The sequence below is a fragment of the Erithacus rubecula genome (assembly GCF_903797595.1).
Source record: "Erithacus rubecula genome assembly, chromosome: 20".
In the NCBI taxonomy this organism is placed as follows: domain Eukaryota; kingdom Metazoa; phylum Chordata; class Aves; order Passeriformes; family Muscicapidae; genus Erithacus; species Erithacus rubecula.
In genome coordinates, this window is record NC_136672.1 from 123,858 (window position 1) to 255,871 (window position 132,014).

The following is a 132,014-nucleotide window of genomic DNA, read 5'->3' on the forward strand; positions in this document are numbered from 1 at the left end:
TGTGGTAGGGTGCATTTGCTCTAACACTCTTCCTCTGAAATTCCTCAGAAGCCCATCTGGGTCTCCTCCCTGAAACAACAATTTCTGTATTGCCTAGGGGAACAGTATCACCATCCCAGGAAGCCTTTAAAAGGCACGTGGATGTGGCACTTGGGGATACTGGTTACGGCCATTTATGTTGGTGCTGAAGTAATGGTTGGACTTGATGATCTTCAGATCTTTTCCATACTAAATGATTCTGTGATTATGGAGGCAATGGACTGGACTGCCTTTAGTTGGAATAGGGATTGTTTCACTTCCCTGGAGATGCAGATATTTGAGACTATCTCCTGAGCTGGCTAATTAAGAACTCCTTATCTTAACAATCCCCATCTCTCCAGGTCTCATAGACATTTTTGTGTTTGCAAAGCATGTCTTAAACTGACCCTTGTACTCTGCATCCATCTCTACATCGACACATGTTCTTGGCAGGAGTGTTTTCATGAGCTAAATCATTATTTCTTACAGGTCGAAGCCCACTGTGATGTTTATGAGAACAATAACTATGAACCTCTGGAGTTTTCAGTGATGTACTGCGACAACACCACAGTCAGGGTGGTGGGCGCCATCCTGCCACCGCTGCAAGGAGCAGAGTCAGACCCTCACTGAGGTCTCCTTCCTTACCATCCCCTCCTTCAGCACCCAACCTCTGATGATGTGAGCAGCCCCTGGAAAAACCTCACTAAGGGTGAAGAAAAACTGTCTTCTGTGCTTGGGCTCCTGTGTTTTGTGCCTGAAGTAATTTAATGTTCTTCTTAAACTTCAATAGTTCTTCCTCTGTGTCCTTGCTCCCTTTCTGTAAAGGGGTGATAACAGACAGCACTTCCCTCATCCCTTGGTTTTATCTGCTTGATTTTACTTATTTATGGCCTGGGCTGCATCTTACACAGTATTTATAGAGCACGTGATTTCATGTGATCTTTATCTTGGCTAGGAAGCTTAATTCAGCTAATATATAGTAAAAATAAAAAAAACCCTGGCCAAAGTCAGAACATTCCCTCCCCGACACAGCCCACAGACACCAGAATTGAATTTGCAGTTCATTTAATGAGTACTGAAATGTATTTTAAAACACTGTCATGAAATAGACTGAAATAAGTTCAGAGGGTTGTTTTTTATTATATAGGAAGGAAAAGTTTATAATAAAAAGCAGAATTTATACAGTAGTTTTAAAAGAACATTTACAAGGATTTTAGAAACCCAGAAAGCTTCCTTAATGCTGTAGTAATGAAGGTGCTTTAAGGGATTTAAGTAATGCAGTAGCCAAATTCAGGTCAGATTGCTAAAGTTGCTAATGTTAATGATGCAACTCCTACAAGTTTCTCCATATAACAAAATCAAGCTTAAACTTGACTTATAATTGCAGAAATAGGCAAATAATTGCTTGGTAAATACCAAATACAAACTTTTTGGATGGCACAGAAAATTACAAAGGTCTCCTGAAGGTGAATATGTGAACTAAAACCCATGACTTATAGAAAAAAGTCACATTGGCCTGTTTTGAAAACAGAGTACCCTGACAACATGATGCAGGAGGGGTTAATAAGTGGTGATGACCACACTGGTTTCTCTCAGTCTCAGTATTCAGTACAAATAAGTGGAAAATAGTTTTTCCTTTATAAAAACCTTCATCTTTGTTGGTCCACCTCTGACTTGTGTGATTGCCCACTGTGAAGCATGGCTGTTCCTTTCCTGTCTCTTTCTCAGAGGTTCAGATAGGGCAACTCAGTGATTATTAGTTCTTAAAACCAAGGTAGTCATATATATGGGAAATGGTCTAATGGACAGAGCACTGAGGGTTCTTCATGCTATTTTGGGTGAATCTGAGCTTAATTTCCCTCTCTATGTGACCAGGCTGATCACATTGAACTCAGAGTTCTGAGACAAATGTGCTATGTCAATTTTTATGTTGCACAATCACCAATTTCTCCACATCAACAGGTACTACATCATGTTGTGCTCACACACAAATTCAGTTGTTTTCAGCAGGCTTATCTCTTTCCAATTTTAATGAACACTAATCCTGGTTGCATTCAGGCTCAATTTTTCTCCAAATAACCAATAACCTTCTGAATATATTTCTCTAATATTTTCTGCATTCTTTTTCCTCCGTCTTGCACTTTGAAGGATTGGAGGATACTTTTGATATCTTCAGTAGCTTCCTATACCACTGTGTACTTTTCAGTCCAAACATTTTTTTTTATATTTCATGCTTCTCAGTGCACAGGCTGGAAACCGATATGATGAAAACTTCATGATTCCTGACTGAGGTTGGGCCCATCAGGTCTCTCCTTCCAGAATGTGGATGAAGGGACACTTCAAGGAAACAGCTCTCAAGAAGCAATTTTGCAGGCTCTTGCTTTGTTTCAGTGACCCACAAAAATACCATTCCCTTGTTCAAATGGGGATTTGTGAGAACCCTTTAACAGGACAGGACATTCTATAATTGCTTGTCAAGGCACAAACCACAGAATTTTATACCTTAGGTAAAGGTGTAAGGTGTAAGAATTATTATAAATTTAATTAGAATTATAAGTTCCTTGTAAGAATCTTTAAATGATGGACTGGTAGACCAGGCAGAGAAGAAATGTCAATCTCAATCAGTGAATTAAAACATTCAGCTACATTTACTGTCTTACATTTTCTTCTGCTAGGTCAGGCCAAGCAAAGTTGATGCTAATCAGTTGAGAAAACTACAAATGTTTTGAAATAATGTGGATTAAGAGAAAGTGCATTATTTGGGCAGACATTAAATATTGTGCATAGATATAAATAAATATTATTTCCAGCTCAGCCTCTGGTTCGTCTCCAACATGCCACAAATTCATCACAACCTGAATGGGTGTTGGGGGTTGAGTGTTTTTCTGTGTCAATTGAAAGAATTTTTCCCATTATCATGCCAATGGAGCTGGCTGGGCTACACCCAGGGTCACTGATGAGTCCAGACAAAAGGGGTGGGTGGGAACGGCTCCCGGAGGGGCCTCTGAGGCTTCCGGGAGGGGACTCGTGTTTCCGGCGAGCTGGGAGCAGGACGCCCGGGATCTTCAGCCACGCGGCCGGAGCACAGCAGAGCCAGACCCTCTGCGATCACCTGCCCTGCATCTGCCCCGTTCCAGCCTCCTGCCTCTGCGGACACAGCTGATCACCCGGACACACCCGGTGAGCGAGGAGCCGCCGCTCCAGCCCGTTCCCACCGAGACCGGCATGGCCGCTGCCGCCCCCCACCCCTCCTGCCTCCATTCCCGTCTGCCCTCGGCAGCTCCGGGCTGGGACTAAGCACAGAGACAATGTGCTTGCATCTAAAGGGACTGACACCGAGTTATCTATTTCGTTCTGTTAGCAATTTTAACTGTTATTGTTTTCTGCTTGTACAGTTAGATATATTAGTAAAAGAGCTGTTATTCCCACCCCTCTTATCTCTGCCTCAGAGTCCTTGATTCAAACAATTATAATACTTGGTGGGGGGGAGTGGAACCAAAGTCTCTATTCCAAAGGGAAACTTCTGTCCTTACTGGCAGACACCTGTCCTTTCAAACCAGGACAATGGGGTAGTGTGTTAACAAATGCCTGACAGACTATGCAAACTTCCCAGGAGGTTCACCTGCTGTACTTGACCAACTGCTGTTGTTTGCCAAAATTAACCCTTGGAGATGAGGGTGGGTATGAGTTACATTGAACTTGTTTCCATGTTGATACAATAACTGTCAGAACCAAATGAAGAGCCCTGGGTGGAAAAGAGCTCTCAACCTAATAAGAACAGCTACATTATTATCTGCAGAGTAGCAGGGACAGATCTGTGATAGTTAAAATTTGACTTTCAAAACCTGTTCCGAATTACTGACTATCTCAAAATGGCTTCTCTGTAGGCTGTCTCTTTCATCTCTTGCTATTTTTAATAGCCTACTATGAATCATTTTGATATATTGATAAATGTTATCCTTTCTCCAAGATATTTGTTACGGTTGTCAGCTGCAGAGGCTAATGTGAGCATGGTTAGTTAGGCTGGGATGTGAGAGCTTCAAAAAATGATTGTTTGGCTCAATGATTTATAACAACTCTGTCCCAAATGTCCATAAATAAGGAGAATGTGTATTCTGCTTTCCTATGATGAGGAAATCTTCAGCTTTCTTAGTTGAAGCTGAGGAGGGTGGTGCTGGACCTGGTTTGTCTCTCAGGATGATGTACTCCATGGGTTCCATTGGAGTCAGTAGTATTGCCACATATTTTTGAGGGACGTGGACCCACTGCAGCAGCCAGAAGTCCAAACAGGAAGCCTCTGAATGATGTCACTTGCCTGGCACATAAACGCCTTCCCCTGTGGAGAGATTTCTGCATAGTCTGACAACATCTCCATGAGACACTGTTCCATGGAGGCTCAAGATCAGTGCTCTACAACAACTCTGCTTCCTGAAGCAGGGCTGCTACACCTGCAGCCCTGCAGCCTCCTCCACATATTATTCCAACCAGAGGCTCTCCCTTTCCTGAAGATGTGGGGGGAGCAGCCTGCAAGTAGATGAATTTTCCTGACCATGGCAGCCTTCTCCTGGAATCAGCTTGCTTAGGAGATTGGATCTGCAGCCTGTGGGCCAGAAGCAACTTGTAGAGTCTGTAGTCAACAGGACACATATGGTATTTCTCAAAACAAAGGAACTTGCTGTGTCTTGGATGCATTTTGCGACTGGAAACAAAAGCAAGGCATAAATTTACTTTGCCCATGTAGCATCCCAGGCTTTAAGATGATGGGGAAGGACACAGACTACTGCTTAGAGCAGTAGGGCTGAGAGGTCTGTGCTGCACCTCCTGTTACAAACTCTACTCTGTTTGTCTTATGTGACACTTTTTTTCCTCAGAAACTAAATTGATTCTCTCACAAATTAGAAAATAGAAAACATTCCTCCCTTCATAGCAAGAAGAAACACCGATGTTTGTCACTCTTCTCCCACAAGGACTCGTCTAGTTTTACACTCAGGAGCAGGAGGGAAACCAGTCTTCCTCTCCCATCTCCCATTCGGGAATACTGTGCTTGTCAGTGAGGTATGTGTAAATAAGTTATTGCAAGAAATTACTTCAGGCTGAAAGACACTTCCCCAAAATACTTAATATATGTGTACTGAGCACTTTCTGAGTAGTTGCTGAGTACAGGAGATCATGTATGCAAGCTGCTTCTTCTGTTTTAATCTAATTTCCTCTCTGCTCTTAATAAATCTTACATTTACTAGATCTTCTGAGTCCTGAACAGCTTGGGAACTTGACATAGATTTTCCAGGAAATGAAAGATCTCTGAAAGAAGACATGACAAAAACAATGAAAGGGGTTCTGGACTTATTCAGGCACCAATTCTCAGCTGAAGGAGCACAGGACACAGGTCCTTTTTTCAGAAAATAATTTTAAGAGTAAAAGGCTTACAGAAATAGTTATTCTTGACTGCCTGAGAATTTTAGGGATAAAAGATATCCTGTCTTGTCACAAGCAGCAATGTAAGGATGAGTTTAAAAGTGCTGGCTGATGTGATGCGGCATTGTAGTGGGTTAAGTAGCTCCTTGCTGGATCGGTGTGGCTGGTTGCTGCTGCCATAGGAAAGGTTTTGTCATTTATTGGGAGTGACTTTCCTCATGCTGACTTCAGCAGGGCTCATCTCCAGCAGTAAACCTTGCTGTTTACTCCCCATCACCAACATGTTTGTACCAGATTGGACATTAACTCCAAATCTGATTGCAGCTGAATTTACTCAGCGAAGTTTTACCTAAGGAAAGACTGGAAGTTTTTCACTTGAAGTGAGTGATTATGACTCGTAGTCCATTGCATGTGGCAAAGAAAAAGACAGACTTTCAAAAAAATTACATCCCCCAGTTTCAGCACAAGGCCACCTTGGACAGCTCAGAAGAGGCAGCAGTTTTTAGCTTCTGCTGATTTCCTATGATATATTTGAACTCTACTTTGGGAAAGAAATCACTCTGGCATACCACTTCAGATCAGCAACTGAGCCCTGATCTACCAGAAGTACTACTTCATTCATTCTTGGAAGCTTTAACTACTCTGTAACACTGGAATCAGGATGGTGGGAAGGTTTGGGGGTTTTTATGTTTTTGATGTTTGGTGTTTTTTTACCTGCTAATTTCCATGCAGAATTATTTGCTGAGGGCAAGTATTTAATAACATGGGAGTGGCATGTTTCAAGCTCCTCTTGGTTGGTATCAGTAGATTTTGCTCCTGGTTGTGAGGTTTCTTCATTGAAGACCAAATTTTATACAATACACAGAATTAGACAATGGTTTGGGTTGGAAGGGATGTTAAAGCACCTCTCGTTTCACCCCCTACCATGGGCAGAGACACCTTCCACTAGGTCAAATTGCTCCAAGCCCTGTCCAACCTGCCCTTGGGTACTTCCTATGCTTCAATATTGGATTGATGTAAAAGCATCAGTGCATCACAACATTAAATTGTAGAAAATCCCTGAAAATCCCAAATCCATGGCAGTACAAGTAACTCAAAGAACTACTTAACTGATCATCAGGATCACTGGGAGTCTCTCAGCGACAAAAGGTGTGACAAGCCCTGACTCAAGATCTCAGGAGGGGTGTAACTGAAGCGTTGAGCAGAGATTGCCTTAAGCAGTCAATCAACTTTCTATCATTAGAGTTTGGCCTGGCCTTTAATACTTCCTTAGCTCTTTCTATCTGCTATTTTTGCCTTTCTGATATGTCCTAGTGCCCTTCACTTTGGACAACATTTCTTATTCTACATCCTGGGCCCCCAAAATCAAATACAGTTTGGCTTCACCAACTAACTGCTTTAAGCTCCAGTTCCCCATGGTGGATTATTAAACTAAATACCAGTCACCAGCTTCAAGTGCCTCAAGTCTCTGTGGAGCTCTAACATTAATGCCACATTCTGTGAATCAAGAAGAACATAATATTGTTATAGTAGGTCTTGAAATCATTTTCTGACAACACATGAATTTACAAGAAGCCTTGTTGGTGTTACATGAGAGATTTTAACATTGAAGTTGTCTCTACAAATTTGTCTTTCTGTGTATCAAACTATTGCATTCTGCTGCTGAGATGTAATTAAGCCCCACCAATCAGCTTTACAGTAGTGCTAATAGGAAAAAGGATCATATAAAGTTTTTAATATGTGCTCTATTATTAACATTAATGGCAATTGTGTGATTAAATATCCCTTGCATCAGCCTGGGAACAAATCTGTAGGTGCAAATTTTATGAGCAAGGGAAGCACTGCAGATGCTGAGCAACTGCCCATCTTGGCAGCTAGCAAAATGCTAGAGATGCTTCAGGAATTGTTCTGAACCAGAATGGTGACCTTGGAGCCCTGTGACAAGAAAAGAGTCTCTGGCAACCCTCTCCCTGGTCCTGTGATAGAGGTACTGAGCTTTTATTAGCTAGATGGTGGGAGCTGAGTGGGGAGAGTGCTGGGAGCTCCCTGGAAGGTCCATGTTCCCCTTCTGTACACCATAGTTCCTGGTGCTTTCTAGAGTATTTTGTGGGGCCAGGTCTGTGGAATCAGTGTTGTGCAAAGTCAAACCTTCAGTAATGAGATCCAAAGCCTGTGGAGACCTTTTGGGCTCAAATACAACTCAGACATTTGGATACTTGCATCCACTAAAAATCCTAAGATTATTTATTTTCTCTCTAGGAGTAGCTTTGGTGGTTCAACCCAAATGGGTATGTGACATTTTGTGTGCCCTAAATCCTCATCACAAGGTGATATTGTTCTGTCTTGATGTCCATGGATAACATTCTCTTTAATTAGAAAAGTAATGTTATATCTCCTCTCTCCAGGGGTGCAATTTATTGCCCAAGTGAAAGGCAATGAAAATCTTTTTACCTTAAATCTCAGGCTTGATGCTGAGCACTTGACTGCCTCAATCTTTTGCTCTCTGACCCAAACTGCCCTAAAAGCAACTAACCATTTTCACCCTCTATGTAATCATTGCATGTTGCTGCGTGCCATGTGTTTGCTGCGTGATGTTTTATTTTCGCAAGTGCAAATTAGAGGGCAGAAAAAAGGGCAAAAAGTAGAGATGCAAACAGGAACAGTGAAGTGATATATGCTTGGCAACAAGAACTCGGAGTAAAACATTAACTATGAGAAATGTGAAGTCCTAACTTCTCCCCAGCTCCCCAAGTAGAAGGACAGTGGAAATAAATGCTTTGAAGTAGGATATTCTCAGTGAATTAGAGTGAGTATTTTCATATTATCCTTCTAATAATGATTTAAGATGACTTTTGCATGAATTTAAGCACTATAAAGAAATGAAAGCCTGGGAGGAAGATTGTTCTGAGGAAGATTTCCATGAAAAATTATTGAGAATAACATTCAAAAGCATTTAAATGACTTGTAGCCTACATCATCTGAACCTAAACTCTTAAGAGAAAACATTTTAAAGATGCCTGGGGGTGCAATTACACCATACTCCTGGAGCAGTCCAAACAATTCCCTTCTCTTTTTGTTCAGATTCTGGTCCAAGGCCCTTCATCTGTGCCTTGCTTTAGCTTTTCAACCTTTTCAACAGTGCCTGCGCAGGGCCAGTTCAAACAGTATAACCAGCAAATTTAGTAATTTCTCCCTTTCAGGTTAGTAGGTTGAATCTGCTTAGCAAAGGATCCAGCCACCTCCTGAACATGTATGAGGGCAGGATGAGGTGACATCTGCAAAAGCTCTTCAGTGTGATCCCATGAAATGCATATTTTTACCCAAGAAGTAGAGAAACCAAACTTTCAGTTTCAAAAATGACTTTAGAAACTAAACACAGATTTTTTTTTTTTTTTTTTTGTATTTTTAACTAGGCATTCAGCTCCTGATTCATTTTTTATTCGCCCTCCCTTGGCTGTTTTACAAGGATTTTGCAATGTCCCAATGCACTTCTGGTCACCCTCTTGCTGTGCCAGAACACCACATCCTGGCTACAGCTGTTTCCTGGGGATGAGCCTAGGGATGCAGCAGAGGGAACAGCCCCAGCACCTGGCAGAGGCTTTGAGGATGCTCCAGGCAGGGCTCTGGGCACTTCTTCATGGGAAGGGTGACCAGCATCTCCTGTCTGGCCCCAGCTCCCACCTGAAAACTGTCCCCAGTTCCTGCACTCCAAAAATGACACCCCGTTTCTTCTTCCCTCAGGGTCACTGGCTGGTTTGCTGCGTGGGAAACTGCTCTGGCACTTGTTCTACAGGAACAGACTCACCCACATCTCCCCCCAAGAAATGTTATTTTTTGCCAAAAACAACCTTTCATGATAAAAAAAGTCCTTAATTCAGTTTATTTTTGAAACTTTTTGTTTCATTGTTTGTTGTTCCATGGAAAACATGTGCTAATCACATACAGTGTATATGGTCATTTACATTTTCATCTCAGTGTTGATGATGACATCTCAAGTTTTGGACTTGTATAACTGATCTTGTTTGTACATACAAATTTTCTTCCTCATTATCTGGAGTGCTGTGTCCAGTTCTGGATTCCTCAGTAGAAGAAAGACAAACTACTGGAGAGGTCCAGTGAAGGCCACAAAGATGATGAGGGGTCTGTAGCATCCCCATATGAGGAGAGATTGTGGGAGCTGAGCCTGTTTAGTTTGGGGAAGAGTGAAGGGGATTTCATTAATGCATATAAATAGCTCCAAGGATGCCAGTAGGATGGTGCCAGACTCTCCTCAGTGGTGCCCAGTGACAGGACAAGGAGCAATAGCCAGGAACCATAACACATGAAATTGCATGGAGGGTGGCCAGAGGCCTGGAAGAGCTGCCCAGGGCGGGTGTGGAGTCTCCCTCTCTGGAGACATTCCACTCCCACCGAGATGTGTTCTTGTCACCCGCTCTGGGTGGCCCTGCCTGGACAGCGGGGTTGGAGCGAGTGATCTCCAGAGGTCCCTTCCAATCCAAACCATTCTGGGAGTCTGTTATTTTAGGTCATTTATTTTGTAGTGGTAGTGGCTCCTTTCACGCCGCTTTTATATATTGGCCTGAGGAATGTCAAACTTCGGTACGAAAAACTCCCACTAGTCCAGGGCACGGCCACCCCCCACAGGAAAGCAGCCCTGGCAGCGTCCGAGGACCACGCCTACACTGCCTACACTACCGCCCCTCCCGTCGGGCCAGCCCCGGAACGGCCGCTCCGCCTCCGCGCAAGCGCTAACCCGGAAAACGTTTGGAGGTCGCGCAGGGAAGATGGCGGCGCCCAGGCGGTGAGGGGAGAGCGGCGCAGCAGCCGCGGCCATGACCGCCGCCCGCCGCTGCCGCCGGCCCTTGGCGCTCGCAGGTACCGCGGAGCCGTAGGGCTAGAGGGCCGGTGTGCGCTCGGGTCGGGCCGGGACGGTCCGGGACGGGACGGGGTTGCTCTGTGGAGCGGTCCCCGGACCCTGCACGGCCAATGCGTGTTCGCGTTCGCGTATGTGGGGTCTCACCGTGTTCCGCACTGCGCTGTGTGTCCTCCACACGTGTTTGACTTTGGTGCTGTTCTATGGCATCTGCTTCCTCTCAGTGCTGCTCCGGCAAGATAATTTTGTGGATAGTGTATATGGTAGTGGACAGTACTGTGTCGGACGGTACTCCATCGCCCAGGCTTCCTGAGCTCAAGCAGCGTTTGGACAACGCTCTCAAGGTCAGATTATTGGCGTGTCCTGTGGAGGGCCAGGAATTGAATTCGATGATCCTTTTGGGTCTCTTCTAGCTCAGGATATTCTGTGAAAATGTGTCTTACTGGAGTTTAGGAGTTTGGAAGAAATACTCAGAATTATTGGGACATGACTACACTTCAGTTTTGGGCCCCTCGGGATAAGAAAGAAAAGGAGAGGTTGGAATGTGTCCAGGGAAGGGAACAGAGCTGGGGAAGGGTCTGGAGAACCAGAAGCAGTTGACGGAGCTGCTGGGGCCTCAGCCTGAAGAAAACGAAGCTCAGGGGAGCTTGCCAAGTTCTCTACAATTCCCTAACAGGAGACTGCAGCCAGGTGCGGGTCGGGTTCTACTCTCAGCGAACAAGGGACGGATAAGCAGAAGCAGGCATAAGCTGTGCCAGGGGAAGTTTATATTGGATATTAAGCAAAATTTTGTCACTGAGGAGGTGGTCAGGCACTGGTACAAGCTGCACAAGGCAGTGATGGAGTCACTAACCCTGTAAGGGTTCAAAAAAACATGTGGATTTAGTACTTAGGGGCATGGTTGAGTGGTGGAACTGGCAGTGCTGAGTTAATATTCAGACTTTATCTTAATGGTATTTTTCTTCTTTAATGATTCCATGATTCTGCACTATTGGTTCTTTCTCCTACCTGGAGTGGCAAACTTTTTCCCTCACTTGACCCTGGTTCCCATTTGTTGGAGTGTCCTGTGTCACAGCTGACAACAGGCACTGTAGTCTTATTTAGGAGCAAACTCGGTGGCAGAGAAGAAATGAATATACCATTCCCTTTTTTCTTGTTTTCCTTTAAACAGGATTATTTGTTTGGCGTCTGAGGAACACTGGCATACAGCAGATACCATGCCAGTTTGTGCACCTTTACCATGTGGCCAACAACAGGTTGATTACCTTTCAGTACTTTAACTTTCTCAAACGAATGGTAAGTTGAGTGTAGTTATCCTGTGTTTCTCGTTCACCCCGTGTGATAAGTCAAAATAGAGATTAGTTGACAAAAGTTTTTCTTATCAGCCAAACTCAGGCAATTCTAAGCGTCTCCATTTTTCACTAAATCAGAGTTAAAGCACTTCATATCCTAAAACATCTGAGGCTGGAGGAAACCTTTGTAGCAAGGACAGTGCTGCAAAACCTCCTCTGCTTGATAGGAGGCTTCTCTGCCGCTGAAATAGGGCACTCGTCTCCTGTTGAGAAACATGACATAAAATTCTTTTAAAATTATTACTTATAAAAATGCTGCTAAAGTCACATTTTGGCTAGCAGTCATACGAGTGGAACTCACTTATAAAGATGGTGTGCTCTGAGTTAATCAGTTTATTTGAGTCAAAATTCCCAAGCTCATTAAGTTAATGGGTTACATTTACAGTGTGCTATTAGTTTTAGGTATTAAAAGAGCTGTAATTATCATTCAAACCCTTGAAATTGCCTCTTCTTCTTTGACCAGTTTTATCATATGTAAGTAGACGGTAGAAATTTTTTTTAATTGTGCTGCTGATTTGAACTGTATTGGCATGGCTCATTCAGAGTTGCAGACCACTCTTCTTCATTGTAATTATTACTGTGTACTTGAAATCAGGGTTAGTTGAAAGTTATGTCTTTCTATTCTTCTGGTGCTTGAAATATATAGAGTATTTTGGGGAAGAAAATGTGAAGGAGAGTCTAAATGTTCTTTTTCTTATTCTGTCTTTATTCTGTGAGCTCTAAAATAGAGCAAGCAACTCTCTCCTGCTTTGTTGTTCAGTATATATTCCTTTGAAATTAATTGTTTAATTAATGAACAAAAAGTTTGGCATACATAATGATAGACTGATGTGGGAGATTATTTTATATCATAGGTGGTAGACTGTATTTTTTGGCATATTTTTAATTTTTTCATTTCTTAGATATGCACAAGTTTGTACTTGTATTTGGAAACTGAAGTTGTATGGGCATTTGTATATTTTTCTATTTAAAGGTGAATTTTGTTTGGTCAAATGATCTTGGAGGTTGTTTATTATTCTGTGGAATTTATTAGTTGTATGTTAAGTCGTGTTACCTGGTAGTTTTGAATATAGATAAGAGTTTGCTTTTATAGCTATTTGGGAGGAAGTAAACTTATTCAAATGCAATTCTCCAAGCTTACATAAACATTATTGATTCAGCTGTGAGTTGTAAAGCTGCTTTTGTAATGTCTAAGCCAACTTTAGAAACCTTTCTGTGTGTGAAATAAGTGTCTGAAATTCAGACTAACTCAGTTGTGTTATGGAAGTAATTCTCCTAACAGGAATAAAATAGCAATAATATTGTTGGTGTTATTAAAGTGAAATATCTTTATCAATTTGTTTTAACATGTCTCATTGTATTTAGTATGTAACACGGTGCAACAAAGTCCTCAGCCAACGAGCCAAACCCAAGTCCGATTCAGTTGTGTCTCCTTATCATGAGCTTCAGCAATTGGATCAGGAAAAAAAGGTTGTAAACAAAATTAGCCCAGTTTCACCTGTACATCAGTTGTGGTCTGAGACATCAAGCAGAAATGAGTTGAGAGAAATGAAATCAGCTGCAGAAACTGAAGACTCAGTCATACCAGTGGGAACTGAATCCAAAGAAGATAGACGATGGAAAGAAATGAAGCTACGGCTGGATGATATGCCAGGAATTTTGGCACGCCTGTCCAAAATCAAGCTTACAGGTATTACTGGTAATTTTCCCTCATTTTTCTGCATTCTGTTTGATAGCAGAATTCTTTGGGATCTTACTGGTATGGTTTAGCTTTGCATGTTTACTGATGCTAAGTTGGATCAATTTCATCAAGTATGTGCTACAAAAATTGTTTTACGGAAGCATTTAATAATTTTCTCATTACATTTGTTGAAAAACAGTGAGAGGAGCTTTCGTCCTGCTGTCAGCTAGTTTCTGGGAAATAACCAAGCATTAGTAGACAGACTAAGGTGGAATGGGGTAAGGAAGTGAATTTAAAAATATTGTGTTCAGTATTTGAAGTTGTCTTGCTTAAGTTCACCAGTGTTTGATCTTATTTACATACCCTTCACTGTAGTACTGCTGGATGTGAAATTAGCACTAGAAGTCCCAACATAAAATAATCTGAGTGGTTTCCTGTATTAGAAAGGAAAATGTCTGAGTCTGACCAATTCAATTTTATGGAAGAAGATCTGACTTCAAACCAGGAATTTGTTAGGCAATTGCTTTGTAGCCTTAACTACATTTTGTCTTGTTCAAGTAGTAATACTTGATGACTATAAGTTACTGCTTTGCCAATAGGTAGTGATATGTATACTTTTATTTCTAAGGAAGCTCTAATGATCTCACCAAAGCCTTACGTCTCGTCTGTGATATAAAGTCCAAAATCAGAAATTTCCTACGTCCTTGCCTGAGTGCTCTCCAGTGGGTCAAGTGAGCTCCTGATAACAAGACTGTTCTTTGCCATAAAAATTTGTTATACTGAATGTCCTGAATTCAGTTTGCTTTTAAAAACTTTTTTGACTTGCAATATGTAAGTTTTTTTTGTTTTTCTGTGGAAAAGTCTTGCTGACCACATAGAGTGTATAATGATAATTTGCATTTTCATCTCAGTCTTGCTGATGCGTCTTGTGTTTTGGATTTGACACAACTGATCTTGTTTGCACATCCAAATTTTCTTTCTCATTGTTTTTAGAAAGGCTGAGGGCATTTATTTTGTGCTGGTAAAGAGTTTAAAATGTATTTTGATATTTTACTATGACACTTTAACATATTAGACTTGGAAATTTTAAACTCTGGTTATATAAAGCTCTCACTAGCACGTTCAGCAATTATGAAGATCATTTGCAGCAACTGTATGGTACATACAGCTTCAATTATGGCCTCATCTTTCTTTCTGCATTATGTCTTTTTTTTCCCCTGTGCTGTTCAGTTTTAGTAATACTTTGTTTCTGTTGGACTTACCATGGGTAACTTGGAAGTGCTTTGTGAGGCATATTTTCATTGAGGTGATTTTATTGAAATGTGTGTTACATGAAATTGAATGCTGTGCTAGCTGTTGAAGTAGAACTAAATTTAAAAATTTCACTAGATCCAGAAATGAAAACTTACAATGTGATGATTAAGGGGTCAGAGAGAGACAAAATTAACTATTGTTTGAAAGCACTTTAAATGTTTTTTTAATGCTTGCTGATGGCTAAGCTCAGTGCTTGTACCACATCTCAGTGTTACTGGTGCTCAGCTTTAGTAAGATGTGAGAGTGTCATTTTCCAGAGGAAACAGTTTAATGTCATACTTTATGTGGCGTTGTAGTTGCTGCAAAACTGTTCAACAGTTCCTGGTAGCCTCTTTTAACCAGGCAAGCACCACTCTGGATTTAAAACAAGGTATAGAAGGCAAGGGTGAAAGAATTTCATTCCCTTCAGGACTGTTGTTTTCTATGAGAGTGCCTTTTGAGGTGTTAGCTTGACTGCTAATTTCTGAACAGTTGTACAATTTTTAATCCAGCTTGCAAGCCTCTTGGGAAAGGGACTGTGATTTTAGTTTGTCTCTGCTGTTCCAGGAAAATTTTTTGATCCAAGGTAAGTGTGGTAAACTTTACCTGTTGAGAAGGTATAGTAAGATACAGAAAAAAACTTAACCTCTTTCCTTGTGATTATTTTGGGTTTGGTGTGCAGATTTTTTGGAAGTGGAAAGTGTCAAATAGTAAGTTGGGTGAAGGGGACTTTGTAGGAGAGGAGTTCTTTTGTTGATCTTCATTAGTCATGGGATAGTGTAGGAGATAAGCAGGAATAATATGTGTCTAATATGTAGAGCCATGAAATTTTTTTCCAACTTGTGTAATCATTTAGACAGATTATATATTCTGTAAAGACAATGGTGTTGTAGTTCTTAGATTTTATTTTTTTAAAGAATAAATTCTCTGAGGTCAGTTTTTAAGTTGCAAATGCGTACAACTTAGTATTTTGTTCCTTTTGCCCATGAAGTTTTGATAGATCTCATGTCCTGTGTGTTATTTTTGGCAGACACTTCATTAATACTTTCTATAGTATGAAATAACAAAAAAACAAACTCTCCATGATGCTAAAATGGGACTTCCTTATGCTTTGTTCTTTTCCTGCTGCTGCTTCTGAAAAGAGATTTATTGTTTGTAGTATGAACTGTACTTCACCTTGGAAAAGAAATTAGTTTTGCTATTTCAACACCCTCCTGCTTCACATGAACTGCAGCTTTTATGACTCTGCTGTTAGAAGCTCTGCCTTAAAAACAGGAATAGATTTTTGTTTATATTCTTTTGCCATAGGAAACAATTAGGAAACAATTAATTAAATGTCTCATAATCTACCTTTTTGGAATCAATTTCCATCCATTCCCGTCTCTGTGGTGTTTTATGTTGGTTGCCTTCTGAAAAGCTGTATCCGACCATGCAGGCACTTGGAAAGCTAATGCATCTATCTGATAGGTTTTCTGAATTATAAATGCATTGTTTTCAACTTGATCCTAAAGTTAACGTGTAACTGAAAATAGAAGAGCGACAAGGGAAGAAATGAGAATTGGAAGAAGTTCTGGCGATTTATAATGCACACACACACACACACTAGGAATTTCAGGTTGTCTTGTCTTCTTAAATTTAATTTCAAGTTTAGATTTAGGTAATGTTTTATCCAAGGATTACAGATGAAAACTCAGATGAGCTATATGGAGAACCACAGGAAAATCAAAGTTCAGTTTTTAGTTTGGGCAAACTGATGAAAGCATGATATGAAAAAAGCCGAGTATTCCCTTAGATAATGTTCTACCATTTGTGAACATTTCCTTGTTGTTGCTTCTGTAGCGGTTGGTCTTTCTGTGAGGACAAGCAGCTAAATTGGAACAGGCTGTCCCATCCCTGGAAGTATTCAAGGTCAGGTTTGATGGGGCTTGGAGCAACCTGGGCTAGTGAAAGGTGTCCCTGCCCATGGCATGGGATTGGGAGTCCCTTGCAACACAAACTGTTCAGTGATTCTGTGATGTACAGCACCCTGTGTCTTTAAGAAAAGACTGAATGTGGCACTCAGTGCACTAGTCCATTTCACAAGGTGGTGATCAAAGGCTGGACTAAATGATCTTGGACATCTTTTCCAACCTACTTGAATCTGATTACTTAGAACCTGTCTGAGTAGTGGATCAACATGTGTGGACAAATATGCTAATTTCTGAGCATTTTCAGTTTTGAAGACTAAACTAGGATTTTTTTTCCTATTTCTTGTTGTAAGAAAATAATTCTGTTGTGTGTAGTAGGGAAAAGCTGGAATTTATTGAATTAATTTCTTCTATATAGGTTTGTGTCCGGAATAGTGATCCTCTAGCGCAAATGTGCTGAACCTGAAATCAGAGGCTTATGATATTTGCTACTGATTGAAGATGTGATTGTGAGCATCCTGCTATATCTCTTGTCTGTTTTGTATTGGTGACAAGACGATGATGAAGATCCAGTTTTGATAATGACTCTTGACTCTTACCAAACTGCAGCAATGACTAAATAATGGGCCTGTGTTGTGTTTGTGGGCTGAAAGTCTGGTAACAGCAGCTATAGTAAAAAAATGTGTTTGCTTTAGTGGAGTTCTCATATGTTCCCAATTGATTCTGGAATTAATAGCATTTATTCTTTAAATGGTAACTTCAGTATAGCCAGAAACTTTGACAAAGGTCTATTGGTTGTTCTGATTATTGCTAGTCTACATTTATTAACAGTTCTAAATATATTTCATATACTTGTCAAAGTAGTTCTTATTTTGTTATTATTAAACCAGTAACTATTATCCCTTCAAAGAAACTAAAGTTAAATAGTGGTAGCTTTTTGTCAATTGGTTTTCCATGCTACCAAAAAAAAAAAAAAAAAAGATAAAAAGAGACCATGATTACAGTTCATTTTTAGCAAAATATCTTAAAATTGTTTAATGGTAAGAAGAGGTTATCTGGTCTGTTTGTAATATTGCATTTGAATTTTGCATGATTTGGTGCAGGCTTGTTTCAAATCATTGTCCCAAATTTAAGTTTGTTTCAGTAGCTTTGCCTTTATTAGTGTGCAGGTTATATAATCTGTATCAAAACTTTGATGTGCCGAAACAAACCAGAATTTACAAAGGACATGGTGGTCAGGTGGGTAGCACTAAATACTACTGCTACAATTGGCTTTCCAGAAACCAAAGTGTGAAAAATCAGGAAGGAATATTTCTTCAGCTTTTGCAAAACTGCTTTCTTTAAGAGCTATATGAACATTTGCAGGAAAGCAGTAAAATTTTTCTTTAAAAAAAAAGTACAAATGCATTTGCTTTTCTCCTTCCTTATGTACCGATACATCACCAGTACAGAGTAATGAGGAATTCTAAAGCAGGACTGATTTGCTTTGGCTTTCCGTGCTTTTATTTTGGCTTGGCTACTTTTTAATAGTAGGTAAACAAAATATGGCATAGTGATTCACATGATATAAACACAAAGAGTTTTTAAAGGCAGAGCACATTGTGATGAAGTAGAAAAGGAATGTAAAGAACACACTAAACTTTTGGACTGTATTTTTATGCCAGAAACATTATAATTCAGTCTTTGTCACCAATCCATTAGCATTTTCTTTTTCATCTACATTGACGTGGAAAACAGTGTCCCCTGTTAATTTTTGTTAAAGCTAAAATTGTTTAAAAGACTGAAAGTCAGGGTTAGGCTGAGATCATAATTTTAAATCTTGGCTTCCTTTTGAAGAGCATATATAATGCCAGCACCCATCAACAAGTCTGGAAAGGATTGATTCCATCTATTATGCAATAAGGTGAAGTTAACTTGGCCCCCTAACACACTAAACTAACAGGGATTAAAAAACAGAGTCAATGACCTCATTCCCTTGATGTGATCTCAGTTAAATATACTTTTCCTCCATGAGGGAAGTTGAAGAATAAATTATTGCTTCCACAGTTAAAAAAAATAATCTTTCCAATCCAAAGGAAGCATTTTCCTATTTACTGCTAATGTGTTGTATTGGAATATCTGAGCAATGAGGGAAGCAGGGGATGCTTGGTGTGCAAACCCTGGCCAAGTGAGAAAAAATACCTGCTTTAATGGGATGTACTGCATTCTTTTTAAATGAGATCCTGATAAGTCATGCTGAAATGACTGGCTAAAATTAATCTGGAGAAATCAGTGGGGACTTTAATTAGTGCTGTAACTATACAGTGTTAGAATTTCTTTGGGGTCAGGGTAGTGATAATGTTATACTGACTGCCAGTCCATTCCACCTTTCTTCCCCAGTAAATGAGTTGGTGTGTTTCTATAATAAATTTGTGTAAAGTGCTCTCTAAGATAAGTTTTAATTAAATTTTTGTCTAGAAGTGAGTGTGTGATTTATTATGCAAAAAAATGAATGTAATCACTCTTGGAAGTGCAAATGCCACTGTTCACTGCCATTTTCAGTGCATTTTTAAAACTCTCAGTTGTTCCAATGCATTTCATGTTCTCTTGTGCGTTCCAAAGGAGGATTCAAGAGTTTTGAAACTAACATGGTGTTGTATTTATATAATAAGTAAGGCCTAGTAATTCAGAACGATCAGTACCTTCATGTTCATTTGTCTGGGGAAACAGCAGAATCTGTAGTTCTCTCAGAGCTGCTCAGAAGGATAAAGTTCTCTCATAGATCCACTGTGTTGTAGAAGTAGCCTATGAATCCATAACAAGTCTAAATAATTCTTATAATATGCATGTTTTTATAATAATATTTGTCCATCAATGGATTTTAATACTTAGAGAAAAGTTTTGATGAGCAGCAAGTTTTCTCCATTGTGTTTTCAGGATTAAAATGTAAGGTTTTATGCAGGCACAGTTCTTGAAATGAGCACTTTGCATGTGCATCCTTACTGGCAGGTCTCTGCCATGACATTTAATTTTTCACCTCAAGTAGTGCTGCTTAATAGATAATCCAGGTATTTTCAGTCAGCAAAGATTATTTACTTGTCATTTAACTTCAGACAAAAAGGCGACTTTGTAGGAATCGGGAAAATAAGAACATTTTGGTGCTTTGATTTAAAGTAGCTGAGGTCTGAAGCATGTAACTACATCAGAATGCTATTAAATACCTTCTGTTTAATGACTAATAACTTCAGATTGTAAAGTTCAAGGTCATGAGCAAGATGTTCCATAAGTATGCTGACTTTTATAGTATAAGAAATTTGTGTCATACTATTTCTTGCAACAGTGAGGTCTTTGAGACCTGTTATTTGGCTAATTAGAATATTAGGATTGAAACCTGGGTAATTTTTATTTTAGGGATGTGACTTGCAGTACTGTGCTAAAGTTACAATTTTGCATGACAAAACTGAAATGGATTTTTATGAACCCACTCCAATGTTGAGGCCATTAAGTGTCCTTGAGTCTCTGTGATAAGATGATTGTACTTTCAGCCCAAAGTGGGCATGTCAAATAGGAGAAGTGGGAATAGAGGCTGCAGTGAAATTACTGTAACTACATGACCCAAGTCTCTTTTTGACTCTGCATTGCTTAAATTCCTGATATAATTTGATATAAAACATATATCTCAGAGGGTTTTTTTCTTACTGTTTTTCTACTGTGTTAGACTTTGCAGTGATGTGTGAGTTACTGGAACAAATATCTGTCCTGTGCATTTTGTGTGGGGCAGTTTGGTCCTGTAGCAGATCCATAAAATGGGGAATATAGAGACACATGTTGTATCCTCACATCTTTTGCTAATGTACTGCTGCTTTTGGGTTTCTTATTTAATCTCTGGCAGTTCTTATATTTGATTTCTTTATCTAGAATGTTCTTACTAATTGTGCCCAGTTCCTGGAGCTACTATGACCCATAAAAGTATCAAAAAGTTAATCTGCACAAGACTTCACTCAGGGTTTGAAAGCCATAACTCTGGTCTTATGTACAAAGATGGTTTCTTGCTGATACCTTGAACTGTGCTCTCACTTGTGTTGCAGCTCTGGTCGTCAGCACTGCATCCGCTGGCTTCGCCATGGCCCCGGTCCCTTTTGAGCTCACCTGTTTCCTGCTCGCCTCCTTTGGAACTGGCCTGGCATCCTGTGCAGCCAACTCCATCAATCAGGTCAGTCCATCTCTTCATCTGTACAGCAAACTGGTGGTGTCCTGGCTTCTGAAATGCTGCCAGGAGTGTGACTGGATGGCTGGGAGTGCTGTGCCTTCAGATGCTGCCAGAGCTCTGAGCTGCTAAAACTGACACTGCAAAAGTGATACTTGCCTGAGGATTCAAATGGAGTTGCTAGGAAAAATGTGTTTATATAAAATGGAGTTGATGAGGTTTTAAGCCTCACAATAATAACACTTACCTCGGTAATACCCTAAGCATAGGTACTTGGAAATAACATGAAGAACTGGGTAATTGGAGTGTAAGAATAGCCAGTGGGCTCCAGCCTTATGGGCTGGATTTTTTAGTCATTTTGTTGTATGACCTTGTTGGATCTGTCTTAAGAGTGGTTCAGATACACTTTAAACGTCTTCAGTAGGACTTTGTCCAGTCTAGGTTCATGATATCTTCTGCACATCTGCACAACATACTGAGAACCTCCATTGTATGGAGGTTGTTCCATTCTAGAGATGTTCCGGGTGCCTCAATTTGAGCTTCCCTGCATGTGACAACGTGCCTTTGGAGCTTGATGCTGTTATTCGCTCTCCTGCACTCAACTGTGAAACAGTGGCTCTTGTGTTCTCCCTACCTCCCAAAGGAAAGCTTAACTAGTGAACAGTTGCTAACACCTGTGGTGCTGAACTGAGTTTCAAAGTGTAGTAGCTGTGGTCAGTCACTTTCAATTGTAAATGTGGCCTGGAAAAAGAAGGAGCAGCAGCAGTGCCATATGTCGGAGCACTTCATGGTTTCAGCAATCACTTGTGAGTCCTGGGACTCCAGTAGTGGAGGTTTCCTGTGATCCACACTCTTGAGTCAGCTTGGTTGAGTTGGGTTTTTTGATGTTTACACCTCAGTTGTAGGTATGTGATGTGTTTTTCAGGATTTCACCCATCAGCACACATTTTGTTCAGCCTGAAGTAAGTCCTATTTACTCTTTTAACAAGTTTTAGTGTTTATTTCACTGAACTTAAAACTGGGGCAGGCAGCTAACTGTTTTCTCTGTAAAATGGGAAGGATGATGCATGATTTTTAATTGCTTGGAAGAGTTTAGGTAGCCTGCCTAACTTGGAAACACAGATATAATTATTTTTCAAGGCTAATAAGTCACACTATTTTCTGAAGGATACATTTAGTTATCAGGTATGTAATTTTCACACAAAGGCTGGGTAGAAAGGCTGTCATAATTAAGGTCAAGTTTTTCTGGGTTGTGATACAATTTTAGATGTACCTTTTTTTCTTTACTACCTTTCTAATATTAAAAATTAAATTTATTCATTTGAAATATTTGCTGGCATATGTATCTTCACTTTTGATGTGAATACTACTGAGAATTAATGATTGCTTATTTAGAACTCCTGTGTAACTTGTCTTGAGATTTTGCTAGATCTTCTGAGAGCTGACATACACACACAAGTAACTGGTTTGCTTTGTCTTCAGCTTCCATGTATTGCTCATTGTATTTTGTCCCAAAAGTAGATACTTTTTAAACTCTTGGAAGCCATTTTTTGAATGTACTCCTGAATTACTCAGGAGTACAGGAATTCTGTGCTGTAATTTGGAATTGGACACTTGGGATAGGAAAGGGGAGTTAGGAGGAGTGCAGTAACTTAGTGCTGGGGCTTGTAATTCACTATTCACGGCAAGTTACTCCATCCTCACAGTGTGTCAAAGTGCCTTTCACAATTTCAGCTGAACACTTTAAATTTTCACACTCGTTCATGTTGAGCCACTTTCCTGTGTAGACAGACCTTGAATGCAGATTAGTCCTACTAAAAAAAATAAAGGAATAGAGATGGTAAGGAAGCAAAAGGAAAGAGCTGGTTGCTGATCTGTTGTTTATCAATGGATCCTTTCAGTCGCTGAGTGCCCTTTTCCCAGTGTTACCGTGTCTGAATTGGCTGGGAATTTAATTTTCCATAAATACTTAAAGCTTGGGTAATCCATCTTGGCTGTTGGGAAGGAGCACATTTGACTTGGAACTTCCTTTATTGCTACTTTGCTCTGTCCATTGCTCCCCATACGCATCCACTTCTCTGTCAGCTCATGACTCATGTTTCCCGTTGCTCCTCGCTGTCCCATAAGGACCTTTTAATATGATGACCGTCTTTCCGCTTCCCATATTGCTATAAATCTGTACATATTTAAGGGCTACTCATCTTTCCCACTCCTCGTTTTCCTGATAAATCTATGTGCACAATTTTCAGTCCCACCATATGTTGTGGGAAGGTGAAGTGTGAATTGTGTAAGATTCTTTCCTGTGATTTAGGACAGGATGTGAGGAACCTGGTCCTGTGCAAATGTAATGAAGATTCATGGAAGTATTGATAGAAACTTGTAACTGGTCAGGTTCTGAGCTTTGAGGGGGTTTTCCCCTTTTTTTTTTTTTTTTTTTTTTTTTTTTTTTTCCTTATCTCAACTACTTTTTTTAGCAGTCTTATAGGAGCTGGGATGGTTTTACCCCCCGTGAATTAAACTGAATTAACTGTTTAAGTTGGCTTAAGTTGTGGGGTGGGAGCCAGGCCTGTGCTAAGTTGTACACAAACACCAAAACATTGTGTTTTATTTCTTTACACAGTTGGTCTGAAACAATCTTCTAATTATCACTTTCTCCTTGTTTTCAGATGGTTGTATGTCGTACTTTTAACTTCTTTTTTTCTTGGCTGCAAGAGCCAGAAAGTTACAAAAATATACCTAAGTGGAGATCCTTGCCCCACTTTCACAGTTTTTAACAAGAAAGCAATAAAAAAACCTGGTGCAAATTGACAACTTTGTATTTTTTATTGCTTATAGAAGTACAGTCTGGATATTTATCCAAATGTGTATTTAGAAAAAAAGTTTAACAATCCCCAGATTCTAAATTCTAGCAGTGCTTTCCAAGGCAAATAGAAAGAATGCGTTTTGATGGTGATCCTGTGAAATTGGTCAATTATTTTTAAGGAGCTTGTGACTTACTGTTTTATGACTTGAGAGTGAAGAAGTGATATTGGAAAATGCAGGCAAAAAATACAAAAGGGAGAGGTGGTGTCTGCAGTACAGCAAAGTAATTCTAGAAACATTTGTTTAGAAAATGTCAAGAAAAGTACCTTGGAATAATTGATGTCAGACAGAAGTTTTAGAGAAACAGACTCAGGCTGGTGGAAAATGTTGTGAATTCTGGGGATCTGGATAAATATCAGAGGGTCCTTGGGTTTTCCTGTGGAGTGTGTTGGATCTGTGGGGGAGGAAACTCCTACGGGAAGGTGCCAGAGAACAGATATTGTTTTATTTCTCTTGTCTTCCACCAGTGTTTCTGCCTGTGCCTCACTCCTGCCTATCACAATACTTCAGAGTTGTACATCACACCTAATCCAGCATTGCAGTGTCTCCCAGAGCCGGTGTTGCCTTGTTCTCTTCCACATCATCCAACACCACGTTATGCCCTCCAGCCCTTCAAAATTGTACTACAACATGTCACCACTTCTCATTCCCACCTGCTGTAATGGCTTTTGTCTTTTTTTTCCCTCTTTCTAATTGCATTCTTACTTTTTTTCATCATTGAAGTAACTTAAAATTATTTCAGACAGGTATTCTTTATTGGTATTCTGTCTTTTGAAAATAACTCTTTTTACAGTGGGTTTTAATTAAAAGAAAATAATCAGATAATGCATTTACCAAGGACTGGATTGAGATACATGGTGTTTGTAACATTTCTAAGCTAGGCAAAACCTCCAGAAAAATCTCATAAGAAGGGATCAGTCTTATTAATTGTAGTTATAATAAGGAAATGGAAATATATTGTGGGGTATTGTGTTGCAAGCAAATAAATGCTTTAGAGTTGTTCCTTACAAGTTACAAATAAATTAAGTAAACTCTTGGTTTTTTGATTAGTGAAGACTAATTTTCTAACTTCTTTCTCATACTCCAGAAGCTGTATTAGAAGTGGAGTGGGAGATTATATTAAGTTGGTTAATGATCTTTTGGTTTTTCATAGCTCTGGTTTTTGATGATTTTTGAAAGCTCACTCAAGCTTCAAGGTGTGAAGGCTTACATTTATATTAGAGAGAAAACGTCATTTTTGAGGCTTCTAAGATAGTCACCTCTGATTTATGGAGGAGGAGATAAAACATGAACAGATGTTTACAATACAGTACATGGCATTAAAATGTTAAAAGAATCCCATGCACATCTTATATGTCATGTACATTCTTCTGTAACTGCAGCATGGTTAAAAAGTGGGAGATAACTATAAAGATGAAAGTGGGATGTTTAAAGTGGTTTGAATTTAGTAACCGAGAGATAAAATGATGTGCTTGGGTTTGACTGATACCTTGACAAGGAAGCACACTGGCTGAATATCTTAGCTGAAGTTACCTGAAAATGAGGAATACTGTAAATATGTTATCCAGCATGAGAGAACAAATGTAAGTCAATATCCCTATCCCTTCATGGTCTAATCTGATGGCTGGGTTCTGCTTTTCAAGTCTCATCTTCTCCTGACAGCGGTGGTTCCTTAGAAGTGTAGCTGTAAGGAATGGGAGGGATGGGTTATTGTTAATATAATGGAGTGGAATTTGGGGTTTGAGTTTAATTATCAGCCCAGGGAACCTGCATATGATCTTTGGTGTAAGACAAACTATGATGGCTGAATAAAGTAAAAATAGAGCACCTTTCCTCCTGTTGTCAATCCACTTACTGGATTATCCTCACTGAAAAGTCTGGTCTTCTTTTATCTGGTATATATCTATTGTCTTTTGAGTTTTGAAACCATCACCTCTTGTCTAGTCACAACAGGCCTTGCTAAAAGTCTTTCCTCATCTTACAAATCTTCTTTAAGTATTGAAAGGCTGCAATGAGCCTTCTCTTCCCCAGGTGAGCGCTCACACCTTTCCTAGTCTTTCCTAGCCTTTCTCCATAGCCTCCTCTGGACTTGTTCGAGTAGCAGCTCCACATCCTTCCTGTACTGGGACCCCAGAGCTAGAGGCAGCTTGGCTGGTGGTGTCTCACCTGAGCAGAGCAAAAGGGCAGAATCCCCCCCTGACCTGCTGCCCACAAAAAAAAACCAACAAACAAACAAAAAACTCACAAACTTCTAAAACTCTGTTACAGGAAAAAAACCCACCACCCCAAGGGTTAAAGTAATACATAAAAAGTGGTGGCTAGTGATAGATGCCAGGGTTATTGATGAAGTGGAAAATAAAAATAGCATGATTCTGTCCCCTTTCTCTTTAATCCCAGTAAAGAAATTCAACACAAAGAGAACAGCAATAGTTCTGTTCCCCAAAACTAGCTGTGTTTTTGGTGTCATCTCCATACCAAACTTCTCCTACCAAAGTATTTTATTGAATGTCCAAGAAGTGGGAACTTTTTATTCTGATGCTAATGTTATTAATATGCTCTGCTCCCCTCTGTCAGATCATCTAACCCACCTCCGCTCAGTGCAGGAGGTTTTTGCTAGGTAAACTCCTTAAAGTTATTTCTTGCCCACTTCTGAAATCTCTGGAAATTTGTTTTGTTGCTCCTTTCCCTCACTGTCATGTTGGAATGAGAGAACTCATTTTAAATGCCAAAAAAATTTGCTCCATACAATGTATGTAAAAATGATATAGTTGAATGATTGAGGTGATTTGGAAATAGTCTAAAATGGTTTTCCAATGTTTTGGCTTTCCAGGGTGCAATAATTCATGCCTAGCTTATAGCACCTTTCCTCTCCTCTCTCTGGAATGATCCCACTGGCAGGTGTTTACCCCTTTCCTGGGCATGGCGAGTGTCAATCAGCTCAGTCAGACCACACTCCCAGTTGCTCATTTAGGATTCATACCTGATGCATCTCTGTCTCTCTCTGAAGTCCCTTTGTTTTGACTGAACTGATCGCCTGCAGCAGCTGCCTGGCCTTTCATCTGCGCCCCCCCCCCCCCACCCCCTTCCTGCTAGCGATCAAACAACTGGCAGGAGGGATTATTAAAACCTGGTCTTGAACTCCACACTTCAGGACTGTCAGTGGCAGAGGCAGCCTGGGATGTAATTTACACTGGATAATAAATTTAAGAAAAGTGCAACACTGGAAGTCTATCTTGTGCTCTACAATGTGTTGATATATGCTGTTTTGATATTTTAACTGCTAGGCAGCCTTCATTAGTGGTCACTGAAGGTCATAACTTACAGTTCCAATAGATGATTCATAATTGCATCAGTTGGATCAAGTTAGCATGGTGGAATTGTTGATATGGAGTAGGACTAGCTCAGCTTGTGAGGATGTATTTCATGAGCAGTGAGAATGATGAGCATTGATGAGAACTAACCTCTGAAGCACCGATACATTTCAAATGTAAAAATTTTATTTCCAGAGCATGAATCATTTGACCTACAAATGAAGCTTGATAAAGGGTCTTCAAAAAATACTGTCATGCATATCACTGTTGAAAGAAATTCTCTTTCTCACATGCATATTGTGTGAGTGTGGTAGGCAAAGAGTCTTAAAGTGGATGGATTCAAAAAACGCTTAGGGATTTAGACTCCAGTCACCTCTGTGATGTTTAACAAAGACAATAAAAATGAGTATAATGATGTCTTTCTTACTACTTTCCCGCCCTCTGTGGCTCTCACTGTTGGCATAAAGCTTCAGATTCTAGGGAGTTTAAGTAAAAATGTTTTGATTTGATTATTACTTGTGTTGCATCTCATATATATTAAAATCTAACAATGACATAAACAGTGGATAAAAAATGAGTTTAATGTTGTGTTTTTATGGATCATCCTGCTTCCTGATTTGATAAAGATGGTTTTCTGTGGATGCACAAAGTAAGTATGGGCCATTGTTAACAGGGCAGACTCGCTTTCTCTGCCTGGTTGCATTGTTGATGAGCAGCTAATTTCCTAAATGAGCACCAGCAAGGTGGTAGGGTGGAAAAGGGGAATTTTTGGAGATGTCAGTGTGGGGACTGCAGTCTTCTTTCTCCTGCTGGGACAGAGCAAGGGAAATGGCCTTGTGGTCCTCTGTTTTCTTTCCATCTGAAACTGTCCTTTCATCTGCATGTGTATTGGTGATTGACATGAGCTGGGAGTGAACAGATTGCTGTTATTCTGAACTACAGTGTGATGGACAGGAGCTTTTGGGTGGCAACTTCAGAAGCCCCTTAACCTCTGTGCATACAGAGATCCTTAAGATGATGCATTTGGATGCAACAGGAAGTTTTGTCTCATTAGTACCACACCCACAGGTTCTGTGGAAATACAGGGTGCAAGCAAGGTAGGGGGTGTAAGAAAGAAATAATTTACCAAGTGGTGGATTGTCACGGGTACTTCAGTGATGTGGGATTCCCTTTAGATCCAGTGCCAGGTTTCCCCTGGAAACCCTGATTGTGGGCAGAACAAAGGAATTTCAAAGAGTTGAAATGAGGGAATGTGAAGAGAGGACTAGACATAAGGGAAGAACTAGTACTTAATAAGATTTATCTGGCCTTTTGATCCGTAAGGGTATTGCTTTTGTAAGCTTAGAAGAGTGAAAATAACTATTATTTTTTGCCAGTCTTTAAGTACATGTTTTGACATTACCAAGTAGCTCAGAATTCCTTCAGCAGTGCAAGTATTAAATTCTAACCTTATTAGGTAAGTAGTGAAATGTCTCTTTTTGTAGTTTAAATGGTGCCATATTCAACCTGTTTACTGCCTTGAATTAGGCTCCTGACAGTTTCAGAAACAGTAGTACAGGACCTAGTGTGCTTTACGAAAAATAGTAACAATGTGGCAAAATATTACTTAGAAGGGTTAAGGAATATTATATCCTGGTTCCCTGAAACAGCCTACTGATACCATTTCTTTGGAAAATAGCTCATTGAAAAACAAATCCAGAGCATTCTTGCAGTCCCTTTCTTTTTGAGTTATTTTAGGGTTCTCATAAAATTTCTGTTGTTAAAAATATTACATAAATACCACGAGTTCAGATTCTACTTTGTCATCTTAGCATTGGGAAGGATTTATGTGCAGTAAAACTGAGTAAAAGTCCTCTTGCTTTAATTTTCCATTACTGTTGTCTCTGTTAAGATAAAGTTTCATTCTGCTTTGACTTTTGACTTTGTTCCGCACTCTGGTTAACTGCCTGTGAAGAGTTGACCTGCCTAGGAGAGGGCTGATTGTGTTTTGCTGCAAGCCTGGGCTGGACTAAGTACTCAAATGCTCTTTTTTGTATGGGCTGCAAGAAGTTCAGTTACCTTGTGTGGTTTTTGACTTAGTTTTTACAAAGCTGCAAAGCTTTACAGGAAGGTGTAGTGCAATGCTGGCTTTTCTGACCTGTTCTGCCACAGCTTGGGACAGGCAGGTGTCCTGGGGGAATCATCCCTTTGCTGTAGCTTGTAATAGAGAGAAGGAAGAAGATGTACATCTAGGATATGAGAAAAGGGACAGGGAGGGTCTTGGCGCACCTTTTCCTAGGAAAGAGTGAAAGAGCAAATGGTATGAATGCTCCCCTCTGAAAAGGGGAAGGATCTTTCTTGCGGAGTTGCTGGGACTGCTGGAACTGTGAGATTAAAGAAATTGAATTCTTGTTTTCTAAGGATCTTTCATGTGAAGAAACTCAAACTGACCATTTCAGTTTTCTGTAGGGTCTGGTATATATGTGGTTAAGTATCTCTGTGGCCCGTGCAGTAATCACAGAATCATAGATTCATAGAATATCCTGAGTTGGAAGGGACCCATTAAGATCATGGAGTTGTATGCAGGTGTGTTGGTTTTGCACAGCCTGGTTTTGGATAGCTGGGGGACCACAGAAGCTGCTGGAAGTTTCCACTGTCTGGCAGACCCAATCTCTGATGGCTCTGAAGATGGATATACTGCTTGCCAAGGCTGGGCCAATGATGGTAACTCTTCTGTGATAATAGATTTAAGAAGAAAATCAAAACAAAGGGCACACAGTTTTTCCTCTAGTCAGAGAAGGAGAGGAGGTTAGAACATGTGCAGGAAAATAACATGGAGACACCAAGGACAGTGGGGAGGGGGTGCTTCAGACGCTGGAGCCAAGATTCCTCTGCAGGCAGTGGTGAAGACCATGGTGGAGTTGCTGCGCCCCTGCAGCTCATGGGGATCCACAGGGGATGCAGAGATCCACCCACCATCCTTAGGGGGGAGGTGCCCATGCCACAGCAGGTGGATGCCTGGAGGAGGCTGGGATCCAGCAGAAGACTCAGTGGAGAGAGAGGGCCTCTTCTTCTAGGCTGGAGCAGCCTGTCCTTGAAGGACTGCACCCCATGAGAGGAGTGACCACACCCCAGCAATTGTGGGATGACTGTTTGCCTGGGGGGCGGGGAGGAATTCATGTTCAGCGGTTTTGGGGGTCTGCTGCTCTTGATAGTGAACCCACACTGGGGAAGTTCACAGAGAACTGTCTCCTCTAGGAGGGATAACCCCACAGCCTCACAGGGGAAGGGCCTCTCCCTTAGAGGAAAAACAACTTGGGTGACCAAACCTCCCATGCGCTGTCTCCCTGTGCTGTCAGTAGGAAGGAGGGAGGGAGTTGGGGGGAGGGGGGGAAGAAAAGGTTTTAAGGGCTTGTTTTCTCATTATCCTAATTTTGTTGGTAATAAATTCATTTTGTACCTCTAAGTTGACCTGTTTTGCCTTTAGAGTGTTTTCTCCCGGTCCTTAGCTCATGAAGCCTTCATTAAATTTCTCTCTCCTCTGCCCAGCTGACGCAGGGGAGGGTGAGTGAGTGAATCTTGTGGGTGCCTGGCGTTTGGTCACTGTCAAACCACAACAACAGGACATCCCAACAATGCTATGCTGTGCCTGAGAGCTTTGTCCAAATTCTTCTTGAGCTCTGTCAGCCTTGAGGCTGTGACACTTCCCTGGGAAACCAGTTCAGTGCCTGACTATTCTCTGGAAGAAAAACATTTTCCAAATATCTAACATAAACCTCCCCTGACTCAGAAACTGTGATGACACTAGTATGAAGTTCTTCATTATTTCAATTCTTCTTTTTTTTTGTCACATTGATAATTTTTTAACTTTATATAAAATTTCACTGTTGTCGTAGCTTGGCACAGATATCACAGTGATATAATTATTTTGATTTTTTTTCTTCAAACTCTGTAGTTTGTTGGAAAAGCCCTTCTAGGATTGTCAGGGTGGCAGGTCATGGGGAGAGATAAGGCACTCTCTGACAGAAGGGATGCACTGGTAGTGGGTTTGGTTCCAGTTTGGAAAACTTGCTCTCATATGCAATACCAGTTGTCTGCTTCTGTGCCAGTGCTTATTTAAACATTTTTGAAGGCCCTATAAAAGGTCTTTGAAGTAGAATGTGTGGGTTACAGCAGATACAGGTAACAGCAGAGCCTTTCCTTCATGTCTGTGGTGGTAACGCTGAATTTTCTTATTTATTATCTGAATTGCAGTAGTGTCTTGAGAGTCTGGTGGTTTTCCAGCATAAGAAGGTAATGATGTATGTCCCGCAGAGCTTGCACTCTGGGAAGTTATACTGTGGAAGTATGTGGGTTTGCCTCTAAAAACCAAAATACTTCTGTGAGTCACACACTTCAGTTTTTCAGGGGAACATAGAGAGAAGATTGAAAACTGAGTTGTTTAGTCTGTAAAAATCAAATAAGGTAGTTATTGTTGTGAGAGATGCAGTCTTGAATGGAAACAAGCTGCTTTAAGTGTGTAAAAACTCAAGGACCATCTGTCTTCTTTCTGGACATAACTGAAGCTTGGAAGTGCTGCAGGAAGTATTGAGATTTGTCAAAGTTTGTGGGTGTTGGTATAGTTACTGAGTAGTGCAGTTGAGAGTTTACTGAAAATTAACACAGGTCACATCCTGCAAGAAGGAAGAAGTTCACGCAGAGTTGATTTATGCAGATTAATATTCCTACTCATAGAATATTTTTTTAATTTTTCCCTGTATTGCTGCTCACAGATTGGGTTGGTTGTTGCTGTAGACACTAGCAAGGTATGTTGAATCTTCAATTTGTGCCTACACTGTGCAAGAGCTTTCCAATGTGTGATCTACCTAATTTATGGTAGGATGAGCAGACATGGCATGTACAACATTCATGTTGCCAGCTCTTAAGGCATTTGTCAGTTGTCCGAAAAATCATCACTTGACCCATAGTTGCTAACGGCTGGATTTTTTTGTTTTAAAATTCATCGTTCATGATATATTGCTTGGGAAGGTGTAGATTGTATACATATATGTATCTCCACAATTTCTTGGGTTATGGTGGGAAATGGCCATACAAATTGCACAAAAAAAAAATTCAGCAGTATCCCTGGTGGGATTATAACACTGGTATGAATAAAAAGCTAAAGTAATTTCTTTTTTTTCAGAAAATTTTTATTTGTAGTGTTGAATAGCCATTTGCCACTAAGTGACTTTTTAAGAGGATTCTAAGCATAAGCTGTTTAATGAACAAATAAACCACAGCTCTGGGCAGTAATCCATTTCTTCTGGCTTTTATGAGATCTGTATGGAAATTGAAGGAGGAGGTTAGTTTTTAATACCAAAATCATTAGGTACATCATCCAGATTAAAAAACACAGGGTATCTTAGAAGTATCATTAAACTAGGACAAGAAATGAAATGGGACATGTGGATGGAGATGCTTAATAATATAAGCTTTGACTTTAAACCAGACGTGTCTGTAAATCTCAGAGGTTTGGTATTCTCAGGTCACTAAAGGCTAACTCTGCCTGGATCTGTATAGATTATGTAAATTTTTGAAGTAAACCAGACTTCTAGAAGATGAAAATCTGTCCCTATAATTCTCCTTTTAAGACTTCTCATTACAGTTGAGATTTATGTTGGTGCTCCCAACAGAGACATGACAATCCGTTGTAACTTCAGAGAGTACTATAAAGGTGCTGGCATTTGAGAGCAGGCTGGATAGTTTGGCCTCAAACTCATCCTTATGTTCTGAAATTAGATACTTTAAAAAATAATAATATTGTACAAGCTGCTTAAAGACTTGGAATGCCTTGTGTTTATTAGAGGGCATTAAGAGCAAAATACATCTTTGAAGGGGATCCATTTTAAAAGTGTTTATCTGAAATGGCCTTAGGCAGCAAGGGAGCAGAATTGGGAATAGAAAATAAAGTTACAATGAAGAGAGGTCTCTAGTATGTTTCTCTTGCTGCTTGTGCTAGTTACAGCCTGATTTCCAATGCTTTTTTACCATTATTCTTGGCCTCTTCCTGGGAGCAGGAGTGTGCAGCAGGGCCAGCCCTGCTTCAGGGAGGTTCCTTCTGCTCAGTTGAGTTTTCCTTGATGAGGAAAGTTCCTATTGGTGTGAGGGTAAGTAGCAGTGCTATGTCTGGAAGGGACAAATGGAGAATATCACCTGGCAGAGTTCCAGCTGTAACAGAGAGATGTTGAACTGTGATCTGTGTGTTGAGTTCACATTCTTCATCCCTGATTAAAGTCTTCAGGGCAGGGACCACTCCTGGTGGAAATCATTCCTGCCTCCCCTGTAAAATGACAGTTGACTGCAACTCCCTACTGATCTGAATGTTTCTAAAGTTTCTTTTGAAGTGGGGCCAAGAGGTGATGTAAAGGTTTGTGAGCAGTTTTGTAGGGAGATTTCAAGCAATTTATTAGAATTACTGCTTGAGTTATAGAAAATGGATAACCTGTAAAGCACAAACTTTCTTCAAGTCGTCATGCAGATGTGATGTCCATAGCTCTGGTCATATGTGGGATTAACTTGGAGTAGAGTTAGAGTAGAGTTGGTTTTGTGTCAGGATTGTGTAAGAATAAATCAGTAGTATTATTACAATGTCATAATTAGTTTCCAGTAGCGTTAAGTAGGTGACAGTACTTTGTCATGAAGTACTGTAAAAAGACAATTGGCTGGGAGAAGATGTTTAGGAGATGGTTATTTCATGTCTCTTGAAAACAAGAATGAAAACATTTAGGGAAAGGCAAGTTAGAAATGAACAAGAGTGTGGTTGGGCACTGAACAGGCTTCCCAGGGAATGGTCACAGCCCCGAGCAGCCCCGAGCTCCAGGAGTGTTTGGACAATGTCTCAGGCACGGAGTGGGATTGTTGGGGTGTTTGTGCAGGGCCAGGGCTCCGTGATTCTTGTGGGTCCCTTTTGATTCAGGATATTCTGTGACTGTGATTCTTCAGACAGTGCAACTCCTTGCTCCGAGAGGTTTGGATATTCAAGGTATTGGTGATGGTGCTCATGTCTCATTTAAAATCTTTGGGATTTTCTTTGTTTATTTTTCAGTTTCAATTTTGTTACTGACCACATTGAAACATAAAAACTGGACACAAGATATAGAAAAAAAATCCCAAACAACCAAAAATTGAAACTCCCAACAAATCCCACCCCTAAAAAGTTGCTACTGAAATTTAAAGGTAATGGACAGCAAATTCCTTTTCTATCCAAAAGTCCAGCCACTGGATTCATTTGACTTTCAAAATCTTTGTTCCTGCTGCTGTCATCGCTAACCCTTTGTTAGGTTAGCTTGGAAAGCTGTAAACTTTCTTTTTAAGTCTGAATTTTGCTGCAAATGCTTAGGTGGGTTTTTTTATCTCTTCTGTAACAGGTTGTGCAAATTCTATGGGGTTTTTTGTAGTTAAAAAGAGAGGTGGAAAGGCTGATTTTAAGTATTTGTCCCAAAGAGAGAAATAGAATGAAGAGCCAAATGCTTGACTGCTTTGAAATGAAGCATACTTATTACACAGGGCCCTTTATATTGCTGGAGAATGTGAAGAAGTGGTGCTTGGAGATATTTTTGGATGACCTGCCCTTTTCATTGGGATCTAGAGCAGAATGCTAGCATCTAAAAGTAGGCTTTCTCTCTGTTTCACGTTCAATTCTGTGTTACTGCTGAGAATACAAAATTTTAACCGTGCTTCAGGCAGTCATGGTAGAAGCTTCCTTACTGCTTTGCTGCTCTTTCCAGGAAGATCTGTCCATAGGAGCCAAAATTGCAGAGTGTTTCCTTAAGCCACTCTCTATGGATCACTGTCTGTTCTAGTGCTGCTTTGGTGATATGGTTTCCATGAGTAATTGTGACTGCCTGCAACACTTCCAAAGAAACCCCTCAAATGAGTTATCTTATCACCTATTCATTGTATAATTTTGCTGACTTTGGATTTGCAGCTGAAGTGCAGAAGACTTTTTTTCTGTGTCTCCAGACACTGGAGATGTACTGGACACATATCCTTGGATATGTTTTTTTTAAATGCCTGTGAGTTCTGCATGAACATTCTTTCTGCAGGCAACAGTCATTGTATTTCAGAAAGTGGCATTAATTGTGGTAATGTAGCATAGAGCTCCTCTTTGTGAAATTCAAGTCTTTTTAACATCACCACCTTCAAAGACAATAAAAATTCCAGTCTGCATTTATCTATTCCCATGTGAGGAGTTACTGCAGTGTATATTGTATCATTCCATATGAAATTCTTCTGCTTAATAGTCTCATTTATACACAGTTGTCTGAGGTCAGTTTTACATTTTGCAGTTGTCAAACAGCTGTCAAATTAAGAGACCAGATCCCAAAGTTCATTTACATTTTATGCCATTCTTTGGGTTCCTGTTTCATATCTTAATATAACAATGATTTATCTACATATCTTAGTCTTCGTTCTGCACTTGTTTTTCACAGATGTTCACGTCTTCTCTTTCTTCAAGAGTAGTCCTTAAAATAAAACTTGTGTAACATTTCATTTGGTGAGGCTTAGTTATACAGCAAAGGGAAGATTGTTCTGTGTCTTCAGTCCAGGCAATGAAAATTAAAGCAGTTTAAATTGTGCCTCATATTAATGATAATTTGAATTTTAAACTGAGAAACAGAACAATAAAAAAAGTTTTGAAATGTGCTGCTAGAAATTACAAAAGAGAAAATCTTCATTTCATTAATTTATTGTTGGTATTAGCCCAGCTATTGATTTCCTTCTTTAAGTTTAGACTTCTTGTTCTCTAGTAGGAAACCAAAATAAAAAGGGCTTTGTTCACAAATCGTCTTTGTAGCATAATGTATTCATTTTTCATCATAGGGAATATCAAAAGCTATCACATGAGCGAGAACACAGAGACTAAATTGAATATTATTTGTGCTTTGTGGTATGGTGATTCTTATGTCACTGAGTTCCAAACATAAATTTATATGGTGAAGATTTAGGGGTTGTTTCCTTATTTATTCCCACTGGTTTAATGATCAAAGAAATATCTCTGTACATGCCATTGATGTCTTACTACAAAGTACTTAAATAGCCCAAGGTAGCCATCTACTTTATAAAAATTCCTTAAAGACAGGTAGGGACCCTTGGGCGTTAAACGTACACTTTTGAGCTCTGGGTGTTGTCAGGGGAGGAAGGCAAGAGAGGTTCTGTTGCAGGCCTCAGCAGTTCCCCATAGCACTGAGATTTAAAGGGCTCTTTTAAAATGTTGCCTTAAATTATGGTCACTGGGGGAAGTTTGTCTGGGATATGCCGGGCTAGAGAATGTTCCTGTGCTTTTTCAACATCATTCACTAACATATTCAAGCATTATCAAACTTGATAAACTCTTTCTAGTTTTTGGGGGAAACATTCTGTATTTGTATGTATTTGTAGCTGCTTTAGATTCTGGAAAGAGATTGTTTCAAGGCTGTCAATTCTCCTTTGCGCAGTTGCCTCAAGATGCTGTGCTTTGCTAAGGAAAGGGAAATTATATCCGTGCTATTTGCTGCATTTAATAGACATTTCATAGGCAATTATTAGTTGTTTCAGTTGATGGGATTGTAATAAAACAGAAGTCAATGTGAAATTGGATGCAGACTAGGAGAGAAGATAAAACCAAGTGAAAATTAATGACAGATGTAAAAGTTATTGGTAGTAACTTAGTCATCTTCTTACAATCTTTTTCCAAACTATATTTTTATTTCAGCAGTTGTCACTTGAGATCTTCATAGTAAATAATCTCTTTGATTTCAGTTATGCTCTTCAATACGGAAAGTAGCTTAATTGTGATGGGTTCTGACTTATTTATGAACAGGTTTTTACATTTGAGGGCAGTTGCTGAGTTGTTCTGAATGGCAGGTTGTAGAGTGCTCCAGTTCCTGTAAGTTTCTTTTAATGGCTTCAGGTGCCACTAGTTTTAACTCCAGAGTCCACAGAACATCTCTGAAGCAGGGGATCTGTGCCACAGTTGGGACATGGGGAGTGGTAGGGAGTGGTAGGAACATTTGCCTAATGTTCCCTAAGAAAAATTTGGGAAAGCTCAACTTTTTGGTTCTTGTTCAGCAGTGAACATAAACAGCACTTCTACAGGTAGCTGCAAAAAACCTTCCCCATTTGTTATAAATCATAAGCAAGCTTTGCTTTCTTAGTTTCTCGCAGAAGAAAGACCAAGGATTCGCTATTCAGCAGGATTCATGGATGACCCTGTCTCAGACCCATTGGGTCTTCTCATAAATCTCTTCCTGGCCCTGCCAGAAAGCACTGTTTGCCAGGAAGCACAGTGTTGTCTGTTGCCAGCACTGGCAGGAGGGTTGGACTTGTGAGTTCCTAGGAGCTGAGACTTTCTTCTTGTCCTTTGAGGCATAACTGGGCAGCTTCCACCCACTCCCTTGGTGCCTGCAGGGATGATGGGACTTGCTGAGGAGTAAGAGGCTGGAAAAGGCTGGTTGATGCCTCCAGCTCTTCCCACTTCTGCACTGTTGTGGTTCCTTCTCCTTTGCATTGTCCCTTGAGCTTACCCTGCAACACTTGTTTGGAATGGAGATGGAAAAGAGTATTTTTCTTTACAAGGTGAAATTCCATAATTAAATTATATGTTAGTGGGTACTTAACCTAAAGATGTGTACAGACATGAGGGGATAAGTCCTCAGAAGACTTTCCAGCAGATTTTTTGTCAGAGACAATGATAATGTCTGTATCTGTGTAAACTTCCATCCATGGTGTCCTGGTTTGAAGGACAGGTGTCTGCCTATACCGGCAGAAGCTCCTCTTAGGAATAGAGAATTAATTCTGCTCTCTCCAAGTATTATAATTGTTTGAATCAAGGACTCTAAGGCAGAGATAAGGGGGTAGGAGTAACAGCTCTTTTACTAATATATCTAACCGTACAGCAGTTGTTAAAATTACCAACAAAACAGAACAGGTAACTCGGTTCCAGTCCTTTCTTTAGCCGCAGGCACACTCTGCGCTGGGTCCCGGTGCTGCAGACGGGGCAGGGCACGCACAGCTGCAGAGAGCAGGCGGGAGCGGGAGGGGGGCAGGGGCGGCAGTGGCCTTTGGGGGTTGAGTGTTTTTCTATTACTGTATCAATTTAAAGAACTTTTCCCATTATCTTGCCAATGGAGTTGGCCGGGTTACACCCAGGATCTCGGATGACTCTAGACAAAAGGGGACGGTGGGACCAGCTTCCGGAGGGGCCTCTCCTGCTTCTGGAGAGGACTCTGTTTTTCTGGTGAGCTCAGAGGAGGATCCCATCTGGTCGAACACAGGGGAGCCAGATGGTCTGCGATCACCTGCCCTGCATCTGCCCTGTTCCAGCTCCTGCCTCTGCGGACACAGCTGATCAGCTGGACACAAGCGGTGAGCAAGGAGCCCCCCGCTCCAGCCCGTTCCCACCCGAGACTGGCGTGGCTGCTACTGCCCCCCTCCCGCCTCTGCTCCCACCCACCTCTCTGCAGCTCCGGGCTTTGCTCTGTCTGCAGCATCGGGACCCAGTGCAGAGAGAGTGTGCCTGCAGCTAAAGAAGGGGCTGGAACCGAGTTATCTGTTCTGTTTTGTTAGTAATTTTAACAACTGCTGTTGTTTTCTGCTTGTACGGTTAGATATATTAGTAAAAGAGCTGTTATTCCTACCCCCTTGTTATAGGTTATAAACGAATCAAACCGAATTAAAAGGTTAAATTGGCAAATTTTATTTTTGTGACCGAAAATACGGTCCTGGAAAGCCACAAGTGGAAAAAAACAACACCGAGTCCGGGTTCGGAGTTGGGTGAACACACGATGTTACCCAGCCTCTATCGCACTGGGTCCCCCTGGTGTTCATGCCGCCATCTTGGTTGGCCCCCTTTTTATACTGTTTTTCATAGCCTGGAACGGGACAGTCCTTTGTTTCTTTCAAATTCAGCTCTGGTGTCTACACAAGACAAAGTCCTTCCTGCTCCTTGACGAGATTTTGTTTCCGTTGTGTATTGCTTTTAGGTGGTTGATTTCATCTTTACGGGAACCAGAGTTGGGGAATGCAGTCCTGGGGGAGGTGATGGGATTTTCAGGAAATGCTGCTCCCCTGTGAGTTTCCAGGCTTCCCCAGGAGATAGGTGCTTATCGATAGCAGTCCGGCCTGTAGATGTGTCAATTTACCTAGTTCTGAAGCAATCACTGCCTTTACCTGTGGCTCGTTTATTTTTATTTTGCAGACTTATTTTATACAAAACACGAATTACAATATGGTGTATATATATATATATCACACCCTTATCTCTGCCTTAGAGTCCTTGATTCAAACAATTATAATACTTGGGGGGAGTGGAATTAAAGTCTCTATTTCAAAGGAAAACTTCTGACTTTACTGGCAGACACCTATAGTCCTTCAAACCAGGACACTGCGCTGTGTCTCAGGTGGGAGCAGGCTGGAGGTGCAGCTCCTTGCTCACCGTTTGCATCCAGGTGATCAGCTGTGTCCTCAGAGGTAGGAGGCTGTAGTGGGGCAGATGCAGGGCAGGTGATTGCAGCGCGTCTGGCTCCCCTGTGTTCCAACCCTGTGCGCTGCAGACGGGGGTTCTCCTCCTCCTCCTCCTCCTCTGAGCTCGCTGGAAGCACGAGTCGTCTCCCTTCCCCTGGGAAGCTGCTCCCACCTACCCCTTTGTCTGGAGTCATCAAAAGAGCATGGGTGTAACCTGGCAGGCTCTGTTAACATGATAATGGGAAAAATTCTTTAAACTGGCAGAGTAAGAGAACAAAAGCCCAAACCCCCAACATTATCCACCCTGAATTTTTTCCATACCAACGTGCTACATCAAATTAAAATTTTAAAATCTTATACATTCATGCAGTTACAGGCACAGTATCATAGATAGTTCACCCTAGAACAAGGTCCCCTTGGGGTATGCATTGGGTCTCTCCATTCTTTTGCATCACCCACCAAGTGCATCCTTGTCCTTGAGCGAGCACCACCCCATGAACAGGATTGTCTTTGCTGGAAGCAGAGTTCACCCAGACAGTTTTTCCTAACATGCCTCTCAGGTGTACCACTGGAACCCTATCTCCATCTGGTGTTCCCAAGGGCTCAGATTGGGCAGGGCCTGTTCGGTTAGTGGAACCTCGGGTATTCATTAACCATGTGGCCTTTGGTAGATTGATCTCCCAGTTCTTGAAAGTCCCCCCACCAAGTGCCTTTAAGGTGGTTTTAAGCAGACCATTGCACCGTTCGACTTTCCCAGCCGCTGGTGCATGGTAGGGAATATGGTACACCCACTCGATGCCATGCTCTTTAGCACAGGTGTTTATAAGGCTATTTTTGAAATGAGTCCCATTGTCTGACTCAATTCTTTCAGGGGTACCATGCCTCCAGAGGACTTGTTTTTCCAGGCCCAGGATGGTGTTCCGAGCAGTGGCGTGGGGCACAGGGTAGGTCTCCAACCATCCGGTGGTGGCTTCCACCATGGTCAGCACGTAGCACTTGCCTTGGCAGGTCTGAGGCAGTGTGATATAGTCAATCTGTCAGGCCTCTCCATACTTATATTTGGACCACCGCCCCCCATACCAGAGGGCCTTCACCCCCTTGGCCTGTTTGATGGCAGCGCATGTGTTACAGTCATGAATAACCTGAGAGATGCTGTCCATGGTTAGATCCACCCCTCGGTCTCGTGCCTACTTATAGGTGGCATCTCTGCCCTGATGGCCTGAGGCATCGTGGGCCCATCGAGCCAGGAACAGTTCTCCCTTGTGTTCCCAATCTAAGTCTATCTTTGAGACCTCTATCTGAGCAGCCTGATCTACCTGCTTGTTGTGCCTGTGTTCTTCATTAGCCCGACTCTTGGGAACATGGGCATCCACATGACAGACTTTCACAGGCAGCTTCTCTACCCGAGTGGCAATGTCTTTCCACTCATCAGCAGCCCAGATTGGTTTTCCTCTACGTTGCCAGTCAGCCTTTTTCCACCTTTCCAGCCAACCCCACAGAGCATTGGCTACCATCCACGAATCAGTGTAAAGGTAGAGCTTTGGCCATTTCTCTCTCTCAGCAATGTCCAAGGCCAGCTGAACAGCTTTGAGTTCAGCAAGTTGACTTGATCCACCTTCTCCTTTGGTAGCTTGTGCAACCTGTCATGTGGGGCTCCATATGGCAGCTTTCCACTTCCGGTTCGTCCCCACAATGCGGCAGGAACCGTCGGTGAAAAGGGCGTAGCGTGTTTCATCTGCTGGCAGCTGGTTGTACGGTGGGGCTTCTTCAGCCCGGGTCACTTGCTTCTGCTCCTCTTCATCAGTGAGACCAAAATCTTCACCTTCTGGCCAGTTTGTAATTATCTCCAAAATCCCAGGGCGATTCAGGTTGCCAGTACGGGCGCGTGATGAGGGCAATCTACTTGCTCCATGTGGTGTCAGTGGCATGGTGGGTAGAGGGAACCTTTCCTTTGAACATCCACCGCAGCACTGGCAGTCGGGGTGCCAGGAGAAGCTGTGCTTCTGTGTCAATCACCTCTGAGGCAGCTTGAACTCCTTCGTAGGCAGCCAAGATTTCCTTCTCTGTGGGAGTGTAATTGGCTTCAGACCATTTGTAACTTCTGCTCCAGAGTCCCAGGGGTGGGCCTTGGGTCTCACCAGGCACCTTCTGCCAAAGGTTCCAGGACAGACCATGGTTCCCGACTGCAGAGTAAAGCACATTCTTTACCTCTCGTCCCGTCCTGACTGGGCTGAGTGCTACCACATGGGCAGTCTCATGTTTGATCTGGGCAAAGGCTTGCTGTTGTTCGGGGCCCCAGTGGAAATCGTTCTTCTTGCGGGTGATGAGGCAGAGAGGGCTCACAATCTGGCTGTACTCAGGAATGCGCATTCTCCAAAAGCCTATGGCTTTGGGGCAAAGCTTGTGTTTCCTTCCTTTTTGTTGGTGGAGACATTGCAGTGATGTTATTGATGACCTCAGTGGGGATCAGGCGCCATCTGTCTTGCCACTTCACTCCCAGGAACTGGATCTCTCCGGCAGTTCCTTCGACTTTACTCTTTTTAATAGCGAAGCCATCTCCCAGCAAAATCTGGATGATCTTCTCTCCTTTCTCAAATACCTCCATTGCTGTGTTCCCCCACACAATGATGTCATCAATGTATTGCAAATGTTCTGGAGCCTCATGTTTTTCCAGTGCAGCCTGGATCAGTCCGTGGCAGATGATGGGGTTGTGTTTCCACCCCTGGGGCAGTCAGTTCCAGGTGTACTGCACACCCATCCAGGTGAAAGGAAACTGAGGCCTTCACTCTGCTGCCAAAGGAATGAAGAAAAATGCATTGGCAATGTCAATGGTGGCATACCACCTTGCTGCCTTGGACTCCAGCTCGTACTGGAGTTCCAGCATGTCCGGCACAGCAGCGCTCAGTGGTGGAGTCACTTCATTCAATGCACAGTAGTCCACAGTCAATCTCCATTCTCCATCAGATTTGCAGACAGGCCAGATGGGACTGTTGGAAGGGTGAGTGGCTCTTGCTGACCACCCCTTGGCTCTCCCGCTCATGGATCATCTTGTGGATGGGGATCACAGCATCTTGATTTGTCCGGTACTGCCAGCAGTGCACTGTCATGGTGGCAATTGGTACCTGTTGCTTTATCACTTTCAGGAATCCCACTGCAGATGGGTTTTCTGAAAGTGCAGGCAAGGTAAATGCTTAATGCTCTTGGCTGCTACAGCAGCTATTCCAAAAGCCCACCTGAAACCCTTTGGATCTTTGTAGTAGCCAATCCTGAGGAAGTCTATGCCTAGAATGCACGGTGCCCCTGGGCCAGTTACAATTGGATATTTCTGCCACCCCTTCCCTGTTAGGCTAATCTCAGCTTCCAGCAAAGTGAATTCCTGTGATTCCCCCCGTCACCCCAACAATGGAAACAGGTACCTTCCCCACATGTTTTGATGGTGTTAGCATGCATTGTAAACTAGTATCAACTAACACTCTATGTTTCTCTGGTGTTGATGTGCCAGGCCATCGTACCCACACCGTCCAATGGACTCTGTTATCCCATGCCTCTGCCTGGCTAGAGGTAGGGCCCCTCTAGCCCTGGTTATTATTTCTTTCCTGGGCATACATTGTGGAAGTTCCTTCTAGAGGATCTGACAGATCATCTTCCCTTCTGTAATACCCTGCACCTTGCTTGTGGGAGGTTGAGGATACCTTCATTTTAGTGTGGCTCCTTCGGTTACCATTTCCGTCCCTGAGCTGACGCACCCCTGCTGCCAGGACAGGAGTGGGTTTCCCATCCCATTTTCCCATGTCTTCCCCACAGTCTTGCAGGAAGAACCACAGGTCAGCTCGTGGGGTGTACCGTCTCTCCCTAGTTGTGGGGTGTTGGGTTCTAAGTTTGGGGCTTGGGACTCTCACTGGTGCCGCACTGATCTTCCTTATCTCCTCCCTTATCTTTTCCTCATCTCACCTCTCAACCCTCTAATTTCCTTCACTTCCTCTTGGACCTGTTGGAGGTCCTGCACCATGACAGAGACATTGGCCTGCATTGGGCCATTCATCATACTCTCAAAATTTCTGAGCTTGTTGGCAACAGAACCCACTGTCTCTTGGTGGTTATCAGCATTAATCATTGCAATAAAAGTGGTATATCGAGATGGCCCCAGGGTTGCCAGATTCCACAACATCTGCCCTGTGCACCTGACCTTGTCAGGGTCATTGTCATGCTGTCCATCCCTCCCAAAGAGTACCTCTAATACTGCTACTTCTCTCAGCTGCTGGATCCCTTCCTCAGAGGTCTTCCAGCGCCTTCTATGGTGGTGCTCCTGCATTCTTTCTCTGTGGACAAACCTCTCTCTCACACTCATTAAAAGCCGTTCCGAGAGGGAAAGGAGGCCTTGCTCCCTTACGAATACCTGGTCCACACCTGAGTCCTGGGCCAAGGATCCCAAATTCCTGGCCTCAGTTCCATCCAGTTGTACACCTGTTCCTGTAAGGTCCCAGACCTGGAGTAACCAAGTTGTAAAAGGCTCACGGCCCCGCCGAGCAATGTCTTTACGCAGGTTACGGAGACTATCGTATGAGAGGGACTCAGTGACAATCTCAATCTCTGGCTCCCTTGCTGGTTGTGAGGACCCTCCTTGCTGATCCCCATTATCTACGTGCATTGTTTTAATCTTAGATTTTCTAGTTTCCACAGGAGCAACTGCTGCTGGCTGTGGCTGCTCCTGTGATCCAGCTGGAACCTGGACAAGTGTAACATCTATGGGTTCCACTGCAGCATCATCTGACTCTCCCTCTTTAGGTCAGGGGGAGGGTTTCTCACCAGCTGGAGAAAAGTGTTCCTTCAACATCTGGCTAATCTCCTTCACTAGAACCCCCATCCACTCTGGGTGATTCATTTCTGCTGTGGGCTGTGGGGCAGGGTTAGGCTCTGGGGCAGCATCCCTTGTCTCTGGGGCAGGGTCAAGCTCTGAGGCAGCACCTCTATTTCTTGGGGTAGGTCTCAGGGTTGTTATCCAAGCCAATATTCCCTTGCTCTTAATGCTAAGTAGAACAGACCTATCAGCAACAACACTAGCCACTGTGTGATATCATTAGCATTTAAAGCAGATCTGAAATCCTTGAGAACTGGTGGGGTAGCCTCAAAAAACTCGGTGATGGGTTACGAGAAGATTTCCCTTGCATTTACTTCCTCACAGTAAGTACCATTATTGATAGAACCGCAGATACACACAGTTAGAGAACGATAGCTCTGGATCCATGTGGCGTTTCCAGAAAAAATTTAAAAACCATGAATTCCTGATATAATCAACCCACCAAACGAATCAGATAATAGCTTCAATAAGTTTGGTGAGGGGGCCCATATTCAAATAAGGGCTTACAAATGGGAGAGTGATATCCGTGATCACATGGAGCCCAAGCCAGATTAAACTGGACAACATATTGCCACTTAAGAGAGCTGTTACTCCTGTCTTAACTCTCCACCCAGTACCCTCGAGCCCCACATTAGGCGCCAAAATCTGTCATGGTTTGAAGGACAGGTGTCTGGCAATAAAGGCAGAAGCTTCTCTTAGAAATTGAGAATTTGATTCCGTTCTCTCCAAGTATTATAATTGTTTGAATCAAGGACTCTAAGGCAGAGATAAGGGGGTAGGAGCAACAGCTCTTTTACTAATATATCTAACCGTACAAGCAGAAACAACAGCAGTTATTAAAATTACCAACAAAACAGAACAGGTAACTCGGTTCCAATACAATATTTTTGATTTTTTTTCTGTCTGCTATTCTATAGTAACTTGGAGGCAGAAAGAATTTGAGAAGTGTTTCTTAGTTACCTTGTACTGTTGAGCCTCCAATACACATTTTTGCGTTCACCATATCCTTTTATCTCTTTATTTACCCCAAGCAGAGGCAAAAGTGAAGCTGAATCAGTGTCTGGATAATATGTGAACCAATGGACCAGACACGTTCTAAGCACAAAAATAGCATATCCATTGGTGACCTTGCTGACAGAGTAAAAAAATGAAAGGATCAAAAAAGCTTAGACATGTTAGATTGCATGGCTCTATTTGTTATGGTGAATTACTGAAATTAAAGATATTAGAAAGGCAGGAACATTTTTCTCTCATGATTCATTTGATTTGGCCCTGAAATCCATAGTACAGACTGCATGCTGATAAATAATTTTTGCATAGATCATAAAATTAACAGTAAATTTATATAAAAAGGTATAAATTAGAGTATTCAAATGTTATTTTTATGGCATATTAGGTGGAATTATTTTAATGTAAATGGTTTATTTCAAGGAAACTGTGAAATTGATAAATAAATGTAGTCTGTTCCAGTGCTAAACATATGAAATGTAATCTTCTTGAGTCTTACATCCGCAGGCCCACATCTTTGTGTTTGGAGTAGGATGTAGGTGCTGCTAATGTGTGTAACAGGTGCATGTATTAGCTGTGGAACTCGTCAAAATACCTTTGTTCAGTTAATGGTAAGTCAAACCATATGTGTCCATGCTGTTTTCCTTGTGCTCTCCCTTCAATGCTTTTGTGGCTCAGTGTCATGCAGGATCCAGCAGTGGGATGGAGGAAGGACCGGGTTGCTGAAATTTTAGTCTTTGTGCTCCAAAGTAACAGCTGCAGGTACTGAAAGTGCACAATGATCTGTTTCAACTTTTCTGCTTTTATGTAGGCATTAGTTTGGGAAACTGTGGTGGTGTGTCTGATGCCCTGAGGAGCATAAAGATGAGTGTGTTCTTGGGAATGGAGAGCTGTTAAAGATGCTTCAGCATCAATCTGTGTGAGAAACACAGCTGAAACTTGAATGTAGAGAGAACGGGATTTTTGTATTGTCAGTCACTTTCAACACCAAGTTTCTGGGATATTTTAAAACAGATGCAGTGAAAACAGAGTGTAAATATCATGGAAGATGGAAGCAGTCACCAAACAGGCTCTTCCTGCAGTGGAAATGCATAGCAACCAGAAAAAGAGCTTCACTGCTTATCCAAGGAGTGGATATTTTTTAATGCATGTAAAAGGCAAGTTACTTTCTTACTCTGGAATTTTACTTTTGCCAAAGACCATTTCAACTGGGACAGAAACAGATTTGCTGGCAGACTGGAGTAGTGTGAGCATCCGATAGCACTGAGAGGTAAGTGGATTTAGTTTGTCTTTTGCAGTAGATGGATTTCTGCTTGAAATTGTTTGCAAGGATGTAATTTTTCAGGCAGTGTATTTGGTGTATTTCCCTTTAGCTGGTGCTGCTGGAGGAGAGGTGTTCAGTGAAATTGTCTTTCTGGGTGGTCCTTCCAAAGCCGCAATCATTGTACGTGCTGCAGGTCTTGTCAGTGTGGGGCTCAGTGCTACAGATTTATCTTGTGAGATAGCACCAGCCAGAGCATGTGGCCAAGGAGCTATTCAAGGTTCCTGTATGCAATTAATAAAACTAACTTTTGAAGTGGCCTTTTTCTTTCATTTTATTAAAACAATTGAGAACATCAAGTTTTTCCTTTGAAGTTCAATTTCATCAGCTGGGCTAGTGGCCTTTATTTCTGCAGATCACAGATTCAAAAAAATCAAGTGATGAATTTACTCTCAAAATGTTTGTAGAATTTGTTTTCTGGAAAGCTAACCTTAATTAACATTTAGCTTCATCTCTAGACTCTCCTCAGCAATTAGTTGCAAGCAAAGGCACACAAATAAAACCTTCCTTTGACAGATATTTAAAATAATCATGACAATAAGTACAGTATTAAGCACAAAAGTACTTTCAAAATAATTTTAAAGGCCATTTTTGTACTTTTTTCTGTTATTTTAATTACAGTAAGTGTTTTCATGTCATTAATTTAATGACTTACTCTTTTTTTTTTCTGCTAATACAGTCTAAAAAGCAAATGTTGGTCACTATTATTAAACTATTTTTTTGAAAACTAACTTGGGAAGCTAGAGAAAATATATTAGATGCCACACTTAGGCAGGGTCAGAGAGATACAAAACCATAAAATAATTTTGACTAAAAAATTACAGGAAAATAGCTTTTGTTGCTGGTTATACTAAAGAAAAAAAAGACAACCCAGCAGAAAAACAAGGCAGAGCCGTACTACAGGGAGTGTGTGCAAGAATATTGGCATTTCTTTTATGCCTCTTGTGAAAAGATTTCATCTTTGTTCTCTGCCCTCAGCTCTCATTTTCTACGTAGCAGAAGACATCTGCTCTACTTTCATCTTTTAAAGCGTGGTGAGCACTTAAGTTGGGTAGACAGCAGCACTAATCATGTTAAGCACAGTCCCCGAAGGCCGGGTGAATGCAGAATTAATGCATTGTTTTAGGGTGTGGGGCTGCAAAGGATGTGCAGCTCCCTGCTAGTGCCAGCCCAGCCTGGAGTTCCCTAAATCTTGTTGGTTACACCTCGAGCAAGAGCTAAGCCGTCAAGGAGACCCATTCAAGTGTTTGCCACACTGGGCTCTGGGGTAGTAAATGCTAATTTGGTGTCAATTTGAAAAATGCCAGTATAATGGGACGGTGCAGTTAATCAGAGATGCTTCTGTTGATTCCTGACTAGGTGGGTTTATTCCCACTCCTGTATTTTGTGCATCTCTCAGCACTTTGCTTTTTCAGTTTTAAGCAACTTCAGTGCGTTTTGCTATTTCATCTCCCTTGTAGATATTTCTCCAAATTTACTTTAGGTAGTATGTGCTTTAATCACCTGCAATAAATGGTTGTACACCCACTGTTTAACCATTAAATGGCAGTATAACTCTTGGATCTGAGCATTTATGGTTGGTTTTTTTGAAATCAAAATTTAATAGGAAAGGATTCACTGTTAAAAATATGTGGCATACTGTTCTACATGAATGTGTAGGTGCTTTGCTGATAAATTTACTCCAAAGTGAATCGTGGTTTAAACTTTCACCCCCCCTTAATGTTCAGAAGGTCTAAAATGTATGTTGCAGATACATGGCTGCAGTCAGGGGTGGTTTTTTTTTTTTTTTGTTTGGTTTGGTTTTTTGATTTTTTGGGGTTTTTTTGGTGGTTTTTTGGGGGTTTTTTTTTTGGTTTTGGGGTTTTTTTGTGTGGGTTTTTTTTAAATTTTTTTTTAAACAGTCCTGTGACAACATTGTTTCTCCAAGTTAGCCAAGTGTTAACCTCAAAAATGTTAGTTTTATGGGCAGTGTTGCCCTCATAAAACAAAAATTAATGGATAACACTTTAAAGAAAGTCTGCAGAGGAAAAGGAGTTTGAAATAACATTCTGCTCTGGCTTTCTTGACTAATTTAAACTACTGTTATATTTTTGGTTAAAGGTTAATGTTCCTTTAATTGGCCTTTTAATCGAACATCTGTGTTTGACTGGGGTGCGGGGGGGATCTCATTGAACAACGTGCCCTTAGCATTCCCATTTCTCTCTAGAAATCTCATGGGATTCTCCAGCCTTTCTGAAGTACGCTATCAGAAATAATTGCCTTCATGCCTGGAGCAGCTTTCTGCCAACAAATCAGATAATATTTTAGAAACTAGATAAATTCTAGCATTGACTTTGAATAGCACGTGTTGGAGCTTTCAGATGCTCTTTGGAGTGATTTGGAGAGGGGTAATACAAAATAAAGTACTTTTAATTAGCAAAATAAGATTTTAATTAAAAAAAAAAAAAAGCTTGTAATTTGATTGTGTCATGTGAAAGGCCTGAGAAAATGATTGGGGGGGGGGGTTTGATGTTTGAAGTTTATTTATACCTTGTGTAGTGCTGTGCTCTATTCTTTTGCAGAGAGTAGTGTGTTAGTCTGTTGTATTTTCATTTGCTTTAGCCAGAGTCTGTTTGGACAGAAATCAGTGGTAGATTTATGCTGCATTTAACAGACATAGGATTGATCCTACAGTCCTTAATATGAATATTTTAATGTACTGATAGAAAACAGGAGGGCAGTGAACCTCAAAAGGAGACATCTCACAGTTAAAGCATATTTAATTAATCCACTCTTTGGCATCACTGCAAACATGGGAATGGCTTTGATTTTATAACTGGAATAATCAAAACTACTAGGAGACAGTCAACTTAATTTTTTTAAATTTTTTTTTTAGATCTTTGAATTCTGATGTGCTTGGTCTGTAGCCAATTTTGATTTCCTGTTGAGAAGTATGTACTTTATTTTCCATTTAATTGTGTAGGCCTTTCTTACATTAGTAAGGGACAGAGAAAACTTGGAAAAGAAATGAAGAATGTTAGCAGGAAGTCTCAGTAATTTTGTAATGCCTGAAATAACTAAGGACAGTCAGAAGTTATTTCAGGCATTACAAAAATTACAGACTTAATGATATTTATCTGTTACAGAATAATAATCTCTCTGTAGCATAAATTAAATTGTGAATCAAATGATTGCTTGTCCAAAAATATGGAAAAATTCTGAAAACTGTGTGGTAATTGCTAGAAATATAACTTTGAGACATAAAAAAATATTTTGGGGTGCTTGTATTTTTATGTCTGGTAAACACCAAGTGCTTCTTGGTTTTGGAAACCTGAATGGTTCTGCTTTTTCTCACATATTTACAATTTGCATTATGCCTATGCTCTGTGTTTCTTACCGGAATAATGATATGTTTATTCTAGTGAATATGGGGGCCTGTAAAATGAAGTAATCTTCAGGGCAATAAATAATAATAGGGAGAAAGATGCAAATCAAAGACCTGGTCTAAAGCTCTTACATTTTTTCTTCCCTATGAAAAAATACAGGTGTATGTTTTTGAGTGTTTATGCCCACACTGAAAAATCTGTATTGTGCCATTGAATGATGTGGGACCATGATTTCATTCTACATGTTTCTTCTGTCCCTGGCACCACGTGCCAAACAGTGGCTGGAAGTCCTGCTTCGAGTTAGTTTATTACCAGTCCACTACTGTGTATTGTCTGATTTTTTGCCAGTGCTAGAACAGCCTCCAAGAAGCCACAAGAAAGTTTGGTTCTCCTTCCCACAAGTGTTCTTAATTTATTCTCAAGTCACATTTCTAATAATGGTTTAAAGCTCTGGCACTGTATGTGGTTTTGGAATTACAGCAGCAAACCACAAAGACAAAAGCTCCCAGCCCAGATCCTGCCGTTCCTGGATGTAAAGCTGACTGACTTCCCTCATTCTCTTCAATGGAGAACTTTAAAACGATGTTGTCAGAATACCTTAGGATCACAATCGAGGTTGTGGTGTGTGGTGGAGGAAGAAGTGCTTTCCTGAATAGTTTGGAAAACTTGGTTAAATAACTGTATAAAGTCCAGTGTTGTCCACTGTTACCTGCTGTAAGTGTGCAGAGGTTTGTGGAGATGCCCACACACCTATTTCTCTCTGGAGCTGGGGGAGTGAATGTTCTGCTTGCACAAGCTGGATCTGGACTAGAGCTTGTTTCAAACTGAGAAAACTGCCCTGGATCCAAAATCCAGAATGAGAAAAGTTAGGGCTTCTAGCAATGTTTTCCCTATTTGTGTTAAAATACCCAAATACTTTCGACAAACACTACCAGAAATGTTCTGCTGAGTATTTAATGTCTGGTTTTTTAAAACTTAAGGTACGTTTCAAAATTATTTTTTTGAAATTAATACTTGCTTCTGCAAGGAAGGCCTGTGTCTACTCCTTAAATATTATCATGTGCTTCTGGAAAGCATCTGTTTGCTGGAAAAGGTAGCATGACTTTATTATTTCAACAGTAAGAAGGAGAAGTTGTTACCTGATCAGGAGAACTTGCCATGTAAGACACTGCACATTTAAAAAACTCTTGTGAAGATTTTTTTTTTAAGTCTTAAGTTTATTTTTATTAAAAAATTAATTGTAGAAGTGTTTTTTTTCATGTATATAGTGGCTTGTTAAGACTGGCAGAGTTGTAGTTAGCAGATGAAATTTGTTTCCTCTCATGGTACCTGGTGCTGGTACTGCTGTGATCCCCACAAAGCCCTCACTAAGGGGGAAGTTGCAGTATCCAATCCTCAAAATTTGTCTCCTTCCATCCCAGATATCTCTTGCTGAGCTTGCAGCAGTGCAGACACCAGTGTCAGGATGAGTTCAGGGATATTTTGCTCTAGCAATGTGTAGTGTTGAATCCAGTCTTGTGTATTTTTCTTTGGCCCCTTCTCCTTTTGTGGTGATATTGATAACTGTGCAAACCAGTCATTCTAAGGTGCACTTTGATAACAGTCTGATTCAAATCTAAATGAGCACTGGAGGATGAAAATCATGAGCTGGCTGGGTTAGAATACCAAAGGTGTTGCCCTGCAGAGTGAGGATGCCTGTATCCTACACCTCCAGTGTTGGGGCAGGGCTGGGGCCCAGGCACAGGAAACCAGTGCTGGGAAACCCCAGGCTGGGGGTAGGGGGAACGTGAGCGAGACATGCTGCTGTCGGCAATGACCCTGCTGTTGGGTGGTGTCAGCTTTTAATTCAAGTCAACAGGGTTTTTGCATGACAGTTGCAAAGTTTATATTTAGACCACACTGGTGTATATTGCTTACAGAACTGTATTTTTCTATTTTAATTTATAGAAACGCTCATCTTCGCATATGGTAACATTTTCTCATCTTCCAGTAATATAGCAGTTTTAACTGTTATATTATGCAGGATATTATGGATTAGGTATTAGTCGGTACTTTTCATAAGAGCCAGGATTTCTGCACTGACTCTGACTGTTTTGAATGGTTAATTTGAACAATCTTTGTGTGTGTTTTTGAGTCTGCTGGGAGGGACAGCTTACAGCAAATGCTTAAATCATAGATAAATCCATACAGAATGAAGTACACAGCTTCAAATTAGCCATGTTAATTATAAACTTCAGAAGAGAAAGTTCTTTTGTCTGTGCTCTGACTTCTTTTATAAAGTTCATTTTCTTATGTGAAAGATAGTATTTTAATGCATAAAAGATGCAAATATATACCAAATAAATACCAAAGTATTTATCATTCATGCTTCTGTGGTTTTGCTTCGCTAGGTGCTTGCTGAAACAGAACTGAATTTTAGATAAGAGCTGGGTACTCACCCAGATTCTTGATAACAGCCATGGTGTAGGATTAAAAGCAGACCACCTTGTTTATATCCTTATATCAGCTCATGAGTTTTAATTTACCAATATTTAGAAATTCAGTCATTTAATCACAGAGGAGGAAATGAGAAATTCTGAAAATGCTTTCAAGGGGATTTTAAATGATCTGGATGTGTCTGTGTAAATACTTGGGTACGTGTCATTGGAGGTCGATACGTGTGGGATACACTGGTATCCTAGAACCAGGTTTCCCTTTGGCTTCAGGTGAGCACACATTCATCTGCCTGCTGAAGGACCAGAATGCTGGTGTCTGTTCACCCTCTTTCTTTCACATCAATTTTTCTGAGGGATTGTCTGGACTGGAAAACTGAATTCCATCTGGAAAATATTTCAGATTTTAGGGTTGTGCAGGCAGAGTCAGTCATGACTGACTTGGAAGGACAGTGGTGGCAGGAGCTGAGGTCCTTCAGCATGTCCTCCCTGGAGCCAACTTCTCATGAATTGTGACAACATGAACTTTACCCACCTTTTTTACAAAGGGAGAATATTAAATTAACTAATTAAATGAACTTGGGGTTCATTGCAAACTTTTTGAAACAGCCTTGAATTTTCACAGGTGTGGTTCAACACTGAAGTCCAGAATGGTCAGTGAATATTTTGAAACAAATCCTTTAGAAAACCTTGCCATTTTAAGTAACTTCTACTGTATTTTTGCTTTTCCCTTAACCTTCTTTCACATCCTGGCTTGATGTCTCTGGGTTGTGGACAATGAAACCTTTATCTGTGCTTTGTGTAATTTCTAGTGAGAAAATTAATCTATTTATGGGAAAATTCTGCAGAGAGAATGTGCAGGAATTGGTGAAGTTAATGTTTATTTAGTTTTTATTGTAATAATTGCTTTAAGAATTAATTTGCTTCACATTTTAAAGAGCTTTGTAAACTAAGCTCACATCTTTTTTGGCAAGGAGACAGTTATCTAGATTGTGTTGCTTATCATAGAGTGGGATTTTTTCCCTTGGTGATTTTTTTCCTCATTTGGGAAGAATTATTTGTTAGGCATGAAATTGCATTTAAACTGAAAAGTATTTCTTAGAATTAGCTTAAAATATGTGAATATAAGATAGTTTTTTTAAAAGGGTGGCATTATAGCATTTTTAATTAATATAAAAGATGCATCCTATAACTTAGAATGCTGTATGAAGACTTCCTAGTTCTGACATCTGTAAAATATACAGAAATTGTATTTAATCAACCTCAGCTCTAGTCTGTATAAACATCTATCTGGAAAATGGGGTTTATTCTTCTGCAGCCATAGGCTGGGAGGTGGTGGTGTTTTTGCAGTCTCCTGCTAAAGGTTTATATGAAGTAATTTTTGAATGAGGGATCTTGCTTGGAGCAGTCCTGTGGTGAGCAACTACAGGTCTTGTATTTCCCCTTGATTAACTAGTGTCAAGATCAGTTGAGCAGAACAACTTCTGAATTTTCAGAGTGCTGACCTAGCATTGGATGCCCAACTTCCACACCTCCACCAGTCAGGAGCCTTTTTCATGCTTGATCTGTGGTCCACTGAAAATTGGCATGAAAATCATGCTAGGCTTCAGGGATTTTGGAGAGCATTTCCTTTGTCATACTGCATCGAGTGTGTGCATGCAAGCGTGAGCTGAAGGTTTGTGAGAGGGAGTGGTGTTAAAATAGTGTTTCTTGGATGTCCAGCAATGAAGATGAAAAGCCAATTCCTCTCCCAGACATCATTTTTGAGCACAGTGGGGCTCTTCAGGAAGCCTGGGTTTCCTTCCACATAGGCGTGTTCAGCCCTGGAAAAGGAATGCTGCTGCACCCAGGAGGACATCAAGTTCGTGGAACCTCTTGGTGCCGTACCTAGGGGTGGGTTTAAAAAGCTTACCAAGCTTAAAGCTCTGAAAACCAACTGTGAATATAATCATGTGTGGCTTAAGCATGGAAAAGTATGCTCTCAGTGGCAGTTTGATGGCTGAAGTAATTTTACATTCCTGGAGTGTAAAATGTGTGGTGCTGAGGGACCTGCACTGCTCTACAGAGGAAAGAAGAGTGGCTTTTTTATCTTTCAGGAGGAAAAAGTCTGTCTAAAATCTAGGTAATCATGTTCACAGCTACTAGTATTTCATAATTTGAAAGTTGAAGCCCATAGCTGTGACCTGGGTAAAAGACAAGAGTTTGAATCACAGAGCTGCTGTGGCAACCCTGGTTGTCAGCCCAGATATGTTTGTCACAACTGAAGTAACACACAGCTGTGCCTGAGTCTCTCTGCAGTTTTAGGTGGGAGTATTTTAATTACAGTTAGTATGCTATTGCACTCAATTACTCTCTTTGGAAGCTTCTGTTACTGCTCTGGAGTAATAAGGAATTTTTATCTCCATTCCTGAAGTAATACATTGATGACATTGGTGGCATATGAGTAATTCAGCTATTCAACAATAGTTTTTAATCACTGAAATCTGATTTTTGCAATCAGTCCTCTTATCCTTGCTTTCTCTTGGATTGATGTAGCTGTTACTTTGGGTACTGGAAGTGGAGGAGTTATCTTTTGGGTAGACAAGTGATTGATTTTAGGCATTAGACATTCACCACGACGTTATAAATATTTACCTTTTCCTGCTTCTAATTCGAAGTGACCTAGGGGCTTTCCCAAACAGATTAGTTGCCTCAAAAAGCTACTAAAAAGATATTTATACTTTCTTTGCCATAATATTTTTAAAGCAGGGTAGCTGGGCAATTGGCTGTGTGGAGTAACCTTTCCTCTTCACCTATGTCCATAACTCTCATTATACTCATAAGGAGGACCTCATGTGCATTGAGGAGAAAAATAGGTCCTGAGTCTCAGAGCTGTCAGGAATTTTTTCTTCCACTACATTGCTTTGCTTCCATTCTACCTACAGGAATGTTGCAGCTTTTGCACCTTGTTACCTGCTGCCAGTCAAAATGTCATGTTTTCTAATTCCTTATTCTGAGCTGCCATGGTGCTGCGAAGGTTTCAGGAGGATTTCTCAGCCCTGTGTATTGCTTTGAAAATCCTGGACTGCAACACAGAATTTCAACCGTAATAGAAGAGAGAGTGAAGTCAGGAACACAGCAAATACAACATTATCATTTAGTCTTTCCTATTTTGTTATGGCACACCTTTCTGATGCCCGCCTGACACCAAATGTGAACAGCAGATCTTTGCTCCCATCTCCCCTTTGTTTATAAATGTGACACATAAAAACTGCAAATAAAAATCATCTCTCCTTGAATATTTTAAGAGGTATTGTAAACATTCATATAAATAAAACCCAATCTTGTATTGATTCAGCATCTTTGCCCTCGTTGGGGTGGTTTCAGACAATCATGCATTTGCAGAGGCAAGAAGAGATAAATTTCAAAAAACTACTTGGCTTAGGGAGGATTGAGATTCAGTAGGAAGAATGACGCTTGTCAGAAGAGGAGAAATATGTTTCTGTGAGTGGAGTTTCAGTTAGGGCATTTTATAATGCAGAAAGCTTTAAGTATTTTTTTACAATAAATGTGGATTAGTTTTTTAAAAGAAATATGAGTTGTGGAAGACAGAACTTTCCTTCTGTTGTCAATTTTCTCCATTCTGCTTAAAAATTTTTTAATGTGTCTGACACAACTTTCATATTTTTATCTATTGCTTTTTTTTTTTTTTTTTTGTTTCCTCTTGCTTTTCTTTGGGAAAGGAAAAATAGGATTGGTTAAGAAAATACATAACACTGATAACTGTTCGTGTTCCTCAGGAGAGTTCAATAACTTTGGTTGTTGTGCTCCAGTGACCTTGTCAGACAAAATGCAGTTGTTGCTTTTAAAATTTCTTTATCTGGTTTTGCTGATTTGACTTTGGATTTTTGGGACCTAGCTGATAGACATGAAAGGTCTGTCTATCTTTCTGTCTTTCTTTCACCGGTAGCTATGATTGCCTCTGTAGAACATATTGTCAGTTAAATTCACTATGTGGTTTGAAAAAGGAATCCCTCTCATTTGGCATGGGAGATACCAGGAAAAAAAAAAAAAAATCAGATTCTTTGTAGTGTTATCCAGGGCTTGGACTTGATTAGGGATGGGAATTCCATTAGCTAACAGGAAAATTTTGTTCTGTATCTTCTCTGTCAGCAACTTACAGCATTTCTCAAAAATATGTAAAAATCTACTGTTCCTGTCAATGTCTGCCACTTAATGTTTCACATGTTCTGCTTTGTTATAAATAATGTATTATATCTGTATATTTTTATTTCACTGTAATGATGGTATGCAGGGGATTACACTGTGAAGATGCTATGTGGTGCAGTGGTGGAGGGGGTTTGGGTTTCTAGGATTTGTAACAGTGTTGTAAGGCATAAATCCCAATTCAAGTGTCGTCCAGAGTGATCTTTTATTTTACTTTTGAACTGATATTTTAATTGCCTCCTGTTAGCTTTGAATTCTTTTATAAATGATCATACATTATCAATAACACTTTCTTCTACATAATTTAATTGGTAGTCTGTAACTGTTTCCAGCTGACTACAAGAAGGAATTGCTTAATTTGTAAGCTGCTGTGGTCTTCCCATATTTCTTGCAATGACCAGTTTTTTCTTTGGAGTGTGCCATGTTTAATTCCTTTTTAGCTTGAAACCAAGGTTTAAAGCTATTGCAGTTCCTACAGCTGAAAAATTTCATTCATCCTTTTCTCTCTCCTCATAAAACTACTTAAGAAACCACAACGACTTGGCCAAGAACTTTAAAATTATAAAATTCATTGCAAGATTAGTGAATTTATCCAAATCTACATGTTGATTTTTAATACTCCTTAATAAGACATATTGTCTTGTATTTACATAGAGAAATCTTCCTCACCAAAGCCTTGGCTGTAAATGACTTTCCATCTGTCTGGCCAACACCTGATCACACATGCCATCACCAGGAAGGTTTCAGCACTGTTCTTCATTATTTAGTGATTGAAATACTTTTTTTACCTGTTCCCAAGGGCCAGAAGATTTATAATCCTCTGGGGACCTCTGGAGCTGCAGTATTTCCTTTCACAGTTGTTCCTACTCCGATTGCGAATGGTACTTGCAGGGTAACTAATATTATTTCTCCCTCCTCCATGTTCCTTTTCCTGAAGCCATCAGATTTTTTATTTGCTCTTATGTACTCTTGCAAGGCACTCTACAGCTCTGGTTTCTTGACTGACCAGATTTCACATGCTTCAAGTTGGAGGGAAATGCCAACAGAGATTGGGTTTAGGGATAGTGCTCCCTCTTTATATTAAAATCTTTGTTTCCTGTGCCTTGCAAAGGATGTGTAGGAAATAGCTGTCCAAAGTATCCTTGAAAAAATGTCATGGAGTAAAATAAAAATCACTAGCAAATTGTCATTATATATGAAATCTTTTAATATCTTATATATGATACTGGGAATTTTATGAGTCTTTCTTCACTGCAGCTGAAAATTGGGAACCTGATGAGCACAATAGTAATTGCATTTTATTACTTTTTTTAATGAAATACCTACAGAGCTTTGCATTAAATAATCTTCAGCAATTGAATCAAATAGCAGTTCTTTTTACTCACTACAGTACCTGCAAATAATGTACTAAGAATATTTGTAGCAGCTTCAGGACACAATCATCAAATATTTTAGAAATCCTCTGAGGATTCCTGTTCCTTAACATCACATGCTATTTGCACTTTCCTGAAGTCTTTCCAAATGAGAACAAGAAAAGGAAAATTGAGAAAATACAAAGAAAAGTAATATAAAGTATTATGTTCAACTTGGAGATTATCTCTGGGAGTGAAGCATCACCTCTTGGAAAACTTCATGAGATCAATGAAATTAGGCAGAGTTGAACATCTTAGGTGAAGCATTTTAGGAAAATAAGTGCCAAAGAAGTCTTTGTTTTGGCTGAACAACTGATAAGATGTCCTTTAAAATATCTGTAATAATCATCTCAACAGTTGAACATCAAAATATGTTATCCATAAGCTGAGATTGTTTTGACTGCACAGGAGTGGATTTAAGAGTGTGTGTTGTTTCATTTCATGATATGGGAAATAGTGTGTCTGTAATAAGGAAAAAAAATTCAACATCATATTTTGTATATCATAAACATATCATGTTTTCTTGAAGGAATGAGCTTTCACAAAAAGGCATTGTGAATTAAATCAATTTTCCCTTCTGCATCATCAAGAAACATGATTGTTAGAATCCTGAATCTCATATATTTGCCTGATCCTGTTTTACTCTTATTTTTAGTTAATTTTTCAAACTTGAGTAGTAGTGCACATAAATTTAATTTATTTTTAGTATTTTATCACTCTCAAAATCATTTCTGTTCTCCTTCCTTCCACATTGTGAACATTGATCCAACCGAAACCTTGCTCTTGTGAATTTTTTTATTTGATTTGGATTTGAAAAACTGGAGTCCTAAATATTGTTTTGGGTAACTGGATGACATAAAGAGCATAACTTATTAAGCACTTCCCTTTCTTATTTTGTTACACTAATATATAAGATTTAATGTGTTTTTCCGGTGTATTTTTCCACTGCTTATAAATCTAAGTGTTAGTATGTGGTACAGACTCAATTTGCTCATAACTTTTATGGAATTAATTACATTTGGGCTTAATTTAAAAACCCCTGGTTTCCTCATTTATGAAAACAGAGGATAATCATTTTTTTGCAGTTTCTGCTCCTTGTCCAAAATACTGTGGTACACAAGGAGACTTCCTATAATCCCACTGAGCCTTTAACCTGGTGCTTTTGACTGTCTTCATCATAGCAGAGGATGGGGCAGAGATGCGGTAGCATGTAACCAGAGCACGAGACATACATGGCTGAGAGCAGCTTTTCCAATTCCAGCAGAGTTGTTTGAATCAAATATTTGGAATCTTGAATGTGAAAACTGGTCCCCAAACTTTTCAGATCACGATTTGCTCTATTTGGGAATGGCAGGGTAAGGGCTGCTACAATTCCGGTGAGGCTGTTGGATTGGAAAGTGAAATTCTAGTATTCCCCTTGAAAAGCCTGAGTTCAGTTTGGTTTGTTTGATTTGTTTTTTTATATAAGTTCTTTTCCAATCCATTATGAAAATCTAAAAAGCTTTATATTATGTTATTGGTGTTGCTCAGATCCTGAACTGTCTATGAAAATTCATGGATTCTTGAAATTATTTTAGATATTGGATTTCAGGCAGTAAGCTGCTGGCTGCTGCTGCTGCTAATTCTGTTGGTTGTTTTAGGTAGTGTTGTATTTTATCTCTTATACATGTTATTAAACAAAAAGTGGTAATGCCTTGTTCTGAAGCACTAAAAAGCTTAGCATGTGACCACAAGATTTGATCCATGCCAGTGGCACTAGGACTGGTGCATCCCTTCTTTGGGCAGGTCCCACTGCAAATGGAACAACCTTCCCCTGCCCTCCCTCTTCTTTTCCCATCATTCTGGAAAATTGCAACACACAACTGACTTTTTCAAAACACAGAAGCTGTTATGATATCACGTCATAGAATTTCATTGGGACTTCTTTTTCCTTCTTTTCCTCCTTTTTTGAGAAGCGGGCATGAAGTAGTACACAGGCCAACTGAAATACCGGAAAATACTCAGTATCCTATCCATTATGCATGGCAAGTGTCATTCATGCTGTGGGACACATCAGCAATTTCAGACCTTTCAGCAGCTCCTCCTGTGGTCCCAGTCCTGCCCGTCTCTCACGCTGGCTGCCAAGGTTGCCCCATCTCTCTATCACTTGATATGGGCTGAGAATGACAGGCAGGGGAGTGAGGGCGGCCGCAGGCGGGCAGTGGGACTCTGCATACAGCTGCTGAAAGCTGTCAGGATCTTGCCAGCTCATCCCCTAAATGAAGATCTTCCATTATGGTCTTTCTCTGTGGCTAGTGACCTTTCCAAATCTAGTACATGCTTTTCTGGAAGCCCTGAACAGAAGTTGCTGTTTGTAGGGATGAAAAGTATGGCAGAGATTTTCCCTTTTGTGCTTTTGGCCTTCAAAGGTGTCTTAGCCCTGTCTCATCCGCACATGCCCTGGCATTGTTCAAAGCCACCTTTGTGTGTCCTTTTACATCATGTTACCAGAGTTAGCTTTTCCATTGTTTATTGCATGCCATCTCTTATGTTCTGGAAAGCTTCACCCAGTGTTATTGGACAGCCACACTCATTCTCTTTTACCCCATCTCCCCTGATCTCCCCAGACTCCCTTTTTTCAAAGTACAGTTGAAGTGAGCTAACATTCCCCCATATCCTGCTCCCATTTTGGCTTACCCTGTTTTGCCTGTTAGGGCAAAGCCCTCCTCCTTCTTTTTAATAAGAAGCAGAATGCTGTCAATTGCAAACCTTTCCATGTTGCCAAGAGTCACTGGATTAGTTTATAAACCACTCTGTAAAAAAAAAAAAAAAAAAAAAAAAAACCTAAAAAAAGCAGTTTGTGTTGATGTGGCATTAGAAATATATATTATTCTTTATGTCATAATCCAAGGCAGTAGTAGCTGGCTCCTAGTGTGGAGTTTCCTTTTAAGCTCATGATATAGGCACAGAACTTTTGAGTTGCAAAAAAAAAAAAAAAAAAAAACCAAAAAAAACCAAAAAAAAAACCAACCAAGGAAAGGCCCCTAAAATACCCATCCTACATGGTGTGCTGGGAATGTTAGTAGGGTATCCCATAACAGCCTGGCAGGGTGAATCCAGACCTTACATACTCATAGAAAGAGATATCTTGTCCCAAAACCTTTATTCATTAAACTGTGTTTATCCTGTCTCCCCTACTCACCCTCACCCTGCAGAGTATGCTACTACAGAAGTAGTCCTATTTTTAATAGGAACATTCATAAATAAATTAGCCTCAGGAGGGGGCAGGAAGAGGTTACATCTGTGGTTATAGATGAAACAGCTCCACAAGGCCAGGATGATATTATTTACTGATTGCTTCTGTATTTCTACTTACTGCTTTGAAATGCACAAAAATCACAACGACTTCAGCATTGAGGGTGGCTTGTTTTGCAGGTGGAAATCCTATTTTAAAATAGTGTCAGTACACAATCCAGCGGTTTGCTGGAAAATGGGCACTTGGTTGAGCCTTTTTCTTCCCTGGGTGCCCCAAGGAGGTAATGCATGTGCTGTTGATAAACCCAACAGGTGCCAGGGTTGGTGGGTACTGGAGTCAGTTGGCTTTGTGCCGGCAGCACACAGTGGCTATATTGTGTCTCTAGGTTTCTGTGTGCTTCCATGTCCTTGTGAGGGATGGTATAACTCAGTTGAAATACATACTTAAACTCCTGAGGGATTAAGTGTTTCCTTTCCTTTACAGCTCAGAATTTTACAGTTTCTTTGTTTAGGGGTTCTCAGATTGCTTAATGACTTTTTTCCTCCCAGTTTTGCCCAGATGTATATAATAGCAGTATTTGAATCTTACTAGGTTTGCCAATTTTATTACTCAACATATGCTATATCCTTTTATTTTTGTCTAGTATATCATTCTTCTGCTGAGAAATCCCTTGGTATAGGCTTTTTCTTTACTATTCTTCAATGGTTCAGTTTGTAACTTGTCTGTACTCCAAAATTCAGCTTTTTGCTAGTTATTCAAGAAGACAAAATGTCAGATGTTTTGCTTCTGTCTGAAAAGTATTGTTTAAGCTGTCACTTACTAGAAGTACCACAGTCAATTATTGTTAAAAGAGCAACTTTTCCCACCTGCTTGAGAAGCTGTTACTCTCTGACATAGGAGAAGCACCAGGAGAAGGCCTGAGATGGTGTGAGTGCTGCAGTACTGCATCAGCTCGGGAGCACAGGTTGCGTCCCAAGCCCACGAGTGGCCCCTCTGTGGATCTGCCATGGCTGTGCTGGAGAGCCCAAATTTCCTGCTGAGGAGGATGGGCCCACATGGGTCTGCTCACCAAGACTGGTGGTGTTTGATTCTAGCCCTAGCATGGAATCTTGCAGAGGTTTGGGAAATCAGTGTTTATGTCCACTTCTAAAGCATTTCCAAACCCAGACTCTTACTTGTTCTTCTCTTGGCTGTATGGGGAGGTTAAAAATGTGACTCACATGGGCAAGTTGGTTTCCCATGATACGAAGATACATTCATTGCTCCAAGCATTTTATCTGTACTTATGAGCACATAATAGTCCATCCAAATCCCTGCATCTCTGGCTCATCCTTACTTATTTATTCTGTATTTATAGTGACCAGCATTTGCAGAGAATGTCAGCAGGGATTGTTTGCCTGGTAGTCTTGGGAGCACATTCTTTTGTGGTTTACATCTCTATAACTCAATTAAATGGCATTAGGATAGACTTATATAAGCCGAGTTCTCCTCCTGAAGTCAAAGTATAATTCTTAATAATAACAGTTTTACAAGTGATTTTCTTTATAAAACTTATTAGTGTTTTCTTCTGAGTGGTTTCTTAAGCTTTTCTTCCTTTTTAGCAAAGTCTGTGTCTAAGAGCCTTCAGACTGAGAATATTTTGTTTGAGAGTCAGAGACTCAGAATAATTTGTAGTCTACTGAAACTATCCCAAATGTCTTATTTGTGTAACTCTTGTATAAGCTTCCCAATACAATTGTAAAGTCACAGATCACTTGAATTCTGTCATTTGTTTCCCATGCAATGGTAACAACACATAGTTTTCTCTCTGTAAATTATTAATATTTCTATCCGAGTTTGAAAATTATAAATGGCTGTCAGGTGCTAATTCCTAATTGCCAACAATAATAATAATAATAATAGTAATAATAGCAAGTGTTCAGGTAATTTAATGAGAAATAAAAATAATTTCCTGAAATCATTCCTGATATTCACAACGGATTGGTTATCTTGTTATATGCCTTGAGAAGAGGAATAAAATTCTGCAGCTACCAAATCTATCAATCATGTATCAAACAGGAAACCCAGTTAGAAAAATCTTTTTCAATTTCTGTAAAAATCAGACAGAACAAGTTGTGTTTTGCTATTAAATGATATATTTTTCAGAACACTAATAACATCTGGCCCTCCCTTGTCTAGAACTCAACTTTTGACTTCCCAAGACGTCCAGTTATTTGGAAGCTGATGCCCAAAGCACTGAGCTGTCATTCCAGCATAATTAACTCCTAACCTTTCACTGTGATTAGGGTTGGCTGAGCTTTTGGTTGCTGTACTGGGATTATCCCATTGATACCTATTGGGGTGTCTGCTGGCTATTTCTGCAGTTATTCCCACAGCAGACGCTTGGGGTTAGTTTTTTTGCCAGCCTGCTCTTTCCTACAGGCATTTAAATTAGTAGCTGTGAATGAGGGTGAATACTGAAGATGAGATGAGCCATAGAGACAAGTGGTGGGGATCTGGACAGCTCTTTTTTAAAGCCATATTTCAGGGCAGTGCATTGTTGAAGCAGACTACTGAGTCCAGAATGTATTTTTAACTCAGGCCTTTCACAAAAGCACCAAGCTAGGGCAGTGTAACAATGTGACTGTGAAATGTGGGGTTTGTAGGAGTGTTAGTAAGAAGGATGAGGATCAGCCATTTCCTTCACTAAAACCTCACATTGAAATTTCTCCTTAAGCTCCTTTCTCAACGTTCCTGCCATCCTGAGTCAGCAGTTTTATTTTGCCATTAGAAAGACATTCAGCATGTGTTGCAGTTATACCAGGCACTGTGCTGCTGGAACTGGGCAGAGCTGCTGGCGCCTCGTGCTGCTCCCACTGGGAGTTCCTCAGCATCTCCAGTATATGTGGGCTGAGGCTGGGATTGAGCCCACTGTTACAGCTGAAGCAGCATGGCATGAATAGCACACAGCATACGTTTTTCTCCAATAATAAGATAAAAAATCTTTTAATATGTGTTCTGTTTTTAATGTGTCATTTGGAAATCCTCCTTCCCAGGTCTATGAGTGGGGAGGGTTTTTTGAGCTCAGATTCTTGGGAATGCTCATCTTCAGGTGCTAGTGCAAGTGCCAGCAAAACCTTGGGTAATTCCACAGCTCCTCATCTTGTGTTTTAAATGACTTAAAACAAAAAAACTGTAGAAGTATTAGCTCTTAAAACTTTATCAATTCAGAATTGTTTCTATTTAGTACAATTATACATCTCATACTATTATATTTTTAATTAGCAGTATTAGAGCCTACATTTGGTGGAGACCTATTTTGGGTTTCAGTTTATTGAATTATGGGCAGTTTGCGTGTGTGCCTAAATTACAGCCAATATAAGTGATGGTAATGCTGCACTCTCCTAGGAGAAATTTAATTCCCATCTGGATATTGATTGGTAGGATATAATTTTTTTATGATAAACTGTTCAAAGCCAGGTTGCATTGAGTACTGGACAACCTGGTCTAGTGGAAGGTGTCCCTGCCCATGGCAGGGGTTGGCATGTGGTGATTTTTAGGTGTCCTTCTAACCCAAACCATTCTGGGATTCTGCAATTACTGATAATGCTTAGATCTCCTGTGCCCTATTGCAAGTCCAGAAGGATTGGTTTCCTTTCCTCAATATACCTTTGGATGAGGGCTTTTTCTAGTGCTGAGGGGTGCTTTCATATTTCCATGTGATGACTTGTCATGGTGGGCGAGGGTGGTAGAGAGCTGTAACCTTCCTAAGGAAGCATCTTGAGAAAGACACCCTTGGGCACACAGGCCTATCTGCCTTTGCCTGAGGGATTTCAATTCTTGTGAGAGCCGCTGCAGGCAGCACTGAGGAAAGGGACAGGAGCCTTCATGTGGGGTTCCACAGAGATCTTTATTCTTCTTCGACAGAAGGATACAGGGTCAAAGACTGACCAATGAGACCTGAGGGATTGGAATTTATATGGGGAAAGCAGGGGGTAGGGCAGAGCAACAGGGCCAATGATCTGAGGGTTCAGGGGCAGAACAGAGGGAAAGGGCCAGTGGGGTACAAAATATTTACATACAACCAAGGGGTATTTTGGGAGAGACTTTCCTCTTACCATAAACAGCGAGGCTCGCCTACGGGCTTTTTCTGCGGGGGAGGGTGATGAGCTTTCTGGCTGAGGGACTTCCCCTCCAGGAATGAGCCATGGCATCTCTCAGGCCCTGTATGACTGACTGACTGTAACTTGTATAATTTGTAAAAACTTCTGAAGAATATCAAAGAAGATCACCCTTTCTTCACAATTTCATTTTTATGACGGGACAGCATGTTGAGAGCCTGGAGTAATCCTGACGAGCGAGTCCCCATCTCTTCAGGTTTACAGCAGACATTGAAATGTGTTCAGTGCATTTATGTCTCCCTAAATGCAGCTTGACTTCTGATTTTCAGTAAATCTCACAGCCACTGCAGTTCCCCAAAGGTTACTCAGTAGTGGACATTTATGAGAACATTCTCAAAAATAATGGAAAACTTGCAAGGTCCTGGAAATGCATTTGGATTTTGCTGTAATTCAGTGAGCCATTAGCAGCTTGATTTTTATTTACTAATACCTTTAGTAGATTGCTTTTCATTTACGTATACTTGTGTGGCTGTGCATTAAAATACATGTCTTTCCAAACAATGACAAACCAGGAAAATAATTGAGAGCTAGATTGTTTCATGAAACTTTTGAGCTTAGGAGGCAGGAGGATTTTTTCCAGCCACAGGCAGAATTGTTTTAAGGCACTGGGGTAATTAAGATTAAGAGGTGATGCTTGGCCTCAATGAGTTCTGGATTTAAATAGGTAAGTGTGGGAATGAAAAAATAAGAACATGAAATGACTTATTTAGGATCATTCTGTGGGCTATTAACACCTGACCTAAGTTAAAAGCCAGGTTTTTCTTTTTAGTTCAGAGTTTTATCTACTCTTGGATCAAGCCTGGAGGTTTCTCAGGCAGAAGAAACAGAAAAGGAAAAAAATCTCCTTTTCTTAGAGCCTGACTGTGCAGTGGTGTGAAAAAGGCAAATGCAATTTTGACTCAAGCGAGGCATTTCCATGGAAGCTGGGACCCATTAATGCCATTAGCAGATAATCATCTGTAAAACTGCACTATTCTGCAAGAAAAATTAATTCAAATGGGAACAGGTGCTGAAAAGAACTTGCTGGGATGTGAGAGGGAACAAGGAGAGAGACTTACCAAAGGGTGGCTGAAAGAGCTTGGCTTCTGTGGCCTGTCAGAACAAAAGCAGATGTAGATCTGATTGCTCCATAAACATATCCAGGGGTAAGTAGAAGGAGGAAATGACCTTGCTGTGGCTGGAGAGCAGTGTTGGCGAAAGAATCAGTGGGTAGAAATTAGCTGCATGTAAATTTAAGCTGGGAATGGGATGAAGGTTTCCAGTCATCATAAATTTATTGGTGATTCATGAACCAGTGATCCCTTGTGCATTACATAGTTACCTGTTCTCCAGGGGCAGTGGATCTTATTTAACACTTTGTTCACCCTCTATTTGTTCAGCCTCCACAGGAAGGTTGAGTAACCTGCTCAAGTTTTACACCCAGCTGTTTAAAATAAAAAACTCCCATGGAAACCTAGCTTGTTGTCTTGTCTTTTGATGAGATTACCAAGAAAGTATGAAAGCTGCTCAATAAGTCCATTACATAGCTGTTTATTCTCCTAATAAGGACTCATTCTCCTTGAAAATCTAGTTTTTGGGAATTTTTTGCCTATGAGTGGCCCTGGTCTGAATTTAAAATGTGATACATTTGCATCATGCAGAGCAATAGCTATTCCAAACAGCTAAAACCTGTCATGTTTCTTCAGTCCAAAGAGCTGATGCACCTGCCTGGACCAAGAGAATTAACTAGATAAAAGCTGGGAGCTTGGGGAAGCTTCCCTTGAGCCACTTTCTAGTGCTTCAGGTTTTGGGATTTGCACATCTTCCAGATGATCACAACTGCTGTGTCTGAGGAGCTGTGCTCCCTGACATAGTTTGGAGCTACCATTTCGTGCATCCCCAGGGTATCCCTGGTGCCTCTTCCACAGGCGCCTGCAGCTGCTGCCTGCAGAGACCCGAATGACTGATGGTGCCACCTAATTTTAAATTGCAATTGAAGCCTTACTAGTCTGTGATCGCTAATCAGAATGGAAGTTGGTTTTTGTTGGCTTTTATTACTCATTCCACTTTGTCCATATTAGTTACAGGCATAATGTGATTGCTGCTCTGCTTTGCTGATGCATGGAATTCCCAAGGGATCCCCTTCACTAAAATCAGGATTTCTCTTTACAGCTTGATAGGTTACTGTTGCAGCCATAGAATGCTTTTTAATACTGTATAGTTCTCAGTGCAAATAAACTTTATGTTGTTTTCATAGGTGAGGTTGACATAAATGTCAAAGTGCCTCCAGTTACTTGATATTTAATTATGAAAGCATCCACTAGAAAAATAGTATGAGCCTGGTGTAATCAGCACTGGGCCAGACTTGATAATCTTTTCATTTGGTCTAGACATCAGGGATGCTTTGTATTAGTCTGGCTGTAGCCAGAAAATCTAAGACCTTCTGGACTAAAAGTTTTGGGACTTTTGATGAAGAGGAAAAGTCTCCTCCTCCCCTTAGGTTTGCATATTCCTCAGGCTAATAAATGCCTATTTGATTAGTTCATGGAAAAGGTGTTTGGATGAACTTGGCCATGGAGGCAGCTTGACTCTGTGTTAATGCCTTGATGTCTGGGAGAGCAGCAGCCCCTGGGTGTCAGGACGAGGGTGCTGCTCCTGATTCTCATGACTTTTTGAACTAGATAATTCTGATTAAATAGCATTTCCATGTTACTAAAAAAATATTTTTGTAATTTGTTGCATTCCTAAAGAGATTCACAATTCCTGCAATCATTTGGAAGTGACAAATGGGCTTCCTTGTTCTTTTCTCCTCATTCTACTGTTAAATAGGAACAATTCTTTTTGTTCCAATTTAAAGATTCTAACTAAACACCAAAATAATTGCCAACAGTCTGTTTCCCAAAACCTATCCACATACTTACTTCTCATGTATCACGGTTCAGTTTTAATCTGTAACATGGTTTATGTCAGACCTCTGCATCTTTAATTAAGGAGTGGGTGGGTAGGCCACAGCTGGAACCCCCTTCACCTGTAAGATGCATTGGGAAAGTCATTCAGGGTCAAAACAAAGAAATTCTGTCTCAACAGTGGCCAAAACTGAATGCCTGAGGAGTATCAGAACATAAATGAGGTCTTGTGTTTTTGATGAGTATTTTAGTTCTTTGTATGGAAAATTTTAGATTTTATCTAGCCTGGAAGAATTCCAGTGCTGTCTAAAGAAAACTCACTGTCTGAATAAAACCGCTGTCTGGCCTGGCATAGCGCTGGGAAGCACTGGTGTGGCTCCTCTTTGGGGAAGTGGTGATGATGTGAGTGCTGGGATGGGTGAAGCACAATGTGTCTGAACTTGCCTTTGCTGGGGCAGGAACAGGAGCAATCCTGGTGTGCCCATGCTGGTTGTGCTGACCTGCTCCAGCCAGTTTGTATAGAGATAAAACCCAAGTCCCCTGTAATCTGATGTTACCCTAGAAATAGATAACTGTAAAATCAAGGAATGTCACAGTAATTCCACTGGGAACTACAGTTATTCCACCAGGAATGCACAGTGGAATTACTTTTTGTCCTCTGGATAAGAAGGCAAAGCCTTCTGCAAATCTGTTACCATGGACTGTGCCCAGTGGGGTAATCCAGGCTAGGAAAGAGCTGGAACCCCTCAGGTGTGAGACAGAGCTGTATTGCCAACTTTGCTAGTTTGTACTTGGTTTGATTTTGTGCTGCTTTTCTGTAGAACCATGCCTTGGTGATGGTGGAAATACCAATGCTCTGTGTTCAGAGAGTTTCAGGGAAAGTGCAGATACACATCTCCTGCACTCCTGGTCCCACTTGCCTTTTTTCCTTTCCTAAAAGAGTATATTCTGTAAAATGCTGATCATAATCTACTTATTTGTGGGGAAGAAAGACAAGAGGATACCGCAAAAATTAAATAATGGTGGTTTGTTTGGATTTTTTTTTTGTCTTTGCCTTATTTTGAACAGTCAAGCAGGATAAACAGCCCTTCTAAAATATATTTATATAGAGATGGTGAGGCACTGGCATGTTTCCCAGAGGGGCTGTGGACTCCCCAGCCCTGGAAGTGTCCAAGGCCAGGTTGGTTGAGGCTTGAAGCAGCTATGTCTAGAGGTAGGTGTTCCTGCCCGTGGTAGGGTGTTGGAACAAAATGGGCTTTAAGGTTCTTTCCAAACCATGCTATGATTCTGTAATTCTGTATCTGTAAATATGGTTTGTTTTGTAGTCTATAACTTTTTGGAGCAACATTATCTTCCCTTTCTTTAATCAAAGGCTGTTTTTGCTAAGATCAAGTGCTGCTGGGCAGTGGGATGGTTGACAAGGTGAGGTTTAACTGAAGTACTCTGCAATGAGATGAGAAACACATCAAGGAAAGGCTCGGGGCTTGACTAGATCTTTCTTTGGCATCTCAGTATTTGCAGGTCACTGTGCCTCCCCCTCTCCCCTCCCATCCTTTTAGAAGCTTGACTTAGTTGTCAGCTGCCTTTTTGCTGTTAGACACGACTGTTCTCCATCAAGGCTGTCTGAGCAAAGCGTCTGAAAACGTGGAAATTCAAAAGAAATATCACTGGTGAAACCCAACTGAGAAAACCGGTGCAGGTTTGGAGAGGAAGCTGCCAAACTATAAATACTTATATAATAAATGCATATGGTGGTGTGTAAATGAAGTGCTTGTAAAGACTGAGCAATCTTCCAAACCTGCTTTGGGTATGGTTTAGTTTAGAAAATATATTTTCAACCTTTATTTGTATGAGCATATGTTTAGAAGGACACTATCGAGGAGTGTTACGAGGCAGATGCACAGTGTACCACTGGGCCAAGGCACATCATGCAAAGCTCCTTTTTTCTCATGGCACTTCCTTTATTTTTCTAGTTGCTGGGACTGCAGTTGGAGCTATTTATGTAATTTCTGATTGTTTTTCAAAACCAGATTTTTTTTTTACATAGTGAAGGTGGGAGTTTACCTCAACTTTTTAGGCAAGTGCCTGATGGTAGAGCTATTAAAAAAATTTTAGTTACTAAATCACACGATTCTGTCAGTTATTTTCATGGTTTGTTCAGTGTTTAAATGACTTGCAAAATGCACTTTCTAAGTTTAATGCTTCAGTTAAATAAATAGCTGGGCTGAGCATTATCTTCTGCAGCAGTTTTGTTAATATAGATATCTGTGCCCAGATATTTATAATTTTCAATAATTTTTTTTTCCAAAATAACATACAGATATAGTAACCATGTGCTTTGATAATTATATTTCATGCTTCCTCTATAAATCTTAGTTCATAAGGAGCATTACTGAATGTTGCAATTCATTTCACCACTTCATATTTAACGATTATCATGTAAGAGCATCTTGGGACTTGTCTACACAGGAACGACAACGTAATTAAATGGAAGGATGCATTTAAGGACTTGCCTACATGGGGAAATTAATTTGAATTTCAATACAATGTGAATTTTTGAGCATATTGTTTTTTTCTTGGGATGTATTTTATGGGTTTTGTTTTGGAGTAAGAACTTCTTGTTACTAGTTTGTTTTGGAATTGCAAAGTTTGTGTTTCTCAGGTATCTGCACACGCTTTCCTCACTGAAGAACTTGAAATCTGGTCAAAAGTAGATGTTTCACCATATATTTTTGTCATAGAAATATGGCAATATTTATTTGAGTTTCAGTTTGTAATGTTGTCATTTTTGTTTGTGTTGTTTTGTTTTTTTTCAATTTCAAGAGTTTCCATTAGAGCAAGCAATTTGATTTTGCAATTCTTTTTTCTGAGGACCTAATAGCTTTTTTATGTTTTGATTTTTGTATGATTTTTTCTTTTCCATAGGCGCATGTATGTGTGGCACCACATATAGATCTGGGCTCAGGGCTAAGCAAATTAAATTCTTTGGTTTATCCTCTACTTGCCAACAATGATTAGTGGAACCTTGATGCTGGACTTCCAGTCCTTTGTTTTCTTCTTCTTCTTACACAGAATCCCAGGATGATTTGGGTTGAGATGGACCATAATGCTCATGCAGTTCTACACCCTGCCATGGCAGGTTCACCTTGCACTATCCCAGGTTGCCCCAAGCCCTGTCCTGCCTGTACTTGAATACTCTTGGGGATGGGGCAGCTGCAAGTTCTCTGAGCAGCCTGTGGCAGGGTCTCCTCACCCTCACAGGGAAGAATTTTTTCCTAATGCCCCAGGTAAGCCTGCCCTCTGGCAGTGAGAAGCCATTTCCCCTTGTTCTGGCCCTCCATGTCCTTGGAGGAAGTGCCTGTCTTTATGTATGCATTCTTACTTGCTTAATAAAGGTTTTGATCCAGGATGAGATACTATAATGCACTTCCATTACCACAAAAAGACTTTCCATGATTCTGGGTTTAGTTTTATGGAAAAGTGAACACAGTATCCAAAACTCCCATGGTGCAGTCTGGCTTTAACACCTTGCACTAAGTGCCTCAAGTGTCCTGCTGAATCCAAATAAATTTTTCCCTTTTTTTCTTGTGATTGAACACAGTACTAGTCCCAGACATCCAGCTTTAGCAAGGCCCATGTAGTCAATGCTTCCACATCCCTATGGTGGCATCAACAGGAAGGAGTTGGTAATAGTCCCCAGGAGCTCTCAAATGAATGGATACTGGCACCTGGGAGAAATCAGGCCACTGAGGTGCAAGGTTGTTTTTAGGTTTTTTTTCCAATAGATACTCAGAAAGCTTAATATTGGACTAACACTTAGCAAACAAAGGTGACATTTGAGGCATCTGGAAGACAGACCTGACAAGTGTGGCATTTCCATGTCAATATTAAAAACTGCTGGGAATTCACTGCTCTGGTAATATCCGTGGCTTGAGCTGCAGGAGCTTGAGCCCTTTGGCTGGGCAATGAGTTCTTGTTTTAATAACCCTTTTCTTGTGTGCAGATTTGGACACTTGCTTTGATGTGGAAAAGTGTTGCTGTAATAGCATTTGTGAGCAAGAAGCTGCAGTGGGGCTGAAGGGAACAAAAGCTACCCCAGGTTTCATATGGAAAGCACCAATTTATTCCAACATATTGATGCTCATGCAGTGCTTAGAACAAGTCTTGCTTATATGTCATTATATTCTTTATTATGCTTATATTTTAAGAATAGACTTCTGAGATAGAGAGAATTATGCTATTTCGTCCATATCTTTGTCCGCCTTTTGGCAAAAATCTTCCTGTTGCCAGAAGTCAGATTAAAATTAATGTTGTTTAAGCTTCTGAGGCTTTCCAAAAGATCACTGCCACAAAATAAATAAATTTACGCAATTGAATAGGTCATTAGACCTTAAAAAGAGGTCTAAAAAGGTAATTTGATTTGGTGTCTTGTTTTCCAAGCTAAAATTAATAGTGTGTGGAATCCCTCTTAGTAACATGACTCAGAAGTATTTATTTTTCAACTCCTCTTTTGAGATTGATGGGTGTGTTATCTTAGCATTTGGGAGATGCAGGCAGTATTGGAATGACAAACATTTCTCGACAGCTTTAGAAAGATGGATAGTGTGATGACCCTGCAACAGGTTTGGGTGTTTGTGCTTTCCAGTGGGTCATTGTGAAACTCTTGCTTCACTTTCATTCTTAATGAAGGGAAAAGAAAGATGAAACCTAATTATGGGTTTGAGATGTCTTTTGTAATGTGACTTCTCAGTGTACAGTATTGTCATCCAGTCCTCAAGAGAAGCGCATAGTAATGGTCATCCCCAGTTCATGGTCCCAGTTGGTGCATTTTGCTTTTAGAAAAGGTGGTTACTGGATTTTACTAGATTTTACTGCAAAGCTTACGCTAAGTGATTAGCTACACCTTGGATATTTGTTACATTGTTATTGTATTGTTACTTTATTTGGCAGTTCTACACATTCTGCAAAAAATCATATTTTAATGAAGAAAAATCCTTTACCAAAACTAACCTACTATGAGCAAAATCCTTAGGCTTGAGCAAAGTCTTTATATATAGATACTCATGAGCAACTCTTCCATGTCTTCTGATCTGCAGAGTTGTGATAGTCTTAGGAGGAGAGAATGCCTTGAAAATACCTTACATGTGGCCTGCCACATCAAATATCTGTGAAATTAATAAAAGAAAAAATGTATTATTAATATATTGATAGCTTTCTGGTAAGTTCTATGCAGATGGAAGAGTGTGATTTATTTTAATTTGCTTTATTGTGAAAATCTAAAACTAAATGAAACCATTGGCATACAAATGAAGTTACAATATTGCACTCATCAATGTGCCTGTGTAATTCTCCCGTAACAATTAAGACTCTTCAGTATATTAGAAACTGGGCTCCTTTTGGTTCTGGGAGCATACAGTGGGAGGGAAGCAATGAGGCCATTCTGCCAGTGCAGTGTAAATCCTGTAATGCCCTTCAGGGTTCTCTCACTCTCTTTTTAGGCATTGGAGCAACAGGAGAAAGTTGGCTTTAAAATATGTTGTAAACTCTCTCCTGTGGACTTGATCTATTCTCTAAGTGTGCTGTATATAAAACTGTGTCTTGAAGCTCTCTTTGATATCATCTCCTAATATTTAAAAGTAGTAATTCTTGAGGAATTATTTTATTAGGAGGTTTGAGCTGTGTGTAAGTGGAGGAGGTCAGCTCTGTGACGTTTGCACAATGCTGGCATGCTGCATTGCTCAGGCACATCAGTAAAGGCTTATACCACTTCATACCCTGGTTTAGATTTAAACTTTATAACTGATTCTGTTACAGCCTTCCTGCATTTCATCCATTGTGGGTTTTGGGGTTTTGAGGTTTTTAATATTTTGGCCAGAAGGAGCGGTAGATTTCCATTTTGCCAAATATGGCCAGACCAAAGCAAATTCACTTTCACAGATGCCAGGAGCTTCAATTATAGAAATTAACTTATTTCTGAAACTAAAAGATATTTTGAACAAGCAGTTTATATGTTTGCACCTACTGAAATAACCTCTGCCTCCCAGAAAGCAGGCAAGCATGCTGCTATATGTACAATGCTACTTTTGTCTTCCTTGTAAGAAAAAGAGCCTCACTAATAGGACGTGTCAGCCATGAGCAGTTAAAAACAGCACGTCTCCGTGTGATATAAGAGAGCAGTTTATGGGTTAATATTCAGATTCCTGGCAGGAGGCACACTGAGGTGGATTAATATTCTAATAGTTTGAGTGACGATTTATAAAAAGCTGATTAAAATGACCTGGGTCTGGGACACATGGATTGGAGCTAGGAGATGTGGGGAAGTGATTTAAATCTCACCTTCCTACTTTCCTGCTCCAGTCTCCTGGGCAAGAGCAGAGCACAGTGAGGCTGCTTGATTTTATAGCTCTCTAGTAGTCACAGGGGACTGAAAGCAGCTGATAGTGATGGTCTGGTGGGCTCTTGAGTGACCTGCTCCTTCTACAACTGCCCTGGCTAAATCCAGGAGCTCAGGATCCTGCTGTAGTTACTTGGGGGAAATAGTCTTCACCGCTCCTGCCTCTGTTCTCAGTCCTCTGGCTGAGATTTGTGTCTCCTGGTTGACTCGGAATCTCCTGCTTGACTTAAGCACTGCATTGAACAGTAGAAATACTTCCCCAGGAGTTCCTGAGTAACAACTTTATTCCACCACAGGAATTTGTCTAAGCCATCTTCAGTATCAGATTTTATCTGCAGTATTGCTCAAAGCAGCTGCACTGTGTCCAGAGGACCTGGCCTGGTATATTTTAGGACATATAGTAACTTAAACCAGATAATGACCTTGTGCAATACCTATCATCAGCAAAGAGATTGTTATTTGAAGTTTTGTTTGTTTTTTGAATTATACATTGCACTCATGGCATGCTGGCATTGTGACAAATATGATTTAATGCAAAGGAATCTCGTGAAGAAAATGTCTTGGCAGTGATTCAGGGGATATTTTGGTAAGGCATAAAGGTGGTATTTTTCTTCAACCCTAACAATGGTTCCTAAAATACATAATAATTAAATAGTTCCTGAAGAAACCATGTTACAGATGTCAGATGCTTCTGAATCTATTTAATGATGTTAATTCATCATTAAAAACTTACAAGGGTAGGGAACAGATGTGGAGGGATCAGAGCTTAGTTGTGGAAGTGTGTTTGGGGAGGTGAAGTTTTCCTTTCTTATTCCAGGACAGCACAGTTAAATGTTGCTTCATTGCCTACCTCTGTGACCCTGGAAAAAAAGAATGCTTTAACCCCTCAATGGGAGACACACCTTTGTGGTGCTGCTTCTCACACACCATTGTGGTGCTGCTTCTCTCCTGGGGTACGATGCACCAGCACAGCGGTGGGAGCTGTCTAACAGCTTTAGCCTTTCCCTCTCCTCTTTTTGTGTCCAGGGTGACCTGGCCCAGTGACAAAGATTAAAAAATGGAAAGATCCAGATGGAAATTAGCCGATTTTTGGCCAAATAAGGTTGTTCTCTGGGTGCAGTTGGTTGGGTGAGCACAGGGGAAGGGCATGAGTTATCTAACTGAAACACATTTAGCAGTTTTTATTTTAAGTTGAAAAGGAAGAGCCCGACAGGAACAAAATCTGAAATGATGGGAAGATACTCGGTGCAGCGTGTTCTGCACTTGGTACCTCCTTTAATCAAGAAGCCCAAAAGCATTGATAGGCAAGTGTACTCCTGGAGCAGGGGCTCAAGAAAGGTTTGTGAATGCATTAATTGTGTGCTAAATAAAAAGGTCTTGGTGTTGGTAAATGTATAATATTACTAGTCTTTGGCAGCTAGCTAGAAAGTCATATTCCTTTCCATGGAGGTTATTTCTACAGTGTGGATCATATAAGGTGAAGCCTGTCTATAAGTATCCAGCTTTCATTTACCCCGAAGCCATGGCTGACCTCCATGAGGCCTTGGGAATACACTAGTTAGATGGCTCACCAAGTCAGCAGTTTTCAAGATGGAACAGCTTATAAGGGCCTGCTTTTATTTTTATTATTATTTAATTTTTATTATTCTATCTTCTTAGCAAAATATGATTTAATGAGACAAGCCAGGCTCATTGGTGGTCACCTGACCTGTTTCTCATTTACTAAACCAGGAGATTCATGTCTTTTCTCCCATTTCAAGCTTTGGACATTAGGTGCATTGAAAAAATGAGGTTAAATGAGCTAGTTGTTCATGCATTGGTACTAGAAAACTTGATTCAAAATGAAGACAAGAATTTTTTTTTATGTGGAATAAAGTAGATAAACAATTTTGGTACACATGCCATATTATTTAACTTGTGAAGTTATTCATAGACTGAAGAAGACGTACTCCTTAATTATTGGTAATTCCTTGCTCCTTGCATCAGGCTTGGACCCAGCAGCCCAGAAGGATCTTTCCTTCCACCCTCACTGCTTTTCCTCAAGTGAGTGCTACAGACACATCCACACCTGCAGAGCCAGTGGTTTATCCAGCTGGGCTTCCCTAGTTACCAACAGTGTATTTTGGCATGTGTCCATGATCCTCTCCTCCATCCTGACCCCTCATTGCTGTGACATGCTTCACAGTTGCAGCAGCAGGAGCATTAGGAACATGTTGCTGTGACAGTCCATGTTACTACAGCCATAAGCCTTTCAAGCTCCTTGTATAGGCACTTGTGGTATCAGCAAAGGATGTTGTTTTGCCAAAGTGCTGAGGAAGAGGCCCAAGCTGCAAGAGTTCAGTGACCACTTGTTTGGTCAGAGCCACTAAAAGGACTTGGATGAGCTGAACACAGAGCACTGTCCCAGGCATGCTGGCAGCTCCAGCCACTGCTGCTGGTTAAGGATACTGAAATACGAAATGCCACGTAAAAACTAAAAAATGCCCCATTCTGGGGACAGTGTCTCTGGGAATTCTTGGAAAGCCACACTTGTAGGGGTCAAGAGAATAACAGCATCATCTCTTGAGCAGTTGAAAGCAGAACTGACAGGACAGGTTGTTAGTCCAGCAGGTTAGATGGATGCATACCAGTGAGTCTTCCTTCTCCCTCCTAAAAATCTCTGTCACAATATCAACATTTTAGCCATTTCCTCATGCTGTATTCCCTGTACAGAGCAACGGGCTTTTAAACACTGACTGATAATAAGAATGTGTCTTTTGTGGGGGAAAAAAATAAACTGTGTCAGATCCTTTATGTGGCAGACCTTCCCAGTTTTGTGGGAGATGACAGTCTGGGGTTTACCTGCCCTCCTCTGTCTGTAAGTAATGTTGTTCAGCCTTGCATCAATCTTGTTTTTAATTAGAGTCCTCTTTGAGATGGAAAACATCGGAGCAGATCTATAGTAAGACTGGGAACTTCAGAGCCAGAGGATTTTCAGATACTGCCTTACAAGAAAAAAAGACCTATTTCTAATCCTTAAAATATTTGCCTTGCTTTATTTTCATATCTTGAAGACAAACAGGTGCTGTGTGCCCTTTTTGATTCTCAAATATAAAGTCTCCAAACCAGCAGTCTCCAAAGCCTTTCTTGTTTGTACAATTAAGGTGGGAGTTTTGGAATCACTTGGTGTTGGTCTACCTCTGCTCTCATGGAAGTCAATCTGCCATTGATTTCAGTGAGAATCCTGTTAGATCAGCACATGAGTGCTTTGGAAAATCCTTCCCTCCACTTTTTTTAGTCACATCTGTGTACAATTGAGTAAAAAGACTTTTGTAATATGCTTTAATTATTCTTTATTGTTTTCATATAAAAGTGGTTGAAAGGAAACCAGAAGGAAATCTGTAATAATCTTGACTTTGATCTTATTTACCATGAATTATATATTATGTTTTTCTTCTCCATTTATGTAATTATATATTGTTTTATGACAATGTAAGATAAATCACTGAAAACATGAGGAATAGAAATAATTAGGTAATATGGAGAGGGAGAACTGTCTCAGAGAAAAATACTTGATGATTCGTGGTCTGGTGGGTTTCCAGTGTTGCTTGAAGCAACTTTCCTTTGGCTGTGTGGAAAAGCAGACTTCATGTGAAAGGCTAGTGCTGAAACCTGTTGGAGACTGCATGGCTAGCTGTGCAAGGAATGGCTTTCTGGATGTCACCTTCCCAGGAAACTGCAGGTTATTGCCCAGGTATCCGCAGTCTGCTCTGCCAGTGCTTTCCACACAGTTTTGGTCCACCTGCTGCTCCTTGATTCATGCACCTTTTTTTGTTTCTAGCATATGTTTCAGTGTTGTTTCTGGTTAACTGTTTGCTCTTGGGCAATACCAAAGAAAAACAAAGATAAACAGAGCTTTCTCTAGCTCTGGGGAACTGGGAGAACCCCAGAAGCACCTAATTCAGCCAGATCAACATTTGCAAGACTTGCCCAATGCAGCCCTGCTTCATCTCTGGCCGTAGATATTCATTGAAGTGCTCTAGTGGAGCATCTAGCTGTAGTGGTTTTTATTTGTATTGTAGTAATGTTTGCTTGGGTCCGTAGCAAGAGATTTTAGCTGAGTAGGAACTTTGGCCATCACCTATAGCTCATCTCCACCTCCCCTTGTGGTACAATATGGGGTGGGGGGTTTGGAGCCCAGCAGGAGGAGGTGACTGCTTCACTCATTAGTGCTGAAGATTTACCTGAATTGCCCTTCAGGGAGGCTTTGAAGAGAAATGCAGATTTAGAGGGCAATTCTGACAGTAAAGAACACATGGAAGCCTGCTTGGATTCAGGGGTGGCTTTGCAATGGGTGGATCTCAGAGTTACCTTGAATTAAATTGTCTTCTAATGGCAGGGTTCCATTCCATCTTTAGGCTCCTGGTATTACTGGCTCTGCTGTAACTATGTGTTCAGCATTAGAGTAAAATGTTATGTCAGTACATGGCACACTAGTTGCCTGTTTTGGCTGCTGCTGTTCCTACCACGTGTCACCGTTCAGAGCTGGGCCAGCGGCTCAGCGGACCAGGCTGGTCCTTGATGCAATCGAAATCCAAGTTGAGCTATGAAATATGTTTATTAGCTGAAGTGTGGCAGATCTGTTTGATAAACTCTGCAGCATATTGTTCCTCCAAGTGCACTCTGTTGGTGTTTCTGTTTGAACAGGAGTAAAGGTATTGGCCTGTTGTAATACAGTAGATGAGATCTCTCCTGCAGGACCATGGATGGCAGGTGCAGAATGTGCTCAGAACTCCACTGGCCTAATTAACTGAAAATTGTCAGGCCACTGTCTTGGGAAGCTTAATAGATGGTCTTGGTGGTCAACACCCAGAGGTGCTGGGGCACTGAACAGGCTCCCCAGGGAATGGTCACAGCCCAAGGCTGCCGTAGCTCAGGGAATGTTAGGTCAGTGCTCTCAGGCACAGAGAGGAATTCTTGGGATGTCTAATGCAGAGGCAGCAGTTGGACTTGATAATCATTGCGGGTCCCTTCCCACTCAGGAGATTTCTTTGATTCTGTGAACTGATGGAAGGAGTGGGAGTTGCCTGCAGAGGCACAAGACATGCTGTCCTCTTTCCCTATCAATAGTGCTGAAAGTGCCATAGTGTAATCTGCATCTGCAAGGTGTTTTTACAGAAATCTTGGCATAGGCTTAATAAAATTATTAGTCTGTGAGCCTTCCAAAAGCTCCGAGTACACAGCCACTCTCTGCAGGCACTGCTGGTTCCAAAAGGTAGCTTGAAATTAAATGTTCTTCAACATTTCACTTACAAACAAAGTGGAAACCAATGTGAAGAAGCTGAAGGACAGAAAGCCATGGGTGTAAACAGCTCTGAGTAGTAATGTGACAGCTATGCTAGGAATTGTGAGATGTTTAAGATACTATTACTGCATATTAACGAGATGAGATCTGCATAAAAGGTATGATGAGCCTGCTAGAGAAATAAACCACAGAGTATTGGCTGGCTTGATTTTTTTTTTTTTTTTTTTTTTTTTTGGCGATCGTTTTAAATGTTCATGCATGCTGGTTAAAATTTAGGGTAGCTTCTTGAGAACTGTTGCCAAGTTTTGTCACTCAAGGTTTTTTAGAATGCTGTAGATTTAACCCTCAGTCTGCCCTTTTGGTGGCTAGTTTCCCATATACTAAGGGCAGATAATATTCTGCATGTCCAGCATGATGCATTCAAACTTACTGAGGGAAAAGCCTCTTGAGTGCATCTAAAATATTTATTTATCTAGGCTTCATCTTACTGAATTTACTGTTTGCTGAAACAGGCTGGATTCTGTTGGCCTGGCATGAGATAATATGTTTGACTTCACTCTTTCATTCCTATGGAATGATATTTGAGATGCGTGCTTTTTTCATTTTTTTCTAGAATACCAGGGGAAAATAATTGCAAATGGAGGGAGAATTTTGCTGAACATCTGAGAGCAAAATGGGGAAAGTTTGATAAATGGCATCTTGCTGACATGGAATAGCAGCTAGCTCAGTGAAGGAATCTAGGGCATTTCAAATAAAAAGATTTTAAGTTTAGTTCAGTTGGAAGTACAGTGCCATGCTGTATACATATGCTTGACAGTAACAGATTATTCTGATTCTCAGATTTTAAAAAGTGAAAAAATTCAGTCTTAAGTCATGTCATAGTCTTAATTTCAGGAGCATGCGGTATACAATAGGAGTATACAATCGACATAGACATTTTTGACTACTTAAGTCAGCAGAAGAGATTCTTGTTCAAAATTTATATTCTATTTAGAGGTCAATTACTATATTAAATATATGGAAGCATTTGATATAGTGAGCATGGCATCATCAGCTTATATTCATAACCAGCTGCATAAGTTTAAATTCTTTCAGGTGTTGACTATTCAACTGTTCTTCATTTCAGCCATTTTGTGTCTGAGTCACATTGAGTTTAAAACTTACACATTATTTCGATTTTTATCCATTGCACAGATATACCTTTTTGCATAAACTTAAATACTGTCAAATAAGCAAAAATCTCTTTACATGCACAAGTTTAAACTGGAAGTAACTAAAAGCAGTCAGAACTTTGCAAGTAGAAATAAAACCTGTGACTTACAAAAAAAAGTAATCATAGCCCAGATATTTTCTGGAGAACTGACTTTAGCCTTATAGAGTTTATTTTTTCCCTTGCATTTCTCCACCAGTCTGATGTCAAATGTAATTTTTTCTTCATTTACCATAATTGCCTCTGAAATATAGCAGTGAAACAAACCATTAGCAAAACACTGAGCTGTCAGAAGCAATCAGCTGGTTTCATCTCCAAATGGGGTGTTTTCCTTGCTCCAGAGAAAGTTGTGTCTTTATCTTTGAGGTTCTTTGTGAAACATCTAACACTTCCATGGTAGTGTTGTAGTCGAGAAGATCTGACATGTCCCTCCAGCATAAGATGGAGGGCAAGAACCCCTCAGTGCTTTTCTTCCAAACCAGGATCTTCACCAGTTCTGGTGGTCATTGGGAATGACCCTGACCACTGCACATCAGCCATAGCAAATAGTGGATGAGAAATTCCCTGTCTGCTGCCTAAAAATCATTGTAGGAGTTGCCCAGTGCTGTGCCACAAAGTTCAGGCAAAGCAAAAGATGTATGAACTGCCTTCCTTCCTTCCTCCCTCTCTTGTAACTCCTGGCTAAGCAGCCTAAGTTTGCTTCAGGAATATCTGTAATAAAATTGGAAGGCAGAGATTGCTGGTTGTTTTATAGGCATTATGTCAAGGTAGTAGATGGGATAGATAGTTCCTGGAAACTCCATGTGACTGGAAGTTGAACATCTTTCCTTTGATGTACATCTGGAGGGGTCTGGCAGGTTCCTGCTGCTCCCATGGTCTCTGTCCACTGGTGCTCCCGTGGGAATGCTCAGTAAGTTGCATGGACTGACAAAATGGAAATGTTTGTTAATTGAGTATTTTGTAGCATAAAATGTTAAATAATTGAATATTTTGTAGCATAAAATGTTAAATCAGCTTGCTGGAATAGACTTTATCATGTATTCCTTTATCATAGGATCGCCTAAAATCTGTCTGCAGTTTGACTGCACTGAGTTTACTGTGAATCTGACTGTTTGGAATTATGATTTGTTATGGTACTTTTCCTGCATATCCACTATAATTGAGATCACACCTCAAAACCTCAGATGTAACATCAGTAAAAAAATATTCTTTCTGTAGATACGTTCTACTCTCTGTAAGTAAATCTCTGCTTATTACTTCTATTATTGTTTTGTGCATGTAAAACTGAATGGCTTTAGATTTGTCTGGTTGACAAAGTGCATTCAGCTTTTCCAGTAATATTCTTATAAAACAGATCCTGAAGAAGCCTGAAGGAATTCTGAGTGGGCAGATAGTGCTGTGTGAATTTTCCCATAGGCCGTGTTTAAAATCAGATTGGGTTGTAGCATAAATAACAGCATATGGTGTGTTCACTCCCTCCTGCTCCAACTGGAGGCTCAGAGCAGTTCCACTAGTGTTTCACAAGAATTGATTGATTTTGGGGTGGATCATATGCAAGGTAGCTTATCTTGAAAAAAACCTTAGTGTTTGTCTTCTAAAGACCAGAAGTGCACATTTGCAAGGACAATTTGTATTAATTGCGGTCAGGGAGCTGGAGGGGGCTCAGCCTGGAGAAAAGGAGGCTCAGGGGGACCTTCTGGCTCTGCACAACTCCCTGACAGGAGGGGACAGCCAGGTGGGGGTCAGGCTGTGCTCCCGGGGAACAGGGACAGGAGGAGAGGAAACGGCTCCACTGGTGCCATGGGAGGTGTTGGTTGGGCATTAGGGAAAATATCTTCATCAAAAGGCTTGTCAGGCATTGGAAGGGGCTGTCCAGGGAAGGTGGTGGAGTCATCATACCTGAAGTGTTCAGGAAACCTGTGGTGTGACACTTGAGAATGTGGTTTAATGGTGAACACAGTGGAGATGCTGCTTGGACTGGATGATCCTAAAGGTCTTTTCCAACCGTAACAATTCCATTATTTCCATGTGTGTCTGCAAATGTATTTGTGTATGTCTAAAAGATGTGTCAGACCTATTGAGAAAAGAACTTGGAATCAAACTGTACTTCAAATGATGAACTTATGGGGTCTTGTGCAGACTATTTTTGTCCTCTGGGTGATTTTCTTCCTAAGGGGATGCCAAAAGTATCAATGCAGACTATCAAAGCTCCATAAAACCCATTTACCATTTTCATTGTATCCCTGAACCTTCAAATACAGAAATTAAAGTACCTGCAGATGCAGACAGGACATTCTATGCATGGCATGGTTCCGGTATCCTTTCATTCTGATTCTTCCTTTCTTTTTTTTAATTACAGTTCTTTGAGGTTCCGTTTGACTCAAATATGAACAGGACTAAAAACAGACCACTGGTGCGAGGACAGATCAGGTAAGGCAATGCACACCTGCTCTGACTAAAGAGGAATAAACCTTTTATCTATTTCCAAGTTTCTCTCCCACTTCAGATGACGAAAAGTAGCACTTTGAGACAAAACATTTAAGAAAGAAATGCACCTCTGTGTTCCTGGCTATTTCTTCATGTTTGTAACTTTCATGTGAGGAGTTTGGGCACTCACAGCTGTCAAATACTGAATTTCTCAATACAGTAGAATTTCCCTTCATATTACATGTTTCTTCACGTGTGATGACTTTGTGCATGGTGTGGCAGCATGCAGTTATGTTCTACTGAACTTATATTTTGTAATAGTAAATTTTAAAAATTTCCTATCTGTGAACAAACACAAAAATGTGTGTTGCTTCTTCATGTTTAGCTGGTTGAAAACTCACAATTGTGGTATCTTAGGAAATTAATTTAAAAATTTGTCATCATAAATTTTATCATAATCTATAAGTTAATTTCTCCCCCCAACAAAAAAAAAGTCCTGCATTAGCATAGGAATTTCTTTAAAAAGAAAAGTTCCCCATTCCCTCTGTTTTCTTGATTATGTAATAGTTCAGTTTCTCAAAGGCTGTTTGGCAGCTAAAAAGGCAAAGTGGAAAAGAACATCAATAAAATCCTCCAACTGATTTGCTAACTGAAACTGAAGGCCCAATTCATAAATGATTCAACAAACAATTTTAGTATTGCATTTCCATGCTTTGTACCAAAGAGTATTTATAACAGAATTATGCTTTTCCTTAGGCTTCTGTGAACAGTTGGTCCTATTTATTTCTGTGTTTTATCCATCACCTTTGGAGGACTGAAAAAAAGCATGATAGATGAAATTACAAGAAAATTGAGACAAAATAGTCAAATGTGAACTTTGGGGGTACATTCACTCTTGTGGTAAATAGTTAGAGCACTTCAATAAACGTGTCCTGATTTGTTCTCAAAGGTGGTGCTAATTGCAGATTCCCAAGTTAATTTTACTTAAAAACACATTTTAGGGACCACTGCAGTGAGGGTATCTGTTGGATATACAGTAAGTCAGACTTAATTGTGTGGTTCATGGGACCAGCACTTCTCCCTCCCTTTCATGTGGTCCTTGGGCCCTGGGAGAAGGAACACTTACTAGAAAGAAAAATGATGGGGGATTTTTTTTTTATTATTTTTATTTTATTTTTATCAGTCTGCTAGCATGGCTCGCAGTGCTTCTGGAATCAAAAATATAACTAGGAAACTTTGTGTCAACTTTGGATTCAGAGAAAGCAATTTATTTTATGTTTCCAGTGTCCTTAAATGAACTCCACTGTCATCTGAATGCACCACAGATTGGCAAAACTGTATTTCATGGATTTTCTTACTTCCCCGCCTTTCATATTTGCTTTCACCACAAAATGGTAATGTTGGGGACATTGGGCAATCACTCATCAATCTATCTACCTGCCTGTTACCAGCTAATTTAAAGTTTTTAAAGTGTCACTTCCCTTGAATAATGCTGCTATTGCTCCCTGCAGACCATGGAGTATGTAGACCTTGACTGACGTCATTTCTTCTGTGGTGTGCAGAGGAAAATAATCCAGTGCAAGTGATCTAACCTTGTTGTATTTTGTATATTTCCTGGTCTTCCTTGAACTCTTTCCTTCCTGGCTGATTAAATAAAACCTGTAAATGCTAAAACCAGTCAAAACCAGACAAGACGGGGATGGATAAATTATACATAAGAGACTGATGTCTTGGCTCTGGGAAGCAATCCAGAGAGTTGGGGGAGTTCTTGCCCAAAATTTGTCTGACATTTGAATTTTGACATTTTCTTCTCTTTTGCTACTTCATTTAATGAAACATTTGCTTCTTTTTAAATTCTGCTGTTTACAACATCTGTGCTATCCAGTGCAAACGAGACATCATTTTCTAATACATCTTCATTTGCACTGTTTGTAAATATATTCTCTTTTTTTCTTGCTTTCCTTGCTTTTTATTTATTCAGCATAGTTGTCATTACAGAACTGGACAAATGGGTAGCAGTTTTTGTCCTGAGCTTAAGATCCTTTTTGAAGAGAGAAGTCTATTAAATCTCCATCATGTTGGCTCTGCACTTTCTTGGAAAGGTTTTCAGTGCTAGCTTTGATGTGACTCCTGCCCATTAAAAGCTGCACTGAGGCCAGTGGGAGTTTTTCTAGAGGTTGTGCCATCACAAAGAGAATCCCTACGTGCTTTGAATGTAGGCCAGAATCAACCTGGTAAAATCCCAGTGAGAGGTTTTTGGAGTGACTGAGTCATGCAGTCCCTGCATGAGCTGGTGTCTCCATTTTAAGTAAGGTAATTCACAGAGGTGGCTTATTAGGAAATGTTAAGCTTTTGTAGGTAAGTTATTCCCATGTGTTCTGCTTTGTGGCCTCTGCAGCTTCAGTCTCCACTTTGTTTAAGACCAGTTGTCTGTTCTAAGTGATCTTGCTTTCAACAACATTTCTCCCCTTCCTTTCTGCCCAAAGCTTCACATTGAGAAAACACCACAAGTCCTTCTCAGGGGTTCATTTCCCTGCATACACATTCATATGGTTCCCAAACCCCCAGGTCACCCTTTTCTGTGAGTTGCTGAGGACTTGCAGTTTCCTTTGGCATCCATGAGTAGCCTCAGTAGCTTTCAAAAAAAGGCTTTGTGGCCAGGGCTGCGCTTTGAGGTGTGGAGGTCTGGCTAGAGACCGTATTGTTCTCTTACTAGTGACATTCAAGAACTGTATCAGCTGGGCAGCTTTGGCCCATCCATCATTCCATGTGAGCCAGGAGCTAGTTCTGCAAAGATCTCCAGAAGGATGGCATTTGGAAAAGTAATTTTCCTCCATCCTTTGTGAAGTCTCTATATTGCATCATCTGCATGGCTGAGACAATCACTTAGGGCACAGTGTTCCCCTGCTTTATATTTTATTTTTTTGGGCTGGCCAATCTCTAAAGGCAACGACACAGCTTCTGCAGGGCTGGGGCTGCTGAATGCAGGGACAAGAGCACATTTACCTTATTTGTCAGCCCCTAAACCCGCCTCTGGTGCCCCCAGGGAATCTTCTGACACTGTTGGGAGATTTGTGACAAACAACACCAGATAGTTCATTGGCTGCTTGCTTTACAATGTTCTAATTAATTTGTAAGGCTCTGAAAAAAATGTTCTCTTTGAGCAATGAGATGTAACCATCCTTATTCTCTATTCAGAGAGTAATCAGAGACATCCTGTTGCAAAAACAAGAGTAGACCCAAACACAGCATGCCACTGAGTGCCATCCATCATCCTGCCTTGCCCACATGTCTTCCACCCTCCTCTGACCCCTCAAGTCTTGTTTGGAAATAGAAACAGCTTGAGATGTTCTTTATGCTTGGGTTGCAGTGTTTAATTCATTGAATATATTTTTGTTCTGCAAACAGCTGATACTGTTTCCTTCTATGAATTTGTTTTGTGTCATTGATGAGAAAAAATGTAATGTACTAACACAATCTTTGATTCATCTGAAGTGGCAGCAGCTTTTCCTGATTTCCTGTTGGGTGTGATTTATTCCCTTGCTTTTTAAGGTAATGCATTTAATTTTCCTGCAGATTAATCTTAATAAATTTCTGGTATGAGCTGCAGTAGCTAAGTGAGATCAGCCTCAAGGGTGACAAGTGTCCTGCTCTGTTATGTTGTGCAAAGTGACAGGTTTTATCATCCTTTACCTGCACAAACTCTTCCTAAAAATTGGAAGTTATACAATCTTAGGATACTGCTGGATCCGCTGTGCTAATCACTCATAAAGGTCTTCATAGTTGTAAAGGAGTAGTTTTTCATCTTAAAAGAAAAAAAGATCTTGAACAGTATGTTCTAAATTACTAATTCTCAGCCATGTAGACATTGTTCAATTCTGTTCCTGTGCTATTTTGCAACTTACAGCTGTTTTCTGTACCCAGTTCTTTGTCTTTGACTTCAGCAGTGGCTGCCTGGAACTGGGCTTGGGGCTTCTCCTTTGTTTACCTGGACCATGAAGCATTATACAGGTTGCTTTAGTGGGTGGTCCAGGCTGAAATGAGCTTCAGGATAGATGAAGACCCATCTCCTGCTCACAGCAGTCTCAACTCTGAGGCCAGACCTGGTTGCTCCAGCTTTTGTCTCAAAACCTTTTAATATAATGCCTTCAAACTGCAAAAGAGTAGATTTAGATTAGGAAAAATATCTTCCCTGTGAGGGTGGGGATGCCCAAGCCCAGGCTGCCCAGAGAAGCTTTGGCTGCCCCAACCCTGGTAGTGTCCAAGGCCAGGCTGGATGGGGCTTGGAGCAACCTGGGACAGTGGGAGGTGTCTCTGCCCATGGCAGGGGGTGTGGAAAGAGATGAGCTTTATAGTCCCTTCCAATCCAAACCATTCTGGGATTCTATGATAAAACTATCATGCTGTGGAATTTATTGATATTCTCTTTATGCAGATTATTTGTACTCAAGCTACTTTTTTATACACATTTAAGAAGTTTAAGTTTGTTAAAATGGCAGAAGCCTGCACAACACAGGTAATGCCTTGAATGCTTCAACAGAAATAAATCTTTGTCTTGTTTGATCAATATTTTTTCCAAGAATCCCATTAACTTTTTCCCTTAGCAATGCCCAAAGAGCTGTGTTCTGTCTGTGAGCTTTTCACTTCTCATGTTCACAGCTGATGGTTACTGCAGTTGATGGAGACGGTAACACTTCTACTGATATTTCTGAGTGCAGTGTTGACTTGGCCCTGTTTAAACTACAAGACAAACTCTTGAAGAATCAGACCAGAAGGGCTCCTGTGCTAATACTGTTTCCCACTAATGGCTTATATTTTTGAACTGTAGTCAGAATTGCAGATATGGAAGTTGGATGTTCATGAACTAATAGAAAACTGCAAGATGTGAAATTTTATTTATTCAGAAGTACATTGTGATTCTAGACTCCTTCTATGTAAAGCTAAATTTTTCCACTCTACTGCCTGTAGCAGACTTAAAATTACAAGTGTCACAAAACCAGTTCACGCTGAAAAAATGTGTGCATTTTAAAACAAAATTTCTCCTTTAATCACTGTGGATAATTCAGGATAATTAGCTTGTTTCTTTGTTTAACACTAATGTAAATCACGAACATTCCTACTGGTGTTAGTGGAGCTGCATGGATGTAAGTGAAAGAAAATCCATGTCCTGGGCTTACACTGAGACCTGCATTAAGTTTTGCTAGCTCTGCTTAAGCGAGAGATTTAAAACCTCCCCAAGGGTCTTGGTACAACTTTGGCCCCCTTTAGAGCTCATCCCCTACTTAGCTAGTGGCTCTGTTCCCTTGGGTGGTCATTTCAGGCAGGTTTCATTCTACTGAAGCTAAAACAAATAAAACAAACACTCCATAAATCTACAGTTCTTCAAGAATAATAATTTTTAAGAGATCAGATGCTCATTCCCTGCAGGGGAACGTTCTGGTGCTTTGTATAGAAAATGCCTCATTTTAAAGGGACTACCCTGAGACCTTTTTGAATTATAAAAATGTTTTTTTTTTCAGTGGGAGGGTTTCCTCTTGTTTAAACAGGGCACAATTCAAAGCTGACACCATCACAGCAGCCTTTTCAAGAATTTCTTATACTGCTTGTATTCAGGCTTTATTATTTAAAAACAAGTAAATGCATTCCTTCTCCACCACCATCTTCCTGCCTTCGTTTTTTTCCACCCTGTGTTTTCCAGTGTCATTGACTGTGTTTGGTAAACAAGAAATTAAATAGGCAGCTTTATATTTTTGACATGTACAATTGTTTGTAAAAATGTACTTCTTGCCTTTTGAACAGTGGGATATTTTAAATTTTTTTTACTGGCATGACCATGTCACAGAGAGGTGTGGGGGGAGAAACCTTGGGGCTAAGACATAATTTAACAAGAATAAAACCCACATCAAAGGATGGTCTAATGCAATGATATAATGCTTACTGTGTCTCTCTCCCAAAGGGGATATGAATGGCAATACTTATATTTCAGTTGTCTGTTCTGCTTACACTGCTTGCATAGGATGTTGATTAAATGGTTCTAAGGTATTAGAGGCCTTTTGTAGAATACACAGAAAAATGGTGATACTGCACATTATCCTCAAATCAAAAGGTGTGTTAGGAGGCAATTATATGGCTTTAACTACATATATATTTTGTTTCTTAGGGCAATAAAGAGGGTTATTTTATTAGATCCACATTTAAATCTGTTTCAGTTGAAATGAAGCAATCACTGGTTCTTCAGCTCACTCCTGCCCAGGTCTCATTCTGCCACAGCTCAACACAAGCATTCCTTTGCAGGCAGCTCTGTTTGGTATATATAAATCTTGCAGAAACACATGACCCCTCATGCCTTGCTGCTTTTCAGCTCAGCCTAAAAACATTTACCCCCAAATTATTTATTTAAATCTTTAATTGCATGTGGGGCAGCTGATAAATCAGAGTACATTGTGCCTTGCTCCACATTAGGAAACATCCCACATGCTCATGTATAAAGCTGGAGTCACGGTGCATTTGGCTAAATAGCTGCTCCATCTGTTTGAGGAGAGCACTGCAGAGAAGTGATAGGGGCTCCTAATGGAGTTGTCTTATCCTGTCATGTCAGCTTCTCGCTGCAGGGGTAGAGCCATGGGAGCTGGAGGGAGCTGAGCCATTGTGCACTAATCCTGCCATCTTTGTGTCTTAATATGAATGGGCCTCTTGGACAGTGGCTGCAGCCATTGCCTCTTTTCTTCTTTAATTGACTAGTTATGAGTCATTTTCTCCAAAGGTGAGACTTTTTATAAACAAACAATATTTAAGCTGGAAGCCCAAGATCCTTTCCCCACCTTTTGGGCAGTGTTCTGATGGCTCTTCTTCCCATGTCTGTCAAACATTTCAGGTTTGTATTTGTAAATTCTGGCTTAAGGCAGTCAAAACCCCAACACTTTGTTCCCTGTATTAGTATTGAACCTTATCTGGTTTAACCACAACAGCATCATCATTATTCATCCTGTGCCAAGTGGTGTAGGAAATGTCACTGCTCAACAAGTCCATTATGGAGCTGTGTCTGATTAGAAGCTGCTATACCCTGAGATCTATTTACAGTGAGTCATGTTACAAGTGCATTTCTCTTTGTGAAGGACAGAGTTTATCATGTCTCATACAAGTTATAACTTACATGTTATCAGCTCTGCAAGTCAGATATAAAAGAGATTTTTCTTGCACTTTAATTAGCTGTGCAAACACAGATGCTTGCTCCCTGATCTTTGTGACTAGAAAAGCCTCATTCCTGAGGTTGAGATATTTGGAGAACTGCTTTGATATGTTTTATTTATTTCTTTTTTTGCTAGGAGTGTAAAATCACAAGGAATATAAAATTATAAATAATTCTGGAAAGGAGCCACAGTGACTCCTATTGCTGCCTGTGTGACAATAATTATGTTCATGCACTTTGATGGTATATGAAGGGTTTTTCATTTTCCACTATAAAACCTGTAACTCCAGATGGTGACTGTAGATAATCTACCCAGACAATAATGCAGAAATCACAAAATATAGCCATCCTCATCCTCTTCACCTCTGACACGAGACTTGGCAGATAAGAGTTCTCTATAGAGTGTTTGCATGCTATGGGAGTCAAAGGTATGTTTGCAGTGGTGCATGGCAGTCTACAGATGGTCAGAAAGGATCTGGCTGAACTTGAAATTTGTCAGGCTCAATCTGCTCCATTGCTCTTCCGCTGGCTGGCTCTCTAGAGACTGGTCCTCTTCCCATGGCAGACCTTTACTTCTTGTCCTGCTCTCTTTTGCTGTAGGGAATAATTTAATTCCTTAATTTTCATTGCTCCTGGAAATGTATATAGAAGCAGTGTTTGTCCTAAATTGAAGGACAGGTGTCTGCCAATAAAGGCAGAAGCTTCTCTTAGAAATTGAGAATTTGATTCCGTTCTCTCCAAGTATTATAATTGTTTGAATCAAGGACTCTAAGGCAGAGATAAGGGGGTAGGAGCAACAGCTCTTTTACTAATATATCTAACCGTACAAGCAGAAACAACAGCAGTTATTAAAATTACCAACAAAACAGAACAGGGTTCCAGTCCTTTCTTTAGCCGCAGGCACACTCTCTCTGCGCTGGGTCCCGGTGCTGCAGACGGGGCAGGGCACGCACAGCTGCGGAGAGCAGGCGGGAGCGGGAGGGGGGCGGCAGCGGCCACGCTGTGTCTCAGGTGGGAGCGGTCTGGAGGTGCAGCTCCTCGCTCACCGTTTGCATCCAGGTGATCAGCTGTGTCCTCAGAGGTAGGAGGCTGTAGTGGGGCAGATGCAGGGCAGGTGATTGCAGCGCGTCTGGCTCCCCTGTGTTCCAACCGTGTGTGCTGCAGACGGGGGCTCCCCTCCTCCTCCTCTGAGCTCGCTGGAAGCACGAGTTGTCCCCTGGGAAGCTGCTCCCACCTACCCCTTTGTCTGGAGTCATCAAAAGAGCATGAGTGAACCTGGCAGGCCCCGTTAGTATGATAATGGGAAAAATTATTTTAACTTAAATAGTAAGGGAACAAAAACCCAACCCCCAACTCTGTTGCTATGCTGGAATGACGGGCCTATTATCTCTCTTCTATTTTTTGAAGTGCAGGTTGATAAGTGCCTTAGAACATCAGTTTTCTCAGTCTGAATGGAATTGAGATCTGGCCTGAGACTTCTTTAGCACTTCTTTCCAAGTGTTGGCTGAGGGCTCAAGAGAAGCACGTTACATTTAATCATTCTAAATCGGAAAAATGTTTCTGGAGAGACCAAATTATTCATCCTGTTATTCAGGTGGTGTCTGGCTCTTAAACAAGGAGAGAACTTAGATTTTGACATAGAATGAATGGATCACTGAAGTGCCATGCTCTAAGGTTAGATTAAGGAGGACAGTTTAGTTTAAATATTAGGAGGGGGCATTCTTCAGGTTTACTGTAGGTTTGTCTTGTAAGCTCTTAAAAAAAAAATTACATTTTCATGACTGTGGGGAAGCTGTGAGTGTTATTAGTCACTCTTTCACTTCTACCTAACAAAGCCATGTACCACAAGCATATTGACACTCCACAGGGTTGTTCAGGGTTGTTATGATTAATTCTGGTGTCGATATCAAGTGTATTAAGAGCATAAACATTTTGCAAGTATAAGTCATTTTCATTTCTAATTCTTTACTTCCAAGTGAAGTGATGAGGCCCAATTGGAGTGTCTGCTTAATAAAAAAGGGCAGCATAAAGGTTTTGTTTTTGTCTTTACTGCAAGTCTCCCCATGGTGCACTGAGCTGTCTCACCCCAGACTTGGGCTCAGCCCTCAGGGCAGGCTCATGAAAGCTTAAAAAAAAAGATCCTGGTATCATTTGCAGCGAGTTAAATTGAGACAGCAGATGTGTAGGAGAAAGCTCGATGCTGAGAGTGGGACTCTGAGTTGAAATTCTTGCATCACCTTAGCAAAACCTTCAGCAAAATCAATCACGCCAATTTTGATTTACTCAAGCATAAAAAAGAGACAGTGTCCCTTTCAGGATGAAATGATTCTTTTAAATCAGCTGTGTTTGCTTATGACAGTTTTAAAGCACCTTGATCTGGCAGGGGAGATGGAACATCTGCTGCTTGGGTTCTTGAGGAGTGAGGGGAACAAATTGCCCCAACTTTGCCTGAAATACAGTGTGGATTATGCTTTTATGCAATGATACACACCTGTGGCAGGGTGGTCTGGACTACATGCTTGGTCTGTTTCTTCTTTGGGAGAGAATTCAATTGACAGAGACAGTATTATATCCTAGTCTGTGTTTATTTACATTAAATACACTTCTGAGCAAGTGTATTTGATGGCAAAGCCAGAGCTGGTGGTAGTTTAGAGGCAAAACTCAAAAAGGCAACTCCATGATGAGACTTAGCCAGTGATACACGTTTATCCATTACTGAACTCTGTTTATGCCAAATTCTCACCGTATGACACTTCTTGGGAGATTTAAACATCACTCATTGAATCCTTCCCTGTTTCCCTTTGGATGATCTAGCTGTCATTCAAAATCATGCCCAGACTGGTGCTGAAGGGCCTGGTTGGGCCCTATGGACAAAGAGGGGGTATTAAGGATGATTCCTTTGAGAGATTTGAATTTTAAAGAGGTTTACTTGAGGATTGAGTCTGTAAACTCTTTTTCTGCAGACACAATTGTTGTGGTGTTTAAGTGTGCTTAAATGCTCCCTGTTAACCCAGCTCCTTAGATTTTTGGGGAGCACCTACCACTCTCATACTTCCTCCTAACACTGAATTCTTCCTCAGCTCAGATTTTATGTTACAAGTTAGGTTTAGAACTTTTCTATTATTTTCCTTGGGGTTTTTTTGTTTTTTGGTTTTTGGGGTTTTTTTTTCCACGTTTGGGGAAAAGTACAGTCCAATCTGAGATTAGCATCATCTTTATCATAGTTATTGCCAAAAATCAAATCACAAAAAAGGCACTTACAAAAATACAGGTGGGCAGAATTGCTACAAGTGTGTTCTGGCAGTCTTAAAAATCGTGGTACACCCAGTTAAAGGGGATTTGATATAAAATTCAATACTTGTAGTACATGTAGAGTTTGATCTGCCACAGCAATGTGGTTCTGAGGATGAAATACCAGGCACTGACAGAACGTAGATACTACTTCTTAACTTGTGAAGACAAAATTAAATAATTCACTAAGAAAAAAAAGAAAGACTTGCCAAAGCTGCCCATTTGTTTGTCTGTCTTCAGCATTAAATGATAGACGAGCTGTAGTCTGGTATTTGCAGTTGATGGAGAAAAACTGAATTCTCAATTAAAAGTACAGTTTAATTTCACGTTTTAATTTTAAACTGCATCATCCTTCATCCCTTGTCATGACTCATGAAATTTCTTGCATGAGTGAAAGGGAATAAATTAATCTCTTAAGATCTTTCTCAACATTTCTCCCGTAATATAGTACAATTTTAGCTCCTTGATACATACTGTTTGGTTTAATATAATTGTGGTACTTTGCAAGTTTAAGCTTCAGTCAGCAAGTTCTTGGGCTTTTCATAATATTCAGCCACAATATAACTGTAAAAGAGAATATCAAAAGTGCAAGCATGAATTGCTTGTGTTAAGTAAAGCTCCTGACTGATGCTGAATAGAAAATACATGAAAGAAATAGAGATCTAGCAGTATGTCCATTGTTCCTGTGTAACAGCTATTTTTTTTTTCCTTTTAACTGGAAAGAAATCTTTCCTTGAGACTAATCCAATCTGTAATTGAAAGTTGTAGTTGAATGTAAAAATATTTTGCTTTGAGTCCTCTTGAAAACCACAACCTCAAAACTATACTAATGAGGGTCATGATGTATTACAGAATCCCAGAATGGTTTGTGTTGGGAGGGACCTTAAAAACTATCTAATTCCAACCCCTCTACCATGACAGGGATGCCACCCAGTAGATCCAGTCATTATGTAACCACTTTGATTCAGAATCTCACATCTGAATGTGGATATTTTTTCTATCAGGTACATCCTCAGTCTGTCTGTAGAGCTCTTTGAGAGTTTTATCTAAACTTCCTTGTAAAAAAAAATTAGAATAATTTTAGTGAAGTCATCAGCAATGAAGCTACTGATCCACGCAATGTTGTTTCAGTTCCAGTTCCCATTAGTAGTGTTGCTATTATGATAGAACTTTTACAGCTGACAGTGGTCATGGATATGGTTTTTATTACTAAATATATAAATACACAGCTTGAAAAGATTTGTGTGGAAAGTTAAAATTTAATTTCAGAGTTGGTAGGTTGCCTTCATTCAGCATTCTGCCGTGATTACTGATTTCTTTTAAATGCTCTGGACCTTACCTTAAACATAGAAACTGTGTGAGGGGATTTTTTAACTTTCTGCCAAAAATTCTTTCAGGGATGCTACCATTGCTATCTGGGGCAAAATGTGCCTTTTCCAGCATTCTGGCTTCTTTCTTGCAGTCAGCTGAGTTGGCGGCACCTGCACCAGCAGATGACCCAATTGCCAGTTCCAGGCATCTGTCCATCCAGGGAGGCAGGGCTGGAAATGACACAAATGCAGTCCTGATGTGTGCTGAAAGTAGATGGACCTGCATCCCCGTTCCCTCAGCTCTGGGAGCAGGAAGGCTTCTTATTGTCTTCGTAACACTCTCAGCTCTTTTCTGTCTTCTCCAGATGGGATGGGATTGCCTGCTCTAACTCCTGCAGTTTGTTTGCCTTTCCTGATTTTTCTGGTGGATCTCTAAAATCTGCTGAGCAGAGTTCAGCAGTTGTTGGGTACTGATCTTAAGGAAAATAAATACAATTTTAAGAAAATACTTCTGGCTGGTGCTCCTCCCACTGAGGGAGGTAATCAAGCCATAGCCCAGTATTGTAGGATAGTCAAGCTGACCACAGGCATAGTTCCTGCTCGGGGACTTGTTTTCAGCAATTCTTAGTGTTGCCTGATTGCAGGAATTGAGAAGATATCAGGAAATGGGCAAAACTAAGCCACCAGCTAAGGAGGAGTATGGTTTTCTGCGTGGGTGTAGGTAGAAATCTCCATGGATATCCTTTTCCCTTCATGGCTGTGGGCTTCTTCAGCCACAGAAGCCATCAAAGGGGTGGTACTTCAACTTCTGTTTGTGTAACTTCTCATTGCTGTTGGAAAAGGGTGAAACCTTCAGACTGATGCTTTTGTCTGAATTTGTAAGTGGCTTCAGAAGCCTTAACAACTTATTCCTGACCTGGAAAAAATTAGGGAAAGGAGAAAGGGGCTTTCTCCAGAAGTACTGACAAGTAGTCTGGGGACATTTTTAGTACCTAGAGATTCCAGAAATAATAAGCAATTTATGATGCTTCGTCATGAAATCTGATTTTAATTATGGTTTTGGAACAACACTGGACTCGTATCTCAGCTTGTGATGGTGAAATGTAATTGCAGATGAGGATCACACTTGTGTTCTTTGTCTGCCAAAATACCTTCTCTAGAGCTCCTGCCACTTTCAGCCCATCTGTGCAGGAACCTGGTTCAGACTGTCCCTCTTCTTATTGCAACAAATTGTTTTGACACTACATATAGATAGAATTTGGACCCAGAGTAGCAATACTGAAATTAATCTGAACCATCAGTCTCAGTCTATTGTCTCAACATTATTTGCCACCATGGAAGATGCTGAAGTCAGGGATCATTTAGTACCATTTCTGTGGTTGAATGAGGAGAAGAAGCACAGTGGTCTTGCTGAATCTGTGTCTTGGATGACACAGAAAACTCACCAAGAGCCTAACCCAGTTTTTTTCTCATCAAAAAGTAGGTAAATTGCAGTTTTTTTAATGGGCAGAGTCTATGCAGAGTATTTGCTGTTACTAAAATGCCACATAGAGGAAGACATGGTATGTATTCATTTGAATATGGAAATTACTCTAAATAAAGTTTATTCTCCTTCTATCCTATTTGTCCCATAAGCCCATGCCTAGATTCTTCCTTTACCATCCCTTCTCTGCTTATTTTAGAGCATCACCCTGCATTTGGCAGAATGGATCCATGGTCTTGTAGCCTAAGGGACAGTTATCTCCCGTACTAATGAGATCTAATACAGAATAATCAACTGGGAATTTAAATGTTCTGATCTGTTAAGGTACTCAAGGCATGCTGCAGCTAAATGAAAAAGCACTGTTTGGGATTTTTTTTTAGTTTACTCTTTTAGAAGTGGATGACATGTCTATGAAGGGTTTTTGACAGACAGGGAGAAAACAGGGTTTATTACTTTTTTTATTAGGCTTTGAATTTAATTTTCAAATATATGCATTTATACTTCACCTGCTTTTATGTAAATGTGTTTGGTGTGCCCAGTTTCCATTAACACATGGTCATAAATTAAGTTTCTTATGTATTTATGTAGCATCTGAACATGAATTGCTGGTTGAATGAATGCACCTATTCAGGAATCGTATGTGCTTTGTGTCTGCACTTGTATGGGAGTGTCAGTCTATTCACAGGAATAGGTTAAAGCATTAGATGCTGATACAGGAATTTCCATATTTTCAAGCATTCATAGTTTCTTAAGAGGGAATAGTGTCTTGTTCTTTGTTGTTGGTTTTTTTTTTTGTCTTTTTTAAAAATTTATTTAACTTTTGCCCCATTTTTAACACTGTTTTTTAGATTGTAGTTCAAACTGTACTTTGACAGTTGTCTTCACAAAATGTTTTAGCTAAGACAGCACAGAAAAGCCTGTGTAAGTAGTCCCACTGTTGATAATTATAGGCATGAAGCTTGCTAATGCTGCTGTGGAATAGGTAAAATACTACATTAATTTTATGGATGGGCAAATGCTTTAATTTGTTTTTGCCTCTTAATTTTTCCAAGTAAGGCTGTAAGTCAGTAAGTACTATTATCCATCGTTCCAGAGCCTGTTAAATTTATTTCCTGCACATGTATGTAACCTCATTATTTATGTACTACCAGAACATCTATAAGTGGCAACTGGTTTGGAGGTTATATTATTGCATTATATAATTAATTTATTGCATGAATTAAAATACACTGCTGTGTCATCCAAGGCCTCCTCACTTCTCTGGATGATTGTCCACGTGGATGTCTCGTGGTCATGTGTATAGAAGATACCTGAATAGCACCCGTTTGGAATTGCTCCTGCATGTTCCCATTCCCCCCAGCAGCTCTGGGCTGTCCTTGAGCAATCCTCCCCAGCCCAATTAACAGTATCTCTCCAGAGCTGAATGAGGAGAACGTGGTCCTTCCTTATGTTTCTCTTGCTCCTCTTGGATGTTCTCAGTGGAGTGTGACTGGGGTGGGGCTGTCTTGGATGAGCTCCCTGAGAAAGAAATGACAACACACTCCCTTTGCATCAGGAAAAGCTTGATTATTCACTAGTCAAACTGAAATTCTCAAAATATTTTAGTTGAAGGTGGATGTCTTTTAGCCCTTTTATTAGGTAGATTTTGGCATATTTGTTGTCAGTAGAGGAGAGAAGTGGGACGAGGCAGAACTAGTAGGTTTTGGTTTGCCTTTAAGAGATTTCCTATGTGGTGACATACTGGGTATTTTAAAGTTGAAATTTGAAGAAAACTGATTTGGCACTTGTAGCATTTTTCCAAAGCCTGATTTTAATCAGTCAAATAACTGAAACCAACTCCTCTCAAGAATCCACCATAAAACCTAGTTTCTTACTCAACATGTTTGCTTTGTGAGCTAGCTCCTTGGCCACTGTTCCAATGGAAGATTGCCTTTTTTTCCGATGGGAGCGATTCCCTCAGCAAACATAAATGCCCAAGTGAAGTGAGACATAAGCACCAGCATCTGTCACCAGCCTGCACAGGATGGTTTAAGGAAGAAGGAAACCATCAGAGACCCCTCAGCCACTTTTGAGCACCATGTGAAAATTCCCTGGCATTGGGTTACCCAAAGCTGACATGGGCTGCATAGTGGCATGAGGCTGTAGTGGGAGAAACTGTGTGAACATTAGGTGGTGGGGAAAATTCAGTGACAGTTCAATGTTTCAGCCTTTCTCCTTCTCCTGCTCCTGTGGTCCCTTGATGAGATGTGGGCAGCCTAGAGTGCATTGAATCAGTGAACATCACCCCCTGTGCCTGAGTAGTGACAAACAACATGAGCATGGATGTGCACACTGGTTCCTAGAAGTTATAAACTAGTAAAAATCAGATTACCCTTTAAACTGCTGTGATTTAAACCAGTCTTAAAATCTGCAGTGTCACTTGATGCAGAAAGAGCATCACCCAGTGACTGAAATTTCTCTACGTTCTCCTCTAATATTTTCTTTTTCACAGTGAGGAGTTGCTTATACTTCTAAACTTTATAAGCATGACAAGTTTACATGAGATTGAGTTGAATTCTCTTCTGCCTCATGTCTCACCATGAAAGGAAAGTCTTAATTTCTGATTGCAGTATGTGATGCCAGACAGTATTTTAAGAGGCAGAAATAACAAAGCTGAGTAATCAGATCACAGTTTAACTTTCTAATCTCAGTTTGAGTTTTAGGAACAGGCCTTTGTAAGTCAGAACAATTACTCTTCTTTGTTGAGGAAACACTAGAGAGAAGTAGAAAATGTGATGCTTTCAGGATGTCAGAAAGTAGTGGTTCAGCTGCATAAGAGGAACCACCCCATTGACTTTAAGCCCTCCCCTGAGAGCATTCGGACAATTAGAGATGGTGGTCAAACTGCCTCAAATTGCCCGGAGAAGCTGTGGCTGCCCCACCCTTGGAAGTGTTCAAAGCCAGGTTGGATGGGTCTTGGAACAACCTGGTTTAATGGAAGGTGTTCCTGCCTTTCAGAGAGGGGTTGAAATAGGGTGGGCTTTAATGTCTCTCTCAACACAAGCCATTCTGTGATTGTATGGTTATGTACTGTGCCTCCAGAAGCTTCCCTTAAAGAAGCATAAAGGAAGAAACTAAGAAACAAGAATGTGCTCTCATCTCTCAGGATCACAACAAATCTTTTGAAGGTCTCACCCACATAATTTCACCCTTCCATTTTGATAAAGCCTTATATTTTAAAGGTATTTTTCTGATCCATTGGTTGGAAATGAAGGCAGCTGACAGCTGGGATCAGGACTGGCACTGAGGGCTGTCGGTGCTGCAGGGAAGCGATGTGGGGGAGAGGCAAAACAGGGTTCATGCATGGAGGAAGGCTTTACACTCCTACCCTTTGCCTTCCTGTCTGAGAAGAGATATGAAGGGCTGGTGCCTGCTCATGGTAGGTAGTGTTCATTTGGAGACACATAGATAAGTCTTCACTCCTGATTAGTAAGAAATGTGCTTGTTGCTGTAGATCAATATGTGTCTTCATTTATGTCTGTGAGCCCTGCAGGGTGGATGTAGGCAGCCCAGCCTCATAGGGTCACCCTGGTCTTTTGTCACCTCGAGAGTGAGTATTGTGTGAATCTGCTGTTTACTGTCTGACTGTATTTTATTCAACAATCAGTCGAGATAGATTTGTGTAACCAAACCCAGTCAATCTTTCACTACAGAGGGGCAACATCTACCAAGTACTCCAACATTTGTGATTGCCATTGGGAACACTGGCAGTACAGATTGTGTTTTGCTGTCTTTCTGCAAAGGAGCACCATAGGCAGCAGAACCAGAGGGCACAGCTCTGTATGGCTCCTTTCCTGAATACAGCCTCAAATTTTATGCATCTCATTGTCAGTGAAAGGCAGGGGTGTACCCTCCCTCGTCTCCTCCTGTATTGGTAACACCAGGGCTGGTAACGCTGAGCAGAAATGTACTCTGTGCACACTGTGCTACCTAAAATCTGTTGATAGTTTAGAAAAGCTGGATAAAATTACTTATAAAATTGAAGGCAGATTTATAGCATAAGATTGGCTCATTTTAGTTCTTCCAGGTATTTAGGATGTCTGTACTGTATTCATCTAATAGACAAATACCAAAATTTGACTGGTAGGATTTTTTGCTGATAAAACTCCCATAAAATTCATCCCCACCAGCAATTTTTTTTTATTTTTTTAGGAAGGTTGGAGCAGTACTTGTGACACGTATTTTAGGGTTAAGGATTTGACCAGAGGGCAGAGTGGATTGTAGAACACAAAGGCTATATGGTTTTCATTTCAACAAAGGGCATAAAGCTTAAACTCCACACAGAGACCTTCGTTGCAAGCACACTTATTTTGTTTTTATATGGATGACTGTGAGTGTGTGTAACTACATAGGTTACTAAACACAAGTAATGTAATGGCATTTTCCTCCTTTCCCGAGGTTGCCCACATGAAATTATTTCTTAGAGGCTTTTAGTTCTCTCTTCCTGTTATACCAAACACCTCAAACAGGCACATGAGAGGAGATCCCCACCTGCAGCAAACATGTTGATCTGGCACAAGGAACCACAACTAAAACTTCCTTAGGGTTGTGGCATGCCTGTCAAGTGTGGTTCAAGTAGCCAAACAAAAAATCCTTGCTCATCCTATTTTTATGTTTATTGTATAATTTATTAGCAGAAGTTTACATAGCTCCAACCACTTTCTGACAGGTTTTGAGTTTCCAACCTTCTCTGAACTCTCAGCTGATGAGCAGTAGAAATGCACAGAGATAATTTGCATCTCTGTTGTTTGCTGCTTTAGGCTAAACCTAAACCATATTCAGTTAATTTCAATCGTGCTTACAAGATAGCCAATTTTGATTCTGCTGCTAGCATTGTTTTGGTGTGCTCCCTCTGCTTAGTACAGTGCTTCATATAAATGAAGGTGTAGAACACTCCAGACTTTCTTTCAGTAAAGTCAAAGAATATTTCATTCCTATTGATGTAATTTCAAAATGATCAAATGTACTCTTTTTCTTGTAAATGCTTCCTAATTTTGTGTCTAACCCTGTTGGGTTTTGAAGAATCCGTTGCATAGCTGCAATCAGTTAAAAATCTGACAAACTGCAACCATTTTAATTTACTCTAAACTCTTGAGTACTTTTTCCAGAGATTTAAATTTACTAAAATTAAAATGAAGGAGGAAGATCTGCTGAAAGCAGCAGTTCTCCATAGGGGAGAACAGTTCTCCATTACCTGCAGAGCTTGGATTTATTTGGTGAACACAGTGATCGCAAGATTGATAATCACCTCCATTGAAGAGCTGGAGTAAGATTGTCTTAACGTTTTGGAAAAGCTTTTGTTAGGATGGGGTTCAAACAATTTAGGATGTCTGAGTAAAGCAATAACAAAAATTCAACCTTAATTTGGGGGGGGAGACCAAAGGAAAAGGATAGCAGCCATTCTCTAAGGCCAGCTCTGCTCAGCATGTGCCATGTGTCTCCCCACAGCCCCCTGCTCGCTGTCTGCTTCGCTGCCTCCTGTGGAATCCCTGGAATTGCCCTACTTACACTGGGAGTGAACCCTCTCACTGGGGCCCTGGGAGCCTTCAACATTATCCTCTACACGTGCTGTTACACACCCCTGAAGAGGATGAGCATTGTCAACACGTGGGTGGGAGCTGTTGTTGGGGCCATTCCCCCCGTCATGGGCTGGACTGCAGCTACCGGGAGTCTGGATGCTGGTGAGTATAAAACCCTTCCATTGGGGCAAGTGGCTATCAGGGTAATTAAAAAACCTACTCAAGAGGCAGTAAACTTTGTTCTTTATCCTTGTTGAGCTGACCAGGCCAGGTTGGACACAGCTTGCAGCAGCCCAGTTTAGCTGAAAGTGTCCTTGGCCATGGCAGAAGGGGGAAAGAGATGATCTTTAAGGTTCCTTCCAACCCAAACCATTCTGTAATCCTGTGGTAAGGCTTCAAAGCAGTGAATTTTGGTAACATTCTCCTTACATGGGTATTTCAGGGCAAACCTGAGCTGATAAAGCAGCATGTCCTATAGAATATGTGTTTTGACCATCTTAAAAAAAAAATCCAGAAGGAAAGTAGCATCTTTGGTGTTCACGTAAGAGAATATGTTACATAATTTCAAGATTCAAACCATGTTCAGGATTAAAACTATATCCAGTAAGATTCAACACGCAAGGAAATTTCAGAAAATTCCCAGATGTGTTTTACTGTCTTTCCACAAGCCAGAAAATATCCTGGGAAGATTAAATTATTGGTGTATTTCTTAATTACCCATTGCTAAACTCTAAGTTATAAATTCTCTTTCCTCTCTCCTTGAAAAGTAAACGAAGATTTCTATTTTAGTAACTGTGAACCATTTTTACATCCCTTGTAAAACACTGATCTCTTCAGCAGCTCAACTCTGACACAATCAGGCCTTGTTTTTCCTGCCAGCTAGAAACTTGAGAATCAAAGGGGCTCCACAGACTTACAGTCCGAAGCAATTAATAGGTCTGTTAAGAATTGGTTTAGTGCACACTCATCCCACAGGGGGGCATATTTAAGGCTTGAATAATACTTTCAACAACAAGGCTTTTAACCAGAAATTATCAGAATTTGTGCAAAATCTGTTCTTTATGCACTTTCTAATAAAAGTCAATCTGAGTTGGCTTTGTGTCCACATGTTCCTGCACAGATCTAAACCAGAGCAAGGATGGAAAGTGTAGTGGTTTTGTTTTTTTCATTGTGTGCTGCTTCTGTACAAGTATTTGCTTCTCTGAAAGTTATTTAGACCTAGAAATTTTATGTAAGAGTATGTATAGTATCTTGTGTTAAGGAGTGCATAACAGACATCATTAGCAGCTCTATACTTTAGAAGAGAATAGGGAACATGACAAAAAAGGCATTGAAGGGCTGGAGCGTGTCCAGGGAAGGAAGTGGAGCTGCCTCAGGACCAGCTGAGGGAGATGGGGAAGGGGTTCATCCCGGAAAAATTGAGGCTCAGGTGGGACCTTTGGGCTGTGCACAACTCCCTGACAGGAGGGGGCAGCCAGAATGGGGGTCAGGCTGTGCTCCCAGGGAACAAGGGACAGGGTGAGAGGAAACAACCTCAAGTTGTGCCAAGAGAAGTTTGGACTGGATATTAGGGAAAAAATTTCTTCATGGAAAGGGTGGTCAGGGATTTGAACAGACTGCCCAGGGTGGTGATGGAATCACCATTCCTGGAAGTGTTCAGAAAATGTGTGGATGTTGTACGTGAGCAAATGGTTTAATAGTGAACATGGTGGTAGTGCTGAAATGATGGATGGACTTGATCTGAAAGGATGTTTCCAACCTTAACAATTCTATGATTCTGCAGAATTAATTAAAAACAAAATGTATATTTTTAAGTCCATTATCATTCTGGCTGCAGATTGTTAGACCTTGACTCTAGCATTGTTTGGGGATTTTTTGTGGTTTTGGCACTTTATGACAGAGTTGGTGTCCGAGCATGATTCTCATGTGCCTGTGCTTCACAGTTCAGCCTGGAGGAGCTGAGTGCAGAGCTGGATGTCTCCAAAAGCCTTGGCTGAAGAGGCCAGTGAAATCCCAGCCTATTAAACTGGCACTGATTGCCATTATCTTTAATTTGTCAACTTGCTCTTCGAGACCTCTTTCTCAAAGAGCAAAGCTGTCCCTGTACTGCAGCAGTGAGGGCAGCAGGGAGCCTCACTGGTGCTCAAGTAAGCTCTTCCTCTCTAATTCGCAGCTAAAATGTGGTTATGTGTCCCTGTGCCAGCTCTGCTGGAGGGAGTGATCCCTAGCAATGATGCCACCAGTGGAAGATGATAACTAAACCACCCAAGCAGACTTTGTCAGAACACGATAATCTGGTGCATAACTACTGTGTTTTGTGTAGCTAGAACTTTTTATAATCACCTCCCAGTCTGCATCAGGGAGGCCAGACAGCTTACTTAATAGACAAAGAAATACTATTGAGCTGATACTGGTGTTTGTAATGAAGCACACCTGGGGAGAGTCCTGAAAACACGGACTGAAATGTAATATTTCAGTGCATTTCAGTATTAAATGGAAACTCAAAAAAAAAAACCCACAACACAAACCCTACAAACACTTTTACAGACGAAAGAAATAACTAGAAGAAAAGGATGGCATTGTAGACTATGATTTTCAGTGTTAAACAAACTACTTCCTTAAATAAGAGAGTTCAGCCACTGACAGCATCATGTCCATGTGAAATACCAGCGTGCATCTACAAACAACGTGGAGACCTGTGTCCCTTCCCTAACCAGCTTGGTCTCAATCATTCAACTCATTAATAATGTGTAATTAGTGTGGAGACTTAACCTAGTTTTAGGTAGAGGTGTGAAAATGTCTTTGCACCTCATATTAAAAAAAAAAAAATCATTCTACTCGATAACAAAGAGGAATGTGAAGGAAAGGAGGCAGGAAACTAATAAGAAGCAAAGTTCTCACCACTAGAGTGGTGGGTTTTTGAGTTTACATTTTCCCGTGGATTTTCTATCCCTGTAATCTTCTCACAGCAGCCACATTGTTGTACATGGTGCTGGTTATAGGGAAAACAATATTTAAGTTTAGTCCTTTCATTACCGTTTGTAGGGAGAGCTAAGTATTAAATTGTTGTGTATAGCAGTTAGAACAGCCATGTCTGCTCCCTTCCATAACATGGATGCTGTGAGATATCTTGTCCTTTGGGAGAGTTGGAGATGGTTCCTTAGAGAGTTGAAGGTGGTTCCTTGTTTCCAATTTCAGAGCTAATAACAGCATATCTCAGAGTAAAGCAAACTTGTCTTAATTTGTCCTCATTTTATTTATGACTTTCAAAGATGAATTCCTTGGCAGTTTCTTGCACAAGAAACAAATACTGTGTATTTACAGATAGAAATCTGGAACCCTCATATTTCCACTGATTGCAAACACATGCAGTAATTTATAGAATAATCATAGAATGAGTTCATAAGGAACCTTAAGGTCAGTCGTCTCCCAACCTGCTGCCATGGGCAGGGACACCTTCCACTAGATCAGGTTGCTCCAAGTCTCATACAACCTGGCCTTGGCCACTTCCAATGATAGGGTAGCCACAGTTGCTCTGGCCAGCCTGTGCAAGGGCCTCACTACTCTCTGAGCAATTTCTTACACTATACATCTTTGCAGATCTAGTGGTACTTCCCAGGAATGTTTGGTTCCATTTCTGCCCCAATAGGTAACTTTAATTATATGCTCTTAAGGCTGATTGAACCTCCCACCTCCCAACCTGGATTTTGTGCCGGGGTAATTTAGGGAAAAACTCCCATTTCAAAAGCAAAAGATAAGGTTATCTCTGGGAAGATGTGGAATTCTTTCTTGTGGGTTTGGGGAAGTTGTGTTTTTTTAATGGCAGCTGTTTGAAACTGATGAAAGATGGGGAATGTTAACATTTCCTCGCTGGGGGAGTGAGTGCAGGTGAGACGGTCAGAAGTGCATGATAAATGTGATTTATCACATGGATATCACTGCCACATGTCTGGAGGGTTTATGCAGATTTTTCCAGATTTATGCTGGATTTATGCCAGCCTATGATCTGCAGTAACACATTTGCTTCCTTGAAAGCAGATTTCATTGCTCCTTCTTGGGACTATTTGTTTCTGAAGAGATTTGTTTTTCTAGTAAATCAAGATACCTTCAAATTATTTTACAAGGGAAGGACTAGGAGGAAAATAGTGACATTCACTTAAAACCTTAAGTGATAGCAGAGAGACCAGAAGATAGGTCAAACTTGGCAGTGTTCCCTGTTCTGTGCCAGATCCCCCTCCTGCATGGGATCCACAGGCAGAAGAGTCCTGGCTGTGCCACAGTGCTGCTGAGCTCATGGACAGGGATTGTTAGAAAGAAACAGAGCTGTTTATTTTGGTGGCTAAGAGGCACAGTGTGTACATGCTTTAAATTACCCTCACACTGCTGTTTCTTCTCCCTAGACTAATGTACATTTAAACTTGTGATTTCTAGTTAACAGAAAACTGAATCTGGGGTAAATATCTCCAAATGCCACAGTCTTTTTTGCCTTGCTCATTTTCATAGACTTATAGAAAGTTTTTGATTGGAAGGGACCCTTATAGATTATCTCATTCCAACTCCCTGCCATGTGCAGGGGCACCTTCCATTAGACCAGGTTACTCCAAGCCCCATTTAATCTGGCCTTGGACACTTTCAGGGATGGGCCAGCAGCAGCTTCTCTGGGCGACCTGTGCCGGGACCTCACAACCAGTAATTTCTTCCTAATGTCAAATCTAAATTTCCCCTCTCTCAGTTGCAACCCATTCCCCGTTGTCCTGTCACTACACTTCCTGATGCAGGGTTGTTGACAGGCTTCCTTGTAGCCCCTTCAGATCCTGGAAGGTGCTGTGAGATCTTATACAACCTTCTCTTCTCCAGGGTGAACAGCTCCAATTCTCTCAGCCTGTCCCCATAGGGAAGATGTATCAGTCTCCTTATCAACTTTGTGGGCTCCTTTGGACTTGGTCCAACAGTCCCATGTCCTTTGTAGGCTGGGAGCCCAAGAACTTCTGTGCTTCCTGCACTGCTGGTACTCTGCTCAGTGCTGATGACTGGAGCCGCCGGCGACAAGGATTGGTGCCACAGAGTTCATGCAAACCACCCAGTGAGATGGACATGACAAGCAGGGCTCCTCAGCCTAATGTGCTTATCAGCTAAAGGGATTTATTCTGGGTAGGTGGTGGCAGAGTAGATAAGGGCCCTGACAGTGCGGCAGACATTGCAGAGCCACGGTGGCCCAGGAGCCATAGGTATTACTGCACCAAAGAATGTTTATCTCAAGAGACTGTTTAGTTTATAAAATGCTCCACTCCTGGTTTTATTTCCCTGAAAGACATCTTGTACTGATTTTCACTCATTTTCAGAAATTTAAATAATTCCTCAGGCTATGGAATTTATAGACTCAGTATCAATTGTAATCATGTGGAGGCTGATTTTTTAATTGCCTTTACTTTGTAATTCAAATTGTGTTGTATGGTAGACATTAATTATGTCAGCCAGCATCTATTTACAAAAGGAGATTTAAAAACGGGCAGTTCTTATCATCTAGTGACATTTGGCAGATGGATGGTTTCAGTAACAAAAAAAAAGGAGAATAGGAAAGAGGGGGGCCTGTGTCCAGCATGCCAAAGGCTGAAATCTCTCATACCTTCTCTGGTGTAGCACTTGTCTGCCTGTAGGAGGGAGACCAAAACAACAGCTTAATTGCATGCAAAATAAGCTTACAGATCTCTGTGTCCCAGTTAAGCGCTTGGAGCTTTCAAAGCCCCTTGATGTGGGAGCAGGTCTGGGAACCAGCCACCAGAGCAGGGCAACTCCAGTGTCCTGCTGCTGGAGGAGAGGAGGCTCTGGCTGTAAACTCCCACTGGTAAACTCAGTTTTTCAGGGTTTCACTTCCCAGATGAAAGAGCAGAATTTGTGGTCTGTTCCAGAGGAGACAGAGATCTTCATGTCACTGACATAAGAGACTTGGAGCAGGTGGCCCAAGAGTATGTTTTGTGGGGATAAAAACTGTAAAAAGTGAGGCAGAGGGACAGTACTAGTGAGCAGCTGGTCTGAATGTAGGACAAAAGCCAGTGGGCTATTTTTTTCTTTTCTTTTCAATCTTCATAAGAGACAAAAGAAATGGCAGCTCCGCTGCTGCGACACCTGGGGACTGACCCCACAAGTTCACAGGGAGCATCCCCTTTGCCTGGTTTTCCACCCTGTGTGTGGCTTTGGAGCAGCCCCATGCCCCTGGGATGTGAAAAACAACACAGAGAAATCAGGACAGGGGGATCTGCAGGAGGGATTTCCACCCTTGAGCTAGTGGCAGGCCTGCCAGAGCCTGAAAGAGGTGGCTGATGAGGAACCCCTGTTTGGCTCTGCAGATTTACAATCCTCTGCTGAGTCTGGTCCTTTGGTAAATACTGTCTAAATGTGTTTGCAGAAGGCTGTATTATCTTACCCAACAAGCTCTTCTTTTATAGAATCTGTTGCTGAGGTTAGCTAAGGCAAGTTATATATGGTGGTGTTGTTTTCTCAGCCTTGCCTATGTAATGAAAGGTGTTTCCCTATAAGGCTTTTGGCTGCAATAACCTGTTGTGTGTGTGTCTCACAAGAACTGTGCATGCCTATGTGTATCCATACACACGCAGCTTTTCTCCATGTGGCGAGCATACCTGAGCACATGTGGCTTCCTTCTTTTAAAGGCAGAAGCCAAGAGCACTCTCTTGAGGTGAAAAATCCCACAGCCAACTTCATTTCTTTTTCCTGGTGGATGCTGAGGATCCTTTTGTTTTGCAGACAAGCCAAACACATGGCCAACAACCCCTTCCCTTTCAGTGCTGCTGCAGAGAAGTCTATTGCAGCCCCTGCTCCACAGGCCTTTTGTGCCATCCTTCAAAAGAAAGAGCTATTGAAACCTCTGACCATGAAGCTTTTGAGTTTTCCAGTGTTTTCCTCATTGCCCTTGGTTTCCATGACGGTGTAACCTTGGCAGGATACAATGTGGGCTGGGCCATGCACCCCACACTGGCAGTCCAGACCATTGTCCCAGCCCAGGGACCTTGTGTGGAGCTTTAGAAGTGATACTGTCCCTTTTTCCTCTCAAGGCTTCACCAATCTTGTGCCATCCAGCACAAGTAATAGCATCTACTTTCGTTTTCCAATGGAAGCAGAAGTGCTGATTGTTGTCTTACTGTGGTGCTGATGTGGGTAAAGTAAAAGGGAATTACATCAGTTTGGTTAAGGTTACTGTCTAGGTAATTCCCAAATGTCTTTGTGTTTGAGAAGGCTTCACAATTGAAATTAGGATGTAAGTTTTGATGAGCTAACCCCGTTCCTAATTCTAAAGACAGTGGAAAGAATTAAGTAGCTGGTACCATTTCTCTTCAGGAGGGATGGTATCAGGACAGTATTTGAACATTTGTGATAAGAGGTCAGTTGATTTAACAATCATTTTCCATTGCCATAACAAGCTGAAGCAGAGGCAGTAATGATTGTACCTTCCAGCTCTCCTTCACAAGCAGAAAGTGCAATCATGAGCTGAGCAAACCAGCATTGTGGTTGTCGAGGCGGACACAAGTGGCACCATCACCAGTCCTTTATTATCTTAAAAACTTCTCGTGCCTTCTGTCAGCAGACTCCTCATGGGCTGCTCCACACAGCACTGACTCCTTTCTTCCTTCTCTCTGTGAGTTTCCTTCTTTCTTCTGCATGACTGGCTAACCCCTACCTGTCCCTTACCTGGCCACATGTCCCTCACACAGTATCTTACTTTGTCTGTCCCTTGCATGACCACATCCCTTCCTCCTCACAGCACAGCCAGCAAACTCCATCCAACTGCCTGATAGCCAGCTAACCCACTCCTTCATTGGACAGGCAAGAAGACTGTTTTCACTCCTCAGTAATCAGTAAAGCTGTAATTCATTGGGGAAGACTATCCTTACAAACCACCCTCCCACAAACCAGTCCTTATGGATCAGGACATCGCAGTGTTCTGGCCATGGCTTTCCAAACCACTGCGAATCTTTGTACCAATACCACCAAGTAATCCTTTAAGATTGCATTGAAACTGAAGTGGGCAACTAGGCTTTGCGAAGATTTTAAAACCTCTCTTTCTTTACCTCCAGAATTGATCATAGTTGGAAATCTCCAGGGAAGACTGCCGTGTTAAACTTGTGAATAAGCATGAAAGAAAAGACAGAAAATAAAGGTTTTGGACACGTATTCTCTACATTTCTTGTGAATGTAACATCCCATAAAACTTATGTAGGACTATGGTGAAGAGTTTGGGACTGGTTATGGTAAAATTTCATGTAGAAAAGGTGGAAAAGACATCCTGAGACAGCATGGGTGCTCACAAGCAGGTGGATACAGCTGGACCAAGTCAAATCTCTGAGCTCTAATCTACCTTGCCTGGATTAAAGAGGAGTAATTTGTTCAACATCTTTTAAGGGAAGAGAGCCAGTTGTGCACTATCAAGTAAAACGGTGTGTGGTTGTTTCCTGACTATGATACATTAAGGGCTGAGCTTACACTGCCAAAGCCTTCCCATCCCTACAGCAGCCAAACTTGTGCCGGTTTCCTAGAGACAAAAGGCCGGTGCTTTCCTCTCTTAAGTCACAGCTACCAATGTCTGGAAATAATTTTAAAATTCCTTCACATTATTCAAGACAGAAGAATTACTAAAATTGTGCTTTAAGCAAAACAGCATTCTAAGGTTGCCAAGGCAGTAAACTCCAGCTTTGGGAAATGCAGTTAAGATTTCAACATCTGTTTTGGAGTTGATATTTAACTATTCCATATTTATTTTAATGCCTGGTTGGCCACTTCCCTGTTACACATATGCAGCACCAAAGCAAAGACAGAAGGAGCGAGGCTGTTCTTGAACTGATGCTACAGGTTAGATCCCTTGCCTTTTTGGGGGGTTTTTTGTTTTTTGGTTTTTTTTTTTTGTTTTGGTTTGGTTTGGTTTGGTTTTTTTGTTTTATTGATTAAATGAATAGGTGTTTGCCCTGCAGCCTGAACATCATCTGAGAGGTTTACAGAACCCTGTGCAGTGGGAGAACACTGTGTGTCCTTTACAGAGCAATGAGAAGGGCAAGAAGAGAGCACATGTTGTTCCTCTGCAATGTGTTTTCAGGAACACAGTGTTGATACAGCAGACCCTGTAGATTATCTGGGACCTTTATGCTGACTTGTGTGGACAGGCCCATGTTCACCTGTCTGCCCAGGCTGGTCAGACTCTAGACCCTGCTCCTGATGCTGGAGCTTCCACCCACACATGCTGTGCTCCAGCCTGTGCCCTCCTGTAGCTCAAGTACTTTTCTTTATTGGAGAAACCTGAAGAAAATTTTCAGAAATTTTTTGAGAGTTTCAGTTGCACCATCCCAAACTGTTGCACCTCATTTTATGTGAATTAATTAATCTGTGGGCAAAACCATCACTGTCACTCCAACTGAACAGTTATAAAGCTCTTTGATGATGAAAGATGCCAGCATGAAAGAGGCATATTTCAAATGATTACTTATGAGAGTGCATCCTCAACACAAGTCAGGCAGAATTCAAACTATTTCTGCCCTTTAGTGGTTAAGAAGGCAGGTTTGCAGTCCTCAGGTTATTCAGTTTGCTCAGAAGGAGTTATGCTGGCACTGATAACTCAGCAGCTGCGTGGACTTACTCTTTCTTGAATAGATGTTGTATGGACCTGAACACTCTCTGTCCTTCATGGGACATGAGAACTTTGGGCAACTGGCATTTGTGTCTGGAGATTTTCATCGCTGTGTCACTGATGTTGCTATAAGACAACAAGGATAATGAGCTGTTGCTACCTGAATGCTCTGCTCTCCTCTCCAGATGTTAACCAGTGGTCAGAGCTCATGGCCTGCAAGGACTTACACCCTAAAAGCCATTTTCCAGCCTCCTGCTCTTAGGGGCTCTTCCTGCCCAAGGACTTAGTCTGGTTTCTGCACTGACGTTGCTCTCTCACCTGAGATTTGGACCATCCAGCAAATGAGATCATCATAAATTGCTCTAGAAGGAACAAACCATGAAATTTTAATCAAAATTTATGAAAAGCCACATGGCCTTCTTGACACTTTAAAGAGCAGAACTTCAGAAAGGCTTCTTGCTCTTGTAATTCTGAAAATTAGACTGTCAGCTGCTGCAGTTTGCAAACCCAAAGTCACTAGTTGCATTTGGAAGTCTCATCTCACAATGATTTCCAAATCTTACCCAAATTTATTGAACTGTAAAACGTTCAAGCATTTGCTGAATGACTGTGAAATTTAGTGTCCTGTTTGTTTTAGGAAAAGTGCAATTTATAAAGCTTCAGTATTCACTAAATAAAAATATATTTACAGAGAGAAAGAACCATTTTCTACCTTCTTCAGTGCCAGTTGTCATTTTTACTTTATCTTAGATATTAAAATAAAATAAAAATCTCAGCTTGTTCTTGTTTATTAAATCATGAAGAGGAGTTTAAGAAAAGAAATAATAGCTTAACCTTAAAATTCATGAGCAGTAATAAAACCTGTTACTTATCTTAAGCTCCATGGGTGCTTTAGGACCTACCTGGTTCTCTGCAATTCTGGAACTTTCAAGATTATTTAAGACAGGGAAAAGAGATGAAAAAATAGGAACTCAGGAAGAAGTTATTTTATTCTTATTTTGCAAACAAGAGTGAAAGAGTTCTGGAGACCTGGGCCTTGTTTTCTTAGGCTGACTTAATTTTTTTCCAAAATCAAACAAGACTATCTGACACATTATTGGGATTTCTAAGAGTCTGCTGCATCTGTCCCAGGTTCTCACACTTGGAGAGAAGAATGGGTCAATTGCTTAGTTGCAGTAATTAAAAATTTGGCCAGAAAGACTAAGGATATCCACAAGCCAGCCAGGTACTTTTGGTCCTGCAATTTATGAATTGTTGCAGAAAAGCAGAGAGATCTGAGTTCCTGTCAGTCTGCCTGTTCTCGGATTTCCACAAGCTGTGGAGGAGCCAAGAGACCTCAAGGTGCTGGGTGTCCCTGGGTGTCCCTGGGTGTCCCTGGGTGTCCCTGGGTGTCCCTGAGTGCTCGCTGTCTCCCGCTGCCCAAGCAATGACTCTTCTCCAACAACTGGCTTTGCTTTTGTGAACCGTGCCAGGTCCTTGTGTTCCAGTTGGGAACAACCTTGTCTGATGCTCATTTAGTTGTAAACTCTGTGGAGAAAAGGATTTGCAGTGATTAAGCTGAGTTCCCAAACTGTTGGGAACAGCACAAAAGCCGTAGAGTAGACTCAGCTCTGTTTGGAACCAGGTTAGTCTCCTGAGTTCATCTCACTGTAATATTGCTTATAAACACTGCTGACATAATTATGACATAGTTAACATTCATCTAGTAATTAATGAGTATTACAGTGTTTGCTCTGGGCTTGACAGGATTTCTACTGAGAGCTCATTTGATGCTGAATTGTACTGTACCATGTGCCATTCTTTGCAAGTCATCAGTCTTACATGACACTTAAAATTCTCAGACAACCCGACAATCTCTACGTAGCCCGAGGAAATTACAGGATGTCCCAGCACATGAGAAACAAACAAAAAGATTGGGTCAGTTAAAGTCCTCATAATGGGCTATTAAATTGTTTTGCTGTTCAGCTTCTCTGTAAAATATCAATTATCTTAATGGTTGTAATGTAATCAAAGCAATTAAATTCCAAAGGCTTGCATGTAAAAACCAGAGCTTTATAAATGGCAATTCAGCCTCAAGTATTTTAGCTGGTCTGTTTGTGTTTAAAAGTTTCTCCAGATGACTTTTTTTAATGGTGTCATAGTTAGGGAACTGTTAAAGGGCTTTGTATGTTTGAGGTTTAGGATGTGTTTTGAGCTTGGATGCACACATTTGAACAACTGAATCAGCAAAACCTGCGTTAGAGCTGAAACACAGGGACACAGACATGGGTCCAGAGCCGTGGGAAGCAGGGACAACCTCTACTCCACATCTTAGGCCCTGGGCTCATCTACTTGAGAGTCTTCAGCTGATTAATAACTGTAGCTTATCTGTACCTAAGTTCTGAACAATGACAAGCTAGTGTCTCTAAAGTACTTCAGATGTGATACTTGAAAATACTGCTTTCTTTGAATGTAGCACATTCAGGATTTTGCCTCCATTAATGTGTTGTACAAAAACAGGGAAAAGCTAAGGATTGACTTAGGACAAGCATATTTTCCCTGCTGTTTCTTCTGATGTAGGGAGGACTACTTCTTCAGTAAGCTTAATTTATTTCAGCACAGCTGTTCCCTCTGGTTTCAGCAGAACTGAATCAAATACTGTTCTGTTAGAGCCAAATTTTTTTTTTTGGCTATGATATTCAGAAGTTATTGGCTATTTTGGAGTACGTATTTTTCAACTGTCTTAAAAGGTTCCAACTGAGAAAAGGTGCTAACATCCACATCCAAAAATTTGACTTTAGAAGGATTGAGTAGCTGAATTTGAAGCATTTTGGGCCATAGACCAGGAAAGTGAATGACCTAATTGTGGCCTTTCAGTACCAGAAGGAGCCTAAAAGAAACATGGAGAGACTATTTACATGGGTACGGAGTCATAAGGGGGAATGGCTTCACACTGACAGAGTAGATTTAGATTAGATTTGAGGAAGAAATTCTTCCCTTTGAGGCTGGTGAGGCACAGGGTGCCCAGAGAAGCTGTGATTACCTCATTGCTGGAAATGTCCAAGGCCAGGATGGACAGGGCTTGAAGCAACCTGGTCTAGTGGAAGTTGTCCCTGCTTATGGCAGGGAGTGGAATGAGATCCCTTCCATACCATGCTGTGATTCCCATGATATCACCTGGAATTCATGGCAGACAGTGTTGTTCTGAAAGCTGCACACCCAAGGTACGTGTGTATCTCTGTGCTTCATGTAAGCAACTTCCAGAGGTACATATTCACCTCAAGGACTTTTGTTACTCATTCAAAAAAGCAGTGAGTTTGGTCCTTTACACCACCACTGGATTTATAAGCTGCTGGAAGCCTGCATGAAGTCTAATGGGGAGTTCCTTCACTGGTGATAAGGTAGGGGTGAGATTGGAAAAAAGGCAATTTTGAAAACTGAGATTATTATTATTTGCATGACAGCACCAGTTCAAGTTGTGCTCTTAGAGACAAGAACTAGGCATGCACAGCTCCAAGGGATAGATGGAGAGGAGATCTGAACCATGAAGCTCTTCAGAGGACACAGTGACTTGGACTTTATCAGAGTTGCTGGGGAAGAATTTAAATACCTTAACCTGTTTGCAGATAAGTGTTGTTGATTCTCTCATGTCTTTAAGAAAATGCTGGATGTATGGCTCCATTTGGGGAAGAAGTTTCCATAGAGAATAAGCTCCTGGAGGCAGGGGGACACAAAGAAAGTATTTTGATGTGAGAGTAGAGGCTTTGGGAGCTGGGGAAACAAAAAAAAACCCCAGGAATGCTGATAATATTGCAACAGCCTTGGGGGATTTTTTTGTGTCTTCACTAAAATTAGTGAAGGGAGTTTGGTCTGAGGGCCTCATAGAGGCTCACTGAAATTAGCATGTGAGCTCCTGCTGCTTCAATAAACCCTGTACTCTGTCTCAGGAAGAGCTGTGGAAATGTGATTCTTCCATAGCTCCTTTCTAAATGTAAAAGTAGTTAGTTGGTGTGAATAGTTACTTGATTAAACTGATTAGAAGTTTCTGCAATTGCTTTGAAGGAATAAGTTCTCCATCTCCTGTTAGTTCATTAACAAGTTCTGCCCCTTGCCCAGGTCCATGATGGAGCTTGTCCTGTGCCAGGAGCAGTTCCCTCTTTCAAGCAGCGGACAGACAGAGGATTTGGCCTTGCTGCAGCTTACCAGGGTGTGGTGTTTCCCCAGGTCTCAGAAGCAGCAGCTTGTCCTCCTTTTCCTCTGTCCCTGAGCTAGGCTCCCTGTGTCTGGTTGATACCACTGCTCTGCCCACTGGCTTTTTTCTTCTCTGGACACACCAGCTTAGGAACCTGAGAATAGAGCCTAGAGGCTCCCAGAAATACAGTCTCTTGCCTAATTTCGTTTCATTACCACCAGTCTTCCCTCAGGTAGACAGTTGGGGCAGAAAACAATTAACAGTAGTTCTTTAGAAGGAAGTGACTTGCTGAAATGCTTTTCAAATTGAGTGCTCCAAAACCAGACAAACCACCATGCTCCAATGTTGTAGGAATACCATGAAAACTGGAGGTTCCTTATCTCCTGGGGCTGTCCCTGTACAGAGCAGTGTCGTCAGTGTGCAGTATCACAGGTGTCACAGGTGGGTAGCACTTCCCTCCTGGAAACAGGATGTGACAGCTGAGGTCTGTGTGTGGCACTTCTGCAGGGATCCTCTAACACTCTTTCTCCCACTGCAGGTGCATTACTGTTAGGAGGGATCCTCTATTCCTGGCAGTTCCCTCACTTCAATGCCCTGAGCTGGGGTCTGCGGGAAGATTACTCCCGAGGAGGATACTGTATGATGTCAGTCACTCACCCAGGGCTGTGCAGGCGGGTGGCTCTGCGTCACTGCTTGTCCTTAATTGGACTCTCAACAGTGGCTCCTGTCCTCGACATCACCACGTGGACTTTCCCCATCATTTCACTCCCCATCAACCTCTACATCTCCTACCTCGGCTTTCGCTTCTACAGGGATGCCGACCGCAGCAGCTCCAGGAAGCTCTTCTTCTGCAGTTTGTGGCACTTGCCAATGCTGCTGCTTGTCATGTTCACCTGCAAGAAATCAGTCCTGAAGAAGGAAGACAAAGGTGATCCACCCGGGGGAAGTCATGAGACAGTCATGGAAATTAGATTGCCTTAAATATCAATACCTGTCATCCTCATGACACATCAGGTAGTACATTTTAGTAATTGCAAGGGGGAATCCTATGGGAATCTGTTTGAAGAAGAATCATTTGTGCCTAGCAACACTTAATGAGATAATTTTCTATTTTCTTTTGAAAGGGAATAGTCAGAAGAGCTTAAAGCATTCAGGGCCTTAGGCCCCTTAACGCATCACAGGTTATGGTTTAGCCTATGCCAGAAGCACATCACTTTGGGATGGCCTTCCCAAGTCCCTGTGAGTCATGGTCTGTGTCCTCATGGGTAGTTAAGAAGTTACATGTACGCACATACCGCCATCAATACTGGCAGCCTTGGTGAAGCCATCCAGAAGTGACCAATGGATGATTTCTCACCCTTCTCCCCAACCACCCTTTAATTTAAGTTTTGAGGCACATGAGAGGGTGACCTTTGCTTGTCTGTATCTGTGCCATCCGTGCACTGGTATTACACTAAAGCCCTCAGTTTTGGGGACTCTTTTCAGTCAGCTGCTCTTTCCAAGGTTCCCATTCACCTCAGTAGATAATTAGCTCTCACACATCTGGCACAGTGCTAAAGAAGTGAAGAAAACTGTCTTTCAGCACAACACACACAAGCATTTAAACAGCTCTCCTGTAGCATATCCCTTGGACACACTGAGCCATTTCCATCACGGGGAACTTCTGACTCCTGGGTGCTTTTATGTCGTTAGTGTTTGAGCCCTGTGTGTCAGATCTTCAGCTGGTAAAAATCACCATTTATGAGAGAGAGGCTGTGAATTGTAGAGGAGGTGAGAACTATATCCCAGAGCCATGTGGTTTTAAGGCTTTTCCATGTTCATGTGTCTTATGCCAGCCCATTGAGTCTCAGCATCCTTAGACATGCTCTGGACTGGCATAAAGAGCTTGAGCTGTGTTTAATGTCACACTGTGGGTGGTGGCTCAGAAAGGCTTCACTATGGGGGTGATTAACAGGTAAGGAAACACATTTTACAGAAAAAGGGCTGGGGATTTTAAAGTAACAGAATGTTCATTTACTAATGCAGCCAGTGCCTCTCCAAAGCGAGTACTGTGGATGGCCCCCTGAGAAAAGTGCATTAGCCCTGTTAAATGATATGCTGAAGAACATTTCTGGTCGTAGTTTAACATGCTTGTGATCCTGCTGCTCAGCTGTGGCTCACCCTCATCTTGCCTGGAGGTGACTGTGACCTCCTGATGTGCTCCCAAAAACAGCAGCATCAGGAGCAGACAGAGAAAGTGATAGTTTATTGTGGTAGTGCATGTTATGACTTGATGTATTTCCATGCCAAGATTTCTTTCCCATGTGGAGAGGGTCTGGGCAGCAGGATGAGCACTGATCCAAAGATACAGCAATATCTAAAAGGAAGACACTGTCTCAGGCTTGATCTCAAATAAGGCCCCTCAGGAAATGTCACAAATCTGCCACCACAGGTGTATCACACTGACATAAAACCTTCCCTGGGTGCTCTCATGATCCAAGCCTGGCTCTTGGTATCAGTTATACTGGTGTAAATCAGGAATGACACAGTTTAACCTCTGTTTTTTGGCAGAGGTGCTTGCAGGAGCAGGACTACCTGTTTCCATGGCTCTTAGAAATAATTGCCTGCAAGATTTGGTGACTTGAGTGATTGCAGGGGACAAGATGGAGCTCCCTTGTGATCTGACAGATTCCACTGTGCTCAAGTTACTGTGGGTGGCACTTTGTGGAACTGTATGGAAACTGCAACTTTTAATTTGTTTTAAAAATGTATCCGGTCTTCTCTGAATAAAGTACATACTGTCCAAAAAGAGATAAGTGCTTCAAATCTGTTTCAAACTGTTCACTTACTGTTGGAACTCTAGTTGGGTTCAGTTAATTGCAAAGGTATTTGGTAGTTTTATGGCACTTCTCACAGCAACAATGTTGTTGACCACTGCAAGAGTTAGGACAGTTTGTGAAATACTGATTTATTGTGCAAGCACACACTGAAAATAAATCGCATGTGAGTGGAAAGGGTTTGTATGAAACCAAAGGATTTCTTCAACTTTTAGGTGGGAGACAAACCTGAAAAGAGCAGATGCCTTATGAAAAAACATAGATTTTCCTCCCAGAGGCAGAAGGTGGTGCTGAGGCAGGAGGGTTGTGGGTTTCTCCCAAGTCATTATAGTAGAGCCAGGCTTCAGATGGCTTGCAATTCCTGGGTGCTACTGAGGAATTCTATTCTGATTAAAGATCACAAGGCCATGCCTGTGGTTGTGTTTTGAAGAGAGTCATCTTCATTTCTTGGCCCAAAATGTATAACATTCACAGGGTTTAGGGCTGGCCAGGAGCTTTGTAATCATCACTGAATGTCTGCAAAATGCAGGTCACTGGGTTGTGCCAAGTCTCCACACCCTGTGGGTCTGGCCTTGAGGGAAAGCATGGCTTTAGAATCAGTGGATCTGGGATGTAAATGTAAGATTATACCTTATTTAAATTTCTTATTTTTAAAAAATGTTTTCTTTACCTGGAAAGTTCTCTCAGCTCTGGTGCACATTGGCCATGTGTCAGGTGTGGATGAAACAATATGCTGCCATTTTACTGCCTTTAGGAAGTTTTGCTGTTATGCATATAGTTTTGCATATGCTTTGCAAATAGACACCTTGCCAAACTGAAGACTTAGCAGAAGATGGACATTGCAGTAGGTGCTCTCAGGTCTCTTTTTCAGTATTGTTGGTGCCACTATGAAAAATGAAAAATTCTGAACTGTCTGCTGTCACCCAAGGATGTTTATCCAAGGGTCCCTGTGACCCTCCAGGGAAGACTAATGCCAGTCATACTCCCCTGCAGCACTGCTGATATTGCTGCCTGAATTCTGCAGGGAAGGAGGCAGGTGAGGGGCATGAAGTGCTTTGCTGGGATGGCTTTGCACAGGAAAAAAACGTGGGCTTTCTGCATCTCTCTGCTGGATTATGCAAGCATCAGGCTTTGAGGGATTCTTGAACCTGGAACAGCAGATCCTGCATGGAAATGCAATGTTGTTTTTCTCATATCCCATTTGGATAGCTTGAACATAGTTGCTAGTCCCTCTTTATCCTGGTTACTTGGGAAGTCCCATGAACTGGTCCTGCAGAATCGCAGAATGGTTTGAGATGAAAGGAGCCTTAAAGACCATCTTGTTCCAACCCCCGACCATGGAATACCTGTTCTTTATGTGGTAGTGAAAAAATAGCAGTGGTGTGCTGTGTCCCTCCTAGGCCACAGCAGGCACCTCTACACTATCAGAATCCTGCACTGAAGCTCATGGAGGAGTCTGAACCGGTGACTCAAGAGGATGAAGCTGGGTTTTATCTATGTGGACTTCAAATTTTTGTGTGGTTTTGTGGATAAAACGGTAGCTCTGAGGCTCAGGAGATCTTCAGTCTTTCCAGACCTCTGTAGAAGAAATGCACTCCAGCTGTAAAATAGGGATGGAGATACTTCTTGTTGGAGGAAGGAACAGCTCATCTCTGGCAGTTCATGCCTGTTGTTCTGAACAGCCCTGCAAGGTGAGTGCTGGGTAAGGTTTTGAGGAGTTGCAGGGAGACTAGGTCCCCTCTTCTCTCCTTTGCCCTGACATTCAGCAGATTGCAGAGCACAGCACTGGCCTGGCAGGGTGGTGTGGGGAGCTCAGCTACGTGGCTGGAAGTTGCCCAGCTCTCAGGTTCACAAGGAGCCCTAGGCCTGGTGTGAGCTGTGTGTGGTACCCCAGCAGAGCAAGCATCCTGGTACTCCTGCCAGGGAGACATCCCAGCACAGCAGGCATCCCAGCATGGTGGGCAGTTAGTGGAACAAAACACTTTCCTTTTTATTCCAGCATGAGCAAAGAAACCCAATCCCTGTGCTCACAGCACTTTCCTTCTCATTTCTCCCACTGGGCTTTTTTTTTCCTCACTTCCTGTATCGATCTCCAATATAATCTGCCCCAGCAGACTCACACATTCACACTCTCCTGGCTCCAGCAGCATTTCCCACTCAGTCAGGCCATGGCATCTCAAGGCTTACAGACAACACACGTCCTTTTCAGTTCTGACAGTCCCAGGAGAGTAGGAATGGAAACATTGATATTGTTAGAAATCATTATAATTACAGATAGAAAGCATGTTCTCCTAGTTTCTCTCCAGAGGTGATTAGATATTCCCTGTCACGGTGTGACTAAAGGGTTTGCCAATTTTAAATATTTAATTTTCTTTACAGATAGGATTTAGGAGTAAAGACAATGCAGGCTCAAAACTTAAAAAGAAAGTACAAGAAGAAATTTATTAATAACACAAGAAAAAAAATTATTCAGAATAAGATTCCTAGATTATTCCTTCCTCCCTTCACATTTCTTACCAACCACATACAGAGAACACTTCAGTCAGTTATCCACTCAAATACTCATTTCAGTTCACTTAAGAGAGAAAAGTTCCTTTTTCTGCTTTAGACTTAGGGGGTGTCTTCACCTTCACAGTCTGCATCTGTCGGGGACTTACAGAACCATGAATTTTTCTCCCATTTTCACAGTCCTTCCAGAGCTGTGTTATGGGTTACGATGCACACATGGGGTACCACTTTTAAACGCAGGCTGCTGAAAAACAAAATCCTCTTCATCATCTTCTCTATCAAATGTGTGTTCATATTCCAGTCCCAAAAGAGAGCTCAATTTCCTGAGGCAAGGAATCAAGCACCCATCCTCCCCAAGTATATTGCACAGTTTAAAGGAATTTTAGTGAAGTCACAATCCCCTCAAAGCCCTACAAAAAGAGTTTTCAGCTACTTATCAGTTGCATCTTTTCAATCTCTTCCCATCAGGAACTTTATCTTCGTTCTGCTGACTTTTGTGGACTCCATGCTTTATTCCTTCTCATTAAGGGGGTTCAGGAGATCGAGAATCTTATCCAGGCATTAAGAAGTTAAAATTGTATCCAGATCGTTAAGAAGAAATCATAGGGCCAGTGCCAGGGGGGTCCGTGCGGCCGGTGCCAGGGCCATGCGGCCCCGCCAAGCCAAGCCGGGGCCGGACTAAGGGCTTCCCGCAGAACAGGTGCCAGGCAGGGGTGCTGAGCCGGGCCCCCTGCAGAGCTGAGGCCGGGCTGGGATGCCGGGCCGGGCCCCAGACCGAGCCCAGAGCCGGGCCAGGGCCCCAGCTGGAGCCCCCCCGCTCCTCCAGAGGCCAGAAGCCAAAAGCGCACCAGAACTTTATCCACTGTGATTTGTGAAAGCGAAATAACTTTTAATTGGTTTCCCGAGCTGTCCATCACCAAATCAGCTCTCTGATTGGTGCCAGCAGCCACAGGGGAAGCTCCCAGAGACAGGAGAGTCCCTCCCACTCCCCAGCCTCCTGGTGCTTGCCCTGAGGGGAATCCACCCTTCCCCGAGCACGTGAAACCAACACATTATCGTCCTTGGAAATGCAGGGTGTCTACAGAACACTTTGCTTATATTAAAACAGAGGTATCAGCATTGTTTCCTACAAGCAGCTTTGCTGGAGGTGGTAATGCCACATGGTCCATTGCAGGCTGTCCCCTGTGGCATTTTGAGTCATGGAATTGCTTAACCAGGCAAAGAACCAGTCCTGGTAAGGGCTCATGGGATGCAGGGTGCCACTTGTGCTTTCCATGGGACCTTGAGTCAGTTATTTGCCTCTTGGTGCTGCAATTCCTTCTTCCCATTGTGGCAAGGTCAGTGCTGCAGGGCAGGGCTTGTCCCCCAGGGGTACATGTCCAGCAGTTGGCCTTGCCCAAGGTAAGTCAGAGTCTACTTTTGATGTTCATCATCTCCCAAACAGCGTGGGGTTAGTTTGGGAGCCAAAAGTTACAGCTGTGTTGCAAGTTTAGAAGTGTCATCAGTGACAGTCCTCCTCCCTGAGATCCCTCAAACTGTACCCTTATGAATGATTTCCTCAATGTTTTTTAGTCCCCTCTGAAAGAGTGCTACAGACTTACATGGCTCCAACAGGAAGTCTAGTGAGCTTCAGAGCTGCCTTCTGAACCCTTCTGTTCACAAATCCCAGAATAGCTGGGGTTGGAAGGAACCTCTGCAGATCATTCATCCAGTGCCCTGCCAAGGCAGGGTCACCCATAGCAGGTGACACAGAAAGGTGTCTAGGTGGGATTGGAATGTCTCCAGATAGGGAGACTCCACACCCTCACTGGGAGTTCAGTGCTCTGCCACGCTCAGTGGAAATAAGTTCTTTCTTATACTGAAGTGGAACTTCCTGTGTTTTAGTTTATGGTCACTGCTCCTTGTGCTGTCAGTGGGCTTCATTGAAGTGTCTGGCACCATTGTCCATCACCTCTCCTTTTCTGCTTCCAGACTTTACCTGTTTGCATTGAAGGTTTTGCAACTTGAGTCAGCACCTCAGGCTATTTTCTAGTATTTAAAAAAAAAGTGCAGTTCATCTCTTTCACAGGGTTGGCAAAACAAGCTGCTTTTCCACAATGTGGAAATGTTTTCCTACTGTTCCTAACCAGTTCTGGCACCTCCAGGTCTTGGAGCAAGAACTCACAATTTGGCAGCAGGCTCAGGTTGGCGCATTCTGGGAAGGTGCTGGGTGTTTCTCCTGATGCCTGAAAGGTCACGGCTTAAATGCTTGTTTGAGCATTGCTGAACTTTCCTAAGAGATGCTTTGCATGTTGTGGGCATGGACTGTACTGAGGAGCTGGTGCCATGGCCCATGTGCTTTGGGAGAGCACTAGGACTCAGAAAAAGCTGCTAGAAAGAAGGGTGCCTGATGCTTTAGTGCTGGAGCAGCTCTAAATTCATGGCCTGTATTCCCATTTTTGTAGGACACCTGACTCAGTCTTGCCCACTCAGTGAGTGGGGTACCCAAAGGGAGGTTTCCATGTGTCTCCAAAGTGTGGGCAGCCCCCAGGACTGTGGCTGGTGGTTGAGGTTTTTCCCCTGGTTTTGCTGTCCCAGATACATCCCATGGTCCTTTTTGCCCCCTGCTCTCCTTTTAAAATATTTATTGTAATTACAGATTCCCTTTCATACTTTTTTTTTTTTTTTCATGGAATGTGTGCTGTAACATCCATTGTCTGTGGCCCTCAAAACTGCGGTTGTAGCCTGATTCTGTTCTTCAAGACAAAATGCAGACTTTGAGGGATTGCCCTGGGTGACTGGAAAGAGCAGGGATCTGATCTCCCACACTGACCACCAAATTGTCCCTAAATGGGATGACTGGGGACATCTTGCCTGTCTTCCTCATCCATAAAGCAAGTGGGGAGAAGAGGAAAAGAGTCATACCTGTGGGTAGGGTGCACAGAGACCAGACCATGCTTCCAGTGGATCTCCCAGCCTTGCAGGACAAGCTCCAGCACTGAACATCTGGTGCAGGATTGGGACACGGCAGTCAAAGCTTATTTACCAAGAAGTGTCTGGCCCAGAGACCCATCTTTTGATTTTTTTAACCATGGAGAAAAATCAAGATTTTTTGCTGCTGAAAAAGGCTGGGAGATATTTGGGACCTTTTTTTTTTTTTTTTTTTTTTTCCTTTTTCCATGGACAGTGGACACTGTATCAAATTGAGGTTGAAACAGAGATGCAAATGCTGTAATTAAGGCATTTCCGCAGTGCTTCCAGGGGAGCTGCTGGATGGCATCCAGACTGGGGAAAGGAACAGCCTGAGTTTATCAGCTGATTTCCAAAGTTTGGATGGATATTCGTGCTGCAGAGCTGCCAAGGCCATCCCTCCACTGAATCACTCCCAGCAGCACCGAAGGGAAATTCAGGCATGCCAGGGGGAAGCAGGATGGCTGGGGCCACATAGTCACCTAGCAGCAGAGAGGAACGTTATTTAGGTCTCTTCTCACTCATCTGATTGCTCTGGCCTGGTTGTTACACTGGCCTTGGCCTTCAGCAGGAGCAAGGACTGGCAGGAGTTGTCAGTATGTTGGGGGTGAGGCTGATTAGTCCTCCTCACTTCAAAAATTAGCATTGGGAAGAGCGTAGTGGAAGCACCTGCAGGCAGATGTTTCCATGCCACCTCTTCCCTGTGCTACTCAGAGCTCTGCACAGGGTGTAGGTCGGTCCCCACCCTGTGGGACTCCCTGAACCTTGGCCAGGCCAGGCAGTGCCTTCAGGGCGGCCAGTTGATGACAAACGCTTCTGCTTTAGGCTGGGAGGCGCTCTGTGCTCTGCGGTGTAAGTGCTGTCTGCTAGGTCGGGTCCCCGGGAGTCACCGAGCACTGCGTCCCACGCTCCTGCCGGGAGCAGCGTGGCCTGGTTCCCGCAGGGATTGCTCCGTGCGGCTGTTCGGGAGGTGCCCCGGCTGAGATGAGGAGCCATCAAGTTGGAGGGAGCACAGCTGAACGCGATACCTGCAGAACTCAGTCTGTCTCTGGAGCCCTGACCGTGCCAGAGACGCCGTCGGACTACACAGCTCAGAGCTCTGGAGCCGGTCCAGAGACGGTTCTTTCTTACAGTGGGGACTGCAGGAAGGGCGGCTGGACAGACAGACAGACGGACAGAGAGACAGGGATTGCTCCGCGCGGCTGCGGCACGTGCGGGCCGAGTCTCGCCTGGCCGCGGTGGCCCGAACTCCCTCTGTTGACTTGTCCCGAAGTTGCATCCCTTCATCCAGCAGTGTCCCCCGCTCTGGTAATAAATAGGGCCTTCCGTAATGTCTGTAGCCCTCACTAAACCGCAGACCAGACTGATTATTGCTGCTTTTGTAGCCTTTGCAGAGCTGTTTTTATTTATAATTGCACCCCCCTGGTGTGTTCACAATGATTTTCCGGGCTGCATCCAATGCGGTCCAGTGCTGCAAAGCCACATTTTCATAGTAGCTGTTGTTGGTTTTAATCACTTGTTATTTGGATGATATATTAATGGCAATATCTCTGTGAAGCTTTAGAGTGTTTTCTTTTTTGAAAGATTTACAATGAAAGCTACGTGTTAGCCCTAATAACATATGTGTTTCCTTTGGCTACCTCCTCTAGTGATGAATCCAATTAACTGATTTCTCAATAGAGAGCTAGTCTCCCCATCCTGTCCCTCCTCCTTTCCAGAGCCTGTCCTGAACCTCTGATTAAAAGGTGTTTGGGACCCCAGTGGGAATAAGGGTGCTTGAAAGGCACCGTGTGGTTGGACGGGTGTTAGTTAGCTTGTAATTGCCCATGTGCAGACTGTAGGAGGCTGTAATAATCACAGCTATACTTTGCAGATGTTCATTTGTATTTTGTGCTCTCCTAAACCAAATAACCCATGACACCTTACTTCCCAGTGAGGAAGGGTGATGAGGCTCTTGGGATGCTCTTGGGATAAGAAAGCACTAGTGAAAACAGAAATAAAACCGGAACTGTTGCCTCCTGAGCATCCTGAGTCTGTGAGTGGGGAGGAGTGGGGTGATGCTTTTTATTTTAGCTACTTATGGGGGAAACCACCCTCTCAGCAAAATCTGTCGTGTCTAGAAGTAGTTTAAATGGAACTTAACTCACTTGCCTGGTGCCTTTAATTTCATTCAGAAGGCAACTGTGAATGGACTCCTCACCCACTTCAAAAGGCCGTGGCAGCATGTCCACTGTGGTGCAGGTCATTCATGGACACTACAGGAGATGTGAAAGCATCTGCTAGGTCCATGCCTGCTCTTTTCAGTACAGTTACTCCCCTTGCTAATAATTGTCTGTGTCCTGTCATCTAGAAAGGGACCTTGTGTTCCTCCCAGGTATTCTAATGCTAATTTGTTTAGTTAAAAAGAAGAGGCTAAACAGATGTGAACCATTTGGTGAGGCTGTAGTTCATTTGTTGGGAAGTACAAAGGATTCTTGGCAGAATACTAAATATTACCTTCGCTGATCACAAACACTTCATATTTCAAGAGAGGAAGGGAGGTAGGGACTGCACTCCATAAATCAGCCTTTTCAAAGAGACAGAAAAAGGCAAACATTTGATAAATCTGTGTCATTATACTTAGAGATCAAAGGGGGTTTAACATATGTATTTATGCAACTGGCAACCTAGGAGACAATAATAACAAACATAGATCTCTGACAGCTTTACAAAAATAAAAATTAGCCCGTTCTAATCTGCAATTATTTGGGAATTGTGTGAGGTGGGAGGTTGCTCACACTAGAGCTTTGCTGAGACAGTGAGCAAATGTTAAGTCATTCATAAATACATTAGGAATTTCTGTGGGCAAGAGGTTGCCAAAGTCGCTGGGTGGTAGCAGGGCAGCACAGCCACTGCTTCTGCAGCCCTGGTCTTATCCACAAAGCCCAAATTAGGCAGGCAGGGGTTACCAGAGCCAGAGATTACCAAGGAAAGCAGCATTTCCCTACGTGCCTTGATGAAAATAATTCCTTTATGATGAAAATATAGAATGACGAAAATATATAGTGATGGAAATATGTAGTGATGAAAATCATTCCTCGATGATTTTCCAGCAAATTATCTGCAAGGAATCTACTTGAAGAAACCCTGAAGGCAGGAAAATTTCCATCTGTGGGCTCTCTCTCTCCTGCTTGCCAGTGAGTTACAGCTCAGTGTCTGGTACCTTCCATAGCCCCACATGGCATTGTTGGGCTGGATGAGCCCTCCCACTATTTCCATTTGCTGGTCCACTCTGTACAGCTCAGTTAGTACAGGACTGGAGCCAGAGCCTCGGGTAAGTCAGAGAGGATGCCTGAGAAGACCCCAGAAGGAGTCTGCAAGCAACAGAAATAAAAATAAGACTAATGGGGGCTGCAGTGGGCATTGCTTTAATCCAGGGCAGAATTTAATCCAGGAGAGAGGAATTACAATTTTTCCAAAGCAGGAAGGGCCATCGCATCACCCAAAAGAAGGAGAGATTCAGTTGCGTTAAAATAATTTCATGGACGAAACAATGCAGCCACAGAAATTAGAGACGGAGAAGTAGCATTATGTCATCTTTCCTTCTGGCTACTTACTGGACTGATTTTCTGTTTTCTTGTGCTGGTTTAAAATGACTTCAACAACTTGGTTTCTGCTCATTCCCCTGGGAAACTTCCACAGTCTATAGATTTCACTGGTAGGAAACTCTTCTTGACAGTCAGACTATATTTTCCTTTACTCAATTCCATCACATCACTCCTACTTACACCTCCTTGGAGCACCCTAAACGCTCTTCTCCATTGAAGTCAGTGCAGTTATGTGAGCAGTAAATTTGGCCCGTGGCACTTGCAGAAATAGATATTGAAACTCAAGGGACAAATTAGGGAACAAGGGGAGGGAGGGCAATGGGGGAAAGGAAATGGTTTCAGGTTAAGAGGAACAAGATCTCCTCGTATAGCAGTGCTGCCCATGGCTCTGGTGGGAGCATGCCCAGGACAACACAGTGGGACACTGTGGGGTCTCCCTAGATGGTCCTGAGATGTCCCTGGTCAGTGGTGGAATTACGTAGCCACAGCTGAAGACTCTAAGGCATTATGTGGCACTTGGACTTGGGTGCAGAATGGTTGCATAAAGCCCTGGACAGTTGCCTTTACAGTGGCTGAGCTGTTTTGAGTCCCAGTGATGGTACAGTCACCCCATGGCCTTTCTCTCCTAGCTGGGATGGCCACTGCCTGCTTGCCCAGCAATCGTGATCCAAGAACACTCACTGCAAGCTGTGCCTCTACGGTTTAAAGCACATGTGTTTTCAGGACAAAATCCCAAATGTTCTCATGTCTTTCCCCCAGTTCTTATCTCACTGTTGTGCAACGTGTGCAGTGGTGGAGAGAAGGCTGTTGACAGACACACAGAATTTATCCATCAGTGATCCTCAGCTCCTGTGTGCTCTGGAACAGCACAGGGCACACTGCACAGGATATGTGTGGCAGAGGCATGGGGGAGAGACAGCAATAAGGATTTCCTAGGGTGGGAAAAAGTGGAATAAAGTGCAGGACTTCTCTTTCTGTGATCCTGGAAGAGGGAGAGGGCTGAGATGGTTATGTAACAGAGGAACATCTCAGAGTATTGTAATAAGGACAAAATCCCATTATAGATATATATGGGTGGAACATAGAAGTCTCACACCAAAGCTCTTCACCTCAGTGTTGTGGGTGCTGTATGTTCTCAAAAAGGGGGTGGTGTTGGCTGGCCACCTCCTCTCTGGTCAGGTCACTGTACAGCAGAGCACTCTAGGGTTTCACGCTCTAAAATAACTCATTTTCCCATCATCATGCACTTGAGTAGCATAATGAAATGGTGAATTATTTTTCTCAAAACAGAACTTTAACCATGTCAGGAAAACTGAATTCTGTCTGGATTGGTATCAAGACCACACTGACTTGGTTTTTGGGTACCTGCTCCTATTTATCACCCCATCAGGGCTTGTTCCTGCAGATCTCTGAAGAGCTGTGTATGAAGCCTTCATATTTCAGAAGAGGGAACATTCCAGAGCATTTCAGAAATGGTGTCTTCAATGTCAGAAAAATAACATTTGCTGAAAGGACATACAGATTTTCTGACTGGGAAGAGATAAAGCAACAATGTGAAATTCAGCATCCAGACAGGACAGAAGAGGCATTGGAAACTGCTGCCTTTTGTCAGACTCCAGGAAAATGCTGGAAAGCACATGGCTGCATCTGTAGCACATGGCCTGGGAAGAGTCACCCAGGATGGATGTCAGGGAGGTGAGCTGACAGACCTCACCCTTCCTCTCTCCTCACTGTGGATTTGATCACAGAATCACAGAACAGTTTGGATTGGAAAGGACATTAAAGATCTTTGTGTTCCAGCCCCCTGCTATCGGCAGAGACAGCTTCCACTAGACCAGGTTGCTCCAAGCCCCATCCAACTTTGAACACTTCCAGGACTGGGACATCCACATCTTCTCTGGGAAGCCATCATCTTGGTTTGAAGGCCTGCTGGGCTCTCTGCTTTCTGTCCTGCTTTAACACGTTCATTCTGCAGAGCTGGGCACTCTGCAGGCTCATCTCAGCAGTGCTCCATTGTGCTACGGTGACCCCTTGTCAGGAGCTGCAGCTTCCCAGTGCCATCTGTCTAATCAATAATCATCAAGAAAAGGATATGGAGACTGTAGTGATGCACCTCAATTAGATATTGATTAACCAGCCAGCAAGACAACCACTGCTCTGATTCTAGGGCATGGAGCGTACCCAGCTGTGCATTTCTGGTTGTGCCCATTCCTTTCCAACTCTGTCTTTTCAAAATTTTTCTTGCCCTATGCCCCCATCCATGGCCACAGCACACATGCTTCTGCCAGAGCTGCTGCCTGGGGCATGTCAGGCAGATTCCAGGAACCAAGTGCAAATGTTGAGCCCAACTGGAGCCCTGATCTTGAGGTGGCAGCAGAAATGGAGGCAACCTGTGTTCTGCCAAGCTGCAGTGTGGACTCCCACTGCAGCCAGTGGGTCAATCTGGAGGATGGAGTCACAATTGGTTCCCAACCCAGCAGGCAAAACCTCTCTCACCCATACTCCGTGTTCCAGGGAGAGCCCAGCCCTCCTCCTGACATACCTCTGCATGGATGTTGTTTCTGATCACTTATCCATCTGCCATTCCTAGGGGGAAAACTCCTGACATCCAACTGTTGAAGATATAATTCCAGTAAAACCTGTCTTGGGGCTATTTTTCTTAAAAAGCTAATTCAATTTTTACAAGCTACAGCTGACAAATATTAAAGGCTTAAACCAAACTTTCTGTGACATTTTGTTGATGTTATCCTGGCTGGTGCTGGTGGATGTAAAGAACAAGGAGAATTATTCCATCTGAAGGGTTTCCCTGTTAGCTTGTGGCTGTAGGAACATGCAGTAGAGCAACCCATGCGTGAAAGCAGCAGATTTTCTGTTGGGAATTGTACAAAACACCAAGTGCAGAGGTGAGTAAGCCTGGATGCAGGAGAGGCACTCATGGAAGGATTGCTGCCCACAGCTGTGATTCATGCATTGCCAGGAGCTGTCCTCTTGCATTCTATTAACAATTACCCTTTTGGGCCAGCTGGCAGAGCTTTGCCAGCACACAGAGGGAAACTGGAAAGCAATTCCTATTTCCTCCTGCCACAGCTTGTCACCTCCATTTCTGCTTGGTTTGGGATCACCCTTCACAACACAGAGCCCAGTAGTGCAACCTATTTTATCTCACAGCAGAGAAACATTGGAATTGTTTGCTGTTGACTCTGCAGCTGAAGTACAAAAGTTCATGTGTCATCCCAAAATCTGCTTTGTAAGTACCTGGTCCTGGAGAGAATAGGGATGAATGACACTGGTACTAATGGAGATTTGTGTGGCCCAAGCTCTGTGTTAATCCACTGAGCAGCAGAGAAGTCATATACCTCTCAGGGTCTTATTTCCCCCCTTCACTCTGCTTGGTTTAATTAGTTTGTAAACTCCAGTTTGTAGTTTCAGATTATTTTACAAGATTCTCACACCACAGACAGTGTGACAGAAACAGTTCACTTTTGGATAACAGTTCAGGAACTGATGTACAGTTTATATATGAATAAGTCAGGATAATGCTGTTGCTTTTGACAGAAAATTAAGGCTGTTCATGGTGAAAAGATTCTCCTCTTGTTTGGGGGAAAATATATATAAGAAAAAGGACATTTCAGCAAAACCTCACCTCTCAAAGCAAAAGTTCTCTGAAAGCAGCAAATTCTGTACCAACATTTATGCATATTTTAATAAAAATATGATAGAAAAGCTGCTCAAATACACTGGACCTCTAAGTTATGTCATTACTGGGAGAATACTGGCTAGAGGACTTCCACTGAATGTGCAAAATCCCATCCCTGGAGAATGCTGGATCAATCCACAATAAAGTCTCCCTGGAAACCTTGCTATCCAAGTATTTGAGGGTCAGGAGGAGCAAAAAATGACTGAGATGCCCCCGACACCATCGTGTCCCCAGTGCCTGACTCCCAGCTGGAGAGTCCCTAAGCCG

The 132,014-nt window shown here is 41.5% G+C and overlaps 1 protein-coding gene and 1 long non-coding RNA gene across 2 annotated transcripts; both read left to right on the forward strand.

The window, feature by feature from the left end:
- Positions 1 to 10,140: 10,140 nt before the first annotated feature.
- COX10 (cytochrome c oxidase assembly factor heme A:farnesyltransferase COX10) lies at positions 10,141 to 119,132 on the forward strand. Its single transcript, XM_079323163.1, has 7 exons — positions 10,141 to 10,308; positions 11,478 to 11,602; positions 13,024 to 13,348; positions 20,607 to 20,731; positions 83,490 to 83,560; positions 102,318 to 102,550; positions 116,729 to 119,132. The coding sequence occupies exons 1-7, from the start codon at positions 10,266 to 10,268 to the stop codon at positions 117,169 to 117,171; spliced, it is 1,365 nt and encodes a 454-aa protein (XP_079179289.1). The 5' UTR covers positions 10,141 to 10,265; the 3' UTR covers positions 117,172 to 119,132.
- On the forward strand, positions 22,391 to 23,536 carry LOC306810511. Its single transcript, XR_013776474.1, has 2 exons — positions 22,391 to 23,104; positions 23,392 to 23,536. It is a non-coding gene; the product is annotated as an uncharacterized lncRNA (long non-coding RNA).
- Positions 119,133 to 132,014: the final 12,882 nt, after the last annotated feature.

Coding starts and splice junctions, on each gene's coding strand:
- COX10 (XM_079323163.1), top strand. CDS start 10,266: ATGACCGCCGCCCGCCGCTGCCGCCGGCCCTTGGCGCTCGCAG. Junction 13,349..20,606: donor GTCCAAAATCAAGCTTACAG/GTATTACTGGTA, acceptor CTTGTGTTGCAG/CTCTGGTCGTCAGCACTGCA. Junction 20,732..83,489: donor CAGCCAACTCCATCAATCAG/GTCAGTCCATCT, acceptor TTTTAATTACAG/TTCTTTGAGGTTCCGTTTGA.